Raw genomic sequence first — 101,264 nt, forward strand, 5'->3', positions numbered from 1 at the left:
CTGTAAAGTTATTGAAATGTATAAAACTGAAAATCCAAAAATAAAATAATAATAATGTAGCCTTATGAGGCTTTGCCCTTGGGTGGGAAAAATATTGCGCCTGGGAAAGGGAAGTGGGAGTCAACAGACACTCAAGGAATAGTTTCGGAGAAAAAGGCTTTTATTTCTACCATCCATGAACTGGTAGAAGGAGCGAGTGCGATAGTCCACAAAAGCATGCACGAAGTTCACAGTCATGTGCACAAGCATATATACCCTTCCAGTTCCCTCCTCCTTTCTCCTCCTTCCAGAGTCCTGCCCCATGTTGAGGTTCCTGAGCATGTACAGAAAGCTGTCTTGGGACTATTGTGGACTCTTCCCAGGAAAGGGGGAATGAGAGCGGTTCAACATGTCCAAAGGTGTTGCAACTGAATGAGATAAGATTCGTTTCTCAGGCCTGAGTATTCTTGGCAATGACAGAGTCTATTCATTAGCCTTTAAAAGTAACATTTTGCCTTTTGCCACAGCATCTTGTGATAGAGCAGAGAAAAGCTGTTTTGGATTTTTAGAAGACAAAAGGAGTTTTGGACAGTTTTGAGGCCTGGGGTGATTTCACAGACAGGATTTGGGTATCCTGTCCCTTCAATAATAAAAGATCATTTTCTAATTCCGCAAGGTCCTTTTTGTGTATATATATATATATTGGTTTTTAGCTTACAAAATTATAAAACATACCTCACAGATACATCCTTATTTGGACTTCCATCAGCACCTCTGATAATCCTCCGTCTTAATCACTTCTTATGCCTTTCTTAACTTAATATTGCCATTAAATCTTTTAACATATCATCTCTCTTTTTCCATTTTTTACAATATTTCTAATATTACTCCTCACAGAACTTCTTGCACCTTTTCGAGGTGAGGCGACGACCAGCCCCGAACTGCCCTCCGGATGCGGCTTTCCGTTCTGAGCGCCTCCGCGGCGGCTGCCCACTGGCGGCTCCGCCACGACCCTCCACGCGCCCGTCCCCACGAGCAGACGCCACGCGGGAAGAGCCTCCGGCGCCTTGAGGCGGCGCCTGCCGAGGGAAGGCGGCGCTCCCTCCCTCCCTCCTTCCCTCCCTCCTGGCCGGCCTGAGGAGGAGCCGAGGCGCCGAGGCGTTTCTTTCTCGCCGCCCGAGAAGGAGGAAGGAGAAGCGGCTCCCGCTCGCTCCTGGCAGAGCAGGAACCCGAGGTCCCCGAGGTCCTTCGCCCGCGCCCAGCCCGGCCGCGATGGCGGCGATGGGGAGAGCCGACGCCAACTTCCTGTGGGGCGTCTTCCAAAGGTGAGCGAGGGGCTGCGGGAGGAGGAGGAGGCCCGGGCCGGGGACTCGCGTGGGCCGGCTCGCCCCTTTCGCCGACGCGCCCCCCGCTGACCGCTGCCCCTTGTCTTTTGCCTCAGGGTCGACAAGGACCGCAGCGGCGTCATCTCGGACGTGGAGCTCCAGCAAGCGCTCTCCAACGGTGGGTGGACGAGGCCTCCCCAGGCGCGGCCTACCTGGCCGGCGCCTCCCCGCGCTTCCTGCGCCGCCGCCGGCGCCCCTTTGGTGGTACTCCGCCTTTTCCCCTGGCGGGGACGCAGGGCGGCCTACCGAGAGAAAGGGGAACAATTGGGAGGGTGGGTGGGTGAAACAAGCATTTGAAGGGGAAAAAAGGTTTAATTCAAACTAGAGAGAGAGAGAGAAGCTACGGGGATTGTAAATTATTATTATTAATTTATATTAATAAATAATATCGAAAATAATACAATTTATTTATATTAATTATGAGTAAATACTTATACAAATTTATTTATATCCAACCTTTTCCCCCTGACTCGGACTCAGGGCGGTTTACAGATGAGAACAGCTAAAAGTATAGAGAGGAAGCATTGAGGAAATAATTAAACACTGATAGAATTAAAGCTGTATTTCCTCATGATTTAAGTTATTGTTATTGTTATTATTATTATTATTAATTTATTTATATCTCGCCTTTTCCCCTGATGGACTTGAGGTGGTGTACAGATAGAAATGTAAACAGCTAAAAATAATAGGGGTGGGGGTGGGGAATAGTTTAAAAAACAAACATTATTAGAATTGAAACTAACTAACGCTCTCTCTTAGCTGTTAAAAACATACGGAATATTACAATAAAAAGAGCAGGGCGCCAGCAGCCCTTTTAGTGGAAGCAGCCTGTTCCCCAAACCCTGCTGGAACAAGCAGTCTAGCTTTTCTAGGGAGGAAGTTCCAACTTTGCCCGGGAGTAGCCACCTAAAAGGCCCTCTCTCGCCGTGCCTGTCTCCTTTTAATTCAGAATACACCCATGTTGTGCAATAAGATGAAACAACCCTAATAGTGAAAGGGCACCCAAAGAAATAGCAAAACTGAAGGTAAAATTGGCCAGCCCAGGGGAAAGAATGCGGCAGCTAGATTGGTGACTGGGAGTGGCCGCCAGGACCACATAACACCAGTTTTGAAAGACCTACCGTATTTTTTGCACCAAAACACTCACTTTTTTCCTCCTAAAAAGTAAGGGGAAATGTCTGTGCGTGTTATGGAGGGAATGCCTACGGGTGGCATGCCTACGGATTTTCCTCCTCTAAAAACTACGTGCGTGTTATGGTCGGGTGCGTGTTATAGAGTGAAAAATACGGTACATTGGCTCCCAGTACGTTTCCGAACACAATTCCAAGTGTTGGTGCTGACCTTGAAAGCCCTAAATGGCCTCGGCCCAGTATACCTGAAGGAGTATCTCCACCCCCATCGTTCTGCCCAGACGCTGAGGTCCAGCGCTGAGGGCCTTCTGGCGGTTCCCTCCTTGCGAGAAGCAAAGCTACAGGGAACCAGGCAGAGGGCCTTCTCAGTAGTGGCGCCCGCCCTTCAGATGTGAAGGAAATAAGCAGCTACCCTATCTTTAAAAGACATCTGAAGGCAGCCCTGTTCAGGGAAGTTTTTAATATTTAATGCTGTACTGTTTTTAACATTTAATTGGGAGCCGCCCAGAGTGGCTGGGGAAGCTCAGCCAGATGAGCGGGGTATAAATAATAAATTATTATTATTATTATTATTATTATTATTATTATTATTATTATTATTATATCTTGAAGCTTATAAAAGGTGCTGAAAGTTGGGCATTCCCAGGGCAAGAGACTTCCAAAGAGACACTGCAATTGATGAGAATGTCCTGTTTCATATCCCCAACAACAGGCATAGGCATAGCTGCCAACTTTGCCCTTTTTTAAAGGGAAATTCCATTATTCCGAATAGGATTCCTTGCAAGAAAAGGGAAAAGTTGACAGCTATGGGCATAGGCAAACTCGGCCCTTCAGATGTTTTGGGACTGCAATTCCCATCATCCCTGACCACGGGTCTTGTTAGATAGGGATGATGGGAGTTGCAGTCCCAAAACATCTGGAGGGCCGAGTTTGCCTATGCCTGCCCAACAATCTCTAGCCAAAGTGGACAGAACAGGGTTCTTCCCAAGCCTTGGAGGCCAGGGGAGAATAAGTAGCTACTTAAGAGTTTTAAAGGCAAAAAAGGAGGTCGGACTTTGATTAGAGAGACTGGGACCCAGTTCTTTGCATAACCCTAATGCTTTGTGTTTTGTGAGGGTGGGGTGGGTCAGTCTTACAGCATAGCCAACTTTGCACAGTTATTGGGAGAACAAAAAAAGTACACTGTTCTGAAACACAAATGTTAGTAATAATAATATAATAATAATTTTATGTTTTGGGACTGCAATTCCCATAATCCCTGACCACGGGTCTTGTTAAATAGGGATGATGGGAGTTGCAGTCCATCTGTATTTTTTTTCTTGAAATACATTGATTTCCTAAACACCTCTCCATAGGAAAATTCACAAGAACATGTAGATTTGTTATGTTGCTATCATATGCATCTCTGTGCCAGTTATGGCTTTCCACCCAGTGGGGAAACTGTGAATGTTGCTTGTGATAGAAAATTGTATGTAATAAGGGGAATATGCTGCAACCTAACCACTGGTTACATAACCAACATAAGGCAGAAAAAGCAAAAGTCTCTGAAGTGCGAAGGGTCCTTCATGTAAGTATTAATGTCAGAAAAATCCAGCATAACTAACCCTTTTGATTATAAACCTATGGGTATAGGGCTGTATACATATGTAATAAGTAATGATAACTTTTTAAAAACCTCACAATTGTTAAGACTGGTTAAAATGAATTTGCTCCTACTTGAATATCCCTTGAAAACATGGGGCAAAATTGTTGCCCCTGATTATTCTTTGAATATTACAAGTCTAGAGGTAACCCAACATATATTAAGGGACATTCTTGTCTCTAGGTGATAGCTGGCAAGATATGAGGACAGAGTGGTAACTTGGAGTAGTGTCTGAAAAGGGAGGCTTTTGAAAGTAACAGGTTGGACAAAAGCAACCTCCTGGTCATTATTCTCAGATGCTTGGAATCACATTACATTGATATATTGAAAGCAGTTGAGTTTAAAGGAGCTAACATGATCATGAAGGGTTGATTTGTTTATCCCTCCCCTCCCTTTGCATCTTCTCACTTCATAGTTTGTGCCAAGCCCTACCCTACAACTTGGGAGGAGCTTCACAGAGCAGCTTGCTAAATGGCCTACCTCGCACCTCTGTTAAAACCACTTGCCTGGGCCTGCTGGTTGTTCCTCATGCCTTAATTGGTGTTGCTGTCTATTGGGGGGAGTGAGACCCCCAAGGGCTTTTGCAAGCATTTGTGTATTTCCCTTTAAGACTGCACCACAATTGGGCTTACCAGGGAAGGCAACATAAGCCTTTGAGAGTTTCTACTTCCTTCAAAGATTGCAGGAAGATCAGGCTTAAAAGGGAAGCTCGCTAGCTAGCTAAGCAGCATCACCTTAGTGCACCAGTGAGCTCCTTGCCTGAACTCAGCAGAATCACTTCCTGTATTGGCTGGTTTGAAGGGGCAGCAGTCCTGCTTAGTGCTGGGTCCTGGGTTTGTGCAGCAGTTCAAAGGATCCTGAGGAGCATCTGGCTTTTACGACTTAAGGAACTGCACAAAGCAACGTTGGGCAAACATTGTATTCCTTGATTCATTACTTTTTGAATTGGGATGGAGCAGTCTTTAGTGGATCACTGCCTTCATGGATCCTCCTTCATGGATCACTGCCTTGCCGTGGCGAAGGGGCTTGAATAACTCAGAGAAGCTATGAGCTATGCCGTGCAGGGCCACCCAAGATGGACAGGTCATAGTGGAGAGTTTTGACCAAACGTGATCCACCTGGAGCAGGAACTGGCAAGCCACTCCAGTATCCCTGCCAAGAAAACTCCATGGACAAAGACAACGGGCATATAAAAGTTATGACGCTGGAAGATGAGCCCCTCAGGTCGGAAGGTGTCCAACATGCTACTGGGGAAGAGCGGAGGACAAGTACAAGTAGATCCAGAGCTGATGAAGCGGCTGGGCCAAAGCCGAAAGGACGCTCAGTTGCGGATATGCATGGAAGCGAAAGGAAAGTCCAATGCTGTAAAGAAAAATATTGCATAGGAACCTGGAATGTAAGAACCATGAACCTGGGTAAGTTGGATGTGGTCAAAAATGAGATGGCAAGAATAAATATTGACATCTTGGGCATCAGTGAACTAAAATGGACGGGAATGGGCGAATTCAGTTCGGATGACTATCACATCTACTACTGTGGACAAGAAACCCGTAAAAGAAATGGAGTGGCCCTCATAGTCAACAAAAGAGTGGTGAAAGCTGTACTGGGATGCAATCTCAAAAATGATAGAATGATCTCGATACGAATCCAAGGCAGACCTTTTAACATCACAGTAATCCAAGTTTATGCACCAACTACTGGTGCTGAAGAAACTGAAATTGACCAATTCTATGAAGACTTACAAGACCTTATAGAAGTGACACCAAAGAAGGATGTTCTGCTCATAATAGGGGATTGGAATGCTAAAGTAGGGAGTCAAGAGATAAAAGGAACAACTGGCAAGTTTGGCCTTGGAGTTCAAAACGAAGCAGGGCAAAGGCTAATAGAGTTCTGTCAAGAGAACAAGCTGGTCATCACAAACACTCTTTTCCAACAACACAAGAGACGACTCTACACATGGACATCACCAGATGGGCAGCATCGAAATCAGATTGATTATATTCTCTGCAGCCAAAGATGGAGAAGCTCTATACAGTCAGCAAAAACAAGACCTGGAGCTGACTGTGGCTCAGATCATCAGCTTCTTATAGCAAAATTCAAGCTTAAACTGAAGAAAGTAGGAAAAACCACTGGGCCGGCAAGATACAATCTAAGTCAAATCCCTTATGAATACACAGTGGAAGTGAGGAACAGGTTTAAGGATTTAGATTTGGTGGACAGAGTGCCTGAAGATCTATGGATGGAGGCTCGTAACATTATACAAGAGGCAGCAACTAAAACCATCCCAATGAAAAGGAAATGCAAGAAAGCAAAGTGGCTGTCCAACGAGGCCTTACAAATAGCGGGGGAGAGAAGGCAAGCAAAATGCGAGGGAGATAGTGAGAGATACCGGAAATTGAATGCAGATTTCCAAAAAATAGCAAGGAGAGACAAGAAGGCCTTCTTAAACGAGCAATGCAAAGAAATAGAGGAAAACAATAGAATGGGAAAAACCAGAGATCTGTTCAAGAAAATTGGAGATATGAAAGGAACATTTCGTTCAAAGATTACCATAATAAAGGACAAAAGTGGTAAGGACCTAACAGAAGCAGAAGACATCAAGAAGAGGTGGCAAGAATACACAGAGGAACTATACCAGAAAGAAATGGATGTCTCGTATACCCCAGGTAGTGTGGTTGCTGACCTTGAGCCAGACATCCTGGAAAGTGAAGTCAAATGGGCCTTAGAAAGCATCGCTAATAACAAGGCCAGTGGAAGTGATGATATTCCAGCTGAATTATTTAAAATTTTAAAAGATGATGCTGTTAAGGTGCTACACTCAATATGCCAGCAAATTTGGAAAACTCAGCAGTGGCCAGAGGATTGGAGAAGATCAGTCTACATCCCAATCCCAAAGAAGGGAAGTGCCAAAGAATGCTCCAACTACCGCACAATTGCACTCATCTCACACGCTAGCAAGGTTATGCTTAAAATTCTACAAGGCAGGCTTAAGCAGTATGTGGACCGAGAACTCCCAGAAGTGCAAGCTGGATTTAGAAGAGGCAGAGGAACCAGAGACCCAATTGCAAACATGCGCTGGATTATGGAGAAAGCTAGAGAGTTCCAGAAAGACATCTACTTCTGCTTCATTGACTATGCAAAAGCCTTTGACTGTGTCGACCACAGCAAACTATGGCAAGTTCTTAAAGAAATGGGAGTGCCTGATCACCTCATCTGTCTCCTGAGAAATCTCTATGTGGGACAAGAAGCTACAGTTAGAACTGGATATGGAACAACTGATTGGTTCAAAATTGGGAAAGGAGTACGACAAGGCTGTATATTGTCCCCCTGCTTATTTAACTTATATGCAGAATTCATCATGCGAAAGGCTGGGCTGGATGAATCCCAAGCCGGAATTAAGATCGCCGGAAGAAATATCAACAACCTCAGATATGCAGATGACACAACCGTGATGGCAGAAAGTGAGGAGGAATTAAAGAACCTTTTAATGAGGGTGAAAGAGGAGAGCGCAAAATATGGTCTGAAGCTCAACATCAAAAAAACGAAGATCATGGCCACTGGTCCCATCACCTCCTGGCAAATAGAAGGGGAAGAAATGGAGGCAGTGAGAGATTTTACCTTCTTGGGCTCCATGATCACTGCAGATGGTGACAGCAGTCACGAAATTAAAAGACGCCTGCTCCTTGGGAGAAAGGCGATGGCAAATCTAGACAACATCTTAAAAAGTAGAGACATCACCTTACCAACAAAGGTCCGTATAGTTAAAGCCATGGTTTTCCCAGTAGTGATGTATGGAAGTGAGAGCTGGACCATAAAGAAGGCTGATCGCCGAAAAATTGATGCTTTTGAATTATGGTGCTGGAGGAGACTCTTGAGAGTCCCATGGACTGCAAGAAGATCAAACGCTATCCACCCTTAAGGAAATCAGACCTGAGTGCTCACTGGAAGGACAGATCGTGAAGTTGAGGCTCCAATACTTTGGCCACCTCATGAGAAGAAAAGACTCCCTGGAAAAGACCCTGATGTTGGGAAAGATGGAGGGCACAAGGAGAAGGGGACGACAGAGGATGAGATGGTTGGATAGTGTTATCGAAGCTACAAACATGAGCCTGACCAAACTGCGGGAGGCGGTGGAAGACAGGAGTGCCTGGCGTGCTTTGGTCCGTGGGGTCACGAAGAGTCGGACACGACTAAACGACTAAACAACAACAAGTCTTTAATACTGTAAGAATGATAGAATGTAGAATCATAGAATTGTAGGCTTGGAAGAGGGACCCAAGGGTCATCTAGTCCAACCCCCTGCAATGTTTTTAAAATGGTATAATATTTTGTAAATTATTAGTAAAGGAGTATTTGTATCGTATAAAGCTAAACAAAAGAAATGGTGGTGGAGACCGAGAGTGAGAATCAGTATTGATTCTGTCTTAATGGTTCTTATCCTCTCATCTTCAAGAGTTCATAACACTTAGCTTTTCCTGCATACATATTTTAATGATTTGCTTCTGTTCTCTTTTAGGAACATGGACTCCATTCAATCCAGCAACTGTTAGATCTATCATAAGTAAGTGATTCATAACATCATACTTTTAACATTTGGGGGATGGGTTATACTCACAAGCAGCATTTTTAGGCGGTTCGTAGTATGTCAATAAAATAGTTAAACAAAATTGTTTTAGTGGTGAGAAATGGAAGAATATTTTGTTTGAAATGACGTCCAGTTGCATTGCCCTCTTAGCCCATTACTATTTACATAGTTTAATATGGGCAACGGGGACCAAAATACTCCCTGTTTGAAATGTACTGCTTGCTTTTTTTACTGAGTTGCTTTTGAATAGTCATATGTGTGGTTTTTCACATGGATTCTGCGGTTGCATAGATCACAATTTTGAAACGTTTAGAGCTAGATGGCAGATTTTTGATGGGATGTCTGCCCTCAGGGCAGTGTGACCCCAACTTTCCACTCTTCCTTTACTGACTGCTGCAGTGGAGGAGTCTGGTTATGCGATGGTACAAATCACCAGTTGAAGAACCAGTTATAGGTAAGCATTAGGGGGTTGGTTTTTTCATGGTCTGTGTGTGGAGAACCATATGGGCAATAGCAACCCACATTATCCAGAGGTGAGGCAAGAGGGCAGGCAACCACTGACCTTGGCATAGCTCTGAAAGGTGTATCCTCTCAAGCTGAAACACTCATACTACAGGATTGACATTGAGGACTACAAACAGAGAGCATTATAATAAACTTCAAGAACAGAGAAGTCTCAAGGAACAATGTGGATGAAACAACTGTCCTTGTTGAGTGTATACAGATTCCTAAGAAAATCTGAAGCCGAGCTATCCTGAAGCATGGGTTAATTGTGGATGGAGACCAAATCTTCCTGAACACCATGTCAACACTGCTTGCTCCCTCCAAAGACACATAGAAAGTGAAGAGACAAAAGCTGAGACTGAATCCATCTATTTTTATTGATAACATCCCTTGTTTACTATACAACCAGTGCATGCAGGGAAGACTGCAGGTTTGACAAAGGGCTTTGGGCAGAAAACTGGCAGAACTGCCTTCAGTAGAAAGAACAAGGCAGGCAGGCTTGAGGACTCCATTATCCTAATGCAAAATGAGAGATTTAAGTATCAGCTTCTTGGTGGTTGTTGGCATCTGTCTGTCTTGAGACAGTGCCCTTATCCAAACCAAAATTGCTTGGAGAAATCTGTTTAGTGTTTCCGCCACCTTCTTCGGATTAGAGTATAGAAGATAAAAGCTTTGTGCCATCTGCATATTGATGGCACTTCTGCCCAAACCTCCAGGTGACTATACCCATGATTTTGTTGCTGGGGTTGATGGGAGTTGGACATCTGGAGCACTCAAGGTTTCCTACCTCTAATGTAGATATTGAAGAGAATAGAACCTTGTGGCATCCCAAAGGTCATGAAGTAAAACGGAAGTCATCTAACAGCATCCTCTGGATCCTACCCTCCAGGTAGGACCAAAGCCACTGCAAAAGAATGCTCCCAGGGTGATGTCACATAAGGATTCTATGGTTGATGTGGAAAATGTGTGAAAAGTTAAGATGAACCATCAGGTTTGCACTTTTCTCTCCCATCTGTTCCATCTGCTCCAGGGAGATGACCAAAGCAGAGTCTGTTCCATACCAGGCTGGAAGGGATCAAATTGGGGTGTGTTGCAAAGTGTTGCTTTAAAATGGCGTATTAGAGATTTTCCAAAGGTGTAGGATCCAGATTTAGATTTTTTTTAAATTGCTCTCTCCTTTAAAAACAAAAGGGGACATCACCATTGCACAGCTGATATTCACCGAAGGTGAGTCAAGTTTTCAGAAGCCGAGATGGGCAAGGAACCTAGGAGTTCATGGTTGGTTTCATCCCTCGTCCACTTCCTCAGACAATAGTAGCTGAAAGGCAACCAGATGGTATCTTTGCTGCCTTCGCTTCTAATGATGTTGAAATTGTGGCATCTTAAGTTGGAGTGAATATGAGCAATTGAATCTGCCGAATGTAATGCAAACTGATCACAATGGGACTTCATTGGTTCCATCTGATGTTCTCTACCAGAACTTTATTAAGCAGATTGCTAACCACCTGACAAGGCCCCTTTGAACTACATTATGACATATTGGTGTAGAAATATGATTTTCCTTTGGCTGCAGTAACTGCCATAGAGTAGGCCCTAAAACTAGATCTAACCTGTTTGGTCATATTCATCCTCTGTTCTCCACCAAGAAAACTTTTTTAAGAGTGAGCACTTTGTCATGGGCTCATAGTTTGCCTGTGTCGTATTATTTTAGATTCCATTTTGGGATTCTGTGGACTTCTGGTGCATTGAGAAGAGCCACCCTTTAATACACTTTTATTCAAGGAAAAGTGTTGACTATACTGAATTCTTTTTAGAACCCGTATCAGTTTACATAAGAGCTGCTTCTACCACTGTTCCTTGTTTTTCTTTACATTAAAAGGTAAAAATCCATATAGTAAACTTTTTAATGAGGTATTTCAGTTATTCCTGTCTCCTAATCTTAACAGAAATGTAATAGAGAATGATTGGTGTCTCATTCTGTAACTTAAATGAATTAATATTCTGAATGTTTGTTTCAGCCATGTTTGACAGAGAGAACAAAGGTGGTGTGAACTTCAATGAATTCACAGGAGTCTGGAAATACATATCTGACTGGCAGAATGTCTTTCGCACGTATGATAGAGACAATTCAGGAATGATTGACAAACATGAACTAAAGCAAGCACTAACAGGTTTTGGTAATTCATTTGTAATTATATTGATCATGTATCACAATCATCTAGGGTTGTCAACCTGGTCCCTACCACCCATTAGTGGACGTTTCAGGATTCTAGGTGGGCGGTAGGGGGTTCTATGGCACAAGCTGAATCCTTCCATTGAGCACTGGTCGGTGGTAGGGAAATTTTACCATTAAGAAAGAGGCATTAGTGGGCAGTAGGTATAAAAAGGTTGAGTACCCCTGATCTAGATTGAGGATTAAACCTTATCACATTGAAATATTCCAAAGAGGAAATGAGCTTGTTTTTGTTGTGGTCCTTCTAGAAGCAGTCTGAAAATACTACCCCAACACTACCATTTTAGAGTAATTGTTTAACTGAGAAAAACTACAAGACTGAAATATAAAAATTTTCTCCTAGTTTTTACAAATAGCTTCATATCACCTTTACTAATTTATTTAAAGGTCTGAGAACTTGGTTTAGTTATTACCAAGGAACAGCTGGAGAGAAAGCATTTATAGCTACAATCCTCTATTCACTTACCTCAGCATAAGCTCCACTGAACTTCAGAAGACTTCCAATAAGTAGGCATTTATAGAAATGCACTGTTAGAATTAGTATTTCAAGAATGATCAAGGATATTGCACCCTACACGCTGAAAGCTGTGAGCTGGAGGGACATCACAGCTTACACAGCTGACAAGTGGGGAAGCAGCGGCAGCTGCTACTCTACTCCACATGTCAGCTTTTAGGCAGGAGGCCTCTGCAAGGCCCTGCTGTGCCACCTGCCTCACAAAGGAAATCCTCCCCAGAGGAGATACTCTGGGCTATGAAGAGGGTCTCCTTGTAAGCCAGGAGGACTCGCCAGGGTGCTCCACATTTCTGGGATCTACTTCTGGAATCCCAGCACTGTGCTTATGCATGGTCATGTGCAAATAGAGCACATAAATGGGGAGTTGGTCCACAGTTGAAGACCTTCGAAAAGACTGGGCAAAGCTGAAGGATTTTTAATTTCTGCCAAAGGCTCCGTCATTGCTTATTAGACAGTATGTTGTTTATTCCATCAATGAAATTAATTTGGTTTTTCCTAATTTCAATAAACCTTTGCCTTCATATTTGGAAAGTAAGGTGACCACACTATGCGTGCAGCATAGTATCTGCTTGTTTTCATTACCAACACATTTTTGCTATTGAATTTAAGTGGTCCTGAGTTTGCATGAATCTCCTGTAGTTATTATGACTTTGTTGTATTGTTTTGTGGTGTTTTGTGTGGTTTTGGTTCATTCCATCAATGAAATTAATTTGGTTTTGGTTGCAGTGTCATGTCATTGCCTAATTAATCCATAACACAGAAGACTCGTAGACTTTCATTTTTTATTTACTTTGCTCCTGAATACCTTCAATTCTTTCAAGGTTATCGACTATCTGACCAATTCTACGATCTCCTCATTCAGAAGTTTGACAGACAAAGAAGAGGACAAGTGGCTTTTGATGACTTCATCCAGTGTTGTGTTGTCATACAGGTAACAAACTGGGCTGTTGAATAGTTACAAATTAGAATGACCAAGTAACAGTAAGTTTAGCATATATGTCAAATAATTAGAAAATCCATTGCCGATTTGAATTTAGTGATAGTGTTTTGTTTTTCAGGGCTTTTCAGTTTCTTCAGTATTTATTTTGTCACCTTCATTTGTGCTGTCTGTAAAATCTGATGTTTCAGGAAGATGCCAGTTACTGTTTATTTCAACATAGTAAGCAGTAAGTGTGTGGCTCTAAAGACTGCCCCATCAGCATTTTTGTTCCAATGAGCAGCAAGCAGTGAAGAATTTTCCCAGGACTAGAAGTAGAAATAAGGAACTTATAAGTAGAATCCTCTAGATTATATACTCCTTTAGATTATGTTCTCTAGTAATTCAGCTCAGCTTCGATTCCTGTTTCACAAATGGAAGGTATGTTTCAGTAGAAGAACTCAGTAGTTTCATCTATAGGTAAATCTGTTTTAACATGTTTTTTTCAGAAATGGACGGATGTCTTCAGACGCTATGATACTGACCAGGACGGCTGGATCCAAGTGTCTTACGAACAGTATCTCTCCATGGTCTTCAGTGTTGTATGACAGCAAAAACTGTTGCGCTAGAATGTGGACCAGAGTTGCCAACTGCCTGATTCCAAAACATAAAATGGATAGCTTCTCACTCTCTCAAATGTTGTAGAGAGGATGTTCAGAATATATCATTTTTCTCTATAATAATTACTAATAATCATGTCCAATATCACCTGCTGCTTCAAAACTCAGCATTGCATTATGTACATTAATGTTTTGGAACTTTTTGAAATGCCAAACAGTAGTAGCAATGCATGTGCCTTGTTTACCTTTTTATAGAGATTAAAAAAAGCCTGACTTGTATCCTGTGTCCATATCAAGGATGATTTAAAATTCATAGGCATTTCAGCTGTACAGCTGTGTGTTACTTGGAGGGATGCATGCTTCTGTTCCTTTGTTTGGGGGCAACATCTGCATACATTTGGTTGCATGGAGGCACTTACCCTCTAGCAGCTCCAGCACATCCTCCCTGCATTTGTCTGCATACAGCAAGGTAGTAGAAGCAGGAGGAGATCCCATAGTTGTGGAAGGGCCACATTTGTCACTTTGGTAGTGAACTTATGCAGTGCTTCGTTTGCCTTGGTAGCCCAGTGGCCAAAAAAATAATCCCAGTATCCACCAAAGCCCAGAAGAATAGTCAGGTTAGGAACAGGGGACAGGGTATAAATAGACCCATCAGGAAAAGTCACTTTGAAAATAAGAGGAAATACAGAAGATGGACAGAGTGGATGGCTAAGACAAATTCAAGTGAGGGTCAATAACTTACTTATTTAGAATGTTATGAATGTCAAATTGTGTGTCCGTTCATGAACTTGGTAACGTTTTAAGTGTAATGAAGACCAAGCACTTCCAATTCTGAATACGCTATATAGTATATGTAAACCAGGCCTCTAGTATAGATAATGTTGAGATTTTTGTTCCTGGTGTTATAGAAGTGCTGTTTATTATTTAACCCTGCTGTGAAAAGTGGCGTTCTCTTTCACATTAGAAGAATGGCAAAACTTTAGCTCCACTTTAGAATATATTGTCTCACATTTAAGCAGGTGGTGGAATTTATGGTTTCCACAGCTGGAGACTGTCACACGACGTCCAATGGAGCATGAGGGACAATACTATACTGGGGTGTATGGGTGTACCATTAAGATTTGTATACAAGAACAGTAAACCAGTGCCTGCAGACTAGGAGCAGAAGAGGATAAAAATAGGAGGAAACAGCAATGCCACACAGACTCTGGAAAAGCTTTTTTTAAATTTAATTTTTAATTGTAAATTTGCCAGAGAAGGCTTAACATTAAGCATGGTTTACCGTAAGAGTAAACAAAAAAGCAAGTGCTGAAACTTTAAAGGCTTTACCAGAATGTACTTTTGTTAATTATATGAACAGCTACCCACAGTTCAGGAATGCATCAGAAACACTTTAATATTTACCTTGAACAGGCTTCAGATGCTATACAGATTTGAGCCAAGTCGTCTCTTTCTACCCCTTGAGATCTAATGTTGATTAGCTTTCTGCTATGGTGAAACAAGCTTTGCCAGTTCAGTTGATTGCGAATTCATTTCACTCAGAGCTTGAGCTAATGCATGAATATAAATTTCTAGGATAGAAGAAAAATTGTCAGTTTAATGTACCTTTAAAGACTACAACCACTTCAGTTTTTGTGTACAATAGAACATAGCAGCCATGTTCACATGCCATGCTAAACATGTTTGGACCTCTAACCACACTGAAATTTTACAAAAGTGTTGGACACATAAATCAGTCAAAGATGGGACTGGCAGCACTGCCCCCGCCCCCCAAAAGAAACAAAACACAAAGGAGGAAGAAGACAAGGATCATTTAAGTCCAGCAGTGGAGACAAAAATCCCACCAAAACATTAATTGGGGCAATTCTCTTTTCTGTTCAGAACTATAAACAGAAGAGCTTCATGTATGTTATACTAAGCCATGGTAATATGTGACCAGTTTTTCCTCCCCCATCTGCTTTTTCACTGCTGAATCCAGCTGCCAACCACCTCCCATTAAGACCCCCCCCCAAAAAAATCTATTCTTCCAACCAGATCTATGATTGTGTTATTTTCTGTCACTGCACACACACTTAAGAGCTCCAAGCATAGATACATACTTTGACATTCAAAACTCTTGGTTCTTGTCTTATGGCACAGGTCTTCTCTAAGGGAGATAATACCCAGCCTCCTTTGTGTTAACCCAATAAAGTTACAATATGGCAATATACTTCATGCACTTACTTTGAAGGTCTGGATAATGGGGAACCAGTTGTAGAAGCATGCTTGTCAATGTAGCTGCGTCCTTTCCTCAAAGCTGACTCATGATGTTGGCAATAAGGTCACTGACACATTCACCCCATTACATTATTCAGGTGTTGTCAGGGGCTCAGGAGGAGAGGCACAGGGGAGAGAGGAAATGGAGAGCGAAGGGGAAGAATCTGAGGGCAGCGTAGGGGAGTATGACAGTGACCCGAGAGATTCCATGAGCTTCTCCAGCGAATCAGAAGATTCCCAGAAGGGGGCGCCGATGGTCAGGGCAAGGGGGGTCCCAGGGGGGACGCACCAGAAACAAGGGGCCAGCGGGGACTCCCAAAGCAGCAGCGGGAGATCAGGACCAGCTTCCCCACCAGAGCGTAGTGGGGGGGAAGAGACCCATGTGTCAGGGCCAGCGTCTCCTCCAGCGGGGAGAGAAGATGAGTCAGGGCTGACCACGCCTCTATCGGAGAGTGGGGGAACGGAGGGGAGGTCAGGTCCAGCTAGCCTCCCCGAAGGGGGAAGCAGTGACAGGAGCAGTGTAACGGTCAGGAGGAAGGTTGCCGGCTGGGCGCGCGCGCCAAGTTTGAATGTACAGGCGCGCGGGACAGCAGAAAACCCGGATTGGGAACCAGGTCCTAAAGCCCGCCGGAGGCAGGGGGAAGACTCACGGTACTCAGCGTCAGAAGAGTCTAGGAAGGGCAAGACCCCAGCGGACAGGCGGAACCAGAGAAGGAAAGAGCAAAGGAAGAGGTGGAGCAAGGCTAGAGTCTTAAACTGGTGTCTGGGGGGAGGAGATTCAGACGGAGCTTCAGCGGTCTAGAGTTTGAGACGTAGAGCTGCGCGCTGTGGTTGCGAAAGCGAAACTGAACTTCAATAAAGACTTTCGTACATAATAACGAACTGGCATTGGTCCTTTGTGAGCTGGGACCTCGGGCAGCTCTGACAGGTGTGTATTTGGCTGTTGATAATTACTGTATGAGCTACCACCACCAAAGGATGGATAAGGCCTCAGATCACCTTCAAAGTTTAATTGCTGGAAGCCCAATTGTTGTGGCCAGCCAGGTCCACCACTTTCTGAAGAAAAGGAAGGTACAGACATCTGATTACCACTCCCAGGCCCATCACCATACCAAGAGGGAAAATTCGCTTGGTGGTTTATTGAAGGAAGCTGTGAGATGATGCTATCCAGATATATTCTTGAGTCACAAGAGTCTTGCATACTATCCCAACGTCTTGCTTCACTACATGCCATTCTCTTACCAAGTACTTTGCTACTGTTGAGTTGGTGAGATATTGTATAACTGTTTTGTGTTGCTGTAAAGCAGGAAGGCTTTTCTACAGCTGGAGTTGACTGGAAATAAGCAGAAGCAGATACGGGACGCGAGTGGCGCTGTGGGTTAAAGCCTCAGCGCCTAGGACTTGCCGATCGAAAGGTCGGCGGTTCAAATCCCCGCGGCGGGGTGCGCTCCCGTCGTTCGGTCCCAGCGCCTGCCAACCTAGCAGTTCGAAAGCACCCCCGGGTGCAAGTAGATAAATAGGGACCGCTTACTGGCGGGAAGGTAAACGGCGTTTCCGTGTGCTGCGCTGGCTCACCAGATGCAGCTTTGTCACGCTGGCCACGTGACCCGGAAGTGTCTCCGGACAGCGCTGGCCCTCGGCCTCTAGAGTGAGATGGGCGCACAACCCTAGAGTCTGTCAAGAGTGGCCCGTACGGGCAGGGGTACCTTTACCTTTAACCATGGCAACTCCACACTAAGTCCTATTGAATTCAAAAGAAGTACTGTTGCCATACAAAGTCTAGACAGGATTAAATGATTACATAAGCATACATGGTATCTGATTTAAGATTAAATGAATTTGGATTGGATTGAATCTGCTGTGATCTGTGGTGCAACACTCTCTTTGTGGCAAGGTTGGGGCGTGTGAGATTGTGCTGTACATAGCAGTTGCCTCTATATAAAGAGCTATAGCCAAACCCATCTGGAGTACAACTAGAGAAACAGTAAAATGCTGGTAACTGAGCTAATTACCTTGGGTATTTCCCCCTATCATTATTTCACTGAAGACATCTCTACTATGATAATCTTTGTATTTTCCAAATGTCTTCTTGGGTTTACACTGCCATTTTTTGTACTGGTGCTATCAGTGGTGGAATTGCAAGTCGAAATTTGGGAGTTGTTGCTATGGCTGAACAAGTATGACCTGGCCTCCATCTCAGGTATCTTTTCTAGAATCTGTTAATGGCTGCATAAACAAATTTGACCCTTCATTAATGAAATAGAGAATTATAAGTTTTAAATCACAGGCTTTATTGTTTAGAATGAGCTTTTCAATATGCAGCTTATTTTTCTTTTTTTACAAAAACTGAACAATGTTATAATACTAATGCTAGCAGAAAGATTACCAAGAGAAATACTCACCTCACAATAATATATCTTGCTTAACTGTTTTTCAGATTCTGGTTTGGAAATTTATTCAGACTGTAGTTTGGTAAACTCTTCACTGTGGGTGCTCATTTTGCAGAAAGTGCTTTGTTCAAAAGGCTACTTTAAAGGACTGTTACTCAGTTTAATCCTGTTAATGGACAAATGTTGTATTTTTTATAAAAATCAAAAGCTTGAGGGTGGCAGATTGCTATTCTTTATGACTGATATAGACACAGCACTTTACAGAGTAAAACAGCAGAAAAACCAGTCTCTGTTCCAATGAGCCTATAATCTAAGTCTCCACTGAGAGAAGAAAAGGGGTAAATAATGGTAACAGCTACACATATTCAAGTTTGGTTTATGTAGGACTAAGGCAAAAGTTTCACAGAAAATGTATAATTTGAGGAGCATTTTAAAGTGGGGAGAAGAAGTGGCATCTACAGGAAATGGTAAAAGAGGATACCGGGGCTGAAAGGAGGTGAAGGCCAAGCCTGGTCTGAACAACAACAGAAGTGGTTAATGTTGGCTGCAGACGTGAGGAGACCACAGGGTGGCACCAAAACAACGCAGTTTGACCAAATGCTGCAACGATAGCACACCCGGGCATGCAAGCAGGCAGCATAGGGCCCAGCAATGAAGCGAGAGGCGCTCTCCTCAATTTGCCACAAACACGAGCCATCACATGTCTTCAAGGACTGGGCTCAGTGCCTGGGAAGAAACCAGCAAGATGGTGAAGTGGCCCTGAACCAGGTCCAGAGTGAATTCGCCTCAGCGCTTAAGTTTCCCACATAACTACACGAGGCAACAACTTCGGAAGGCCGCTCGGCACTTGTTTATTAACGCGCCGCTACCCAAGGAACGGGCCCCTACTGAAGGTCTCCCATTGCTGCGCAGGGAACAAGCCCTCTTCTCCCGCGGACGGAGCTCAGCGGAGCGTTGCCCAAGACCCCACTCCTGCCGTGCCCTCAGCGCTGCCCCTTCGCAAGGTGCTGCAGGGCAGGCAGCCATACTCATGCCTCTCATTCGCCGAGGCCTGAATGATGTTGTTTAGTCGTGTCCGACTCTTCTTGACCCCCTGGACCAGAGCACGCCAGGCACTCCTGTCTTCCACTGCCTCCCACAGTTTGGTCAAACTCATGCTGGTAGCTTCGAGAACACCATCCAACCATCTTTTCCTCTGTCGTCCCCTTCTCCTTGTGCCCTCCATCTTTCCCAACATCAGGGTCTTTTCCAGGGAATCTTCTCTTCTCATGAGGTGGCCAAAGTATTGGAGCCTCAGCTTCAGGATCTGTCCTTCCAGTGAGCACTCAGGGCTGATTTCCTGTTTATCATGGTGACAAATGTCTGCTGTGGCTAGAGTTGTACTCCCTCTGAAGAAGCAGGTTCACACTTGGGGGGGGGATCCTGTTCCTGGGCAGCTGGCAGAGCCCCTCTTTGCTGGGCATGGGACTGCCACATTCCCTGGCCTCCATAGGAGACTCACAGTCCCTCTCTGCGTCTCTGTTCCTTTTTGGCCACTGTCAAATGAGGGCGATGGCGACTGGACTTCTGATCCTAAGCTGAATAGCTGCCCAGCCCAGCTTCAGGTCCCCCACCAAGTGCCCCCTTCTAGAACCCACTGCTCTCAACTGCCTCTCCCCCCAACATTCAAACTCCCTTTCCAAGCCCCCTCCAATCATTACTCTCAACCAGAATTCTGGAATCCAACTTGGGAAGGCTGGCTGCCCTGCTGTGGAGAAGTCCCTCTTGCAAGGACTCTGCTGTGCTCTTTAAAGCTGCAACAGTCCCAACTTTTGAAGCAATATTTTATACATCCTGCTCTGTCAAGTCATCCTGTTAGAAGCACAAAAGCTTCCAGTTCCTGCTTCCTAGGAAATTAGGGAAAGTGAGCTGCAGGTTCTCCTCTGTTCTAAAAAGCAGGTGTCTTCCCCTAAATGATCCTGGGAATTGTAGCATCCATGGCAGATGAGCATCCCACCTCTGCTGAAAAACCTCCAAGGAAGGCGAGTCTACTGAGGGATTTCTTCCCACTGTCAAACAGCTCTTGCTGACAGAAAGTTATTCCTGAAGTTGAGTCGGAATCTCCTTTCTTCTAGCTTGAAGGCATGGCTTCAGGTCCTGAGGGCCTCTGGAGCAGGAGAAAAGAAGCTTCCTCCCTCCTCCCTGTGACGGCCCTTGAGATATTGAGAGGGACGCATGGCGTGGCTCTCATATCCATGTCCTGAGGGACAGAGAACAAACGGTTTTCTCTCCCCTTTCTCCACCCCATGGAGAATTGCAAGGGGTCAGTGCATCTGGCTGGTAAGGAGATGGTTGGAGTTTGGAGCCCAGCCAGGGCTGGCAGTGGGCAGGATCCTGGCATTGTCTGGGGTTGGACTAGATGACCCTTGGGATCCCTTCCAACTCTACCATCAAGCAGCCAAAGGAAGGGGCAGGGGAGCAAGATGCAGAACCAAGGGAGGCACAACCACACACCCCAACAGAACCCTCTGGCCTGACCCACGGTGGCCTCATCCCAGCACACTTTGAAACCCCCCTCCCATTTTATTTTTATTAATTCAGCTGCCTGGCAACCCAGCAGCCTGGCTCCTGTTTGCCAGATGATGTCACAAAGTGCTGCTTTGCAAGCAAGCCTTATAGTGGCCTGCAAGAGGGATGCCTGTCAGATGATGGGGAGAGACTTGCTGAGACAAGTGATAATGAGAAGGAACTCTGAAGGCAGGAGCCCCAGAGGAGATAAGTGGCAAAGAATTATTATTGTTGTTGTTGTTTGTTGTTGTTATTATTATTATTACCTGTTACAGGTACATGTGGCTTGGCTCCCTGGTTTGACTTGTCCACAGATGTTGTCAGCTTGGCAGGTTCTCAGCTGTGGTCCAGATTATATTTTCTGTTGTGAATATCTGGTTGCTTACAAGGTTGAACCACATGGCCTTTCCAGGACTCTATTTTCTTAACTCTAAGGCTGCGTACACATCAAACCTTGAGCTCATGGGGTAATTCCATTCAAATGTCAACCTACATTTCCTAAATATGTTGCAGACCGTTTTAAAGAGAATTTCCCAGGGTTTCAGGATCTTGCCTCTGTGTGGGATGGGTTTTAACAGGAAGGAGAGTATATGGTAATTGAAATTTATCCCTCCATATACCCACAAATGTGAGATGAATAGTTTAAAAATTATCTGTTTGACAGCAAAACTAAAAATTTAGGAGCAGCTGCCAGGACCATATAACACCAGTCCTAAAGGATCTATGATGGCTCCCAGTACGTTTGCGAGCTCCATTAAAAGTGTGGGTGCTGTATACCTGAAGAAGGGTTGTCACCTGGTCCTTAAAAAACAGAGTTTTAAAATCCCATCCTTGACAGCAAACTTAAAAGGATAGGAATCAGGCTGCAAAACCTTGTATTGAGCAAGTCCAGCTATGAAGATAGCTTCCTTCCCTCCCTTTGCCCCACTTAAGAAAAATTGAGGCATCAACCTGGGAACTTTAAAAATAAGCTTTACTTACTTTATAATCATGCATCAGTTCATAACAATAGTAGCATTAAAAACTGTGCAGGAAAAATACTGTTAAACATTTGCAGGAGACCTACCCCCTGAACCCTTGAAATAGATAAACAGTAGAATTTTGATTAATTGGGATTTCAGTGAAAGTACAGGCTGCACAACTGTGCCAGACAAGGAATTCCTGGGCTGACTTTTGCAAACCAGGCTGGGGGCTCTAGCAAAGAGCAAATCTGTTAACACACCTGAGATTGCTGGGCACACGACCCAAGGGGAAGTGGGGATGAGCCCCAAAGGTATGGTGGGTACACAGCCTTGTCAGCATCGCCCTTGAGCCAGTGCCACCAACTGGACTCATCCACTTCAGCCCCGACTGGGATAGGCGAGCTGGGTAGCACTTCCAGAGACCACCTTCTACACAGGAACAGGTCAAAGTGCTGTGGACTCACAGCTTAGAGTTGTGAGAACCGGATTCACTCCAACAAGAAGACAGTCGTCGCACAGCAGAGTATAGCAGAGTATAGAAGAGCATAAATGACTCGGAGAGCAGCTCTGTAGAATATCTTCTTTATTCTATCTACAACTACAGTGGTACCTCGCAAGACGAATGCCTCGCAAGACAAAAAACTCGCTAGACGAAAGGTTTTTCCGTTTGCGAGTTGCCTCGCAAGACGAATTTCCCTATGGGCTTGCTTCGCAAGACGAAAACGTCTCGCGACTTTGTTTCCTTTGTCTAAATAATAATTCGCAAGACGAAAAATTCGCTAGACGACAAAACTTGCGGAACGAATTAATTTCGTCTTGCGGGGCACCACTGTATATACACTTCTTTATTCTATCTACAACTACACAACTATATACAGAGCTAAATGAGGTCTATACGAAAATGCTGAACTGCACTGAGTGTCTGCAGCTGCTCTTAGCAGCAACCTTATCTACACACACGATCTCTCTCTAACACTCAGTCTCTCTCTCTCTCCCCCCGACACTTTGATGTGTGGCTGGAGCGGAATAAGTAGAGAGCAGAAACCGCCCCCTCCTTTCTGGAGAATCAGCAGAGACCATCAGCAGATTCTTGGATATGGGAGGGGTGAAATCTCCTCAAGCCTATGGTTTTTAAGGTCTCTAGCGGGCTTTAGCTTGCACGAGGCAGAAACATAGTGAGATTTATTTTGTATTATTTGTTTACAGCATCACTGTGTGTGACCCTTTACAAAGAGGTTCCTCAGACTCGCTTAATTTGACGCAAGGAGGCAACAGCGAAAGGCTGAGGGTCCAGGGTGGTCCTGGAGTCCTGCGGAAAGACATAAGCCAGGATCCGTCAGTTTAGACTTCTGGGTTCCCTGGCATTTCCCATATGGAACCTCTGTGACAATAGGGGGCCTCTGTTTTCATTTTCCTTTCTGTCTCCCCGGTCCTAAGACAGGCAGGGCACAGAGGCTGCTGTGGTGCTGTGAAGAAGGGGAGGCCACCATGTATAAAAATGGCATTTTGGAAATTGTGGTATGTTAATTCCATGGGAAATCCATTCCCCACATGTGCCAGGAGGTTGTGGCGCCAACCTGAGCAAACAGGGCTGGGGGGGGGGTAGACGCTAAAGCCACCATATAAATAGAACAGGTAAGAGGAAGGGAAATTTTGCATGGAGCGGAGAGAACACCTTACAAGTTGAGTATACATGTTTATGCTGTAGAGGCATTTCTGAAAAAAGGCTTACACTAATAAGACTGATTTGAGAACCGCCACTCAGGACCACGAAATCGCTTCTCCATGCAGGCATGGCTCCTTCCCAGCCTTGCTTGGCGCAGAAGCAGCAGCCAAAGTTTCCTCCCATTAAAAGCACCTCCTGAGTTATTCTGGAGACAAGGGAGATTTTGGCCGCTGTTTCTGTGCCAGGCCGGCTGAGACGGAGCCCAGACACCCGTATGGAGGCCAAGTGGTGAGAGCTTATAAGATCAGGTAGGAGGAAATGCCCCTTCCCAGCTCCCCACCACAGACTGGGGCTAGCGTGGCTGGGAGCCAGGCGCCTGCTGATGTCTCTGTTTCCTTTGCAGGGAGGGAAAGACTCAGCCTGGCAGCAGCCGCATCCCGAGAGGGACTGGAGCCCAGACGAAGTCTTCTTGTCTCAGAGGTAATGGGACAGGGGGAAGGGGGGGGGTTGGCTTAGGAACACACCAGAAGGGCCTGCAGGATCAGGCCAAGGGCTCACCTGGTCCAGCCTCCTCTTCTCCCAGGGGCCACCCAGATATCAGTGGGGAAGCCGCAAGCAGGATTTGAGCCCAAGAGCTCTCTGCCCACCTGGGACTTCTTGCAACGGCTTTTCTGAAGCATGTTGTCTCCATCAGGACTAGCAGCCTTTGACTGCCTTCTCCTCCGTTCAGTCGTCTAATCCTCTTTTAAAGCCATGGAACACCTACTTCCGGTTTTGCAGCGTTCGGGTTCCAAGTTGTTCGTGAACTAAGCTGTTCGAAAACCGAGGTACCGCTGTAGAAGAATCTTCACACATTAGGCGATACTGAACAATATTACAAATTCCACACTTAAATATAGAATATTTATTAACAAATGCTGGATTTTACATTTCAGGCAGCAGCCGAGTATAAATGTAAGTAATATTATTTAAGATTGTAAGAGTAACAAACCTTTACGAAAAGGCTCTCAATAGTGCTACTGTTTTGTCAAGCAGGCAGGATGCTGTAATTTTGAGCATACTTTTTTCCTTTCCAGAGGAATATACCAAAATAATGAATTTATTCTACTTAGCCTCAGCTTGATATATTTTCAGGCTACTAGGACTGATATTATAGAATAAATTAGAAATATAGTGTCTTAAAATAGTAGTACAAAGTCTATTTTTGTTGCTTCCTCTTTTACCTTTGCTGATCAGTTCAATAGCTCAAATTAGACATTTGAGGTAATATATGTAAATCACATAATCTATTTTTACATGTGCAAACCAACATTTTAAAGGATAAAAACCAAGCATAGAAACTTTATTCGGAAACAGTTATTTTGCAAACTTTTTCTATTCATATTAATACTGTTTAATCACTTAAAAATGATGCTAAAGATATGAAGATCATAGAGCAACTGGATAATATATTTTATGAACAGTGAGCATGATTAAGCTAAAATATTAGTTGATCACTTTACATTGTGCATTATAAGTCTGTGCTCCTTCAAATAAACAGTTACTACTTATTTTCATTTGGTAGTGAAATTGTCTTCATAGTGAAAAATGGTCTATAATTTCTCCCCTATTAATACATTTCGGGAACATGAAAGTCATTATTCTCTTGATAGAGAATGTGAACATTTGATTATGATTCTCCCTAAGGAATAAGTCTCATTAGCTGGTATTCAACCAAGTTTTACTGAGAGTAGACTTGTTGAAATTAATGGACCTAACTTAATCATGTTCATTAATTATGATCGATCTACTCTCAGTAAAACTTAGTTGAACATCACGCATTGAACTCAATATTCTGAATAGCTATGGATCAGATTATGCTGTAAATTAGTAGCATATTTTTTTGTTCAGGAAGGCAACAGGACACATGAATGACTAGATTAAATATCCAGTGTTAGTATTTCGGTTTATAAAATAAAAAAAACAAAATCCTGATTACAGTGACTTAATTAAATTCAATGTACATCGCCCATTAGAAGCTTTAAAAGGTAAAGGTAAAGGTACCCCTGCCCGTACGGGCCAGTCTTGACAGACTCTAGGGTTGCGCGCCCATCTCACTCTATAGGCCGGGGGCCAGCGCTGTCCGGAGACACTTCCGGGTCACATGGCCAGCGTGACATCACTGCTCTGGCGAGCCAGAGCCGCACACGGAAACGCTGTTTACCTTCCCGCAAGTAAGCGGTCCCTATTTATCTACTTGCACCCGGGGGTGCTTTCGAACTGCTAGGTTGGCAGGCGCTGGGACCGAGCAACGGGAGCGCACCCCGCTGCGGGGATTCGAACCGCCGACCTTTCGATCGGCAAGCCCTAGGCGCTGAGGCTTTTACCCACAGCGCCACCCGCGTCCCTATTAGAAGCTTTGCAGAGATGCAATTGTATATTCCATATAAAATATGACTGGAAAGCAAAGCATTACATTACAAATGCAAGCAAGGAGATATTCAAGTTAAATCATGTTTTACAGTTCTGTATTATCGTTCACGCCCCACCCCCAGAGCCCAACTTTGTCTGCTGGTTGCATACTCCAACAAACTGAAGCAGCGCTAACAGTTGGACTTAACACCTGCCCTCATGATTCATCGAATCACCAGGCACTTCCAACTGGAAGGAAATAAACTGGGGTTTCCTGAGCAGCATGAGTAGAAACAGTGCTAATCACCATTGATGCCACTGCAATATGTTGATCTGTAGGATCAGGGGTTCCAGACACAAATTACAATTTATTAAGAGGCAACAATAATAGCCAAACATTCTCAGCAGCCATAAAAGCAGATTAGAGATCTTCTTATGCCCCATCTCCAGTTACTTTATGTCCATAGAGACTCCGTTTCTTCTGATACTCACCTTCTCTCTTTTTTAACTTTTCCTGCTTGGAGCCTAAAAGACTGGAAATGGAGAAGTATGCCTTTTGCATCCCTGTTGTTCATATGGGACTAATTTTTTAATTTTTGAATAGCACAAGAGAGATGCTCGAACTACCTGGGAGCTAAAGAACTACCGGCAGAGAGAAATTAACTGCTATGTTGTTTTATGCAAACAGTTTCTTTTTCTTAAAACAGACATTTAAATTGGCCTTCAATTTCAGTAGGGAATTGCCTGCAGTAATATTGTACAGTGCTTTTATGAATATTAAGGCCACTTCTCTGTCATGTTTTGTGGATGTTCGGTACTATATATATGGGTACCTATCACACACTATCCTTAAGTTAAGGAGGGCTAACCATGGCTAGGACACTGTGTTGCCCCAAAACAATGTCAAATAGAGCCTTAAATCCCTGTAATGGGGAGTGCCCTATTAATGAGAAACTTCCTCTTCTGTCCCATCTCTGCACTAACAAGGCAGTTGTGAACATTTGGAAGCACACCTATACCATTTGTTGTGAAAATGCACATCCCATTATTTTATGAGGTTGAGAGCCGGCTAATGTGCTTTCAGGAAAAGTAGTTTGTACTCTGCCAGACATGCGAGAAGACTCTAAGGGCTCGTGTTTGACTGTCTGAATAAAGCTGGGGTTTTTAAATTCGCACTGCATCTTCAGAACTTGCCTATTCAGCCCCTTCTCTTCTACTAAACTGGGATTATAAAATTCATTCCAGTAATGTGTGTCTTGTGCAGCCTCCATTGCTTCTGCGCAGACGGAGTTTTGGGAGCTCAGAGGAACTATCTCCTTGCTGTGCCCTCCTTTGCCAGGTCCACTTCTGCTGAGGCTGGGATGGTGCATCACAATGGGCTGCCAGTTATATGGCGGATAAACACACTGCTTTGGGGTTTGGCAAGGAGACAGGTGCTCACTGAGGTCCAGTTCTGTTTTGAGGTGAACCCTCGTAGGAAAACGGATCGCTTGCTTTTTCCTTGTGCTGTTTTCACCAATCCAGACCCGACTTGCTGAAACAGCATCTATATTTTCAGAATCTGAATCATATTCAGTTTTGATGTTATGAGCCAACCCCGTGTTGTACGGAGTTTCTGAGGATACTAATGGACATTGCAACTTCATGTATTCTCCAGAATAACTTTGTGTTGTGTACTGCTGCAAGCTTGGATGAGGCTGGCAATTTTCTGTGCCACCCCAGGGAGAAGGACAGGCTGATGATAAACTAAAGAGCCGTTGGTCTCTATTGTAGAAAGGTCTAGGAGTTTTGCTTGAACATGTAGTCTCATTACGCTGACTTCTAGAACAGTAATTTGATGGATTCACTGAAGTCGAAATGCCATTTCTGTTGTTACTGTATTGAGTACCGAATAGCGATGCAGTAGGACCGACAAGTTCTTGCTGAATAAAACATTCTTCGTCATCCGTACAAGGTTCAAACTTGACTTTTATGCTGTCCTGCTCTTTTTTCCTTGGGGCCCACTTGCTATACTTCATCTGTACAAGGTTTTCCCTGTTCCTTTTTGTGTTTGCGGTGCTGCTTGCTATCTTCTGATGACAGTCTTCCCTTTCAATAAAGGTAGAAAAAATATATTTTAAAAAACTTATAAAAGCTTTTCCCCCCAGCAACATGTGAAATATGGTGATGGAGAAGAGCAAGAATTCATTGGCATATCACTGCTACCAGCTGCCTGTTTTTCAATTTTGATTGAATGGTGCATTATTGTTTATTATATGCTATAAATTTACCAGTGTGTATGTTGCGCAGTATCCTCTCATTTATGTGTGTGGATAATTCCATTAAATATTAACTTACATTTTCCTGCAAGTTTCACAGTTGCAAAAGGTAGAAAAAAACGTAACTAACAGGTCTTTTAATTTCAATGCGTCTACTCTAAGTAGAACTTGACTGGGAAGTTTTGGGTTTTGTCCAACTATCAGTTAAAAGTGTTTAAATATACCTACATTTATTTTGAAGAAGCAAAAAGGTTTCAAAAAGTTTCTCCCTAATTTAAGAATTTCCGCTGGATCAGAAGTTTCTCTAATCCCTCATTCTGCTTCAGCGGCAGTCACACGACTCTTGAAGCTCATAGCCAAGGCATGAAGGTGAGGAACACCCCCTATTCATTTGGAGGTATACAACTTATTGGCATGGGGTTCTAGTTACAGAGATGGGGGCTTACAGCTACTGGCAGTCGTCTCCTCCATATGTTAAATCCTTATTCAAAGCGAATCAGCCTATCTTCTAGCAATGAAATCCCACAAGCTATAGGTTGCATGAAGACCTTCCCTTAATGTACTGTTTTATCACTGAGATTAACAATTTATTTCCATACCGTTACCCAGATGTCCAATTTGGCTCCTTACGTTTTGCTCTACAAGTGGCTGTGCAAAGCATGAGGCTTTGGCAAGCGAGACAGAGTGTGTGCAGCTGGCTGCCATTGATAGGAGGTAAACTTGCTCTCAGTGTCAGGGAGGAGCAACAGCTCTAGATGCCTGTTTATGCCTAATTCTCTGGCTAATCTATTTGTTAAGCACCAGAATGCACCTCCAATAGACTGATAATCAGCCCACTCCTGACAAGAATGAAAGCACCTCTCCAATAAGTCATTTTTGGAATGAGAGAATAGCAGATTAAATAACTCTACATAGCTCTTTGATGTTAATTTAATATCATTGTGTAAACTATTTCCCCCGACATTCTCTCTCTCTCCTTTTCCACTTTTCTTATCATGTTTTGCCTTTCACGCTACATAGATGTTTGTAGTTTTAAAATTTTAAAAATAAAGTTTTAAGAAATCATGCCTGTGTATGGTTTGGTGGTCAAATATATATAACATGCAATGTCTGATTGGCACCTTCCTGCCATTTCCAGCAATGGGTATTCAGGAGCACGTTTCTTCCTGAGACACCACCGTCCAACTAGATCTCATAAGCCTACACAGTAAACCCATAATTTATGTGGGGATTACGTTCCAGGGTGCCTAAAGTCAAAATCGTGTATAGTGAAAACACACTGGGTTGAATGGCAGGTGGGATTCCCCAAGTCCCCCCCCCCCCCCGAATGCCCACGGCCCTTTTAATTTTTTTCCCCAAGCCTGTAAAGCTGAATGCATAAGTTGTGGGCTTAAAGGTAAAGGGACCCCTGACCATTAGGTCCAGTCATGGCCAACTCTGGAGTTGCGGCGCTCATTATTGGCCAAGGGAGCCGGCGTAAAGCTTCCGGGTCATGTGGCCAGCATGACTAAGCCGCTTCTGGCGAACCAGAGCAGCGCACGGAAACGCCATTTACCTTCCCGCCAGAGCAGTACCTATTTATCTACTTGCACCTTGATGTGCTTTCGAACTGCTAGGTTGGCAGGAGCAGGGACCAAGCAACGGGAGCTCACCCCATCACGGGGATTCGAACCGCTGACCTTCTGATCGGCAAGCCTTAGGCTCTATGGTTTAACCCACAGCGCCACCCGCGTCCCCAGCTGTGGCCTTACAGTATGTAAAAAAAGGTTTTTTAAGCCTCATTGTGTATGACCAAAACCTCTGGTTGCCCCTGGTAACTAAACCCTTGATCCAGCAACAATATTTGTATGTAGCAAATGAGGTGAGCTAGCCTTGTTATGAGGGGAAACAGCTAACAAGCAGTTTGTATGAGTGCTCATGTATCTATCTATCTATCTATCTATCTATCTATCTATCTATCTATCTATCTATCTATCTATCTGGGTGTGAACTCCAGCATGGGAGAAAGGGAGTACATAGCTTCAAAAAAATATATCAAAAGTAATAACTGAATCAAAAACATTCACAAAATGGCTGGCTCCCCTGTCTTCTAGCACATGGAGGTGAGCACCTTTTAAACACGCTTCCAATTGTATGGAGTACCTGCACAGGTAAATGCTTTGCTCATGGCCACTGAGACGTCTGCCCACAAGCAGATCAGAAAGGATGTGATTACAAATATTGACATTACTGACCACTAGAGGGAGGCCTTGGTAGTGAGAATAAAATTCTAAACTGTGTTTAGAAACATGCCAACCCAAGCAATATTGGTCTGACTTCAACTCTCACCTCCATATGCCTGAATTGTTTAAAAATTAAAAGGCAGATCCAACAAAAATCAGCAATTGTTTAGGCAAGTAGAAGCCGTACCAGATGCTTTTGGTGAGGTGCTACAGGTTATCCTCGTAAGCAACAGTATTTTCAAATTAGTGTATAAAGTACAGCATGTCAGAGCTTATGGGAATTGCAGCTTCCATGAGCCACATGAGGAGGGGGTGTCACCTGGAAACCAGTCGGAGGTGATAGGGCACAGAAGATCTGTGATGGATGGGCACAGGGACCAGAAAGGAGCTAGGAGGCAACAGGAGTGGATAGCATTGTGGTCTAAAGAACTCCCTTGAAACAGAGTCCCATGCTGCAGTAGCACAGGGGTCCATGCCCAGACTCACTGTCCAACCAGCATGCCAGCTCCCATTATCCACTCAGTGGCTGCAGAAATCTGGCCAGATGGGCGGGGTATAAATAATAAATTATTATTATTAAATTATTATTATCTGACTCCAGAAACATCCATGCTCATGAGCAACTGCTACTTGGGTGCCCTTAATTCCATTCATTTCTTTGGCCGTGAGTCCTTAGCTGAATGTTGCACTTTCTACACCGGTCAGATCGAGAAAAAAGCAATCTTTCCTCTTAGCTTACTTCTCACACAATATATTTATATTTTGAAATGCTTATGTTTTAAGCATACTTACTTGGGAGCTTGCTGTAGAGCAATGGCGTATTCTGAAGAACCATTTCGGTATTGAACTTGAGTACTGGCCTGTATCCAAACCCAATGGTCTTCATTTGCTTGCAGTCTCTTCAGAGAAATGCCATTTTCTCTATTATTCTTTCCTATAAAATTTGAGGGACAAAGTTTTTGGTGGAAAATATTTTAAGTATGCTACTTTATAAATGCTTTAGCATCTGATAAGTACACAATCTATCTATTCAATGAAGCACTGAACACTCATTCAGGATAGAGAAAACATAAGTCTGTCATTGCCTAATACAGTGGTACCTCAGGTTACATACGCTTCAGGTTACATACGCTTCAGGTTACATACGCTTCAGGTTAGACTCCACTAACCCAGAAATAGTGCTTCAGGTTAAGAACTTTGCTTCAGGATGAGAACAGAAATGGTGCTCCGGCAGCACGGCGGCAGCGGTAGGCCCCATTAGCTGAAGTGGTGCTTCAGGTTAAGAACAGACCTCCGGAATGAATTAAGTACTTAACCCGAGGTACCACTGTACGGGAGAACCATTGCATGAAAGCACACTGCTTCGATTTAAACCCTTTTCAACTGCACTGTTTCGGCACTACATATGCTTGTTCAGCCAGCCGGAATAACTAGATAGCAACACCTAAATGTGTGAAATCTGTACACAAACCTCTAGCTAGCTAGTGCAAAGGCAGGCAGTTATTTTTGGGGTAAGTTACTGTTATATCACTTATAACTTATAACTTATAGGGACGCGGGTGGCGCTGTGGGTAAAAGCCTCAGCGCCTAGGGCTTGCCGATCGAAAGGTCGGCGGTTCGAATCCCCGCAGCGGGGTGCGCTCCCGTTGTTCGGTCCCAGCGCCTGCCAACCTAGCAGTTCGAAAGCACCCCCGGGTGCAAGTAGATAAATAGGGACCGCTTACTGGTGGGAAGGTAAACGGCGTTTCCGTGTGCGGCTCTGGCTCGCCAGATGCAGCTTGTCACGCTGGCCACGTGACCCGGAAGTGTCTCCGGACAGCGCTGGCCCTCGGCCTCTTGAGTGAGATGGGCGCACAACCCCAGAGTCTGTCAAGACTGGCCCGTACGGGCAGGGGTACCTTTACCTTTACCTTTACTGTTATATCTCTGGGACATTTTAATTTAAAATGGCAAAAAACCCCACAACCAGTAAAGCCCAAACACTGCAGACCAGTCAATAAAGCAAAAAAACTTGAAGGAAAAAGCCTGGCAGGCTGACAAAGCATAATCTGCGACTAGAGATGGGGAGGAAACTTGGTCACCCCCAACCTCTTCCTCCAGTGAACTGCTAAATGCAGCCCTCCAGTTCTTGAGGGGGTGGAACCCATAACACCATTTGTGTGAAATCTCATGGGTTTCCGCTTGCATTAGATGGATTAAAAAGGTAAAAGGACCCCTGACCATTAGGTCCAGTCGTGACCGACTCTGGGGTTGCGGTGCTCATCTCGCTTTATTGGCCAAGGGAGCCAGCGTACAGCTTCCAGGTCATGTGGCCAGCATGACTAAGCCGCTTCTGGTGAACCAGAGCAGCACACAGAAACGTTGTTTACCTTCCTGCCAGAGTGGTATCTATTTATCTACTTGCTCACCTTGTTGCGGGGATTCGAACCACCAACCTTCTGTTCGGCAAGCCCTAGGCTGTGTGGTTTAGACCACAGCGCTACCCGTGTCCCCATTAGATGGATTAGTAAACAGCTAAAGAATGGCAAATGTTTCAAGAGGACAGCTGCTGCAATCCATTTATGTATCAGCAACCTCAGCCACAATAGCAATTGCAAAAAAAATGGGGAAGTTTTACCTTGAGAGGAAAGAAAAATTCAAGCAAACACCACATAAAGTTATTACATGGATAAATGCAGAATAATGATTTTAAAAACCACTGGTGAAAATGATACCTTCTTGGAAAGCATTCCTTCTATGAAGATCAGTCATATACTGTTCAGAAATAGCCTTTGAGCTGAAAAGATTAAATAAAACCAAAACGTTTTTATAAATTACACTATGGGTATGCACGCATGCCACTGTCATAATAAATGCCACAAAAAAGCACTTCAAAGCAACTTCTGAATTCCATATTGAAAGAGTTTGCACATCAATACATCCATTATCTTACTTGGGTTCGTAGCAGAAGTCATATGACTGGATTAATCATTCTTAGAATGCTACAGAATAGGTTTCAAGTACTGTAGTGCCATTATATGTTTGGGCATGTCCCTTTATCCCATTACAGGACAAAAAGTATTGATGGAATGCAAGATGCTACTCGTTTGACAGGTATTGTATTGACGTTATTTCCTGGCAGGTTGTCAGTGCAGCATTTGCCAGATCATGAGTGATTTGAGTGGTAGTATTCAGCATAGACAGAGGAGAAAATTCAATATATCTGAAACAATGTGTGCATACACAGGACTGTAGCTTTACAGTGCTTTGCCCATTTTTAGCCTTGGCGTCACCAACTGTTACCTGCCTTCCTCTTTGCCCCCACCACGCTGTGGAGTGGATCTACCCCCTGCTCTGAGCTTCTATTGCTCAGGCACTTTGAGAACTTAGGGTCTGGGGTTATGACAAATACTAATAGGAAGTCTCAAGGTGCATTTGTACTTGCTTTGCATCTGTTGCGGCTCCTTGATCAGATCTGCATTTTGATTTCACAAAAAGGCTTTTTAGCTTCATGTCAGCCACAGAAGGAAGCAGAAGTGGCACCACTATGCAGAATAAGGACAGCTGAGGGTGTAATATTGCTCCTGAGGGTGACTTCTTTTTCTGCCCAAAGAGAAATTTCAGTTTGCCTTGAAAGTGCATCGCCTGGAAAACAGGAAAAACACAGGAGAAAGTTGGCAAGCATTGTTCCACAAAAAAACCATTTGAAATGTGTAAACCACATCAAATTGTAATGTTCTGACTCTGCTTGCTTGGTTCCTATCATTGGGGAGAGTCATACGTTGCCATAGTCACTTGGATGTAGCTAGAATCCTTACCACTACCTTGAGAAGATCCACATGGATAACACAGTGGAGACAACTGTGATGTGGCAAGGAATCATATCACGATCTAGTGAGGTGTATCAGATGGAGTGTAAGACTTTGGGATGAGTTGGGCTTCAATAACTGTTTAGCTGTGAAGTCGCTAGGTTTCTCTGGGTTGGTCTTCCTCTCATTTGCCCAGCTCACAAGGAAGGAAGTAACTCTACAATTCTATGAGTTGAGATGTGAAAAACTCCACTTATTCTATCCTGAGACACATGAAAGTGCGAGAGCGGAAATGTGCTTTAAAAAGTAAGAAATCTGACCCACCTGGCTTCTCCTTAAGAGTCATTCTGAGATCCAGCTGTGCAGAAACAGCTGCCACCACTTTGGTTCTCAGAAAAATTGCATCCAAAAACCTGCAGAAGCGCCATGGCTCCCTGGCAGAGGATGTGAGTTGCAATCAAATGTTTCTGAGCTCAATCCCTGGCGTCACCAGCTAATGCTAGGAGACCCTTGTCTGAAACCCTGCACAGAAACTGCCCCCCACTGTGGTCAGTAGAAGGCAGCTTCCTGTGTGGAACCAGAAAAGCCATTTTTGTGCAAGAGAACCTCATGCACACCATCAGCTGTGAATGGTTGTATCCAGTGATCCTGTTCCACTGATGGAAGACTTCCAGCAGCAGAAAGGGGAGGGAAGCAATCTTTAACTCTCCCATTTCTCGCCTGTCATATAGTTCCCTCCTGAGGTGTAGGCATTGTAGTTGCGATATTGCACCCCTTTACTGCAATGCTGCAGCAGCAATACTTTAGGAAAATAATTGAAACTTACATGGGGGTTATGTTCCAGGCCCCCGTGGGCATAAGCGAAAATTGCGTAAAGTGGGGAGCACCGCCTAAACATCCCACCTGCCGCTCTCTCCAATCCAGATCAAAAATTATGTATCCCAAAATACAGTGGTGCCCCGCAAGACGAATGCCTCGCAAGACGAAAAACTTGCTAGATGAAAGGGTTTTTCGTTTTTTGAGTCGTTCCGCAAGACGAATTTCCCTATGGACTTGCTTCGCAAGACGAAACGTCTTGCGAGTTCTTGCGAGTTTGTTTCCTTTTTCTTAAAGCCGCTAAGCCGTTAATAGCCGCTAAGCCGTTAATAGCCGCTAAGCAGCTAATAGCCACTAATAGCCATGCTTCGCAAGACGAAAAAACCACAAGACGAAGAGACTCGCGGAACGGATTAATTTCGTCTTGCGAGGCACCACTGTATCCACAACTAGGATTGAAGCTCTGGAGCTGGCAGGAGGCTGGAGGATGCTCAGGAAAGTTGTTAGTCAAGGAGGCTGAACAGTGTAAAGAAAGCCCTGCTGCGCCTCCAGTCGCTTCAGGGCTTCATCCACCCTCACTCCCATCCTCTTTAGGCTCCAGGGAGGGTCTGCATGCGAGCCATGAGGACATTTCCAGGTATGAATTGGATTATTTACTTATTTCCTGGCACTGCATGTAAACGAAGTTGCGCACGAGTAGAACATGCATAAAGGGGGGGGGGGATGCCTTTATAAAAAATGCTCTGTTTCAAGATTTCTACATTTGACACATGTCATTGTTTTGAAATGAACTAATAACACGTATGATTTACTTACACGGAAGCCAGAAGTACTGTCTAAAAGACAGCGAATTCGACAAGTGAAGCACCGAGTTAAAAAGGATGAAAAGTCTGATGGCGTACTGTTACCCTCCTGTGCTTTAAACATTTCATTAAGGATGAATTCTTCTCCTAAAAATTGTGAAACGAAAGTTACAGTTCCAACAATGACAACAGATAAAACAGGCACGCATCCGAGGAAGGGTGCGTCCGGGAGAGTGAGTGAGGGAGAAAGATAGAGAACTCACAACCACACCACAATCATTTAAAAGAACTTTGGGAACTAGTTTACCCCTCTTAGAACTACAATTCCCAGTACCCTTAAACTACAGTTCCCAGGATTCTTGGGGGCGGGGCTGCCTGTATTTTTACTGAAAGGTGGGAATCAGAGACTGAGATGGCAGGGAAGAGTAGCAGTGCATAGAGCAGAGGACGGGGGGTGGAGCAAAGCAAAATGGAAGCAGAGAGAGGGCAAAGCGTGACCAATGGCAAGTGGGTGGGTAAATGAGATAAGGAACGATCTCCCCACCTCTGCCCCATTTCTCCCTCTTTCCCTCCACACCATTATCTTGCAGGTATCTACTTGTATTGACAGACTGTTAACCAAACATACCTGTCTCCGTTGGCATATGTTGTCCAGAAATGAGTTGTGGCGGATTCATGGCCCAGTGTAGTTGTTTGCAGAAATCCTGCCGGTCATCCACATGAACGTAATCATATATATTTTGATGCATTACATCAGTCTAAAATAGTAATATTTGATTACATTCATACTGTCTTTGGCATCTGATCACTCGCATTTTTAAAAATACAGCACAAATAAGTTTTGGGGTTTGTTTCTTTTTGGAAAGCTAATACCTTTTCTCATAGGAAAGAATCAGTCCCTCCATTTCACTCCAACCTACGGCATTTAAATTGCTATTATGGCCTGGAACAAGGGGCAACGAGGGGAGGTTTTGAGCCCAAAGGACAACAATTTGTGTGTAAGTGAGCCCAACACTGTGGGCAACTGAATGCTATTTGGGTGGACATACTATAATCAGAGTTCCTTTAACACACAATACCATTTTGAGACTGTATACGGATTCTTCTTGGTGTATGTTTATAAAGGGATATGAAGTACTGGTGTGATTTTTAGAGTTTTTGACCCAAAAAATGGAGCAAAATGGAAGACTGAATACAAATACAGCAAAATATGTAAGACTCCACATATTTAATTTAATCCCCTTACCTGGTGAAATCCTAGATAATCCACAATTGTTGGTGATGCATAGAATATCATTCCATCAGCACTCACCACCAGAACAAAACCACTCAGTGACTATGGAAGAAGAAAAGCAAAGGAAGAAATGATGAAACAAAATGGCCAGAAATATATTTTACTTATTCATTACAGGTGTCATGTTTTTTCTTAACCTGCCAAATAGTGAATATACACACATGGTAAATAATAAGGATTTTTTTGGGGTGGTTGGGTAATATTATTACCAGTGCTTTTTTACAGGGGAAAGCATACCCCTAAACATTTTGTAAATCTTTGTACTTTTGTCCATTTACTGTATTTATTTTTCCCAATTTGAACTATAAAATGGTGATTTTCTTCAGTCAAAATGAGAGTACCCCTAAACATTTTTTTAAAGAAAAAGAAAACACTGATTATTACTATCATCATCATCATCATCATCATCATCATCACAGCCTTCCCCTCAAAGGAGACAAGGGTGATGAAATGTGATCTTTACAGAGAAGATGTCTTCATGCAGTTTTTAATATGTAACGCTGTATTGTTTTTAACACTTGATTGGAAGCCGCCCAGAGTGGCTGGGGAAACTCAGCCAGATGGGCGGGATATAAATAAATTATTATTATTATTATTATTATTATTATTATTATTATTATTATTATTAAAATATATATCTCTAAATTACCTTAGTTCAGCAGGATGCTCTAACTATGGGCTTTCCTTGAAAAATCTAGTTATAAATCACTGTGTGGTATGGTACAACAAACTGTATGATCCAGACCCTCTGGACTGGGAGCATTTCAGTTGTGATAGGAATCTTATGGTCTTAGATATATGGTAATGTTCATAACTGCACATACATAGATCAACACAGGAAGACCAACCTGGAACCATTTTGATTCCTAAACTGACCAAATCCTTTCTCTGCAAGGTTAAACTGGAAAAGCCTCCCCATTGTCTCTTTCCTCACAAATCCTGTCTCAAGGATATGTCTGTTTGAATAAGGTGTGAGCCTGTGACCTGGCCCAGGAAATAAGTATTTTACCACTACAAAAGAATGGCCAGGCTCCCCAGGCAATCCAATCAAGTAACTTGCCAGACAGGAGATAAACTGTGACAGGAGAAAAACAACATTTAAATTTCTGTGATGTAGGTGGGATGTATCTGGGGGGTGGTCTTAGGTTACACCCCTTCTGTGATGTATGTGTAATCTTTCTGGGGGTGGTCTTGATCTAGAGAATGGGAATTTCAAAAGTCTTTATAAGGTCTTGCACACCATCTTTCGGGGTCCTCCTCCTCTCCTGCGTGTGAGGGAGTACCCTGTTGCAACAGATCAATAAAGATCAAGCTTACTAGCTGCTTTGCTTCTCAATATTCTCTGGTTGGCCTCTGTTATTTTCTCCTACCAATAGGGAACCTATGTAAGGACTCTATATGGGCTCTTGGATACCCCATAAGGGAAAAGTGAACTTGATAATGCTTGTGCCTCCATATTTCATCAGGCTTTTGAGATCCTGGATGACATTTGCTAATCAATGGCATACAATATTCTATGGCAAGAGCCAAGAAGGTGCCAGAGCCACAAAGAAGCTTCTTGTTCTGCTCTGAGCTGCTTCCCTCTTGATCCTTGTTTTCCAGAGTCTGCAATGTTTACCCTGCAGAGACGCCCCTGCCTTCAAGCTCCACAAAGACTATTCCTTTTGCATTCAACTTGTACTGTCTTTCTCCTGTAACCTCTTTTAGGAAATATTATGTGCAGTGGTTCCTTGGGATTTTCTTCCAGAATGCAGATCAACACTAAGGGCTCACCCACACTTCCATTTTCCCCACTGGGAAAACCCACTGTTTACCAGTTTTTCTCCAGACTGACATTTGCTGCAATTTAGTGCAAAAAAAATATGGGGATCTGTGCCTAGAAAGAACATGGCATGTGGAAAACCAGTCAGACGCATGTTTCCTAGGCATGGGTCAAGTGTGAACCAGCCCTATGCATGCAAGCTCCCTGGAACTGGTATTTTAGGATCTTACAGTGGTGCCTCGCAAGACGAAATTAATCCGTTCCGCGAGTCTCTTCGTCTTGCGGTTTTTTCGTCTTGCGAAGCACGGCTATTAGCAGCTAAGCGGCTTAGCGGCTATTAACGGCTTAGCGGCTTTAAGAAAAAGGAAACAAACTCGCAAGAACTCGCAAGACGTTTCGTCTTGCGGAACAACTAAAAAAACGGTAAACCCTTTCGTCTAGCGAGTTTTTCGTCTTGCGAGGCATTCGTCTTGCGGGGCACCACTGTTTGTTGCTCTGTAACTTGCCCCATACCTTGAATGGTCTGAAAAAATAAGAGGTAATACAGCCAAACTCTGATATAGTCAACTCTAGCCCTTTCCAGTTCCCAGATTGGGACCTGATAATCCGGCTGCTAACTTGTAAGGGGGAAAACAAATACTGTATGATCAAAACTCTTATCAATGTGCTATGAATCCTATATTTGTTTTGTTAATAAAACAGCCTAGCTGGCTTCTAAAATGTTTTTAGAATCCTTTTTAAAAAATGATGTTTATAGTACCAAGGAGACTTACAAATAAACAATGCTACTCTTTAGTCTATGAGAATAAATGACAGCATGTTGTATATCCATATGGATTCAATTACTGTACAGGCAAAATTTCTATTCTAGGATAAGCACTTGAAACAAATACGCACTGTAAACATTTGTTGATGATAAAATAGAATGGGATTTTTTTAAGTCTCAAATTTTGCAGAAGGAACAGAATCATTTTCTCTCCCCCCCCCCCCCGAGAAAAAAAGTACACGGCTCGAAAATGTACTCTGTTTTCTTTGCTCAATGTGTAGATCTAATTACATGGTCACAAAGTGCTACTTAACGATTAGTCCATCACCGTTCACAGTAAGTTTAATGTTCAAAGTATTTGTCAGATTAAAGTTATCATTTTCTTGCAAGAAGCGTGTTTTAGAAACATTAATGCAGACAAATATTGTGAGGTAGCCCTAACCTCTCTTGGCAACAGCTTTTATAATAAAGAGTGTATTTTCTTCCAGTGCTTTATCTGAAAGTCTGCCAAGAAGTACTTCAAAGACGTCTTGGTCAAGGTCACAGTTAGTAAAAGGTTGTTGTTGTTTTTTTAAGCGAACTCCATAGCCACATTTATTTCTCTTACTATTGTTACTTGAAATAAATAAGAGTGGACTGTATTGCAATCTCCAGCAAGGAAGTTGCTATAGCTACCAAAGCATAAACCATTAAAGCCTTGAAACATGCCTTGCTTTGACATATTTTCAAGTCACGCAACATGGTACTACATTTTTAGACCCTGAACTTTTAGTTTATCTGGAACAGCTTCATTTATGAGCACATTGCCCTTTTTCTGCCCATTAGGGTGGGCCTATTTTCCAAATGGCTATTTTCAGAATTTGGAAACAGAACACACATCCCTGTTATTTCTTTCACAAGGATGTGGGCTTGTAAACATAGAGATGGGAAAGGCAGACAGGCTAGAGAAATGGCCTTCCATTTGTACTAGGGCACACAGCTCTGTGTGTGTTGGATCCATTTTACAGTGAGGAGACAAGGGACTGAGCTCCTGTACAAGAGGTCAGTCAACAGGTATGGCAAGTAAAGTGACTCAGGGGAGCTGAAAGATGCATGTTGTTTCAGCAGCTACAGCACCTCTTCTGAAGGCTTATATAGTGTGGTCTCACAGACCTTTCCCAGGACCAGCTGCAAGTATTTCATTTTGCCCTTGAGGAGTCCTTTACTCCCAATGACCGACTTGGTCATGAGTCGCTCTGTTCCCTTTCGGGCTTATGGTTCTTCACTAAGGGCTTGTTAATGGTTCTCTTTTGCACCACTCTTTCCAGGCAGAGAGTAACCTGTACTTGTGCACTGACCATTCACCCTGGCAGTCAGCTCCACCAGATGGCAGCCCCAGCTGAAGATTTGTCTGAGGGACACAGAAATTTACTTTTGAATGAAAGCCACAAAAACTGCAACATGCCAGTCACTCACCTGTTTTCCTGTGATGGGTAGGAATCTACTACAAACAGAAAGCTACATGCATCTTAGAAAAGCTGGATTTGTTTTTTTCTTTCAGGCCATCACTAACGTAAGTAAATGTTGGCGATCGGGTTGGTAAAAATGTATGAGAGGTTGGAGCTTTAGCAGTCTTATTTGCCGCTCTGTGTTTCAGAAGTTCAAGAAACGCTGTCTATCACTCACCTCCAGTAAGAATCCACCTTCTGGTATGGCAGGCTCCTTGAGCATGCCAACTTCCTTTATTTCATGACCTGCGTGCTTTTTCAAACACTTCTCCTGAACAGCTGTTGGAAAGGATGAATCGGTACATATTTAACATAAGTGGCAATGTTTAAAACAACAACAGCAACCAGATTTTTATTGTAAGAAACTAATAACTAATAGTAATAACTAAAACTAATAATTAGTAACAAACTAATCCAAATTATCAGGGACGCGGGTGGCGCTGTGGGTTAAACCACAGAGCCTAGGACTTGCCGATCAGAAGGTCGGCGGTTCAAATCCCCACGACGGGGTGAGCTCCCGTTGCTCGGTCCCTGCTCCTGCCAACCTAGCAGTTTGAAAGCACGTCAAAGTGCAAGTAGATAAATAGGTACAGCTCCAGCGGGATGGTAAACGCCGTTTCTGTGCGCTGCTCTGGTTCTACCTTTACCTTTAATCCAAATTATCAGTCCTCAATAGCCTGCAGGACCACAAACACCTGGTTCACAATGAGAAAGAGCCAGCCTGCACTTTGTGTTGGCAGGGCGACACAAGGCAGATGGGGATATGAGGCGGCCTGTCTTGTGTTCCCCTCGTTGCTGTTCTCACGGTGCTCCTGGGGAGGGTGTCCTTTGCCTCCGTGGCTCCTGTGGCTCCACCCTAAGCTCTGTGGCAGCTCCCATGGCTGCGGCTGGTTGCTCAGCCAGACACGGGGCTGGCTCTTTTGACAGCTGTTGCACCCACAGCACCCACAGCATGATATATAAAGGGTTGTGGTGTCTAACAGTGTCAGGCTCAACAACGCCAGCAGTAATGCAGTGCCTTTTCCTCCCCCATGTAAATGTCTCTCCCTCTCCTTTTTTCCCCTTGGGAGAAGCTTTGAATGTTTCTGTTCTTTGGTATTTCAGATGCACAGCCAGACATTTAGCAAAATACAACCTTCTCTTTTGAAACCCCTGGCCGTTAGGTCCAGTTGTGACCGACTCTGGGGTTGCGGCGCTCATCTCACTTTACTGGCCGAGGGAGCCGGCATGACTAAGCCGCTTCTGGAGGACCAGAGCAGCAGACGGAAATGCCGCTTACCTTCCCGCCAGAGCGGTACCTATTTATCTACTTGCACTTCGTGCTTTCGAACTGCTAGGTTGGCAGGAGCAGGGACCGAGCAACGGGAGCTCACCCCGTCGCGGGGATTCGAACCGCCGACCTTCTGATCGGCAAGTCCTAGGCTCTGTGGTTTAACCCACAGCGCCACCCGCGTCCCTCTCTTTTGAATACTTGCCCCTTAAAACAAGCCAAAATTGCTCTCCCATTTGAGCTTTATATTTCCACGAGGAGGTACCATCTTCCAATAAGCAACTCCAAGCGTTCTGCAGGTTGCGTGATGAGAGCTTGCCAATGTATCTTCCCTGGATGTGAGCAACTGCTGGGCACTCAGCCACCTCCGCAATTGAAAACCCCACCCTCTGCTTCCTTCCCCTCCTCCCCAACAGAGCTGTGTGTTTTTTTGTTTTGTTTTTTTCCAGAAACACCAGGGGGAAAACATGCCTTTGGTATAAAAGAATTGCGCTGAGTAACCAAGGCTTTGCTGTCACGCTATGAGAACAGACTGTCAATCTTTCCATGCAACTGACAGTGGCCTGGCTCTCGTTTAAGCCCTTGCGTGCGAGCAGAGAGCCCACATTCCCCCAAGAAATGCCTCATAACAACAGCTGTTAAATATTGATGACGCCTGGCTCGCTCCGAGTGCTCTTCATGAAGGTTAAGCCTTCATGTAATGGAACCTAATTCTGTATTTTTGTCTGCTAATAATAAAACCCAAGTAATGGACTTTTAAAACAAGATAATATTGCATTAGAGGAAGAGAGGAAACCAGCAAATTAAAATAATCTCTCTTTCAAGTAAAGTTTTTCATTGCAGAATGGAAGAAAACTGAAGATAGTACAGCAGTTGTGTTTGCCGGGATTTTCTGTAAGCAGAATATGTAAAGCTCTATAGCCCGAGGAATAGTAAGACTGGGTATAGAATTATGCCTGCAACACAATAAAAATTGTGAAAAATCGTATTCTGCTGTGCTGCCTCTAGCTTCACTTTCAAAAGGACCAGCGGGTTAGTAAATATGCAAACAGATTAAAAAAAAAAAAGCTTTTTCTGCCTAAAAGGAAATTGTGTGTATGCTGAAAGTATGCTGAAAGGAGATTTGCACATAGCTGTAACATGTCAAAATAGTTTGACGTATACTGAATGCATTGCTACTCCTCACTTGGAAATTACAGTTCCACGCAGGGTAGTTTCCATTAACTCCCATCGGAACAGACAACTTGCATACACGAACACTTAACTGACAGTGTAACCCACAGTGGCTTAGAAACATTTCTAAGACAAGGAAGTCACTTAAATGTGCAGGAAATAAAGATGTTCCAAGTGTTAAACACAAATATGGGGGCTAAGCCTGCAATGAGAAGCATTCATACAGGGAGCGCTTGATTCAGGATAGTAGATCTGGGACCCAAATGGTTTTTTCAGTGCTGAAAGATTCAATTAGGCCTTTATCGCTAAAAATACATTAGAACAATGTATTTAGCCATCACATGAACTGACCTGGCGATGCCTGTCTTTAGCCCTTCAATCCAGATAAAGGACTGGCCACATAGTTTAAGTGCAGGAGGATTACAAGTTGTATTATTGGATCTCAAAGTCTTTATCATTATTCATTATGATTTATTAAATTTGCATACTACCCTTCCTCCATAGATCTCAGGGCGGTTCACAACATAAACAGACAAGATAAAAAAAAACAAAGAAATACATAATAAAAACTTCACTGCTTAGCCAGGGGCCAACTCCAAATTATACAAAAGAACAATTAAAGCAAGTAGACTGCTCAATATATAATTAATTAAGCATAACCTATTGCAATATCCAATATATTTAACAACTACAACAATAATGACACCAATAATGCTAACAATAAACAAGATCCTACTTGCAATTCAACTCAGCCTTTATATTATTTATCCATTTCAATTCTTTTTGTTAAACCTATTGTCCAGTTATCACCCGAAGGTCTCCAAGCAACTTACAGCAATACACTCATGATCACTCAAAACATACAAGTACCATAAGGGAAGAAAAAAGAGGGGGACATATAATACTTTAACATAACATTTATGGGGGGGGGGGGACAAAAGCAACACACCTGCCATTCTATTTTGCACCCATCAAGATACTTCTTCTTCCTGGACTCAACAGAGACTCATTTTGCATGAGAATGTCATTTCTGAAGACTGGTTCTATACCTGCTGATTGTAAATTCTGGATATAGGGCATTGCTGACTCTGACTAGTATTGCAGTTTGGAAACTGAACTATGAAGCTGGATAGTCCCGTTTTATATTCAACCTTTGCCCTGAGGCTTAGGGAAGCCATTCTGCTGCAATACTCCATTTGCAATATGGAAAAAACAATATTGACCTGTCTTACATGACGTATGATGCTACCTTATCTCTTGGTCCATCTAGCCAAGGGCTGCTCAATCTCCCCAGGTGAGATACTTTTAACAAAGTTACACTTGGGAAAACTCTGTCAAGGCAAATCTTCATTCCTCCGAGCAGGTAATCAACACTATAAAATGCTATAAAGTCTGTCAATCATCTGGTGTGCAGATGTGTATTTACAAGCACACAGGAAGTGTGGAAGATGTTTGAGTTGGTGGCTTTGTTTTTAGTATAATGCTCTAAATTTTCCAAACACAGATTTTAATTTTAATTGAACCCCACTGTCTATACATATGTTTATCACTCAATGTATAAAAATGCTAGCTAGAATGATATAAACAGGAGGAGAATTATACAAAATATTCAGAAGCTACGGGGAAATAATAGGAATTTTGTAAACTAGATTATTAATCTTTCCCTTAGAAATTTTCCACTCGTGACTGACCCAAAGCGGAAGGTCAGGTTTATAGCCAAAGTCTTAGCCAGGAAGAAGGCAGAGGCAGTAGCTCATTTACACACTGCAAGTCTACCATAGATCAGACCTCTATTCCTCAGATCAAAAGATCAGTTTCATAACCACTTTTTTTTTTTGAGGTTGCAACGGAGTCTGCCACAGTCACGCAATCCCTAGCTCCAAATTGTTTTAACTCTTCATCTATAGAAAAAATAATAAATCTGTATCAACGTAATACCAGGAATCATATATACCCCAAGAAGCCATACAAATAACATACATGGAAGAAGTATTACACTATTTACTAGTTAATAATGATAATGATAATAATGATGATAATAATAATAATAATAATAATGATAATAATAATGCCTTCATTCAGACCTTTCCTTCTCTAGTAAAACAACATGTTACCAGTATCAACAATACCAAGTAAATTAAAAATGGAATGTTTATAAACATGAGAAATATCATGTTTAATATCAACATAACATGTAACATAATTATAACAGGACAACAATAATGAGTTGTGAATTACCAAGACCTTGCAAGCATAGCGCATGATGCTTGCACAATCACATGTCTTCGTAAACTGAACAGACAAAACAGTTAAATAAAGCACATTTGTTGCTGTGATATCTATCTATCTATCTATCTATCTATCTATCTATCATCTATCTTGTTGTGTCCACCTTTCCTTGGTGTCAACTCTGGCAGACACTACCAGTTCTGAGGCTGCATCTCTTGATGTCCTAGGCAGGTTGGGTATATCTCTGTACTCAACCCAGGGTTTCACCAACTGTAGACCTCAGTCTATGAGGAAGAGATGTCTTTTGGGATTTTCACATCAGCTTTCAAAGAATGTAGCCTTTTAAGAAGGCAACGACTGGATCAAGCACTGGGTGGGCATCATCTGGTCGCAAGTGCCTATGACTTTTAGCTTTATTATTTAATAAATGTGTGTGCCACTTTTCAAGCAAAAGTGGTTCCCAAAGAAGTTTACAGGGTCTGCTCAGAAAGAGCCCTGAAGGATATGGCTAAGAATTTCCACACAACTGTATATTTAAAGCCTAGTCACATCAAGCACACAACAGGCAAGTGAAAACTCAAATCAGAACTCATGTCTCTCATCACAACGCCTTCTCTTTTGCTTCTGCTTTTCAGCTTACAAAGTGGGGTTTTCCCCTATGGAGAATTCTTTAGTGGTAGACCATTTGTAGCAATTGGAGAAACATTCAAGGAGTGAGAAGGAGTAAACAGCGCTTTCCCGCGCTTGCCTACCTCTCTTTTGCTGCTGTTGCTGCTGCTATACAGGTTTTCAAACCCCAAACATATGGACAATACATGCCATTAACCATGTTAAAATTTACACATGCCATTAACCATCTGGGCGTATATGCATCTCACGGGGGCCTCCAGATGTGCAGTTTGTCTATATGTGCTGCCAAAAGCAATGGTGCACGTGTATCAAACATGCCTGCCACATGAAGTATGGAACCACTCTCGTCACAGCAATGAAAATGAGAGCAATAAGGGCAGGTTCAAAGTACCAGCACCAGGTTTTGTGGTGGTACACAACCACCAAGTGTAAGCTATCACTTAAAAAATTAAAAAGGAGTTTGGGCTGTATTCTCAGAACATTGCCAAGAAAGAAACAACCGCTGCATTATCAATCTCAAAACCTTTATCGGCATATAAACAAAATTCTGAAAAGTTTGGTGCAATAAAATCACTCAGCAGATTTGTTGTATTATCATCCCCTTTTAATAAGGGTCATGGGAGGCGGGGTATTGTTAAATGGGCATGGTTAAGAGGATGGGGCGACAGCAACAATGCCTACAAGACTGACACTGTTTTTAGTTACACCACTGTTCTGTTATTGAGCGTGCCAAGCAACAAAAAGCCTTGCACTTTCTTGGTGCTCCTGCAGTGGGATAGGTGGGCTGCACCTTGAGATGCCAGAAGTTCCAGGTGGTGCTAAATGCTGCAACCAGACTGTTAGTGGGGGCAGACTGACTCCTGCCAGAACATTACTGCAACGGCTGCCCATATGCTACTGTGCCAAGCTCAAGGTTCTTGCGTTACTGTAAAAGGTCTTAGCAACTGGGTTCTAGCACGCCTTAAGGACGGCTTTCTTCCCTATATGCCTGCCAGATCCCTGAGGCCTTTGGGGGAGTCATTGTTCACCAGCTTCCATGGTTCAGACACAGAGCCTGCATCCACCAGGAGCCATGGGTTCGTACAGTGTGGTGTAGTGGTTAAGAGCGATAGTCTCGTAATCTGGTGAACCGGGTTCGCTTCCCCGCTCCTCCACCTGCAGCTGCTGGGTGACCTTGGGCTAGACACACTTCTTCGAAGTCTCTCAGCCCCACTCACCTCACAGAGTGTTTGTTGTGGGGAAGGGAAAGGAGATTGTAAGCCGCTTTGAGACTCCTTCAGGTAGTGATAAAGTGGGATATCAAATCCAAACTCTTCTTCTTCTACTACTGTGGGCCCAATTCTGTCAGACTCCCCTCCTGGCTCCTTCCCTGTTGAACTTCCCTTGCTTGGTGAAGATATTTTTAGTGTTGTTAGCCGCCCTGAGCCCGGCTTCGGCTGGGGAGGGCGGGATATAAATAAAATTTATTATTATTATTATTATTATTTTTATTTCGGCAGACATTCTAAGTAAGTTTTCTGATTATATGATCATTTTTACTGTTTTTACATTTATTATAGCTGTTGTAAGCTGACTGTGAAGACCACTTAAAAGGGATAGGAATTATTGGAATAAAAAGATAGACAGAAGTCGTTCACTTTTCATGAAAATGCCAGAAAGATTTCCTTTGCTTCTGGAAGGTGATTTTAAACACACGAGGCTTTTAAAGAATTCTTATTTGTAATGTACTGAACTATTTTCCTTTTGGAAATTACTCTGAAGTATTTGCATTTAATAACCTTGTCTGATACCTTGTTTTGATATTAGGAGCAGCTGCAGGGAGGACACCTAGTGGTGATTATACAGCTCTGCATAAAAACCTCATTAGCAATACAGCATTGGGCAGTATTCAGAGTGCTATACAGTGGTGCCCCGCAAGACGAATGCCGCGCAAGACGAAAAACTCGCTAGACGAAAGAGTTTTCCGTTTTTTGAGTCGTTCCGCAAGACGAATTTCCCTATGGGCTTGCTTCGCAAGACGAAACGTCTTGCGAGTTCTTGCGAGTTTGTTTCCTTTTTCTTAAAGCCGCTAAGCTGTTAATAGCCACTAAGCCGTTAATCGTCGCTAAGCCGCTAATAGCCGCTAAGCCGCTAATAGCGGTGCTTCGCAAGACGAAAAAACCGCAAGACGAAGAGACTCGCGGAACGGATTAATTTCGTCTTGCGAGGCACCACTGTAATCTCTCTCCCAACAAAGTGTTTTCCAAAAATACACCAGCATAAAAATGCAAATACTTCAAAAATTAGTTTTCTGAAACTTTTCATCCACACTATTTACATCTAGAGCGCTTCAAGTTCCACTTCTTCAAAGAAGTAGTAACTTTCTTACTATTCACACAGAGCAAATATTCCTTAGGTCAGTGGTTTCCAACCAGGGTGCCGTGGTACCCTGGCGTGCCTTGAAAGGTGGTCAGGGGTGCTGCGGGCAACACTGGTCTCCGTTTCTCCTTCCTTCCCTCCCCCCCCCCTGTTGCCCTCTTGTGTCTCTGCCTCCCAAAGGCTTGCACAGCTGTTTGTTGCAGCAGCCCTGGCTACCAGTCCCCCAGGTGAATGGTGCCTATGGGGCTGGTCAGGGGGTCCTGGTTACCAGGAGTTGAGGTGACCTTGGACTAAGCAAGCAAGCGGGTGAGAAAGCCCAGCCAGCCTTTGCTGTTGGGAATGGACAGAAAAGTCCCAGGCCCTGTGGGGCAGGCTGGAGGGCAGCTCAGAGACCAGGCAGTGGCTGCCCGGAGGACTCTCACGGAGAGGAGGCTGAGGGAACACTCCACAAGGGAGGGTATTCGAAAAAGGGTGAGGGGCTGACTGCTCTACAAGCAAGGGGTGACATAACTGGGCTCCTGAGCCCCGCAGGGGTGCCACAAAAAGAATGTAGTTGGTCAAGGGAGCCGTGGACACAAAAGGCTTGAAAACTACTGCCTTACGTCACTGGTAGGCAATCTGTGTCCTGGGGGCTATATGTGGCCCCCAAGCCAAAAATAAATAAATGGAAGAGAATGAATGGATGATAGATTAGCAAGGAGAGAGATAGGGTATGGGGAGAGCGAAAGAGAATGAAAATATGATGGGTGGATGAAGGGGGCTGCTCTCTGACACCGGTATGTGTCCCCCAACCACTCTTCCCACACAATGAATGCAGTCTTTGAACCCCAAAATATTGCCAACCCTCATTAGTAGGACAGCTGCACGGGGAGAGCAGCCCTCGTTGTCCCCCCTGGGCCACCTAAGCTATCCAGCTGCCCTCCTAGATGATGGAGGACGTGGACCCATCCTCAGTGGAATCACAATTTCTTCCCCTCAAACACCCACCCACAATTGTGGGAATTTTAAGATTAAAGGAGGCATGGTTTTTACACTGCTTGACTGTAGTAAAACTTCTAAGTGGACTGCAAGAAATAGGAAAATTATCAATAATAACTTAAAATTATTTAAATGTTTAAAAATAATTAAAATTAAGGTAAAGGTAAAGGTACCCCTGACCATTAGGTCCAGTCGTGTCCGACTCTGGGGTTGTGGCGCTCATCTCGCTTTATTGGCCAAGGGAGCTGGCGTACAGCTTCCGGGTCATGTGGCCAGCATGACTAAGCCGCTTCTGGCGAACCAGAGCAGCGCACGGAAACGCCGTTTACCTTCCCGCCAGAGCGGTACCTATTTATCTACTTGCACTTTGATGTGCTTTCGAACTGCTAGGTTGGCAGGAGCAGGGACCGAGCAACGGGAGCTCATCCCATCGCAGGGATTCGAACTGCCAACTTTTCATCGGCAAGTCCTAGGCTCTGTGGTTTAACCCACAGCGCTACCCGCGTCCCAATTAAAAGTAAAAAGCGACTAATATACACTGATGTCAACATGTTTGGAGTGGCCCATCTAAAAGTGTAAACAGGCAGGGAGTCCCAGTGTGTAGGTACCACCGCAAAAACTAACAACTGCAGATTAACAAACCAGTTTCATAGACTGAAACTGTCAAGTGTGCACATAAACTGACTTGAACTTGTTAAGGGCTTTGCATACTAATAGTAATGCCTTGAACTTGGCCTGGTAACAAATCAACCCCGTGCAGATCTCTGAGCAAATGTGCCTTACTCCAGGCAGCAACTATGCCGCAATATTCTGGACTAATATTCTGCACTAATTGCAGTTTCCGGGTCAAGTGCAAGTGATTATTCTCAAGGTACTCAAGGATACGCAGTAGCAGCAACTCGTTTTGTTGCTGTTAAAAAGTGTGGCACTTACTTGTAACAACTTCATGGTGAGTACCGGTACCTATTTTTTTAGGGGGGAAAGCACTGCATACAGATATTAAATAGCTCTGGGGATAAAATAGTGCTCTGTAGCACCTCAAACGGAGTTTGGATCTATTATAACTTTACTCCAGCTTAATTTACACTGGCTTGTTTTGCATTTGTTTCTTGTGCATCAGATTGCTTCCCTAATAATTATTAAATTCTCAAGGATGAAAATATGACAACACATTTATGCTGTGTATGGTGCCCCCCATCAAATGTGGCATGTGAAATACACTTAATATCTCAACATGTATACTTAAAGAAGAGAATAAAGTTAAAGCACATTGGTTTTTCTTTTCATTTGTTGAGGGGGGGAAGTTATGTTTTTGCAACTAATATATCACATTCAACCAGCTTAAGTTTCATTGTCTTGATTTTGTCCCTAACATAACATTTCTTCTCAGTACACCAAACAAGGAAGCAAAACTATCAGTACAATAAGGGCTCATTAATCTATTCTCTCATTTTCTTGAAGAGGTCTTCAACAAAACTTTACCAAAAAAATTAAAGAAATTCTGAGGCAACGTGCAGGGCATGCTTCATGTTTTGCTCATGTGTAAATTGCCATTCTGAAAACCTGTTGCCAGATCATGAAACTCTGGAAAATTATCTTTAAAATGATATAGAACACCTTAAGTATATAGTAGGCCTGCAACGCACATGGGGGTTACATTCCAGGGATCACGCTTAAAGCCAAAATTATGTTTCCTGGAAACCCCCTCCATCTCCACCCCCTTTCAGTTATTTTAATTTTTTGCCCCATGTGTAGAGCTAAATGCGCACAAGTTAAATGTGCATGAGTTGCAGGCTTACTGTATATGAAAATGAAAATTGTGTCTGTAGCATGACATTTTCATAGAATTTACCAAACACACAAAAAGCAAAAAATGATTAAAAAAATATCACAAACCTTTAGCTCGCCTCACTAATTTAATCAGGTGATTAATCAACCATCTAATGTTTTAAGCCCTAGTATCTAGTAATGGGACGTAGGTGGCGCTGTGGATTAAACCACTGAGCCTAGGGCTTGGCAATCAGAAGGTCGTCAGTTCGAATCCCCGTGGCGGGGTGAGCTCCTGTTGCTCGGTCCCTGCTCCTACCTACCTAGCAGTTCAAAAGCACGTCAAAGTGCAAGTAGGTACCGCTCTGGCGGGAAGGTAAACGGCGTTTCCATGCGCTGCTCTGGTTCGCCCGTAGCGGCTTAGTCGTGCTGGCCACATGACCCGGAAGCTGTACACCGGCTCCCTTGGCCAATAAAGCGAGATGAACACCGCAACCCCAGAGTCGGTCATGACTGGACCTAATGGTCAGGGGTCCCTTTATCTTTATCTAATAATAGATTCTGCCATGTATAAAAAGAGAAGGTAAAGGTAAAGGGACCCCTGACAGTTAAGCCCAGTTGCGAATTGTCCACTCCGCAGACAGTTTTCCTGGGTCATGTGGCCAGCAGTGGCGTAGCGTGGGGGGTGCAGGGGGGGCCGGCCGCACCGGGCGCAACATCTGGGGGTTAGGGTTAGGGGGCACAAATCCACGGGTTAGGGGGCGCAAATTACTTGCCTTGCCCCGGGTGCTGACAACCCACGCTACGCCACTGGTGGCCAGCATAACTAAGCTGCTTCTAGCACAGAGGAACACCGAAACCAGAGCAGCGCACGGAAACGCTGTTTACCTTCCCGCCAGAGCGGTACCTATTTATCTACTTGCACTGGTGTGCTTTCGAACTGCTAGGTTGGCAGGAGCTGGGACCGAGCAACAGGAGCTCACCCCATCGTGGGGATTCGAACCACTGAGCTTCTGATCGGCAAGCCCAAGAGGCTCAGTGGTTTAGACCACAGCGCCACCCCTGTCCCCATGAAAAGAGAAAACTTTAACCAAAAACCCTCCCTTGCTTCCATTCTGCAAACAATCTTTTCTCTTCATGTGGAGACCTCAGAGGAAAAGACTAGGGCTAGCTAAGACTTCCTCCCAAGCGGCAGTGAGAGGAGTCTGACATTGGCCAAGGGCACAGTTTGGGACCAGGGTATTTGAGGAACACCTTCTCCCACATGAATCTGCTCACCTGTTGAGATCAGCAATGGAAGTTCTGTGCAATGTTCAGAAGCTGCCAAGAGGTTTCTCGATGGTGACACCTAGGAATTTGAATCCTCTCCCCCAGGACACCCACCAGGACCTCATTTTACAGACATTCTGAAGTTCAGCGAAAATGGTTTTGTTTGGAGTAGGTTTTTTTAAAAAAAATATTCAGGTTTGCTGCTTCGCTTCTGCGGTTTTGGTTTTTCCTGCCAAGTTTTGATTTATCATTTTATATGCATGTTAATTTTGAAGACTTTTGGTGAAAACGCCATATAACCATATAAACATAAAGAGATGAATTGGCAGCTAGGTAGAGAAGAAGGTAACAGGGAGGCACTGCTCTTCATCCCCACTTCTGTGCATTATTATCTGTTTATCCTGAAACAGTTGCTCTCTCAGATCAGTCCTGATTTTAATTAATAGATATATACATGCATCTTAACAAGAATTCTGGAAATACACCTGCCAGGACACGAACATTTAAAAATTAAATAGCACTGGCAAAGGTTTAAGGATTAAGGATGAGATAGCCAGTACTATTGGTTGGAAAGGTGAATGATCTTGGATGGTTAAGGAATAATGATCTTGGATGCAGTTTGTAATGATTCAATGGAGCATCCTCTAATTGTTTACTCCAGTTGTACATAACTGATACTATTTTGTAGGCAGCAGGAGATAATTTTGTGCATGGCAACATTGCACATATTGTTGTAATTACGTAAGCCTGACATGTAAAGTTTCTACACATAAGTCAACATTGGCATACTTCAACTTTATTGAAAATATTTTCAGATGGTGAAACACCAGACACTTTGTTAACAAAATATTCTAAATTGTTTCTAAATCTGCAAGATGCCTCATCATGCACATCAATGAACATTTGATTTAAATTATACAGTGCGCCAAAATGTAGCTCATTCCAACATTCAAGACAGTAAAGTTCTGTTTGTTCTGAAACAAAATCGTTGACTTATTTTTTAATTGCAAGATCATTGCTTATAGAGAACTATAGTCTGCCTCTGTATGTGCTATCACCAGCTCTTGCTAATACAGTAGATTGCAGGTGGAACGGGGAGTTGTACAGTTTATTGGATTTAGAAAATCCTGTTGGCACCCTTGCCTATGCTTGTCCAATGTTGAGGACATTAACCACCTACCACCTCCATGAGTATACAATCTCTGGACCTTAATAAAGGCCCAAGCAGAAGACGCCAAGGAAAAAAGAAGAGAAGAAAACAAAGAAGAGAGATGGCAACAAAAAAGAAAGAAAAATAGAAAAGGAGAAGAAAGAGAAGCAGGAATATGAAGAGAGAGAGAGCGAAAAGAAGAAAAAGAAACAATAAAGAAATATAAAAGGACCTCTGATTTTCCATCTGCTAGTTACATAAAAAGGGGGAAAATATTTCTAACATTCAGTCCATGGTAATATCCATCTTCTCCACTTTCTGTTAAACAATATTTCTTTTACATAAATGTGTCTCGAATTCATTCCCACTCAAGTCCAAGAGGGATTCCCAAATTGCCGTTGTTGTTGTTGTTGTTGTTGTTGTTGTTATTGGTCAACCGTGCTTTTTGTTTAATATCAACTTTAACTCCATTAATTCCCACCACAATTCCTCCATATTGAGTACTAGTAAATTCTTTTGTCCATTTCCATGTTAAAATCTCTCTACTGTGATCACATAGGGACGCGGGTGGCGCTGTGGGTAAAACCTTAGTGCCTAGGACTTGCCGATCGTATGGTCGGCGGTTCGAATCCCCGCAGCGGGGTGAGCTCCCGTCTTTCGGTCCCAGGTCCTGCCCACCTAGCAGTTCGAAAGCACCCCTAAGTGCAAGTAGATAAATAGGTACCGCTTTATAGCAGGAAGGTAAACGCCGTTTCCGTGTGCTGCGCTGGTGCTGGCTCGCCAGAGCAGCTTTGTCACGCTGGCCACGTGACCCGGAAGTATCTGCGGACAGCGCTGGCTCCCGGCCTCTTACGTGAGATGAGCGCACAACCCTAGAGTCGGACACAACTGGCCCGTACGGGCAGGGGTACCTTTACCTTTACCTTACTGTGATCACATATTGGAATAATATTCCACAATTCTTTTCTTGTTATATATCCTTTAGTTTATGCCCAGTTCCATAATTCAGATTCCATTTCCCTTCATGCTTCCATTCCCTTGACTGTTTAACATAGTATTCCGATCTCCTCCTCAAGAACTATCCACTTACGTTTCTTCCATTCTTTTTCCATACATATTAGTAGCATCATTCTATGAATTTGCTCCAAATCGTATGCAGAATACTTTCTCTCTGCTAGAACTGAAGAAAGGCCAGGACGGAAGTTTTTCCAAAGATTTTCTTCTCTCTCAATGTCAGCGATACGATTAATGCCAGATCCAGATGACCATTCATGGTTTTATCTTCCCCTTCTCCTCCAAGCCTCTGTATGAAAGGCATTTCCATTTCACCATCTGCTTTCTCCAATTTTGCTGTTTCATCGTCCAGTCCTGCCACGTTTTCATCAATTTTGTCTGAAGCCTCTAAGTAATCTCCAGTTCCATTTTCTATTTCATCTCTCTCTGATTCATTTTCTTTCCCCCTTTCATCAAACATTAATCCAATCATTTTTAGTTGTTCAGCCATTAACTATTGAACAATACCAACAGTCACTGGAAGATCCAAAAGTACATTTGCCACACTGGACGCAGACAAAGAAATATCTCTAAGCTGTATTTTTCCTTCCCCAAAAATGTTTACGAAAGAGAGGGTGTAGACCTTATACTCAAAATGGGTTCTTACGTAGTGTTTGGGTGAGATGTTGGTTCCTCAGCTCACCACCTTGTTTTAGGCCTTGAATAAGCCCCCAGGCGCATACAGCAGAAAACGGCTTTGATCAGAGCATTTGAGGTCTTTATTTCAGAGTGCTTTGATAATCAGACATTTAGCCTGATTACCATCAATCACATAATTGTCCAGGACCTTCCCAATAAATTTCACCTTATGCTTCTCCCCCAACTATCCTATCCACTGCCATTTCTCCTTACTCTGGTCATGTTAACTATGTTGGACTACAACTCCCATCATCCGTAGCTACCAGGATCATGGTCAGAGATTATGGGGGTTGTAGTCTAACAACATCTGGGGACCCAGGTTTAAGAAAGGCTGAACTAGCTCCATGGCTGTTGATTCATCACTATCTGACAAGAACAGTGTAACTCTAAAAGGCCTTTGGTCTAGGGTACCCAGGACCAGCCCAAGACAATTTGGCACCTGAGGCAAACCTCAAAATGGTGCCCTCCTGCCAGGGAAGAAGGTGTGAGTGAACATCTGCATCAGAAACGAAGGAGGAATAAAGCTCTACATTGGGAACAAGGGTGGGAGGAGACCAGTACAGTGGTACCTCAGGTTAAGAACTTAAATTCATTCCGGAGGTCCGTTCTTAACCTGAAACTGTTCTTAACCTGAGGTACCACTTTAGCTAATGGGGCCTCCCTTTGCCGCCACGCAATTTCTGTTCTCATCCTGAAGCAAAGTTCTTAACCCGAGGTACTATTTCTGGGTTAGCGGAGTCTGTAACTTGAAGCATCTGTAACCTGAGGTACCACTGTAGTGGCTCCTATTTGCCAAGTGGTGGCAGTGGAGGATGGGAGCAGCCAAGGAGGCGGCAGATCCAACCTCCAAGGAACACGCTGCAGCCATTGTGGCTTCTGCTGCCTGAGGAGGTTGCCTCCCCTTTCCTCATGAGTGGGCCGGCCCTGAGGACGGCTACTAGGATGTGTGCATGTGTACACGCCGCTGCTTGTTTTGTTTGCAATGCGGTTTTTAAATTTGGTTTTTAAGCAACTGTATTAGTTAACTGTGAGGTTTTTAAAATTTGAATTATGCTTATCTTATTTTCCGATATAATTTTATAACAGGTTATAAGGCACTTTTGTCTAAAAGTTCTCAAAAAGCAACTTAGAAATGTGAATATTAATATAAATTGGATCTAGGAGTCTTGGTTGACCACAAACTTGACATGAGCCAACAGTGTGACGCGGCAGCTAAAAAAGCCAATGCAATTCTGGGCTGCATCAATAGGAGTATAGCATCTAGATCAAGGGAAGTAATAGTGCCACTGTATATTGCTCTGGTCAGACCTCACCTGGAGTACTGTGTCCAGTTCTGGGCACCACAGTTCAAGAAGGACACTGACAAACTGGAACGTGTCCAGAGGAGGGCAACCAAAATGGTCAAAGGCCTGGAAACGATGCCTTATGAGGAACGGCTAAGGGAGCTGGGCATGTTTAGCCTGGAGAAGAGGAGGTTAAGGGGTGATATGATAGCCATGTTCAAATATATAAAAGGATGTCATATAGAGGAGGGAGAAAGGTTGTTTTCTGCTGCTCCAGAGAAGCGGACACGGAGCAATGGATCCAAACTACAAGAAAGAAGATTCCGCCTAAACATTAGGAAGAACTTCCTGACAGTAAGAGCTGTTCGACAGTGGAATTTGCTGCCAAGGAGTGTGGTGGAGTCTCCTTCTTTGGAGGTCTTTAAGCAGAGGCTTGACAACCATATGTCAGGAGTGCTCTGATGGTGTTTCCTGCTTGGCAGGGGGTTGGACTCGATGGCCCTTGTGGTCTCTTCCAACTCTATGATTCTATGATTCTATAAAAACCAAACAAACCTGTGTGTGTACTGTGCTTCTTCAAACAGACACACACACACACACACACACACCATACCGCAGGCTGTGGCTCACATTATCAAGTGCTCTCACTTATAAACTTTGATAAGAGGACACAAACATATATAGCACTTCCAAGTATTCAAAGCACTTCACAGATCAGTAGTGTGATCTTTACAGGAACCTTTTAGTACAGGGCATGATGATCCCTCTGTCCACACTGCACAGCTTTTATAAAAAAAAATCTGCCCAGTTTCAGTTGTGCAAGTTGTTATTCAGCAGCCACAGATTATCAAATCTCAGCATAATAATATGAAATATGCATGACCTGCATCATGCAGCCACTTTGCTCTTCCTTTCGTGCGAGTGGCAAAGCAAGCCAGGAAACCTCAGTAACCATAACTTCCTGTTATGTCTGAACCAGAAACTGTGGTTAATGTCTTCTAAGCAAGCTAAGACTGAGAGGCAAACTTTAAACCATGGTTTCATACTTTGGGCTTGTTTGAAAGCTATTCATCGTTGTTCCCCAATTCCGATGCGGCAGGAAGTTAACTGCAGCTCCCAGCCTTGTTTGCAGCATGTGAGAGCCTGTAGTCACGCATATCGTGGCTTATTACCTACTTATTTAACCAAGATTTAATTGTTCAGATGCAGCTAGCCTTGCACAATGCAATGCTATGCACATCTAATCAGAAGTATGAATTCAGTGGTATTAAACACACTCTATACAAATAATTCCTCCATGACACTGGAAGCTACAGCCCAGGATAGCTGGTAGGACGATGGACAGGGCAGAGGGCAAGGCAGCGAACATCTGGCAGAGCGAAGGGTAGGCAAAGCCAAAGGTCACAAGAAGCAAAGCCTGTAAGGTCTGGGCATCCCATTTCTGGGGGTGTCACAGCAAATGCTCCAAAAACGTAAACAAGCATACATCATCATCATCATCATCATCATCATCATCATCATACATTTTTATTTATACCCTGCCCTCCCCGGTTCAGAAACCGGGCTCAGGGTGGCTAACAACAAATTTAAAACACTTTAAAACACTTAATTATAAAAGCAGCATAAAATATGGTATAAAAACATGAATAACAATGTTGTTTAGTCGTTTAGTCGTGTCCGACTCTTCGTGACCCCATGGACCAGAGCACGCCAGGCACTCCTGTCTTCTACTGCCTCCCGCAGTTTGGTCAGGCTCATGTTTGTAGCTTCGAGAACACTATCCAACCATCTCATCCTCTGTCGTCCCCTTCTCCTAGTGCCCTCCATCTTTCCCAACATCAGGGTCTTTTCCAGGGAGTCTTCTCTTCTCATGAGGTGGCCAAAGTATTGGAGCCTCAACTTCACGATCTGTCCTTCCAGTGAGCACTCAGGTCTGATTTCCTTAAGAATGGATGCGTTTGATCTTCTTGCAGTCCATGGGACTCTCAGGAGTCTCCTCCAGCACCAGAATTCAAAAGCATCAATTCTTCGGCGATCAGCCTTCTTTATGGTCCAGCTCTCACTTCCATACATCACCACTGGGAAAACCATGTCTTTAACTATACGGACCTTTGTTGGTAAGGTGATGTCTCTACTTTTTAAGATGTTGTCTAGATTTGCCATCGCCTTTCTCCCAAGGAGCAGGCGTCTTTTAATTTCGTGACTGCTGTCACCATCTGCAGTGATCATGGAGCCCAAGAAAATAAAATCTCTCACTGCCTCCATTTCTTCCCCTTCTATTTGCCAGGAGGTGATGGGACCAGTGGCCATGATCTTCGTTTTTTTGATGTTGAGCTTCAGACCATATTTTGCGCTCTCCTCTTTCACCCTCATTAAAAGGTTCTTTAATTCCTCCTCACTTTCTGCCATCAAGGTTGTGTCATCTGCATATCTGAGGTTGTTGATATTTCTTCCGGCGATCTTAATTCCGGCTTGGGATTCATCCAGCCCAGCCTTTCGCATGATGAATTCTGCATATAAGTTAAATAAGCAGGGGGACAATATACAGCCTTGTCGTACTCCTTTCCCAATTTTGAACCAATCAGTTGTTCCATATCCAGTTCTAACTGTAGCTTCTTGTCCCACATAGAGATTTCTCAGGAGACAGATGAGGTGATCAGGCACTCCCATTTCTTTAAGAACTTGCCATAGTTTGCTGTGGTCGACACAGTCAAAGGCTTTTGCATAGTCAATGAAGCAGAAGTAGATGTCTTTCTGGAACTCTCTAGCTTTCTCCATAATCCAGCGCATGTTTGCAATTTGGTCTCTGGTTCCTCTGCCTCTTCTAAATCCAGCTTGCACTTCTGGGAGTTCTCGGTCCACATACTGCTTAAGCCTGCCTTGTAGAATTTTAAGCATAACCTTGCTAGCGTGTGAAATAAGTGCAATTGTGCGGTAGTTGGAGCATTCTTTGGCACTTCCCTTCTTTGGGATTGGGATGTAGACTGATCTTCTCCAATCTTCTGGCCACTGCTGAGTTTTCCAAATTTGCTGGCATATTGAGTGTAGCACCTTAACAGCATCATCTTTTAAAATTTTAAATAATTCAGCTGGAATATCTTCACTTCCACTGGCCTTGTTATTAGCGATGCTTTCTAAGGCCCATTTGACTTCACTTTCCAGGATGTCTGGCTCAAGGTCAGCAACCACACTACCTGGGGTATACGAGACATCAATTTCTTTCTGGTATAGTTCCTCTGTGTATTCTTGCCACCTCTTCTTGATGTCTTCTGCTTCTGTTAGGTCCTTTCCACTTTTGTCTTTTATTATGGAAATCTTTGTACAAAATGTTCCTTTCATATCTCCAATTTTCTTGAACAGATCTCTGGTTCTTCCCATTCTATTGTTTTCCTCTATTTCTTTGCATTGCTCATTTAAGAAGACCTTCTTGTCTCTCCTTGCTATTTTTTGGAAATCTGCATTCAATTTCCTGTATCTTTCACTATCTCCCTCGCATTTCGCTTGCCTTCTCTCCCCCGCTATTTGTAAGGCCTCGTTGGACAGCCACTTTGCTTTCTTGCATTTCCTTTTCATTGGGATGGTTTTAGTTGCTGCCTCTTGTATAATGTTACGAGCCTCCACCCATAGTTCTTCAGGCACTCTGTCCACCAAATCTAAATCCTTAAACCTGTTCCTCACTTCCACTGTGTATTCATAAGGGATTTGACTTAGATTGTATCTTACCGGCCCAGTGGTTTTTCCTACTTTCTTCAGTTTAAGCTTGAATTTTGCTATAAGAAGCTGATGATCTGAGCCACAGTCAGCTCCAGGTCTTGTTTTTGCTGACTGCATAGAGCTTCTCCATCTTTGGCTGCAGAGAATATAATCAATCTGATTTCGATGCTGCCCATCTGGTGATGTCCATGTGTAGAGTCGTCTCTTGTGTTGTTGGAAAAGAGTGTTTGTGATGACCAGCTTGTTCTCTTGACAGAACTCTATTAGCCTTTGCCCTGCTTCATTTTGAACTCCAAGGCCAAACTTGCCAGTTGTTCCTTTTATCTCTTGACTCCCTACTTTAGCATTCCAATCCCCTATTATGAGCAGAACATCCTTCTTTGGTGTCACTTCTATAAGGTCTTGTAAGTCTTCATAGAATTGGTCAATTTCAGTTTCTTCAGCACCAGTAGTTGGTGCATAAACTTGGATTACTGTGATGTTAAAAGGTCTGCCTTGGATTCGTATCGAGATCATTCTATCATTTTTGAGATTGCATCCCAGTACAGCTTTCACCACTCTTTTGTTGACTATGAGGGCCACTCCATTTCTTTTACGGGTTTCTTGCCCACAGTAGTAGATATGATAGTCATCCGAACTGAATTCGCCCATTCCCGTCCATTTTAGTTCACTGATGCCCAGGATGTCAATATTTATTCTTGCCATCTCATTTTTGACCACATCCAACTTACCAAGGTTCATGGTTCTTACATTCCAGGTTCCTATGCAATATTTTTCTTTACAGCATTGGACTTTCCTTTCGCTTCCATGCATATCCGCAACTGAGCGTCCTTTCGGCTTTGGCCCAGCCGCTTCATCAGCTCTGGATCTACTTGTACTTGTCCTCCGCTCTTCCCCAGTAGCATGTTGGACACCTTCCGACCTGAGGGGCTCATCTTCCAGCGTCATAACTTTTATATGCCTGTTGTCTTTGTCCATGGAGTTTTCTTGGCAGGGATACTGGAGTGGCTTGCCGGTTCCTGCTCCAGGTGGATCACGTTTGGTCAAAACTCTCCACTATGACCTGTCCATCTTGGGTGGCCCTGCACGGCATAGCTCATAGCTTCTCTGAGTTATTCAAGCCCCTTCGCCACGGCAAGGCAGTGATCCATGAAGGAGATGAATAACAATAAAAATCAAAAATCAATTAGATAATCCCCAGGGCTAGCTGGCTGAATTGGTCCTACTTGGGCCAGCGAGGAGGCCAGGGGAGAATTAGCTGTGGGGTCTCAGAGCGGGTGATCTTCATAAAAGGGGAGGGGGAGAGAAGAGAAGGGAAATAAAAAATCAGGCTGAATTCAAATTAAAGGCCAGGCGGAATAGCTCTGTCTTACAGGCCCGATGGAAGGAGGTTAAATCCTGAAGGGCCCTGGTCTCATGGGACAGAGCATTCCACCAGGTCGGAGCCAACACTGAGAAGGCCCTGGGCCTGGTGGAGGATAGTCTGACTTTCTTACGGCCCGGGACCTAACTATTCATGGACCTTAAGGTCCTCTGCGGGGCAGACCAGGAGAGGCGATTCCATAGATACAAGGGCCCTAAGCCACTAGCATCATGGAGCAGGTCCACTCTTCCTGGTAGAGGTCTGGGTAGACATGGTCTCTGAGAACTTGTGCAATATTCCCCCAGACACCAAGAAAAGATGATTACGATTTGAAGCCTTACCTTGAAAGAAGCTTTTGACTCTAAGGTAACTGACGCTGAGACGCAAGACGGAGAGTTTGTCCAGTTTAGCTATTATGTCCGGTGGGAAAGGCAGGAGACTGGCCAGGTGATCCAACTCAGCATTCAAGCGATCTCTGTGTCTCTTTGAAGGATTAGACTTCCCATTCCCATGCAGGGGCCTCCTGTTCGGGGAGAAAATGTCCTATGAAAAATCCACCGTCTTAAGCACACCGGCAATGACAGCTGCCAGTATCCGCTCTCTAATACCGAAACAGAAGTAAATGTTGGCATCCTCTATTAAGCTAAATATCAGGACTGGTCAGCCCAGCAAAACTGTCAGATAAGAACTAAGTAGGTGCAAATACCTCTTCTTTTGCTGCAGCTGAAATGAAGTTTTGGAATAACTATTTGCCCCAAAATGTTACATGTTGTTATAGGGACCAAATTTGGCTATGGCTATATTTTAGACCATTTGAAAAATGATTCTTATATAATGTGTAAATTAGGGGGGGGGGGGTCATACACAAACGGCTTGGAGTACCAGTTCTCTCAACCCAAACATTTCCACAGAAAAATCACCAACTTTGAAAGATGCTTAACTGGCAAAAATTCTCCCCGCTACCTTAATGTGTACCATCATCTCCAACTTCTTGTGTCACCAAATCCTTTCACAAACCCCTCCACTGCTCCCAGTCCCCAGTTTCTGTAGCTTCCAACAGTTATTCCATATAAAGTGATCCATTTTTTTACCTTGTGTATTTGAATTTTCTTAATATTTTGTACACTTGTTGAATGATCAAAACTAAGTTTAAATTTAAAAAAAAAATTTTAATCTCATCCTGTTTTTGAGTTATCAGGGTTTGAATTTTTTTTTAAAAAAATGACAATTTTGGCCTTGCCAGACTACACAACAACCTTAAAAACTCAGCCCAGAATTTCAAAACTAAATATACTGATCTCTTCAGAACTTCATGGGCTTTAATATGATAGGTCACATGATGTTCTTACTTTAAATTTTAAAGTTACAAAATTTAGAATTTTAAAAAGTGATTTTAAAAAATGATTAAAAATTTCCAACATTTTTAATGATTATTTAATATTTCTAAGAACTACCCTCAAAATTTCATCTTGGGATCTCAATGGGATCACATTCAAAAAAATATTTTGAATATACGTCTGCTTTATTGGGTTCTGTTTAGGATAAATGGGTCTTCTTGGAGTAAAATATAACAGAATAAACAAGACATCAAACTACAGTATCAGTTACTTCAGGCATTTCTTTAGAAAGTTATTCAATTAAAAGTAGTAGCAGTAGTAATAATAATAATAATAATAATCACTTATTATTTATACCCCACCCATCTGGCTGGGTTTCCCCAGCCACTCTGGGAGGCTCCCAACAGAATATTAAAACAGAATAAAACATCAAACATTAAAAACTTCCCTATCTGAAAATCTAGTCAGGCTTTTCTTTTTAAAATGTGTCCCAAAGCAGAGTGATAGCTTGCTGTTGCATGATAGAATTAACACTTTGAAATAATTCTTGGTTAGTACTTCATTTCATGAAGTCTGAAGATAGTCCAGTAACTTGTCTTGAGTGTTGCTGTACAGTATGAGGGAACCAGATCTTCTCCTCAACAGCACTGAGGTAAATGATGTAGAACATAATAACTTCATGAGTTTAGACAAGCACTATTCTATTCTTACCTACACTCTGACACATAAAAGAATCTTACAATAAAGTACCCCTTGGGTTAATAAAAGATATGTTTTTGCAAAATTCAGACCCAAGTTGCAAAAGCTTTGTTAGTGGTTGAAGCATAGACTGGATTCTTTAAAAATTGAGTTAGCCTCAAAATCCTTATACATTTTAAAGATAATGATAGAGAACTACTTGTGTTGAAGGAACAAGAAGAAAAGTATGGAGAAAACCTAGACTACGCTCTTATACCAATTTAAAGTCTGGCGTGTACCTTTAATATACAGGATACAAAGAGAAATTAAAAGATGCCTGCTCCTTGGGAGAAAGGCGATGGCAAACCTAGACAGTATCTTAAAAAGCAGAGACATCACCTTGCCAACAAAGGTCCGTATAGTTAAAGCTATGGTTTTCCCACTAGTGATGTATGGAAGTGAGAGCTGGACCATAAAGAAGGCTGATCGCCGAATAATTGATGCTTTTGAATTATGGTGCTGGAGGAGACTCTTGAGAGTCCCATGGACTGCAAGAAGATCAAACCTCTCCATTCTTAAAGAAATCAGCCCTGAGTGCTCACTGGAAGGACAGATTGTGAAGCTGAGGCTCCAATACTTTGGCCACCTCATGAGAAGAGAAGACTCCCTGGAAAAGACCCTGATGTTGGGAAAGATGGAGGGCACCAAGGAGAAGGGGACAACAGAGGACAAGATGGTTGGACAGTGTTCTTGAAGCTACCAACATGAGTTTGACCAAACTGCGGGAGGCAGTGGAAGACAGGGGTGCCTGGAGTGCTCTGGTCCAGGGGGTCACGAAGAGTCGGACACGACTAAACGACTAAACAACAACAACAACAAGAGAAATTGTTCACTCTATTGCCTTAAAGCAGACTGAAGCTGTTCTCTTCGTGGGCCATTTCCTCTGCTTGTTCTTCAAATCAGCACAACTTCAATTAATTACTGTTTGATGGAGCAGGGAATGTCTTTCCCCGGCCTATGCAATGGTTTTCACACCGTAGCTAGAAACAAATTAGGAACTGCTTGAGGACTCCAATTGGTGTGAAGTTGGTTGGAGAAACAACACATCAGATGGTAGTATTTTGTAACAGAGTACAGAATACATAGGGATGCGGGTGGCGCTGTGGGTTAAATCACAGAGCCTAGAACTTGCCAGTCAGAAGGTCGGCGGTTCGAATCCCCGCGACGGGGTGAGCTCCCGTTGCTCGGACCCTGCTCCTGCCCACCTAGCAGTTCGAAAGCACATCCAAGTGCAAGTAGATAAATAGGTACCACTCTGGCGGGAAGGTAAATGGCGTTTCCGTGCGCTGCTTTGATTCACCAGCTGTACGCCGGCTCCGTCGGCCAGTAAAACGAGATGAGCGCCGCAACCCCAGAGTCGGCCACGACTGGACCTAATGGTCAGGGGTCCCTTTACCATTACCTTTTACAGAATACATATGCATTTTGAGTAAGCCATATGAACACAAATTGAAAACTCAGCATTGGGAACACAGTGAGTGCAAAGCAAATGGGAGTGTGGACACAGCCTGTGTCGTCTGCAGTCAAGCCGTGGTTTTTATTTTATTTATTGCATTTATATCCCACACTCTTCTCCATGGAGCTCAAGGTGGCTTAGATCAGGGGTCGGCAAGGATTACCTTGCCTGGGCCGATTCACTCCTGCAGAGATCGCTCCATGGGCTGGATTTTCGGCTCTGAGGAAGCAAGGCCCTGCTCCGTGCTGTGCTGGTTTAGCGCAGCGAGCTGGTGGCTTGGTTCGGGGCGGCTCGTGGGCCGCAGGTTGCCGACCCCTGGCTTAGATGGTTCTCCCGCTGCTCATTTTATTTCCACAACAGCCCTGTGAGGTAGGCTAGGCTAAGAGGCAATCACTGACTCAAGATCACCCAGCGAGCTTCGTGGTCCAGTGGGGATTCAAACCCTGGTCTCCCAAGCTGTAACCACTGCACCACACGGGTGCTTACTTATTTAATTACAGGTGAATGGACAAAACAATGTTCACTTGAAATACAAGCCATGAGCAGAGGCTTAGACCTTCTTCCCACCATGACGTCCATGAAAATGGATGCCACTTCCCTGCGCTGCAGCAATACTGATGCCAATGGGATCTTTCTTCTAAGCCTCACTGCAGCACATGCAGGGTGTGTTTGCTCCTTGCAGCTGCAGGGTGGGGGTGGGTTAAACCAGGGGCAGGCAACCTAAGGCCCGGGGGCTGGATGCGGCCCAATCGCCTTCTCAATCCGGCCCATGGACGATTCAGGAATCAGCGTATTTTTACATGAGTAGAATGAGTCCTTTTATTTTAAATGCATCTCTGGGTTATTTGTGGGGCATAGGAATTCATATATTTTTTTCAAAGTATAGGCCGGGCCCCCACATGGTCTGAGGGTTGGTGGACCGGCCCACGGCTAAAACAGGTTGCTGGCCCCTGGGTTAAACTCCCTTCCCCACACTCTACATTCCCAATGAATGTTGCTCCCCCACGTCTACAAATAAAGAAAAACCACAACAAACGAGATTAAAAGGAATTCAGTTGGTGACATCCTGTGTAGTTTGGCTCTGTCATGACACTGCCCAAAGGATCTTAGTGAGGCGCACAGAATTTTGTCCACCCCTCAGAGAACTTCCATTCATAGAGTTGAAGGAATTGCAGTTAAATCTGCTTAAGTGTAATGATAACATACACAAGGCGAGCACAGAGCGTGGCTTGGGTTTCTGCTGCACTGCCACTTTGAAAAGATACATCCTCCATCAGGCTGGGACAACACTGTCCCAGTTCAGATCAGGGTAGCTCAGTCAGGAGAGTATGAGCCTCTTAATCTCAGAGTTGTGGGTTCGAGCCCAACGTTGGGGGAAAGATTCTTGCATTGCAAGGACTTGGACTAGAATCCTTGTGGACCCTTCCAACTCTCCACAGTTCTATGATTTTATGGAAGAGGGACATATTAGGCCACAAATATGTCTAAATATTTGGGCCCTTCGTTGTTTCTCGACAGAACTCGCCGGGTTCTTATGAGAGACAGCAGGGAAGAAAGAGAGCTGGCTGGCACCATCAGCTTCTTGGAGAAAGGTAGCAATATAAATGGGTTAAATAATAATAATAATAATAATAATAATAATAATAATAATAATAATAATAATAAATACCCCGCCCATCTGTCTGGGTTTCCCCAGCCACTCTGGGTGGCTTCCAACAAAATATTAAAATACAATAGTCCGTCAAACATTAAAAGCTTCTCTAAACAGGGCTGCCTTCAGATGTCTTTTAAAAGTCTGGTAGTTTTTTCCCCTTTGATATCTGGTGGGAGGGTGTTCCACAGGGCAGGTGCCACTACCGAGAAGGCCCTCTGCCTGGTTCCCTGTAACTTGGCTTCTCGCAGCGAGGGAACTGCCAGAAGGCCCTTGGTGCTGGATCTCAGTGTCCAGGCAGAACAATGGGGGTGGAAACGCTCCTTCAGGTATACTTGAATTGTGCCCAGAAACATACTGTGAGCCAATGCAGATCTCTCAGGACCAGTGTTATGTGATCCTGGCGGCTGCTCCCAGTCTCCAGTCTAGCTGCCGCATTCTGGATTAGTTGTAGTTTCCGGGTCACCTTCAAAGGTAGCCCCACATAGAGCGCATTGCAGTAGTCCAAGCGAGAGATAACTAGAGCATGCACCGCTCTGGCCAGACAGTCTGCGGGCAAATAGCGTCTCAGCCTGCGCACCAGGTGGAGCTGATAAACAGCTGCCCTGGACACAGAACTGACCTGCGCCTCCATGGACAGCTGTGAGTCCAAAATGACTCCCAGGCTGCGCACCTGGTCCTTCAGAGGCACAGTTGCCCCATTCAGGACCAGGGAGTCCTCCACACCTGCCCACCTCCTGTCCCCCAAAAACAATAAAGGTAAGTCTTATGTCAAAGGCTTATTGTGAGAAGAATAAACTGACTGGATGGGATAAATACTTAACTGTTTCTGGATGGGTTTCCGTCTTTTCCTCCCAGCATACAGGCATTCTCCTGGAGGAATCATTGTCCTAGGATGGAAGATGAAAACATATCCTTTTACATTCAGTTAAAGCAATGTTCTTCCTAAGATATGCAATTATAAAGAAGCAAATTGCTCATTAAGTTGCTAACCGGTGTTAGCTGATTTCCTAATTAATACTGCACATAACATTCATATATATATATATATAAAATAATTTATCCTGTATAGAATGGATTTTTTATAAAGCATAAATTTTTGCACTCAGTATCATCCAAAATCTGAGAAAATTATATTAAAGGTCTAACAACCTATATTTCCATGCATTATTTCCAAAGTTCCTCTCTTCTCCTAGCATAGAAAGAGACCACACGTTTGGTAAGTTGAAAATGGTTTAAAAAAGGAGACACCCAGATAGCAGGAAGCTGTTGGGAGGGAAATTGGGTCAGATTGGGTCAATCACATTTTAAAACGTGTTTTTGTTTTTTGGGGGTGCTATTGGGTTGTTGTTTTCATTTTTATTAGGTATACAGTGGTACCTCGGGATGCGAACGGGATCCGTTCGCGAGACCCATTCGCATCCTGAATAGAATGTATGGCACAACTGCACATCTGCACGGGTCGCGTTTTGCCGCTTCCGCACATGCACGTGATGTCATTTTGACCATCTGCGCACGCACAAGTGGCAAAACCCGGAAGTAACGCGCTCCGTTACTTCCGGGTCGCCATGGAGCGCAACCCGAAAAATACTTATCCTGAAGCATATTTATCCCAAGGTATGACTGTACAGTCATACCTTGGGATACAGCAGCTTCAGGTTGCGTTTTTCCGGTTTACGGACGCGCTGAAACCCAAAAGTACCAGAACGGGTTACTTCCGGGTTTTGGCAGTCGTGCATGCGCAGAAACACTAAATTGCGCTTTGCACATGTGAAAAAGCACCGAATCGCAACCCGTGTGTGGGCACATGCGGTGCTGCGGGTTACGAACGTGCTTCCCACACAGATCACACTCGCAACCCAAGCATCCACTGTATTGTGGTTTTATATCTTGATTTTATTCTGTGAACTGCCCTGAGACCCCCGGGTATAGGGAGGTATATAAATTCAATCAACAACAACAACAACAACAGCACCTCCTCCTCCTATGGATGTACAACCATCCTCCGCTGCCTCCAAGGTAAGCTGCATCCCTCCCCAGAATGTGGAAGAAGCTCTCTTTGTTCTGAGACTGGGACTTCAGAGCCACTGAGGTACAGCACCACTGGACAGATGCTGCTGCAGGGGCTTCCTGGTTTGGCCAGCGGCGGAACATATGCCCGCGCTGCCCAGAGTGGGTGCGCTCCTGGGGGGGGGGCAGGACACGGAGGGTGCCTTTCCAGGTGCGGGATAACCGCTCGGGTGCAAGGAGCTTCCAAGCCTCCCCCAGTTGCATGTCAAGGTCCCCAAGCCACCCCCTAAATAAATCACAATTCACACAGAATTTTTGTTTAAGGTTTTTGTCATAATTTTGGCCACAACTTTATTAAAATACATAATGTGAGTGGTTGCTTAGGTATTGGTTGCGACTATCTGGCCCTGCACGGGGACAGAACTGACTTCCGGATTCCAGCGAAAGCCAGTAAGGGAAAACAATATTGGGGAGAGAATGGGGCTGGGCACCATACCGTCACCCCTCCCCACATGCTCCCAGGGGCTTGCACCGCCCTAGCCCCACGCCAGGGATTCGGACAAAAGCATGGCAAACCCCTGGATTCCTTTAACGGAATTCCCTTGCAGCAGCAGCACTGGAGGGGCAGGCACTGCCAACCCTTACCCCTCCACCAACCAAATTTTAACCAATACCTAACCGTAACCTTACAAGTTGTGACGATTTGCTAGGCAGTAGGCAAAAACCAAATGGCACCAGCCAATCTGCCAAATGGACAAAATTCCTACCAGGCCCCTGCCCCAAAAGCAGGCGATCCCATGACAGGCATAGCAAGGTCAAACGCAACAGCCCTAAATTAGGGAGGGTGGGCGGGCGATCCGATGCACGCAGCAAAAGAGACTTTACCAAGCTGCGTGCCAAGAATATATAACTTTTGGGCCAATCCTCTAAATGGTAACATCAAAATCTCCCCAACAACCCAAATTGGCCCCATCACAGTCATGGCCATCCTGTTGGACCCCACTGCAATACGGGCTCCCCATGAAGGAGAACACAATCTGTCAAAATGAAGGGGGCAATGCCGCTGGCAAAGCGGCACATCTCTCCCTTCCCCCGACGCCTCGGGGTAGGCTTGGGAGTCACCCCCTTCAACGAAGACACCCGGGGAGGTCCGCCCCCACCGCCCCCCTTCCTCCGCCCCTGGGTTCGGCAACAGCCAAGCTGTGAGGGGATGCTGCTGGGCTGCTACCTGGCCATTGTAATTAAGGACTTCTGGGCTGATACCAGTGGAAATAGGATTTATTCCACTAAATCCAGAACATCCAAAGATATTAAAACAGCGCCGGTTGTGTGTTTTTTTTTTGAGACTGTGTATGTAAAATCCTAGTGGAAATTACAGAGGCTGAAAGCATGGGATGGATATAGCAAGTTGAGGTCAATCCTGGGCTTAACTTGTTTTTTTTTAATTTATATCAGACTTCTATGGTCCATTATGTCTTCCCAGTTTATTTCTTCATGCCAAATCAAACTCCTTAAATGTCTGTTCAACACTTGACCTTCAGCTTCTGTTATTCTCTCTGGGAAGGACCAGTCATAGAATTTTAGAGTTGGAAGGGAGGACAAGGGTTATCTAGTCCAGTGTTTCCCAACCTTGTGCCTCCAGCTGTTTTTGGCCTACAATTCCCATCATCCCTTGCCACTGGTCTTGCTAGTCAGGGATGATGGGAGTTGTAGGCCAAAAACATCTGGAGGCACAAGGTTGGGAAACACTGAGTCTAGTCCAACCCGCTGCAATGCAGGAATCTTTTGCCCAACCCGTGACCCTGAGATTAAGAGTCACATGTGGCATGATGATAATAACACATCATGCTGGGCACCCCCACTTCACATTCTTTTAACATATAATCGGAAACAAGCCCTGCTGAATTTAGTGGGAATCATTTCCGGTAAGTATGGGTAGCCTTGCAGGACAAGAAGGAAATCCAGTCTACGCTTCTTTGGAAGTAAGTCAGAAACTCTGGAAACTATAAAAATGAAGCTGTTCCAAGGGGTGGGGTGGGGAGCAGAGCCCCCCCCCCTTTAAAAAGCAACACTAAAAGCATTCTAAATCAAATAAAAGCAAGAAATAGGAGCATATAGAGATACAAGCCCTATTTAGGCACCCTGTTTTTAAGTGCAGTGAAAATCCTGTGAAGGAGGATTCTCACTCCAGCCCATCATCTTCTTTGACACCCCCCCCCCAACCAGCCCTCCATGAGTTGGAAGGCAAATTTCTTAACTGATCAGCCTCTTGGATCTCCAGGATCTCGAAATTTAATATAATCAAGGTTCTTAATCTTGTAAGGAAACTCCAGGCAGCTCCCTGTTTTAGGTGGCCTGGGTGAAATAAGATAATTTAACACCAAAAATAATCCATGTTCAATACCATGTTCAATACAGATGAGCCTACCCCAGGGAGACAACTGAGGGTGGGGGGACTGAGACAGCACCTCGGAGGAAGATCTTAATAGTCAAGAAATTTAGTGTGAGAAAATAGGTTCCAGCCATGCGGGAAATTTTCCAGTGCTTCATTTTTCCATTGAAAACTGTTCACTTCATTAGGAATGATGAACGGATGCCAATCACAAACAAGTATTAGGCAAGTTTTGAAGTGTTTAGCTTTGTTGGCTAAAAACAAGTAAAATAAACATGCTAAATTAGATCATTGTCCAAGACACCAGAAAATTTTCTGATGCTAACTGAAAATTTCCCAGGGCAAATTACCTTAATTTGTCATCCTTGACAATGACAAGGCGTGAATTGCCATGTAGTATTTTAGCAGCTGCACACTGGGTCACTGTCGTCATCAAGCTATCCACTACGGCTCCAAGAAATTATAGATTCAGGAAATGTGAAAGCCTCTTTAAGCATAATGGGTGTGAAAACAGCCTAACTAAACAGCCACCCCATCAAGAATCGTTGGGTGAGGAGGAATGAGATGGCATCACAATTGAAAATTATATTGTTTTTGTATTTTAGCATTTTTTATATTGTGTACACTCGATCAAGCACAAAACTTAAGTTATATTTTAAGCACGTTATAGTTTTGTAAGCTGAGCTCTATACCTACGTACAAAGACCAACATATATTTTGACATTTTGAGCAGCCATCCCAATACAGTATTTCATTTTTGAGTGCGTTTTTGTTTGTTTGTCCAGAAAGCTAGAAAGCAGGTGCGGCATTTGGGACAAGAAATGCACTCACACATCCAAATCCATATAAATATGGAACAGCGTGCACAAAAATGTAACTCAGAAATTAATCCCTATTCTCATTTTTAAGTGCAAGTATTTCCTCTTTTCTTTGCAAGATTTATGCAACTGCAATCCTGGTGCCGAAAGCCACCGAATAAACATAATCACACAATGACATCACTTGTAAGAACAGTAAAAGGACAGAAAAATGAAGAAGCCTTCTGCCCAGCAAAAATGCCGTATCAGTAACTTGTCTGAAAAACAGTTTGCCTGAACTTCCTCTCTGAAGGCGCAGCCCCAGAGGAATGTGGGAGATGCTCTTTCCAGGGGAAGGGCCTGACTCAGTGGGAGAACACCTGCTTTGTGGGCAGAAGGTCCCAGGTTAGCAAGTTCTAATCCACTATAAACTTTCTGTATTTCCTGTCTAAAAGCAGACCTGCCTTTGCATCACACACAAACGGAACGCCTGGACTGCCATTCCTTTTTGGGTGGGATTCAATCACATACTGACAACTTTAAAAGGTAAAGGGACCCCTGACCGTTAGGTCCAGTTGCGGATGACTCTGGGGTTGCGTGCTCATCCCACTCTACAGGCCAAGAGAGCCGGCGTTTGTCCACAGACAGCTTCCGGGTCATGTGGCCAGCATGACTAAGCCGCTTCTGGCGAACCAGAGCAGCGCACGGAAATGCCGTTTACCTTCCCGCTGGAATGGTACCTATTTATCTACTTGCACTTTGTGCTTTTGAACTGCTAGGTTAGCAGGAGCAGGGACCGAGCAACGGGAGCTCACTCCGTCGCCAGGATTCGAACCACCACTGTTCTGATCTGCAAGCCCTAGGCTCTGTGGTTTAGACCACAGCACCACCTGTGTCCTGACAACTTTAGGATCCACAAATAAGGTTCATCGCGCAAAAGACCTACTTCCCCCAAAGATCAGGTATTTTGTGATAAGGACACCATCAGGGCAGTGCACTAGAAAGTGTGGGTTAACACTCAGTAGAAGCACCATTGTCTAACCTCCCCAGAAACAGACCAGAACTATCAAAGAAGGTCATCTAGAAAAAAAGTGACTCTTTACATCACACCTCAGAATTTTTACAATGCAGAGGGGTTCCGGCACAAAGTCAATATGATTAGGAATCCCTGAAGATTGGAAGTTTGGAAACCACAGTAAAAGATGATGGACTATTTTCACCGACAATATTAATTTGGTGACTTCATTTTAATCATATTTCAATTGGAATTTTCTGTAGGATGAGTGTGAATGGCACTGGTGCATACTTAGTTGTGTCCATCTCATTAGAAGAGATGTTTAAGGCAATTTTCAAAAGGCTTACAATATTTACTCAAGAGAAATCTTACACAGCTTCAAAGTTAGCTTAAAATTAGCCAATTGAAGTATATAAGTTCACTTAGCTAGCAGTTTAAAAGGTTCGTCAATCGTCTAAGAGCCTGACTCACAGTTAAGTGTACTTGGATTTAATTTAATTCTGTCTGTTAATCAAAGCACTCATATGGAATTATAACTAAAATTATTTTAAATTAATTTATTAGTAAAGTATTTAAGGAATCTGTTCCAGACCAGCGGAAGTCAGCAAACTTGAGGAACTCCTATGTGTGGTTCTAAATGAAGGATGGAGAGCATTTGTGTACTGTGGCCCTGGGTCCAGGAAGTAGGTAGACTGTTCTGGAGTGGGTAACCCCCCACCCAAAGGGACGCAATCTGGGGCGCTGTAGATTCCAAGCTGCCACCGAAGGCTCCTGGGGCCTCCATGGTAGAATTGCCTATATCCACTATGGGCGTTTCATGCTTTGATAACCAGGACCAGCCCAAGACATTTTGGTAACTGAGGCAAACCACCAAATGCCTCCCTCCCCGCCAGGAAAGAAGGGGATCTACATCAGGAACGGGGCGGGGGGGGGTAATTTTCTACACTGGGAACAAGGGTGGGAGGAGACCAGCAGCGCCTCTATTGGCCAAGAGCTGGCAATGGATGGGGACAGTGTAAACCATGGGTAGGCAACCTAAGGCCCGGGGGCTGGATCTGGCCCAATCGCCTTCTCAATCCGGCCTGCGGGCGGTCCAGGAATCAGCATGCTTTTCCATGAGTAGAATGTGTGCTTTTATTTAAAATGCATCTCTGGGTTATTTGTGGGGCATAGGAATTCGTTCATTTTTTCCTTCAAAATATAGCCCGGCTCCCCACAAGGTCAGAGGGACAGTGGACTGGCCCCCTGCTGAAAAAGTTTGCTGACCCCTGGTGTAAACAAACAAATAAACAAGCAAAACTTAACTGGATTATGTAAATATAACTGCAACTCTGTGCTCAGGCAGAGCCATAGCTATGGCCCTGTTGGGGGGGGGGGGTGCAGCCAGGCTTTTTGCCCTGGGTGAAGCCTCCAGAGGGGACCATTTAGGCTCCCAGCCTGTGCGTGTGTGCGCACAAATGTGAATGAGGGTGACAAACCGGGTCTGTGACCCGGGTGGTTTCGCCCCTGGCTCAGATACTGTGGAATTTACTTCTGAGTAAATATAGATAACATTTACCTGGCTTGCATCCTGAGTTCCACATAAACAGTTTAGTCTTATTTTGAAGCAGAAGGAACTTAGAATCAGAATTTATTTGCACTAACAACCTTTTACTAGCTTACACCCCCCTCTTGAAAGTCACCTTCTCGGGCTATTGCACCATATTTTATAAAGTTGTGCAAATAGCAGGAAGCATCCTATAAATACATTTTCTCTCTTTTCGGGCCATGACCCTGAACAATAATCTGCAAGGGTTTTTACATACTCACTAGAGTAGAGCGAAAGAGAGAGCACGCAATGAGGAGAGTAAAAGTTGCAGTAAAAAAGGCAATGTGACGCATAAGCAAAGAATCATAGCTGCCAATTATTAATTTCTAAAATGAGAGATGTTTTGCGGTTTAGACCCCTTGTTCTGAAGCTCAGATGTGTCAGTGGGGAACGAAAGGCACTTCGTATATTCTCAGAGTCTCTCTTACCCTACATGTTCCCAAACTAGCATTAAAAGCCGGTTTCAAATAAGAATAAACTTCACCAATATAAATATGTTTCGAAACAAATATTACTACTGTGTCTCGCACTATCCATGTTTACCCAGAAAGAAGCCGATTTAAAATAAGACCGGGAAATACGTCCTATTTTATAATTTGAAATTCCAGTTAACAAATATTTTTAGTTTGTTGGGGGGAGGCAAAGGGTTTTGAAGGGTGAACTCTACTGCAACTCAAATCTTGCTAGTAGCAGATCGGGTTGCCGGATAAGAGACCCGGGACGGATCCTGCACCTCGGAGATCTGCACAGAAAGGAGATCCGTCTGCCATCACTACAGCAGCATTGTGGTGGGGGAAGTTGCTGCACCAGCCACTCTACCCTACTAAAGGTTCACCAGTCCTACTAAGATCGGAGGAACTTGCTGCCAGGTAATAAATGCGCAGAAATAACTCTTGGGGAAAGTTCTCCATTCAGCAACAGGGACACAGGAGCTCTTCTGCAATGGGTGGAGGGCGAAGCGCCCATTGAGCCCAATCCTGCTTGCTGAGCTGCAAAAGCCCGCGATTGCTTTCTATCGTCCAGAGACACCTGTCCAAGAAACTAGGCTTCCCAAAAACCCAAACCGCTCCTGGTTAGCAAATCTGCGGCTTTTTTTTTAGTAGCCAACAGAAAGCTGTTGCAAAGCCAGCAAGCGAAGGGCGACCCGGCCTCTTGCACCCGTGGGAATATTGCGCAGGGGATTCCTCGCCCCCTCTGCAAATCCCGAGCCCCCCGAGCTCCTTCGAGACTCACCGCACTTGGCAGCCCCGGCGATGCCCGTCTCGCCTCCCCGGGACTGGAGCCGGAGCTTTCGCCGCCGCTTCCCCTGCTGGAGCCGCGCCTGGCGGGGCCGGCGTGCAAGAGCGTGCGGGCGAGCGGAGCCTCCCTGCGATCAGCGCGGCTGCTTCGCACGCGATGTTGTCGTCCCTCCCGCTGCTGCTGCGACGCGCAGGCGGCATCGGAGGGCGCGCAAGAGCCGGACTGCGCCGCCCGAGGTCGCCGCTAACTGTCCAGGCAGAGCTTCGGCCGCGGGACTGCTCCGTCGGGCTCGGGATCGGGCCGGCCCAGAGCAAGAGCCGCAGCGGCTTCTCGGGATTTCAGGCGGGGAACATTCCCGGGCCCTTTTCCCTGGAGGAGACGGAGCGGGACCTTTCCGCCTGCAAGCGAAACTGCCCGCCCTAAGCCAGAGCAACGGGCACTCTTTATTCCGCCACACACCCAGCCGTAGAAAGGACTCTAATCATGCAGGCACTTATTTTGGAATCGATTTTATTCATGCAAAATATTTTATCACCAACGTTATTTATTTATTTTTAAATTGTGCAGGTCTATGGTAGCAAGTGCAAGAAGATCAAACCTCTCCATTCTGAAGGAAATCAGCCCTGAGTGCTCACTGGAAGGACAGATCGTGAAGCTGAGGATCCAATACTTTGGCCACCTCATGAGAAGAGAAGACTCCCTGGAGAAGACCCTGATGTTGGGAAAGATGGAGGGCACAAGGAGAAGGGGACGACAGAGGATGAGATGGTTGGACAGTGTTCTCAAAGTTACCAGCATGAATTTGACCAAACTGCGGGGGGCAGTGGAAGACAGGAGGGCCTGGCGTGCTCTGGTCCATGGGGTCACGAAGAGTCGGACACGACTAAACGACTAAACAACAACAAATGGTAGCATGTTAGCATCAACGCTAAGGACCACTTCCTTGCTGCAGGGTTGCATGAGCATAACACAGCAGAGGGAATAATTTATGTAACAGAAGATGAATTGCCCCACTCCTAAACCTCACCTTCTGTGACCACATCCCCTTTTCTCCCAGGTCCAGTATACCTGATGGAGCGTCTCCACACCTCCACCGTTCTGCCCGGACACTGAGGTCCAGTGCCGAGGGCCTTCTGGTGGTTCCCTCACCGTGAGAAGCCAAGTTACAGGCAACCAGGAAGAGGGCCTTCTCGGTGGTGGCACCCGTCCTGTGGAAAGCCCTCCCATCAGATGTCAAAGAGAAGAACAACTACCAGACTTTTAGAAGACATCTGAAGGCAGCCTTCTTTAGGGAAGCTTTTAATGTTTAACAGACTACTGTATTTTAATACGTTGTTGGAAGCCACCCAGAGTGGCTGGGGAAACCCGGCCAGATGGGCAGGGTATGTATGTATGTATGTATAAATAAATATTTCTCTCAATGTGGCCCTGATATTGGAAGTGTGGTTGGGCTGCTTCAGGTACAGAGCATTGGGGCAGCAAGGCGGGGAAGTGTTCAGCTCAGCTCTCCATGTACCCTTTCGAAATCCAGCTCAGGCCTGGCATTAGCAACTTGGCACCCTTGGGAAACCGTGAGGGCCCCAGGGCCCTTAACATTGTTATTTATTAAATTAGGTTCTGACGGCACCTTGTATGCCTCCTTCTGACAACTCCTGCAGCCAAGCTGGTGCCAAAGTCTGGGGCAGCCCAGGACCTCCATACACGCTGCCCAGACTTGTGTCCCAAGGGGGTCGCATCAGTGCTGCTAAGGCAGCAAAAACAATGCAGGAAGTAGCAGTAGCAGTTTACTGGTCTCTGCAGCCACAGCTGGTGCTGTGATTCTCTGCTGTTTGACTTCACCCCCAAAGGCACATTCCATTGTCTCTGTAGACAGATGGATGCCACCAACACATAGCTGCCAACCTTCCCTTTTTGTTGCGGGATATTCCCTTATTCCAGCGCTGTTTCCCGCTGCTATCCCGGATTGTTAGATATCCCGTAGACTGTCCCCGGGACAGGTGAGGCTGCTGATCCCTTATTTTCAAATCTGAAAGTTGACAGCTATGCACCAACAACCTTATTTTATCTTTCCCAAGGCAACACAAAGCAACTTACAACCAACCAACTTAGATACACTAAGAACAAAGCAGGTGGAAATACTTCAACAACATCCTGCCCACTTCTAAAAGGCCACAGATAGCTAAAGCCAGTGCTTTTTTTTCTAAAAAAAATGTTTAGGGGTACTCTAATTTTCCTACTATACGGGACGCGGGTGGCGCTGTGGGTAAAAGCCTCAGTGCCTAGGGCTTGCCGATCGAAAGGTTGGTGGTTCGGATCCCCGCGGCGGGGTGCGCTCCCGTCGTTCGGTCCCAGCGCCTGCCAACCTAGCAGTTCGAAAGCACCTCTGGGTGCAAGTAGATAAATAGGGACCACTTACTAGCGGGAAGGTAAACGGTGTTTCCGTGTGCTGCGCTGGCTCGCCAGAGCAGCGATGTCACGCTGGCCACGTGACCCGGAAGTGTCTCCGGACAGTGCTGGCCCCTGGCCTCTGGAGTGAGATGGGCGCACAACCCCAGAGTCTGTCAAGACTGGCCCGTACAGGCAGGGGTACCTTTACCTTTACCTTAATTTTCCTACTTGTATTGAAATACTGCCCCTCAATGAGGCCAAACATAGATTCAAAAAATGTTTTGGGGTCTGCGTCCCCCCAGAAAAAAGCACTGGTTAAAGCACAAAGACCTGGTTATAGAGGAGTTTTTGCCAGGCCCCAAAAGAAACATAATGAGGGCAGGCCTCCCTAGGGAGAGTATTCCATAAGCAGGGAGTCACCACAGAAAAGGCCCTGTTCTCATGTTGCCATCTTCTGGACCTCCCGTGGAAGGGGCACACCACTCATTTAAAGAATGAAAGAATTTGGGGCAGTGAAGGACAGGGCTGAAAGTTGATTAACAGTTGCAGTGCTCATCAGTGAACTTCCCTGCTCCAAGAGAGCTCCATCTCTTTCTGCCCACCTGCTTCCGGATGGCAGGGGCAGGTCTCCAACCATGACTGAAAAAGGAAGGGGGGGGGGAGAAAAAATTCCCAGTGAGGAACCTTAAGTGACAGCAGGAAATGAAGTGGCCCATGAGTTTGTGCATGCTGAGGGAAGCAAGCTCTGGGGGAAAGGCCAGCAGAGAACTGAAACCTCAGTCAGGAGCCATGTTGAGATCAGTTGCAAGAAGAGTTGCTCAGCGTAGAATCATAGAAGGTGGGAGGGACCTAGTCCAGCCCCATGATATGCTGGAACCTCAAGCTAAATCATCCATGACAGATGGCCATCCGACCTCTGCTTCTAAACCTTCTTGTATGTTCTCTAGAACCTACGCACGAAGCCCCTTGTCTCTCAATTCCATCTCTGCCATCTCCAGTTGTCCCTGGATTTCTATCTGATCATAAATCCATTCATTTCTTCCAGCATCCTTTGTAAGGATGTCCACTCCAACCCACCATCCACAGCTGTCCCTTTCCCCCTTACCTTCTCTTCTTCCAGCAGAAGAGGGTCCATATATTTATCCACAGGTCCTGTGCGTTCTTTAGTCTGATGTATGTCTCATCAGGGACATGGGTGGCGCTGTGGGTTAAACCACAGAGCCTAGGACTTGCCGATCAGAAGGTCGGCGGTTCAAATCCCCACGACGGGGTGAGCTCCCGTTGCTCGGTCCCTGCTCCTGCCAACCTAGCAGTTTGAAAGCACGTCAAAGTGCAAGTAGATAAATAGGTACCGCTCTGGCGGGAAGGTAAACGGTGTTTCTGTGCGCTGCTCTGGTTCGCCAGAAGCGGCTTAGTCATGCTGGCCACATGACCCGGAAGCTGTACGCCGGCTCCCTCGGCCAATAAAGCGAGATGAGCGCCGCAACCCGAGAGTCATCCGCGACTGGACCTAACGATCAGGGGTCCCTTTACCTTTACTTTATGTCTGATCTAAGCTCTTTTAATACACATCTCATCCTTTAATTCTGTCAGTCCAACAGTCTCTGCATGACCATGACAACATCAATCAATGAGGAATTCAATGTTGTTTTTGCCATATTGAATTCTATTAATCTGCTTTCAGGAACTTGTGTCTGTTCCTTTATATATGCATTCTTTTGCCACACCGGTAAGGTTCAGTTTTGTTTTCGCCGCTGAAACGGCATGTCCCCAATGGAGATTTATAGGTGATAAAAGGTTTAAAACAAATTAAGAGCTATCAATTGTATTCTTTTGAAGTCATTTCTAGAAATCAGAATACTTTAAGGAAAGTATGTCTCTAGTTGGGACGCAGGTGGCGCTGTGGGTAAAAGCCTCAGCGCCTAGGGCTTGCCGATCGAAAGGTCGGCGGTTCGAATCCCCGTGGCGGGGTGCACTCCCGTTGTTCGGTCCCAGCGCCTGCCAACCTAGCAGTTCGAAAGCACCCCCGGGTGCAAGTAGATAAATAGGGACTGCTTACTAGCGGGAAGGAAAACGCCGTTTCCGTGTGCGGCTCTGGATCGCTAGAGCAGCGATGTCACGCTGGCCACGTGACCCGGAAGTGTCTCTGGACAGCGCTGGCTCCCGGCCTATAGAGTGAGATGAGCGCACAACCCTAGAGTCTGGCAAGACTGGCCTGTACAGGCAGGGGTACCTTTACCTTTATGTCTCTAGTTATGTAACTTTTTTAGTCATAAATTATGTGGGTGTAAGTGCCATTACCCCAGGGATAGGTTGTGGCTTGGAACTGGGTGCGAGAGATGACTCAGATAAAGACAAGGGTGAAAGCTGGAATTATGAATCCATTGACATAGCAAATTGAAAGGGGAAGATAAGAGTCATCTTCAAAAATAAAGTCAGGTCAGGTTATGGCAGGGATGGGAGTCACTCATAGGGCAAGGAGGAAAGCAGACAAGTACATGCACAACACTTGAAATATGCTAGCTGTGCCCAGGTCTGAGAACCCAGAGGAAAAGGAACAAAGACAATGCCTAAAACAGGGCCAAGCGAGGATAAAGAGGAGAAAGGGCTGTAGCTCAGGGGTACAGTACACGCTTTGCATGCAGAAGGCTGCAAATGCAATCCTTAGCACCTAGAGCGGGAGTGGGGGACCAGGGCTGCCCAGATGTTGTTGGACTCCAATTTCCATCATTCTGAGCCAGCAGGGCCAATGTCAAGGATGGGATTTGCAGTCCTGGAACATCTGGAGAGCCAGAGATCCCACCCTGCATCAAAATGCACAGCTGGAAAGGAGTCCTGTCTGAAACCCTGGAGTTAACTGCCAGACATTGTAAACAATATCAACTCCGACTCAGTGTACGGTGCTTTTTGTTTGAATTTTGAATTTTACTGGTGCCATCCCTGTCATAACATTGCTACCCTGTACTGCTTTTATTGCTGCACAGTATACTTTATGGATTGGTACTTAGGATAAAAGTAAAATAAAAATGACCACAGCACAATAGGATTTTTCAGTGAGGAAACTTTCAAGATTTATTAACAACTCATGATTTATTGGAACCAATTATGTGCATATACAATTTTTCCTACTAGCAATACAATTTTTATCAGAAATCCTTCATTTTGATTACACATTATACAATAAACAAGGCACTAAAATGTACACCTAGTAGTCATCTTATTATGAATTCTTTGCTTGACTTTAGTCTCTTCCTGATGAAAATAAATATTATTAAACAGATCCTGCACCAAAAAATTCCATCATGAAACTAAGTTATATAATAAAGATCTCCTAATTCCTTAAATACATCTATATGAAGTACAAGGTCACAGTTCTGTAAACCAAATGGAGCAAAAATCCATTATTTGGAGGTGGGGGCAGTTTTCGGTATTTTCCACAATGCAGTTTAGTAAATTAATCTGCTAGAAGCAGAAACGGCTTTGGTACTAAATTAGAAGAGCTCATAGATTTCTGCACATACTTTGTGCAGACTTTGAAGTACTGTAGTAAGCTCCCCACTGAAGTGGCTGATCCCAAGAAAGACTACATGAATCTACATGAATCTGCAGAACAGGTGATCCAACCCAATCAGAACCACCCAGATACACTGTAGATGAAGTAAGAGATCATGACTGGCAAGATTAACTTTGGTCCCTGTCTGAAATAGGAAGGTCAAGTTAAGAAGGGCCACTTGTTCCCAAAGTAGGTTTTATCTCCAATAAGGAATACCCAGTAAGCAGAGGAGGGGGTTGTTCTATTTGCCTAGATAGTGGGCCAACACACGACAAACTATTTGGTCCCCTGTATCTATCTACCCAGTGTTAGTTTTACTACACTTCAGGTACAAACGTGGGGCAAAATTCTCATTTGTGTCAGCCTGGCCAGAGGTTTACGTGGGCAGAGGAGCTCTGCTCATGCAGCTAACCACTGAGTCTGTCTTGCTGGGTCAAACTGCATCTCAGCTAGAAAAAAATTCTGCAGGACTCGACTCACCACTTGAGAAGCAGAGTTCTAAACACGTATTTTACAATGGCCAGGAAAGAAAACTAAAGCTTGGTTGTTTGTGGAAAAACAAACCCGCAGCAGAAAACTCTTTTGAGTATAGGAGCGAACAATATTCTATATACTTTAAAAACTGTAATTATACCGTCAACTTTAAAGCAGTTTATTTAGGAGTATTCCACCTGATATCAGCAACAATACCCCGAAATATGTGTCTCACAGCTGCAAGGCTGCATTTCAGAATATGAACACCAATTGTTACCATCAAGAGTACACTGGAGTATATGAATGTAAAACGAGCCTGCAACAAAATGTTGTGACTCTCTCCCCTACCTGCAGCCCAGAATGTTGTAAGCCTTTAAGGACCCTTACAAGGGTTCCACAGCAACATTAGAGTACCATAAGCCTCAATCTTCCCTTTTCCCACCTACTTAAAAATAAATTCTGCCCACTTATCTGTGGATGCCCTACTAGAAGTAACTTGCTTTGCTTTTAGATAGAATTATACACTAGATTTTTCAAATACTGTACCAATTTATTTACCGTATTTGCAGATCACATTTAATAGATGCCACAGCACTCCCAGTTGTGAAATTTTTACGTATTTTCAATACGTACCTTAGATTTGCAGAATTGCTTCCAAAAGCACACTGAAGTAGTACAAACCAATAAAAAGAAGTCCTAGGCATTGTTGGTGGTGATAAAGCTGTATAAGCTAATCTGCATTGCGAGAGTACACAACAGTGATAGTGGACAGAATCCAACAGGCCTGGAGTACCAGGAAAAAAAGTTTCACTTGCATATTTCACCTTGCTTAGGGTACAGGTGTGGCGTTAATGGAGTTTTGGAAATGATGTGATGGATTTAATCACCGAGGACACTGACAGCTTATGGCGATAGCACCCTTTTAACGACAACATACTCTGTTTCTACATTTAGGCTTCATTTTCTTGGGCACAAGAAAGGGCATCCATACACACCCAACCCCTCCCCCCCCAAAATCTTGGTAAGTGGGGATTCCACATGTTGGCCTTGCTACTTGAGAAAAGGTACAAGGGTTTGGAGGACTGAGCCAACTAGATGAAACAATGTTGAGAACTACTCAGGTAGTAAACTTTAGGACCATTCCCTGATACTTCTTCTGTGCCTAGCTTGCTCTCTCTGCATTCATCCCGTGGGGTTTGCAGACATAGCTGTCAACTTACAGATTTGAAAATAAGGGACCAGCGGCCTCGAAAATAAGGGACCAGCAGCCAAAATAAGGGATCAACAATTACTTTGATGAAATACACATTTTGTTGCGTGCAAATGGCTTTAGATACCTATTAGGTCCATAAATTACCATATAGCATATATTCAACACCAAAAAACAGCAATAATTTGTTGTTGACAAAGCAAGGTGGACATAGAAAGGGCCCCATTACCTTCAGTACCTTATTTAAGAGACATCATCAATAAGGGACAGCAGCGGGACATGGCGCTAGAATAAGGGACTGTCCCGCCAAATAAGGGACGCTTGACAGCTATGTTTGCAGATGGGTATGAAAACATGGTAGACTCGGCACCAACCCTGGAAAAGAATCTACCACTTAAACGCTCTTCCGCACACCCTTTCCACCACCCCGTTCCTAAAATGCAGAATTCCATCCTCCCTACCCCCAAACTGTTGTTATTTCTGCTCCCTGATCTCTTTAGTCTCTTATGCCAAATTGCCCTCATTACTGACCCTGACAATCCATCACTGGGTTGGCAAATACTTGGCCCACCCATAATTAAGAGGTGGGGTGGGTGATAGAGCCTGTCATTTATGGCCAGTGCTTAGAGGTTTTGTCTGGCATTACCATTATATATTTAAAGCAGGCATGTCCTGTATAACTAGGGCACATTGCTCAAACACAGCACATTACAGAAACCCACACAGGCAAGCAGGACGTTGGGGTGGGAGGAGCAATACTCAACAAATAGCTATTTGGAAATTTGACAAGTGTTAAATATGAAAATGGTATATAAGCATTCCAGCAGGCCTAAATAAACTTGTGACCCATCAAACAAAACACAGCTCACTAATAAGCCTCCTGTTTTTGCTGTTTACATGGAACCACAGAATTGGGGGCACCTGAAGCACATGGCAAGTCACAGCATCTGGCTAATTGCTGCAGTCAGCCTCATGGGTCACGAGTTGCAGAGACCTTAGCTGAAAGCTGCCATGATGTTAAGAAGCCTGAAATATACATGGACTTAAAGCAAAAAGTTATGAGTTATGATTTCAAATGGCTAAATAAATAGAGAAGTTCACAAGAATGCACATTTAACAACGATCTAACTGTAATTTTGTTAGGATATTTAAATGTTTCCACCAAATCACAGAGAGAACCAATTCTTAAATTTGTTAACCTCCATCAGATTTATCATAGCTCAGAATTATAAACTGAAAGCCATTCCATATATTTAAAGTTGGCTGATTAAATGTATGGTACAGTCCGATATTACTCAGGCCTAAGTTCCTTATGATGCAATCCTATACATCTGCTCAGAACAGTCCCCTTACTCCTACATGCCTGCTCAAATCGTAGTCCTGTTACAAGAACTAAATCCCAAATGAAGTGGCATAGCATTGCACCCTAAGAGGGATTTTGTCTTGTGTTTCTTGAACAGGGCCTTTTTTGCGTCTCATGGCAAACTACTTTTAAAACAGAGGGGAATTTCAAAAGCAGCTTGTGGTATGGCACCGGGCCCTGGAGCTTTATAGGAAAAACCCTAGAAGGCTTGCCCAATCCCTTAGGGGTGATTAGGTAGCTCTCTGATTCTTGGCCTTACTTTATCCGGCATGGTAGATGAGACTACCAAACTTTTCATGCCAATGGGCATACTTGGAAAATCGAGACAGTGCTCTGCGCACCAATCATATAAAGGCATGTGGCACAAAATGACCACCATAGCTAAAAGATCAGGGAAAAAAGAAGAGCCCCTCAAAATGGTGTGAGGGCCCTGCCTCCCAATCGGGGGGGAAACCAACGACATTGGCCACCACCACATTTACGCAGAGACAGAAGCTCTTTGCCCCTCTCCTCTGACCAGGAACTGAACATGAAGAGCAAAGAGTCTCTTGTGGGTTTTTAAGGGACATTTTACGAGGACCTTGAGCGGGTTCCACAGGAGGTACTGGTGGGTATACTGGTGTCTGTGGGTGATGCATGGGCACCCCTGAGAATTCTACTTGCAAACATTTCTATTTCTCTTCACCGTATTGTTCAGGTCTCTAATGTCTATTTTCAGAACACTTGTCTGAATACTGATGAGGCTTTGGTTATTTCCCCCACGCCCCACCATCTCATTCATATATAGTTGTCCCTTGACATTTCTCAGTTCTGTATACTGTATTTAAAGAAACAAATACGAAGATTTTAAAAAATACAATCCAATTAAACAGTCCTATTAAACAAAAAACAGATTATGGACCATCATATAAGAAGTTGTTTCACAATAATCAAACATTAAAACGGAATAAAGAAGCTGAACCCCACATGAAAAAAATATCGAAAAACAAAAGTCAAGAATGTGTACCCTAAAACTGACAGCAACATCTCACAAAGGGAATATTGAAACTAGGCAATGAGAAGAGGAGATTCTGATTTGTTGAGCAGAAACTGGTCCATTAAATTTTAGATCAAGCTTCCTCAACCTCAGCCCTCCAGATGTTTTTGGCCTACAACTCCCATGATCCCTAGCTAGCAGGACCAGTGGTCAGGGATGATGGGAATTGTAGTCTCAAAAGCATCTGGAGGGCAGAGGTTGAGGAAGCCCCTTTTAGATGAACTAGTATTTTAGACAAAACAAAAAAAATTCCTTGCAGTAGCACCTTAAAGACCAACTAAGTTAGTTCTTGGTATGAGCTTTCGTGTGCATGCACACTTCTTCAGATACGGTATCTGAAGAAGTGTGCATGCACACGAAAGCTCATACCAAGAACTAACTTAGTTGGTCTTTAAGGTGCTACTGCAAGGAATTTTTTTTGTTTTGACTATGGCAGACCAACACGGCTACCCATCTGTAACTAGTATTTTAGACAATAGCAAAGGGTTGTATTTCTCTTTGTTCATACCAGATCAATTAATCAGGGCTGTTTGTATTTGCAACTCAGCACATGTGCAGAAAAGTAGAAAAATTTTGTATTGAACAGAGTTCAGAATTCTCAGCATGCCTTTAAAAAGAGGTCCTAGCCCTTATCTTGAAAAATATAACTTTGGTTTATGGAGAATGCATGGTGAAATTTCTAAAGTAGGGGGGCAATTTAATATGAAGCACCAGGAATCAGGTGGTAGAACATTTGTGATTTGCTGTAGCTCATTCCTTCTACCCCAGATTACAGCCAAAACAAAATGAATTGTACACGCTAAAGAAACACAAGGCACAATTCATACATCTCACAGTATCTAGATTTTCTTCTTGCAGAATTTGAATGTGGTGAGGAATTCATACAGTTTTATATCCAATATACCAGGAAACAACTCTATTTAGACAAAAGCAAAGAGGATGAAATGTTGAGTTCTACATATTATCTAAATAATAAGAATATAAATGACAGGGGAGGGGAAAATTCAAGGGAGAGAGTGTCCAGTATATAAATCTATTTAACATGGTAACACTGAACAGAAGACAGAAGAGGAATAAAAAAGAAATGATAAAGTAGTATTTTAAAAGTTCAGAATTTAGAATGTGAAAGAAATGGAAATATCTCAAGACTGGCAGCAAAATTGCAGTGCAACTTGTGTCCCTCTCCACCGAAAAATAGACACAGGAGCGGCAGCTGAAAAAAACTCCACTCTGAACTGCTGAGAAACTGAGGCTCATTGAAAAGGGAAATACTATTGGCATCCAAGGAGAAGGGGGAGCTGGGCAGGGGCTAAACCTAAACTACTATTTCCTGTAATAAAATATATGAACGCAGGCTAGTTTCTCTTTACTTCTGACAGCTAAATTCACTGCTGAGTTTTATGCTCTCTGCACTGCTTCATGTTAGAATTAAACTGCCTGCCACACACGCTTGTTTTAGGAATAGAGGATGGAGAATGTTATCTGGGTGCTAAGCAAAACCTAATGTCTCGTTGTAAATGAGGTCCAAACTGCTCCACCTCAGCTATAGAGATGTCCACATGGGTGACCCCTCTTTTACAGGTAGTAGTTTGTGATAATTTTGGCAAGGGCAAATTGTCACGCAGAGGTGAGCGCACATGCACCTTCTGAAATTCCCAGCTGCACACAGGAACAGGAGTCCCATTCTAATTTGGACCAGACAACCCTAATATGCACCAAAGACACTAAAATGAGTAGGCAAATGAGAAGTAGCCTAACATTTCCCCTCAAAATACTTTCAAAAGGGCTTGAGATTTCCTGAGGCTTGGGGCTGCAATTGCTCCCTCTTTTTTCTATTGGATTATGCTGCAATCTGCATTTATTTTTGCAGTGGTTTGAATTCAGTATTTAAGCTCTACACATGCATTAACTAACATAATTATTTTCCCTTTGGAAAATTATTTAAAATACTAAGTTATAAACTCATTTAAGAACCACAAAAATCTCAACAGTATAAGCACAGCCCTCTTTCCAGTTACCTTCCCATTCCCTTTCCCCATACTTCTGATAGTTTCTTGTTTGCCTGGGAATCTGTTAACTGTGAACCAGTGTGCACTTTGTAAGATATTTCATAAGATCTGTTCAACAGTTAACAAATTTGAACAGAGCTCCTCAATAAGAAGTTGCACTAAAAGATACATTACCAAAATACACAAATTTTGCTTTTCCAGAATGAATGTATTTGTACCCCGTCTTATAGTCAAAGGACGCACCAGAAAAGACCTGAAGCGACTCAATTTCTTTGAGCTTGATTCTATTTGAGAGGAGTGAGGTAGAGCAAGGATTTCATGTCAGCATGTAAATGATCTGCACCTATGAATGAATGAATAGATACCCATCTCATTCCCCAAGTTGGTATTTCAGCACACCATCCTATCAACAGGAAAAAGAGGAAGACTTTATGGCTAATTCTGTGCAGTGCACATGTGCAGCACCATAAACCATGATCACTCCTTTTAGTTAATTCAGAGTAATTCCCACCACTGTACTCCAAACTCACAATTATATACTATTTAAAATCTCACCCTTTTAAAGTCTTACCCCTTTCCTTGACATTCCAAGATGGGAGCGCTGAAAGCAATGACAAACGTATGGTGCTTCACCAACATTAAGCAACAAGGTTGTACCCTTAGTGTGGGAACCTTTGGTCCTCCAGTTGCTGTTGAACTACAACTCCCATCAGGCCTAGCAAGCATGGCCAATGACTAGGGATGATGCAAGTTGTAGCTGCAATGTCTGGACACCCAAATGTTCCTTATACCTGCCTGAAAAATTGACTATGCCTCCCCCTACTTTACTGGTAACCCTCTGCTACTGTAAATATAAGAGAGGGGCAGCTCTAACTTACTCATGCTAGTTTTGCAACAGATTTGACAGCACTCTTAAGTAGCTCCAGGTCTCTGTCTTAGCAGCATCTGAAAATATTTACCTGTAAATCCAACTGAAAACCACCTGAAGCCCAATGAACACAGCAAGGTTGCCCCATTTTCAGAAGAAGAAAAAGCTAATATCACCATTTGCATTTATTAGTCATAACTGCCAAATCTACATATGAAATCATGGAAATTCATGGTTGCTGCTTCATTAAAACAGAAACACGCCTGCTTCTCCTTTGTCACTTACTTAGAGGGTGGTGGGTTCTCTCATTCCCTTGCCTCCCATCGAAGATGAAAACTCTTCAAGAGCTCAGTCACACATTGTGATGCTCAATGCGTTTGCCAGTTCCCCATTCAAGGAGCCACAGCCACTCCCTGTGTGGTGGCAGATTATCGGCATTTGCCATGCGCACTCATTACATTTTTACAGGGACTTGCATGTAAAAATGCAATGTGTTTAAATAGCCCCGAGTTACACAGTAAATCTACACTTTAACCTCCATACATTTGGTTGGTGTTCACTTCAGATCCCTGGCTCATGTGGACTGGGACCAAGAGATAGGTGCAGTACGGAGAGGGTGATCCTGTCATGCAAAGAAACTGGACCTGCATCGTACTAGATGGACAGGTGGCTCCTTCCTGACATGACGAGAAGCCAAGCAAGCTGAAATGAACCAAACGGAAAGGTGCCAAGTATCCAAGTGATGCTGCAATCCTGTATACACTTACTCTGGAGTACACGTGCACAGCTGCAAATCACACACAATGGTAATTTTCTTGATGCCTTCTTCAACTGCAGAAAAGCGGCCAGACAGTAGTAATTTTGCCCTAAATTATATAGCTGGCAGGTGAGACATGCCCTATAGTGCAAACTGAGTGCAGCGTCATTAATGGTTAGGGGCAGGAGAGAAATGTGGTGGCGGTGAACTTCCCTTGTGGCCAGAGAGCTAATCAATTGTTTGAAAGCTTTCCATGGCCTCTTCTGAAGCAGTTGCTGCTATGATGCTGCCCTTTCCCCACATTCTATTAATAAACGGAAAACGTATTATGTCCTCTGGCTCAGCGATGCAGCTGAGTCACTGGCCATCTGCTAGCCCCACCTCAACAAACATTTATGGAGGATAAGTCAGAATTCTCGCTTCTTGGAAACAAATTTAAATTTCAGACTTGAAATAAAATACTAAAATGCCCAGCTACGTATCTGCTGTTAAGAACTTTCTAGACAAAAAGTGTGCACCACAGAATACGCCTACTGACTTCCTGTGTGTATAAGGGGATGCTCCAAAAATGAAAATAATTGAATTATTGGGCTTAAAAAACAACAAATAGATACCACATTTTCCTTAGCTCTTCCTTAATGTTTGTTCACAGCCTAGTGGGAAGGCATTCTCTCAAACGAAAAATACAAAACTAGCATAACTGAACCCCTCCTCATTCTCTTCTAATAAACCAGTGACGCCAGTCCATTTTATGGCTGGCTGCTGCCTTCTCTAGGGCGAATTAGGGAACGGTCTGTTGAAAGATGAGACGGGCCACTCTTTTGTAACAGTTTGAAGTTTCCGCTCCCAGTACATTTTTTTTTTGTTGAGCACCTCCATCTTGATTCTGTGCTCCTCTTCCGCCATCTCGCACTCCCGCTCGATCTGCTGAATCTTGGCCACGTGGACCTCGTTCATCTGGATCAGCTGCAGTTGCAAGATGGACATTTGCTGATGGTGCTCTTCTTCATGCATCTTCTTCAGATCGCTTTCCTGGGCAGCTTTACTTCTGAAATTTTTACTGCCTGTTATTCTGACTGCTGAACAGGAAGGCTCCGATTGCGAGGTTCCTTCGCATACCTGGAAATGTACAAGATCTTTGTCTTCATCGCACAGTTCTCTGTTTATAACGGTGAAAGGTTCTGGGGAAATAAAATAAAAAACATGACCATTATAATAATTTTCAATTTTTTCCAATGCAAGAGCCAGTTTGGTGCAGTGGATATAGTGTTAAACATACATTGGGAGACTTGAAGCCCAAACTGTCTCAGCTATCAATAATAATAATAATAATAATAATAATAATAATAATAATAATTTATTATTTGTACCCCGCCCATCTGGCTGGGTTTCCCCAGCCACTCTGGGCAGCTTCCAACAAAGATGAAAAATAAACTAAAATGTCACATATTAAAAACTTCCCTGAACAGGGCTGCCTTCAGATGTCTTCTGAATGTCAGGTAGTTGTTTATCGCTTTGACATCTGATGGGAGGGCGTTCCACAGGGTGGGCGCCACTACCGAGAAGGCCCTCTGCCTGGTTCCCTGTAACTTGGCCTCTCGCAGTGAGGGAACCGCCAGAAGGCCCTTGGCGCTGGACCTCAGTGTCCGGGCAGAACGATGGGGGAGGAGACGCTCCTTCAGATATACTGGACCGAGGCCGTTTAGGGCTTTAAACTTTGAATTGTGCTCGGAAACCAATGACTGGGTGGTTGCTACCTTCAGCTTAACCACTTTATAGAGCTGTTGCAGTGAGGATAAGCTAGGATAACCCCATGGGCTCCATCTTGACAGCCTTGGAGGAAAGATGGCGTATCAAATGTGATTTTTAAAAACGACAGTAAATTACTGCACAGCCAAGCTTGTGTCATCTTTCCCTGAAGCAGATTCAGGACACTAGACATTGTGACAGCACCAAACTACAAGCACTACCATTATAGGGTGGAAGAGGATAGGGCTTTCAGAGTTGAAGGCAGTCTGAAAGAGGAACGGCTGCCCTGGGTGTGTAGGCATCCCTCACTTCCTCTCTGGTGCACAGGTAGGGGTAAAAAGTGTTTGGCCGGAGAAAAAGACGAGGAAAAGGAAATTCGGCTCTCTTTAAAGCTCTACTGTTTGCCTCCACTGTCAAGGCTTTTCTCTGAGAGTAGCGAGAGTAGCTCTATAGGGGCCTTCACAGTTAGGATGACACCATGTTGAACTTTGTAGAGTACCTCCAAGACACAGGAGGTTTGATATGATCTTTCACTTTCCTCAGAGGACTGGATGCTGTCTGGGCCACATGCCCTTTGAAGGCCCTCAAGCACCTCAAAGCACAAGATTATCCCCTGCTCCAAAGTTCAGAGTGGGGGGCTTGAATTCAGCAGGCTTGAGAAAACAGGGAGGAATGCTCAGAGTGGCCTCTTGGAGTTCACCCGAGATGTCCTTTGAAGTGCTTGTACTGAAAGAAGCAGGCAGGGAAGAGAACAAGAGAACTACAATTCATATCCTCCTGCTAAAAGGTCTCTTTCAACTCAAGGATTTATTTTGAGAAGCTGTAACCCACAGCTGGGCAACCTGCGGCTCTTCACCTCCTTCGGTGCAGCCTTCAGGGACGTAGGAACAGATTGGGACAGAGCACAGGTAGGTTTTTTGAAAAAAAGGAAGATGACAGCATTGGCCAGAGCACAGATTTCACTCTTTTCACTGAGCTCACCTGCTCCAGTCCATCTTAAGTAGCCTGCCTTACAGAAAAGGAGGAGGTTTACTGTCCTTGAGACAGGTGCTGTTTTTGTATGCAAAGCTTTGCAAAAAGTTTCTCAACTTGCAAAAAAGGGAGGGGGGGTCAGAAGCATGAGGGAATGGAGAAGTTGTGGGTAAAAAATCCTTTCAAGAAGTGCTGAACTGCACCGAGGGAGCAAGGGTTGGGGTGTAGAGGACAGAATATTTTGCTCATCGTACTTATTGCAACGTTGCTGGAGGAGAAGCAAAGCGAAACAGATTCTGAGGGTAAGAAACAGGTAGAAAACATGAAGTGTGGTGTGTTGTAATTAAGAAGAGCAAGGATTTTGACAGGGGAGAAATGAAGCTGGGGTTATTTTTGCTTTCCACCTTCCTTACTTCCCTCTGAAACTCCAGAACATTGAACCAATGCCGGTATTAGAAATCTCCAAGTGTAATTTGCTTTTTTGCTAGGGACAGCCGTGCCCCCCCCATCCCTTGTCCTGGCTATGTGAATGCTCTGTGGGCTCCCTGGAAGGGTGTGTGACAGGTGTGGATCCTCTTTGATGGCGCTTTGCATTCCTGTGCCTGTTTGGGCTGCACACTCATGTCTGCAACAAATGCTCTGATGTTTCTGTTGGAGTGCGGTACTTTGGCATCAGTGATGCATGAGTACGAGGGGTCGTGAGGGGTCCCAATCCCTGTGTGACTGAGGCGCCACTGTGTCCACGTGTGTTACTTAACGGTGTCCGCCTAGGGTGTGTGCTTTTCTTGTGTAGGGTCATGCATGTGGTGGGCAGAGCAGCGGTCCTTGCTGGGAGCTGTGTGAAGATTGGCTGATGCACAAAGGTTGCTAGGGGCACCTACACATTGCAGCTTCTGCTGTGTTCATGGCCAAGCCCAGTGACTGTTCCACTGGTGGGTTGACTGATATCCATACTTTGCACTGCGTTGCTGGTTGGCAGCTTTGCCTGTGTGCCAGCCACAGTGGCTCCTTGTGGACTTGCATGAATGGGAGTGAATGAGAGAATTAAGGGATGGTGTATGAATGGGAGAGAAAAGGAGCGGCTCTGCCCTGCCCAGGCTTTGGTCCTGCCACTGGTTTGTGGCTTCTGACCACGTTCCTCTGAGGAAATGTGGTTGTTGACCACAAAGGGTTACTCTCTGCTGCTCTAACCTGTGGGCCTCCCACAAATGGATACAAGCATGTTTTTGATGTGCTAACTAAGATATAAACAGTTTGAATGGTAGGTATTATTTTCATGGCTGTACTGGAACAAAATGCAGTGGTCTTCAATGTTCTTACACCCAACCTAATTGCAACCTGAGGCTCACATATAAACTCACATTTATGAAGGGTAATCTGAATTTAGAGTCAAACCTCTCAAAATGGCTTAAAAATAAAATCATGATAAAGTGAACTTATTAAAACTAATTATTCCAAATAATTAGAAATGCATGCACACATATACCAGGCATGGGGTCAAATGGTAAGTTATAGGTTGTTTTTTTTATAAAAAAAAGATTAATGTCTCATTCTCTTATTCCCCCCTATCATTCACCTTTTTCTCCTCTTCAGGAGAAAATTAGTGCTGCTGTGACAAACCTGAGGGAAAGTGCATGATCCTATCAAGTGTCATGACTCACCAGTTAAATCCATATAGATTGTGTTCATTTACTTATACTGGAAAAATCATAGCACCACAAGAGGTATCACCAGGTGAGCAAACTGCAAATTTTCTATCTACTTTTGGAATGTAAAGCTACAAGAATAGTTTACTGTAGGTGACTAGAAAAGAACTGTACCTTGGCTGGAGGCTTCTGGCTGATATTCAGAATCCTCTTCTGGTGGACTCTGTAAGAAGTACACCTGCTCAGGTACCATGCTGGCAATCTTCTCTTTTCCCAGGATGTGATTACTTAGAAGTGGACTAATGCTCCTTTTTACCTTGTCTCGCCTTTCATGTGCCATTATTTTCTTTGTCCGTGCTTTGATGTTCTCCCAGCATTTTTTCAGCTGCTTGAAATCTCGTAGCGATACACTTGGTTGAGAATTATATTCATGAGCAAGGGCCTGCCAGGTCCGTTGTTTCAGTGCAATAGTCCGTGCATCACTTTTTTTACACTCAAGTACATATTTGTATTTCTCAACTAATGCCAGCAACACACTCTTCTCCACTTCAGAGAAGTATTTGGCAGGTTTTATCACTTCGCTGTTTTGCATTTTCTTCTGATTCTCCAGAGTGCCAAAATAACCTATAAAAAACAACAGACAGCTTACTTTTGCAAGCATGGTTGATTTCACAGCAAGTAACATTCTGCTCAGAAAATGTTCCTTTTCGTCACAAAAAAAGTGTTAGAATATTACACCGTCATCAGTCAGTCAGTCAACACAATCACCAATAGTAGAGTTCAGGACAAACAAAAGTGCTACTTCACACAATTCAGAATTCCCTACTATGCAGTGTTCAAAATTAGCCAGGCACCAGGTGCATTTTGCATGTGGCTTTTAGCCACTTGCAACCAAGGGAAGAGGCCTGGGCGCCAGGGGAGGTGCATGCGTGGGGATCATTGGGTCTTGACTGTTTTCACACGCGATTACCGCATCTTACAGAATTCTATCAGTTACATTTTGTCTGCACAATCAGAATGAATTTCAGGAACCAAAATGCCTTTTTTCTGTGCAGCTGGAGCAGGAGCTGTGAACAATGTTATAGTTAATTGTTGCTTCAGTTACCCCACCCCACTGCCCTGCTCACAGTTGTGAAGAATATTCTTAACTTATGAATGGTCCAGGTCACCATGAAGAAAAAGAGGTAAGAATAGGCCTATATATCTGTGGATGTCCCTGGATAAAGTGACTTTTTTTCTTTAAGTTCTCAAAGTGCTTAACCTAGCTCAAGGTTGTCATCCGAACAAGTCAAATGTTTAGCTGATAATCAAACACTGTCAGTTCATCATTTGAAAAATAAGACTTTAGAGCCATCTTGCTCCCAAATGACAACTAGACATTCTGTTTGGGCAACTGTAACCAGGGGTACCAACTGGAATAAAATATTGGGAGGGGGGAGCCCAGGTAAGCCCTGCGCTGCAAAATTGATCACAAGACACAGTGCATGGACACCATTTGAATGGCAATAGGGTTTCTTCTCTTGCTTTGCAGCACCAATAAAATCAAAGAAGAACAATACAGGTATCCAGCTTCTTGACTAGATTGTTGCTCCTGTGCTGCAGATCCACGGTAGATCCATGGATCAAGCCGTATCACTGCCAAAACTCTCTGCTAAGATCTTGGGAGCACACGATTGCATTTTCAACTTCTCTCCAACAAACATACCTTAAAACCAGTCCATTATAATGGATTCATTATATCGCAGATAACTCTAGGCAAAATATTCTTGTGAAGCAGGAATGGTTAACTGCAAGGATGCCTACCTTTCAAATCCACAGGGTCCTGACTTTGCTCACCAGAAGAAGTCTCTCAACACTTAATTATGTATCCTGTTAACCCCTCAAATATTGCCCCACACTCAAAAACATGAAGGGAGTGGGGGATCATCCTAAATTGCATTGTGCTTTTCCCATGTGCATATTCAGCAAAAGAAGCAATTCCCTGCATTAATAAGGATAATTGACAATACATTTCAGTTTATAGGTTGATCTGTATGCATGTTTACTTCCCTATATGTTACCTCAGAGGAAACATGTGTAGATCAGCCTTACTGAAGCTAAGCAGGCCTGGCTCTGGTCAGTGCCTGGATAGGAACAAGGCAAACATTGCTTTGGCTTCTGTCTGGAGGTAAACACAGGAATGTAAACGTACAAATGACTTCTTGAAGACGCCAAGAAGGCCACAGAATTTATTGAGGGATAAGTGCAAGCTCTTCTTCCACAACAACCCCAAGATGTACAGAGATGGGAAAACCTATGGTCCTCCAGGTGTTGGTGAACTGCAGCTCCCATCAGCTTCCGCCAGTAAGATCAATGGCAAGGGATTGTGGGAGCTGTAGTCCAGCAACATCTGCAGCGCTACAGGTCCCTCATCTTCCCTGCACTTGGGGGTTAGCCAGGCTCCAGAGGGTCTGCCTTGGGGTTTTTGAGATCACTTCATTTGAAATGGCAAAAGCTGGCAGAAAGCTGGCAGCCGGGAGATGTATATCCCATAAACACTCCTTTGGTATTCCTTCATCAGGATTTTACACAGGGAAGCAACTGAAACAGCCACAGTGGTCTGCAATATTCTCAATCTTAATTCTCAATCTTTACAAACGCTGCTACCAATATTAGATGTCAGAATGCCTCATCTAGCCCAACTTCTTACATCAAAAATCCTTAAAAAGCGCAATGCTATCCACGTTTCCCCATGATCCGGGGGTTTCGCCCCCCAGACAAGGGTGTAGATAGAGGACTGCAGCCCTGCACACACTTTGCCCGAGAGCAGACTTACTCCTGAGTAGACGCAGGCAGGGCTGCACAAGTTACACACGACGATGTTGCGCCGCAAGGACCGGGTGGGGAACAAAATGACCATCTGTGGCCCAGCGAGCCTTTCCCCGCAGCAGAGAAATACAAATTTCCTCAACCTGTTACACATCTGGCAAGGCATCCTGGCCGCTTTTCTGGGGCAAAGAGGTTGCAGAGAGACGGGGTAGCATTTTCCTTAGAAATAAACACCATTTTACATATGCATTTTAAAGACACGCACACGCACAATTACCAGGCTTGGGTGGAGCACGGCCTCCTCAGGCTTCCTTCCCCTTCTTGCTTTTCCCTGGATGCTGCCGGGTTTTCCCTCTCTATTTTGGAGAACAGGAAAGCACAGATCCCAGCCTGACAAAGGACGCCCCGCCACCCACTGAATGCGCAGCGGCGGCTGCAGGTTTGCAAATGCAGGCGCGCAAGCGGCGCTTCAGACAATAACGAGCAGCGCTCATCTTGCCGCTTGCCGTTGCCCCGGCGGAGGGGAGAGAGATAATCCCCGTAACGTGTGAATATATACGGGATCGGCCTCAAATCCCAAAGGGCAGCGCAACAGCCCCTGCTCTTAACAAAAGCTCCACCATTAATTGCCAATCTCTCTCTCCCTCCTCTCCGCGGCTGGGTTTAGAGAAGGCGGGATCCGCTTCGCTTCCACCTTCCTCCCCTTCTTCCCCGACCACTAAACCACTCCCTCCTGCTCTTCCCAAGTTCCGACGCGGGTCTCAACGCGGCGGCCACCAAGCGAAGCCAGCGCCCCGGGTGGAAACGTTGCAATCCCATAATTTCGCGCTCGGGGCACGAAGCAAAAGGCGAGAACAAATGTGTGCATGCGTGTTATGCATGCATGCATGCGAAAACTGACAACAAGCGCTGCTTTTTCTCGCCGCCCCGCTGCACTAAAGACAGAATAATTCCTTCCTTCTTCTTTTTGCAAGACTCGTAGCAGAGAGTGACCCAATGGAGCCGCTCCCGCTTCTCTCTGGGAATCCAGTCCGGGTTTTCCGACCCGACAGCGCCGCCGCGGCTCCGGTCGGGAAAAGTGGGAGGGGCGCGCGCTGCGCATGCGCACTGTCACTTGCGTGGCGACAGCCGAAGAGGAAGGTTGTCGGCGGCGGGCTCTGTGAGTAGCTTGAAGGAGGCGAGGCGGGTCGGGGGCTGGCGGCGGCCCGGGGGTCGCCTTCGCGAGGGGCTGGCCTGCGGAGGGCCTGCCTTTGGCGGCGGGAGAAGAGTGCAGAACGGCTGTTGCTGTTGTTGTGTTGTGTATACTCCGCCTTTCCCCCCCTGACAGGGACTCGAGGCGGCGCACGGGGGGGAGTAAGAACCATTCCCCCCCCCCCCGAATATGGACGGGACTTCAATTCCCATCACCTCGGAGCGTTGACTGTGCTGGCTGGGGACTGGTGGGAGTTGGAGTTTAGCTCTCTACCTGGAGGGGTAGGGGGTGGGCGGGGAGAGTTTAGCAATCCGCTTCACCCCTGGAGGCACACTCCATTGTCTCTCGACGGATGCCAACAGCAGCAACAATCGGTTGAGTGGGGACCGATGGGAGTTGTAGTTTGGGTACCCCAAACTACAACTCCCAAACTACAACTCCCATCAGTCCCCACTCAACAGATTGTTGCTGTTGTTGGCATCTATCTATCTATCTAATGTCTCTCTGGAGGGCCATAGGTAAGGTAAAGGGACCCCTGACCATCAGGTCCAGTCGCGGACGACTCTGGGGCTGCGGCGCTCATCTCGCTTTATTGGCCGAAGCATGACTAAGCCGCTTCTGGCGAAACCAGAGCAGCGCACGGAAATGCCGTTTACCTTCCCGCCGGAGCGGTACCTATTTATCTACTTGCACTTTGACATGCTTTCAAACTGCTAGGTTGGCAGGAGCTGGGACCAAACAATGGGAGCTCACCCTGTCACGGGGATTCGAACTGCAAACCTTCTGATCGGCAAGCTCTAGGCTCTGTGGTTTAACCCACAGCGCCACCCGCGTCCCACCTGGAGGGCCATGGGATCCCCCAACCCTGATTCCTGCTCCATTTCCTGTTTCCTACATTTGCTGGCTTCTGCAGAGTGTTTTGCTTCCTTGCTTAATTATTTACTTATTCGTTTTTTTGCAATTGCACATGATGTAATGCACCCTTTCCCCGCAGTGAGCTCATGCTGTCGGTCTTCCCTTCTCATGCGATCCTCACAACCCTGTGAAGGTTGGTCAGGATGAGAGTTGGTGTCCAGCACGAGGCTGCCCAAGTGGGGCTTTGTCTTAACGTCCTACTTGGACACCCTCAAACCAGACTTCACCAACCTGGTGCCCTCCAGATGTTTTGGACTACAGTTCCCATCAGCATCAGCTGCTACCAGCAACTGGCTAGGACTGGTTTTTATTTATTTACTGCATTTCTAGACCACCTTTCCTCCAAGGAGCTCGAGGTGTGCACATAGTTCTCCTCCAGCCCCTTTTTATCCTCACAACAATCCTGTGAGGTAGGTTAGGCTGAGAGTGTGTGACTGGCCCAAGGTCACCCAGTGAGATTCATGGTTGAATATCAATCAATCATTATTATGGTCCAGAGACCCAACAAATCGTTACAAAGCAATGCACAATTCAGACAGCCTACCTCCAGGTTAAACAAACATTTTGTTCAGACTTAAAGATAGGGATCATTGGTTATGGCAACCACCGATAAAAACTTCGCCCCTGCTAATGTTCTGGCGCTTGTCCGGTCTTCCAATAGGAACCTGACATAGTGAGCCTCTGGTTTTCCCGGGAAAGGTACCAGCAAGGGTAATATCAGTTCAGCCCTGGCTTGCTCGTATTTCGCACAGTGCAGCAAAATATGTTTTATAGGATCTATGTCTTGGGCACACGAGCAAAGTCTGTCCTGGTAGGGGACTCCTCTCCACCTTTCTTCCAACACTGCAGAAGGAAAGACGCTTAGTCTGGCTTTGGTGAATAACCTTTGATAATTTGGTACTGTCAGGTTTTTAATGTAAGGTGTTAACTTAAAGACATGCCCGTATTGTACTCTTACTGCCAGCGGACTACAGACTGCGTGTGATTGAGATCGCACTGCGTGTGATTGAGATGTGTGTATTATCCCATAATCTTTGCTTTAACGTCTTTAGGGCGCCTTCATAACCCAGGTAATATTTTTTTTTTTTTATAAATTTTTTATTGCGTTTCTTTCCATAGTTTTATAGGTTACAAACAAATAACATAATTGCAAGAAACAAATTTTCCCTTTTTTTAACAACAAAGACAAACAAAAACAACTTGGACTTCCCCACCCCTTCCGATTCTGCGTTATTTAAATTTAACAATGTCAGCATTTTGTTACCTTATTTCATGCCTTATTGTAACTTTCAAATGTTATGTACCCAAATTCGATATATTATATCTCAGTTTCAGTGCCTTTAAAATAAACATAACATGTTCAATTCACATTGTCTCCTTTTCTCTTTTATCACTTATTTTACAATTTACTTAGTCATGATTACAAAAGCATAACTTTTCCTAATCATGCACTATCTTAAGATTCATACAGCTTGTAGTATTTTTGCAAATAGTCTTTAAATTTTTTCCAGTCCTCCTCAATTGTTTCTTTATCCAGATCTCGGATTCTGCCGGTCAGTTCAGCTAACTCCATGTAGTCCATCAACTGCTTCTGCCATTCCTCCAGCGTGGGCAAATCTTGTGTCTTCCAACTCTTAGCAATGAGTATTCTTGCTGCTGTGCTAGCATACATAAACAAAGTTCTGTCTTTCTTTGGCAATTTCTGGTCTACCATGCCCAGCAGGAAGGCCTCTGGTTTCTTGGGAAAGGTATACCTAAATACCTTTTTCAATTCATTATAAATCATTTCCCAGAAGGTCTTCACTTTTGGGCAGGTCCACCAGAGATGGAAGAAAGTCCCCTCTGCTTCCTTACACTTCCAACATTTATTGTCAGACAGGTGATGTATCTTAGCTAACTTGACTGGGGTCATGTACCACCGGTATATCATTTTCATAATGTTTTCCTTCAAGGCACTACATGCCGTAAATTTCATTCCGGTGTTCCATAACCTTTCCCAGTCTTCAAACATAATATTATGTCCAACATCCTGTGCCCATTTTATCATAGCAGATTTAACTAATTCATCCTGTGTGTTCCACATAAGCAGCAAGTTATACATTCTAGATAAAATCTTGGTCTTTGGTTCTAACAATTCTGTCTCTAGTTTCGATTTCTCCTCCTGGAAACCAACTTTTTTATCCATTTTAAAAACCTCTTGAATTTGAGCATAATGTAACCAATCCATAACCCAGGTAATAAAGTGGGGCGGGAGTGACAGACCATTAGAGGTGGCTTTTCTAGCCGTGGTTTTCTGCCATTTGCTGCCA

General features: G+C 44.3%; 3 protein-coding genes across 6 annotated transcripts; 1 reads left to right on the forward strand and 2 right to left on the reverse strand.

Annotated features, from left to right (window-relative positions):
* The first annotated feature begins 1,164 nt into the window (after positions 1-1,164).
* PDCD6 (programmed cell death 6) lies at positions 1,165-13,787 on the forward strand. Of its 2 annotated transcripts, none has more exons than XM_028702415.2 (6): positions 1,165-1,304; positions 1,421-1,482; positions 8,653-8,697; positions 11,244-11,402; positions 12,794-12,903; positions 13,398-13,787. In XM_028702415.2, the coding sequence occupies exons 1-6, from the start codon at positions 1,252-1,254 to the stop codon at positions 13,494-13,496; spliced, it is 528 nt and encodes a 175-aa protein (XP_028558248.2). In that variant the 5' UTR covers positions 1,165-1,251; the 3' UTR covers positions 13,497-13,787. The 2 variants fall into 2 exon arrangements, with proteins under 2 accessions (XP_028558248.2, XP_028558250.2); XM_028702417.2 differs by having other exon boundaries at positions 1,166-1,304; positions 11,244-11,396.
* Positions 13,788-25,719: 11,932 nt separating this feature from the next.
* On the reverse strand, positions 25,720-76,321 carry AHRR (aryl hydrocarbon receptor repressor). The gene is made up of 11 exons (XM_028703845.2): positions 76,010-76,321; positions 67,799-67,864; positions 62,134-62,315; positions 41,095-41,195; positions 36,854-36,943; positions 36,236-36,365; positions 35,621-35,754; positions 33,625-33,824; positions 32,915-32,976; positions 30,993-31,134; positions 25,720-27,808 (listed from the first exon to the last, which is right to left on the reverse strand). The coding sequence occupies exons 1-11, from the start codon at positions 76,213-76,215 to the stop codon at positions 26,734-26,736; spliced, it is 2,388 nt and encodes a 795-aa protein (XP_028559678.2). The 5' UTR covers positions 76,216-76,321; the 3' UTR covers positions 25,720-26,733.
* Positions 76,322-86,863: 10,542 nt separating this feature from the next.
* Positions 86,864-97,829, reverse strand: MSANTD3 (Myb/SANT DNA binding domain containing 3). 3 transcript variants are annotated; one of them, XM_028702180.2, is made up of 3 exons: positions 97,120-97,829; positions 94,215-94,664; positions 86,864-90,854 (listed from the first exon to the last, which is right to left on the reverse strand). In XM_028702180.2, the coding sequence occupies exons 2-3, from the start codon at positions 94,630-94,632 to the stop codon at positions 90,445-90,447; spliced, it is 828 nt and encodes a 275-aa protein (XP_028558013.2). In that variant the 5' UTR covers positions 94,633-94,664; positions 97,120-97,829; the 3' UTR covers positions 86,864-90,444. The 3 variants fall into 3 exon arrangements, with proteins under 3 accessions (XP_028558013.2, XP_028558014.2, XP_028558012.2); XM_028702181.2 differs by having other exon boundaries at positions 97,114-97,829; XM_028702179.2 differs by having other exon boundaries at positions 97,126-97,828.
* Between the last annotated feature and the right edge of the window lie 3,435 nt (positions 97,830-101,264).

This window comes from Podarcis muralis, chromosome 13 (genome assembly GCF_964188315.1).
Source record: "Podarcis muralis chromosome 13, rPodMur119.hap1.1, whole genome shotgun sequence".
In the NCBI taxonomy this organism is placed as follows: domain Eukaryota; kingdom Metazoa; phylum Chordata; class Lepidosauria; order Squamata; family Lacertidae; genus Podarcis; species Podarcis muralis.

What these genes read in the sequence shown, in the direction of transcription:
- PDCD6 (XM_028702415.2), top strand. Translation starts at nt 1,252, where the DNA reads ATGGCGGCGATGGGGAGAGCCGACGCCAACTTCCTGTGGGGCGTCTTC. An exon ending in CCAGCAAGCGCTCTCCAACG is followed by an intron (nt 1,483 to 8,652) that starts GTGGGTGGACGA and finishes GTTCTCTTTTAG; the next exon opens with GAACATGGACTCCATTCAAT. An exon ending in AGTGTTGTGTTGTCATACAG is followed by an intron (nt 12,904 to 13,397) that starts GTAACAAACTGG and finishes TGTTTTTTTCAG; the next exon opens with AAATGGACGGATGTCTTCAG.
- AHRR (XM_028703845.2), bottom strand. Translation starts at nt 76,215, where the DNA reads ATGCCGCCTGCGCGTCGCAGCAGCAGCGGGAGGGACGACAACATCGCG. An exon ending in CGGAAACCCATCCAGAAACA is followed by an intron (nt 62,316 to 67,798) that starts GTTAAGTATTTA and finishes CTCCCCGAACAG; the next exon opens with GAGGCCCCTGCATGGGAATG. An exon ending in ACATATGCCAACGGAGACAG is followed by an intron (nt 35,755 to 36,235) that starts GTATGTTTGGTT and finishes CACAATTTTTAG; the next exon opens with GAGAAGAATTCATCCTTAAT.
- MSANTD3 (XM_028702180.2), bottom strand. Translation starts at nt 94,632, where the DNA reads ATGCAAAACAGCGAAGTGATAAAACCTGCCAAATACTTCTCTGAAGTG. An exon ending in GCCAGAAGCCTCCAGCCAAG is followed by an intron (nt 90,855 to 94,214) that starts GTACAGTTCTTT and finishes TTATTTCCCCAG; the next exon opens with AACCTTTCACCGTTATAAAC.